The 144,179-nt window shown below is 42.6% G+C and overlaps 2 long non-coding RNA genes across 3 annotated transcripts; one reads left to right on the top strand and one right to left on the bottom strand.

The window, feature by feature from the left end:
• The first annotated feature begins 69,744 nt into the window (after positions 1–69,744).
• Positions 69,745–105,669, top strand: LOC130297586 (uncharacterized). 2 transcript variants are annotated; one of them, XR_008849599.1, is made up of 3 exons: positions 69,745–69,947; positions 76,460–76,595; positions 105,588–105,669. It is a non-coding gene; the product is annotated as an uncharacterized LOC130297586 (long non-coding RNA). The 2 variants fall into 2 exon arrangements; XR_008849598.1 differs by lacking the exon at positions 105,588–105,669 and adding an exon at positions 102,554–103,019.
• LOC130297587 (uncharacterized) lies at positions 105,144–119,930 on the bottom strand. Its single transcript, XR_008849600.1, has 3 exons — positions 119,853–119,930; positions 105,383–105,469; positions 105,144–105,195 (listed from the first exon to the last, which is right to left on the bottom strand). It is a non-coding gene; the product is annotated as an uncharacterized LOC130297587 (long non-coding RNA).
• Positions 119,931–144,179: the final 24,249 nt, after the last annotated feature.

The raw sequence follows: 144,179 nt of genomic DNA, 5'->3' as shown, positions 1-144,179 counted from the left end.
ACTTTGGGGGTCATTTTTTAAATGACAATACACTTGTTCATTGAGCGTTATATATACAGGCGTCAAGAAGACCTTTTCTTTGGAGAGCCCTGCTGTGGCTAACTGCTGGTTCCTCTCTCCCACAGTGGCACAATCTCCATGCCACTTCAGACTGCCTCTTAACTGCAGGGTATGTTTACATGTACAGTATCCTGCCCATATTTGATGCTGCATATTTAAAGGGGTACTCCGGTGGAAAACTTTTTTTATTTTTTTTTTAAATCAACTGGTGCCAGAAAGATGAACAGATTTGTAAATTACTTCTATTAAAAAAATCGTAATCCTTCCAGTACTTATTAGCTGCTGAATACTACAGATAAAATTATTTTCTTTTTTGGAACACAGAGCTCTCTGCTGAATGATGAGCACAGTGCTCTCTGCTGTCATCTCTGTCCATTTTAAGAACTGTCCAGAGTAGGAGAAAATCCCCAGAGCAAACATATGCTGCTCTGGACAGTTCCTAAAATTGACAGAGATGTCAGCAGAGAGCACTGTGCGCGTGATGTCAGCAAAGAGCTCTGTGTTCCAAAAAGAAAAGAATTTCCTCTGTAGTATTCATCAGCTAATAAGTACTGGAAGGATTAAGATTTTTTAATAGAAGTAATTTACAAATCTGTTTAACTTTCTGGCACCAGTTGATTAAAAAAAAATTTCAAATAGGTTTTCCACCAGAGTATCCCTTTAAAGATGTTCATTCATTTAGTTTACATTGAAATCTGCAGCTTCAAATGTGTAGCATTAAATATGGTGCAGGATATTGTATGTGTGAATATACCTTTAGACTAGGTTCACATAGAATTTGCAATAGGAATTCCACTTCGCTATGGCATTTCGCTGTACAGTGCACACTACAGAATTCTGTAAAATTGTTCTACATTTTATTTAGCCTTTTCCTGTATATCAGTTTCTGGAAATATTGGACAACATTCAAAATGACTTAAATAGGACAAGTTTATTCTTTGGCGGCAGAATTCTGTAGTGTGCACTGTACAGCGGAATGCCATAGCGAAGTGGAATTCCTATTGGAAATTCTATGTGAACCTAGCCTAAAGGTGTATTCACACATACAATATCCTGCGCCATATTTAATGCTACACATTTGAAGCTGCAGACTTTATGCTGCAGATTTCAATGTAAGCTAAATGACTGAACACAGCTTTAAAGGGGTGCTCCGGTGGAAAACTTTTTTTTTTTAAATCAACTGGTGCCAGAAGTTAAACAGATTTGTAAATTACTTCTATTAAAAAAAATCTTAATCCTTCCAGTACTTATTAGCTGCTGAATACTACAGTGGAAATTCTTTTCTTTTTGGAACACAGTGCTCTTTGCTGAAATCACGAGCACAGGTTGGACAATGACCTAGCTATCTAGATTCATTGTCAAGCTCTGATTAAAAGGTTCACAGCAGACATGCGTTTTGCTACCATGCTGTTCATTTAATGATAGTACCGCTCTCTATGGATGAACTCATCCTAAAAATGTCAGCTCCGAAGGACATCTCATAATAAACACAACACATATTACAGCAGAAATTCAGAAGTTTACAGTGACTTATATCTTGGAGATTGGTGAGGTGCTAAATAAGTTCTACCGATCATCACATCTTCTAAGTGGACTTGTCCTATTGCTTGCCAAACCATCTGACAAGACCACCATCATTAGGACAGGGTCCAAGGGAATTCCATGAGGTCTAATGAACCATCAAACCTTTTGAACTGCATGTACTGGAACAATATAATTTTTTAACCTACAGTAAGCGGTTTTGGGAAAGGTTAGAGAACTGGAAGCCGTGGAAAAGCTAGGTCTTTATACGGCAGCCAGATAGGACATGGGAAGCTTCTTTGGTCTGCTGCATGTTCCCGCCAGTGTCTTCACATCACACTTGCAGGGGCAGACCTGGGTAGGTGAGAAGTGATTAAATTTCTATGTCTGTTCTGTTCTGAGCTTTTCAAGAGCAGAAACTACGGCCCTGTCCGTGCCAAGGTTTGAGCAGTGGTTACTGGAAGTTACAAGCTGGGTTTTCATGAATGCTAATTTCTAGCCCTTTCACTCTGCAAACTCATTTCTATCAATGTGCCAGGATAAATTTATATATTACATTTTGTTTGAAGGAACTGTAATGTTCGCATCATTTGGAAAGGGGGTAGGGAGGAATGGCGAAAGCCGCTAATGCTTGTATCACACATGATTCAGTCTACATGCAAGGTTTATTGGTTATTGACTTATTGGTACATAAAAATCTGCAATATTATCATCTAATTTTATGTCATTTGTATACCATTCCTGTACCGCAAATATGATAATCACCCTATAATAGTATCCCAACACAGTCACCAAACGTTAAATTCAGTCTAGTGGACATTGTATGGGCTGTATACTTGATTTTCATGCACTTTTTATCAATGCATGTGGCTGAGATGACCAAACCCACATAATAAGTATCTAACCTAATAAGATACACACGTGGCTTTCAATTCCGGACAAAGATTCTCACCAAAAGCCCAATGGTGATCCCTCTCTTTTGAGCATTGTAGTTCGCCCGCAGAGCACTTTACATCCACATATGAGGTATGTTCTTACTCAGAAGAAATGGGGTTACAAATTGTGAAAAATTTTGAGTAAGACCAGCATTTAAGTTAAAAAAAATGTTTTTTTCGTTTTTCCATCCAAATTCATCAAACACCTGTGGGGTGTTAAGTCTCACTATACCCCTTGTTACGTTCCAAAATGGGGTCACATGTGGGTATGTATTTTTTTGCATTTATGTCAGAACCGCTGTAAAATCAGCCACCCCTGTGCAAATCACCAATTTAGGCCTCAAATGTAAATGGCACTCTCTGACTCCTGAGCCTTGTTGTGCGTCTGCAGAGCATTTTATGCCCACATATGGGGTAGTTCCGTATTCAGGAGAAATTGCATTACAAATTTTGGGAGTCTTTTTTCCTTTTACCTCTTGTGAAAATAAAAAGTATGGGGCAACACCAGCATGTTAGTGAACAGAACTGGTTTTAAAGTTAGGCAGGCTTTAGGCTGAAGTAGGGTATCACTTGGTGATAGTGTCTCTTGGGTCCCTGGAGCTGGGCTTCTTTACTCTCGCCCTTCTTGTAGCTAGTCCTATTAAATTAACCTAATCATGCTAGAGCTCAGAGGTGAGAAAATGTATCCACTTGTAACTCCAGTACTGCAATTCCCATCAATAGGGTGTGAAACTAAATGCTTCTTACTAAGCGCTGCGGAATCTGTAAGCGCTATATAAATAAAATTATCATTATCCAATACACTCACAGATCAAGACTGATTCTTAACAGGCTCTGATGTTGTCCCCAATCTGTCCTCAGCTATCCTTCTCTGACAATCTCTTCATAGAGAGCCTAACTTTCCACTCCTCTCTCTGAAGGGAAATGTATCATTGTATATGTAAAACCAGTTATTTTTTCAACTGTCTGCCTATGGGTCCCTCATGAATATTTCCCAAAGTGTATCAAAAAGGTACACACTCTTCAGAAATGACTTAGATCTAAGTACCGTATTTATCGGGGTATACCACGCACCGGCCTACAACACGCACCCTAATTTTACCAAGGATATTTGGATAAAAAAAGTTTTTTACCCAAATATCCTTGGTAAAATTAGGGTGCGTGTGTGTGCATGCGTATACCCCGATACACTGTTTCTGACCCCGCAGAAGCCCCCAGGAAAGGCAGGGGGAGAGAGGCCGTCGCTGCCCGCTTCTCTTCCCCTGCCTTTCCTGGGGTCTAGAGCCCTGCTGCCGCCGCTTCTCTCCCGCTGGCTATCTGCGCCGCTGCCCGTTCTCTCCCCCTGCCGGCAGCAGCGCCGATAGCCAGCGGGAGAGAAGGGGCAGCGCCACCCATTGCCGGCGCCGCTGCCCCCCCCATCCGCGGTTGTATAATTACCTGTTGCCGGGGTCGGATCCGCGCTGCTTCAGGCCTCCGGTGTGCGTCCCCTGCATAGTTGCTATGCACTGCACAGCGGGCCGCAATGACGAGTGACATTGCGTCTCGCAGCACATAGCAACGACGCAGGGGACGCACACACCGGAGGCCTGAAGCAGCGCGGACCCGACCCCGGCAACAGGTAATTATACAACCGGGGATGGGGGAGGCAATGGGGCAACGGCGCCGGCAATGGGTGCCGCTGCCCCTTCTCTCCCGCTGTCTGTAGGCGCCACTGCCCCATTGCCGGCGCCGCTTCTCTCCCCCTGGCTATCGGTGCCAGCAATGGGGCAGCGGCACCGATATCCAGGGGGAGAGAACGGGCAGCGGCACCGATAGCCAGGGGGAGAGAAGGGCCGGCAGCAGGGCTCTAGACCCCAGGACAGGCAGGGGCAGAGAAGTCGCAGCAGCGGCAGGTCTCTGCACCTGCAAAGCCGCTGCAGTTCATTGATTTAAAGTGCCCGCTTTAAATAATTGAACTGCAGCGGCTTATCGGCGTATAACACGCAGGTAGACTTTAGGCTAAAAATTTTGCCAAAAAATGTTTGTTATACGCCGATAAATACGGTATGTTTCAAAGTTTGTTCCAGGCTGGAACAAAAAAACAGCAAAAATTTGTGGGTTTGCACAAATATTTGTGACTATTTTTAATTGTTGAATCAAAGCACATTTGACTTTATCCAAAGATTGGACCAGAACAAGCTTTTCCCTTCTTCTCAGGAAGGTGTTTTAACCATTCCTGCACACAGCCATGTCCTGTACATTACAGTTATCAGAGTATAAAGCCTTATAAACCGTTTGCAAACCAATGTAAACACCACAGATATCACTCCAGTTATTTTTTTCCTTACCTCACAGTTCCTCCTTTACTAATGTACAGGGCTTTGTACGTCAATATAAGGGCAATTTTACAGCATCAGGAAAGGTACAATTTGCTTTTATACCCTAGTAGATTCTCTTTATTCTTCTCTTTATTGTTCAGCAGCTTATTAACTGACAAAGCTTCAAACATAATAAAGACATAACATGTCAGGAGTTTATTAAAGGGGTACTCTGGTGGTCAACGTGTTTTTCCGTTTTTTACTTATCCTATTTGTTTTGTTTCATTTCTATTCTTGTTGTTTAGGCTACTCTATTTCCGATCTTTGTTGTCTTTTTATCCCCCACTTTGCTGTCCTATCTTTGCTTCTATTTCCTGTTTCTTGCTGTGCTGAAAACTACAAAACTACAAATCCCAGCTAGTTTGGGGGTGGCTCCTTTTTTTTTTTATTTTGTTCCGCCCTTTACTCACCCTACTATTTTCCCGGGTCGGCCTCCTTATACATAGCACACTAATATAATCAGCCCTGGTTGGGATACACTGGCATACACACACAAAAGGGACTACAACTCCCAGCATGTGCCATTCAGGAGTCTTCAGTCTGTGGTATAACACCAGCATGCTGCCTCTGTAGTCTCCTTGGGGTTGTAGTTCACCACACCTCTATAGGGCATACACCAGTGTTTACCAACCAGGAAAGCTGTCCGAGTTGTAGTTTTAGTTGTAGTTGTAGCTGGGAGTTGTAGTTTTACAACAGCTGGAGGCACACTGGTTTGTAAACACTAGCATACACACATATAACAGGAACTACAACTCCCAGCATGTGTCATTCAGTAGTCCCCCCCCCCCTTTCACACATAGAAATCATCCCCTGCAGTCTATACATCCCCAGCCCATGCACTTTGTTATCCTACCTTCACATAACACTCTTATCTTCTCTGTCTTCTTTCAGTGCAGACCTGCGTCCTCAGAAGTATGTCCTCTCTCTCCCCCTGCTTTGGCTTCTTTCTCTCATGCCCAGTACTTCAGGAGGGGGAGATGAGGGGGCGTGGCTTCTTTCTCATGCAGTTCTCAAAGAACAAAGAAAAAAAAAGCCCTGACATGTTGTCCACAGCCTAATCCTAACATGGCCGACGTTGTGGACAACAGTAGGAGATCCAACACAGAACTTCCTGACCCACAAATAGGTAAGAAAAAAAGACACATGCTGCACAAACATATAATACATGTCAATTGCAAAAAACATGAATATTAAAAGAAGATGCAATAACCAACCACTGGTGTACCCCTTTAAAGAGGTTTTACCCCAAGCAGCCATATTTTATTGCTGAGAGAAGCAGTGTCTAGACATTTTCTCGACAGTAGCCATAGAAGTGTAGCATTACATGGCAGCCAATAAAATGAATGGTGTCCATGTAATACAGGAATGCAATATTTTCACCACAGTGGGAACCACTCTCAAAGTGCAGGAATTATTCTGTGGCATTGCTGGAGGCCCACAACTTGATGCCCTGAAAGGGTATATAGACAGGTAGGGGTTGTCTTCATACCACATGCAGTTGCATATAAGACTGACAAAAATGTAAACTGAGAATAATCTGGGCTCTCGGAAAATACCCACAAGAGCTATAACACACTTTGCATTTGAGCATTTATTTTTCTCTGAAATTTTTTTTTCTTCAGCTTGAAGGCCCAGAAGACACAATTTAACTTGATTTACCATAGTAAATTTCCAAATGGTCAATTTAACCGGGAGATAGAAATATGGCAAGATTTAGCTCACTAATGACTTTTGGTAAGACCTGATATCGGGTCTGGATTTTTATGGGATGAAAGATGGGTTGGTAGTAAGGCCTTTCATCCTGTTTCCTGGGCCACTCCAGGTTTTCAGACAAGCCTAGAGCAGCATAGGTGCTGAAGACAACCCATCACTGAGCTTTAATGCTGAGAGTAAATGTCTGAAGACCTGAGGGCTACTAGTTAGTTTTGTATGTACTTTAGCTAAAGTTTCATATTTCGAGTGTGGGAGAAGCCTTGCACTTAAACTGTATCACTGTCTCTGACTAATGTTTAATGCCATTTGACCATCTCTACTGAGCTAAACTACTACAACATATACATTTGTTAGCTAGCTAGCTAGATAGATAGATAGATAGACACATACATATGTATAACTACGAATGTTCCTACCTCCACATAGGAACAGCAACAATACTAATAAAGACATAACTAGTGAATCTACAGAACCAGATATCAGAGCCCTGTTCAGATAATAGAATAGAAAAACACACAACATTTGTACACTCTTTATAGTATATGAAGACTATATTTAAATCCTATAGGGGGACACTCCTTCAGTATGCAAGGTAATGAAGAGAGTACGTCCATTATTGCATCAAAGCAATGGTGTACTAACACCTTGTAATAAGGATGTCTTACAATGAAGAAAGACTCCAAAGGATATTTTATAGGTGTTGGAGGGGCTGTTGGGACAGAGAATGGGTTACAGTATCCTGACTATAAAACAGGCAAATGATCAAATAGAAGGTTTTATAGCAGGTAGGAAAGGGCCGACTGGGTGGCAAATTCCAATTTTTGCAGCATCAAGGATTTTTATTTGGTTCATTTTGATTTACAACTAAAAAACGTTCTTGTTTTAAGCCGCGGGTTGGCAGTAATTCAAAATCATAAAAGCTGTGATATTTTTAATGTGCTTATTCGCTCCATGTTAAAAGCATCTCAGTTTATGTCAATAATAAAAAAAAGTTGGTGACAGAAAACGCTGAGGCAGAGAGCTGACAACTGAAGAATGTATTTATCCCGGCACCTGAAGCTTTCACAACAAAGGGTTAAGTGATTTGACATTTTATTGATTTGTGATGCGTCTCAGAGATCATCTGAAATCATTTTCTCTAAATCATTAGCCTTCGAGACTTTCTGAGGAAGTTCTCCAGACGACTGGTAAGATCCAGAAATTAATGGCATAGTTTATTAGCAGAAAGTCTTTAGTGGTTGCAGAAAACTGGAAGGGGCAGAAGAGATTTCTGTAAAGCAGTGATTTTTAACCTGCAGCTCTTCAGCTGTTGCAAAACTACAACTCCTAACATTCCACAGGTTGGGGAACACTACTGAAAGGATTATGGAGAGGCCCGAGTCTTTAAGGGGTCATCCACCATAAGTAGTGTTGCTCGCGAATATTCGCAATTAGAATATTATTCGCGAATATCGCATATTCGCGAATTCGCGAATTTCGCGAATATAGCGCTATATATTCGTAATTACGAATATTCGTTTTTTTTTTTTTTTTTTTTTTTTTTTTCTTCACAGTACACATCACAGTGATCTCCCCTCTCTGCTTCCAGCTTGTGTGGTGTAAAGAAGGCTCTAATACTACTGTGTGAGACTGGCGTGCGAAAATTCGCATATGCGAAAATTCGCATATGCGAAAATTCGCACATGCTAATTTTGTATATGCAAATTTTCACATATGTTAATTTTCGCATACGCGAATTTTCGCATATGCGAAAATAAAACTAGGAGATAACGAATATGCGAATATTCGCGAATATATGGCGAATATTCGTCCATATATTCGCGAATATTCGCGAATTCGAATATGGCCTATGCCGCTCAACACTAACCATAAGGTGATTTTAGTACGTACCTGCCAGACAGTAATGAACATGCTTAGAACAGTAATGGACAGTAATGGATATGTGCAGAGTCCATACAGAATGCATAGCTGTCTATGAGACAACACATTCTTGTGCGGTCTTAGCTCCGGCAGTTTGCGGAATGACTGCACAGAGATTCTCCATGCGGGAATTCCATTGTGTGAACATAGCCTCAGACTTTCAAGATGCAGATACGTTAGTAAAATATTTGCATCTTAAAAGAACGTTAATCTGAAATGTATAGCATAGGGGATTTGATGTCTGATCGCAGGGAGCCTCCGGGTTTCCAGGACTGGGGACGTGATGTCACGCAACGCCCCCTCCATTCATGTCTATGGGAGGGGGCGTGACATCCGTCACGCCCCCTCCCATAGACATGAATGGAGGGGGCGTTGCGTGACGTCACGTCCCCAGTCCCGGAAACCCGGAGGTTTCCGAAACTGGAGACTCAGCACCTGTATAGAATGCGGGTGCTGCAGGGAGATCGCGGGGGGTCTCAGCAGCGGGCTCCCCGCGATCAGACATCTTATCCCCTATCCTTTGGATAGGTGATAAAATGTTTTTGCCCGGAATACCCCTTTAAGCTTTACTATCAAAATTGCATACCAGTAACTGTGAATTTTTTGGAAATGAGTTCAGTAAAGTTCAGAGTTGTATCATGGAACCTTGAGTTCAGATGTGTCGTTCCCAGGCTTTGTGCGCAGGGACAGTGCATGCCTGAAATTACGAAGGGGATTAGGGCTAGTACCATTCCGTAATGTGACATACACTTCTGAGAGAACTACTACCCTCATCATAGCTCTCACTGGCACCCTCATGTGAACACAAAAACTCTTGTGACCATTAGGACCGGAGTCATTGACTGAGCCCTGATTTCAATGAGAAATAAAAACAGGGTATTTATCAAGCAGACATTTCCTGATGTGATTCCTAAGTGGCCACATTACGAATTCCCCGGCCTTCTTAACGTAATGTTTTAATTGCCTGATTTGAATAAAATCCAGACACTTATGTGGCTCATTTTTATTTTGTCTCTTTCGGCTTCACATCCCACACAAAGGCAAGACAAAGGGACAAATCCTTTCTGTCTCTATTCTCCTCTGCTGCCTCCCTGGTCTTGTTTCATTTTTAATGTATTGAAATGAATGCTTTGAAAATTAAAAGGAAATGGTAACAGTGGGCGAGGAGGGATTGTTCCATCAGTAAAGTTATGATAGGGGAGGGGGATGGACGGTCTTTTGAAGGTTGCTTGAATCCCTTAGTTAACAAACTTTTTGATTAAGTTAAACTTCAAGCATGAAGATCAGGTAATTCAATTCGTACAGAAATAAATATGTTTAGTTGATAAGGATAGAAAAAAAAGACAAGATTCCATCAAATTCATCAGTACTGTGTTGATCCCGAGGAAGGCCCGACTCCTAATATGGTAATCAGAATAAATCCCTGGATCAATGTCCTATCCCTATAAATCAATATCCATGTTATATTATATAATTTCAAGAAAAGGATCCAGACCCCTTTGAGTTTGTGTAATAAATGATCCATTACAACATCATGTGGAAGATAGTCTCACTGCTCTTACAGTAAATAATCTCTGTCTGTGATGATGGTGAAACCTTCTTTCCTCTAGACGAGGAGCATGCCCCCTTATCATGATTACGTATGAAAAGATCACTAGAAACATCTCTGTACTGTCCATTCATATATTTGTACATTGTTATCAAATTCCCCCTAAGATGTCTTTACTCCAAACTAACTAACCCCAAGTTGGTAACCGGTTTTGGTTTCTGTAATCCGCCCATACTATTACTTATTTTTGTCGCCCTCCTCTGCGCCCCCTTCAGTTCCGCCATATCCTTCTTATATACAGGGGCCCAACATTGGACACAATACTACATGTCTGACTAATGATTTATACAGAGGCAAAACTATGTTCCTGATACATCCCTTGACTTTGTTAGCCTTGGCAGCAGCTGCCTGGCACTGATCCCTAAAGTTGAGTTTACTTTTCACCAGTACTTCTAAGTCAATTCCAGTAAAAAAAAATGTCCTAATGTATTATTATTTAGCACATAATTGTACATTTTGTGCACAAAATAACTCAACATTGATTAACAATAAACTTAATTTGCCATCTCTATACCCAGGCATCCAGCTTCCCCAGATCCCTCTGTAATATTATGTTATCCTCCTCTGTAAGGATCACCTTACCAAGTTTAGTATCATCTGCAAATATTGAAGAAATATGATTCATACTTATAGTATTGCTGTTGTTTATTTCTTCTAGGAGGGGACAGCTCCAGACATATGTTATCTGTTCAGAGCTTGTAATGAGGGTTGTCCTTCGGTAAGACAGTGTCCTGTGCAGAAATACATTTTTAAGATTCCCCTACTACCTGTACAACTAGCACAAAAGATAAATTATCTTTCTAGATCAAAAGATAAGTCAACTCTCTCCACTGCTCAGGTATCACTTCCCTTTATCTCCCAGCTATCAACTCCCTTCCCCATGTCTCTGCTTTCTTGTTTTTACTCTCCTAAGCCAGACATTCATTTCCTCCTCGTGTTTTTTCTCCCTCCAACATCATCTCTTCTCCCAGAATCACCCCAGAAGCCTAGAATCACCGGACTCACCAAAATCATCTCTTGCCCCCCGTATCCTCATTCTGCCTCCCCCAAACTATCCCCCATTGTATAATCTCTTCCCCCAACACACATACCCCCAAACCAATATCATCTACAGCCTAATGAGATGACCAGGTGCACTGATGAAACTTCCCACCCAAAGAGGATTCATGGGAAATGTAGGCTGCATTAAAGAACATTATCTGCATTATGCAGCAATGAAAGAAGGTAAATGGCACTCACCAGTGTCGTAGTATAACAAACTTGTTTATTCCATAAAGTGCAGCATAATAACAGACAAGGCAAGGGAGGACTTAGACGCCGTCCACGTAGCGGTGATAGCTATTTCGTGTGCGAGGCACACTTCCTCTGAGTGGTCTGAGGAAGTGTGCCTCGCACACGAAATAGCTATCACCGCTACGTGGACGGCGTCTAAGTCCTCCCTTGCCTTGTCTGTTATTATGCTGCACTTTATGGAATAAACAAGTTTGTTATACTACGACACTGGTGAGTGCCATTTACCTTCTTTCATTGCTGCATTCATATGGACTGTTTTCAAATAAATTGAGCACGCCAGGTTGGATTCACTGCAGTTGCTACCTTCAACACAGGTGCATATGAACTTGCCAAAAGCCACAATAAGCAGTGCTGTGCCGAACGCTATTCCTGCATTTACCGTATTATCTGCATTATGCCATGCCTGCCACATTAGTAAAAAAGAGGTAAGACAAATGCATATACAATAAACTCTACATTAGTCTCTAATAATAACCTATACAGGCAAAAAAACAGCAAGCAACATTTCTGTAATGCTTCTTTAACCTCTGCTGCTATCATTTTATTCTTAAACTAGCTATTTATCCCCCACACTATTCTCCGCACATACTTGCCTGACATTCGGCAGGTTGATTTAAAGTCCTGGGCAATCTCTGCAGCCTAAGAGAAAATTGATCAGGAGAAGTCCCATAGACTTGAATTGGACTTGCAGGGAACAATCCCCACCCACGCATAAGGGAGTGGGTTAGTTTCATTAAAATATTTCCAGCTATTTGGAACTTATGCTAGAACATACATGCATACAATAGATACATACACACATATCATAAAGTAAAAACAATAAAAGAGAGACGGAGGGGCGGAGCGCCATATAGGGTAATAACGTCAGGTAAGGCAAATCATAGCCAGTATATAATGGAAGAACCGCTCACCTGGAGGGGTTGTGGAGCAGCCACAACCCTGAAGTATGCCGCTCAATCCCTCTCCAGGGAGAAGCAGATATACAGATGGGTAATCACACCAATAAGACCTTATCAACAGAGGGGGGGTCCAGACATATAAGCAAATTTAAAAAAGGAAAAAAGTTTGGTAGTGTCTCAAGAAGCACAAGGAGTATTAAAGAAGGCAAAAAAGAAGTACTTTATTGTGTCTATCATAAACGCGTTTTTGGAGGAGTAATCCTCCTTATTCAGATGATCAGACAAAAAATGAGCTCACAACTGAAGACAGCCAGCACATATATATATATACACAAATTCACATTGTTAGAAGCTAGAATAAACACTCTTAGAATTTATCTGTGCTTTTATAGGATACCAATAGTGCACCTTATGTGACTCTTATGCTGATAACTAATACTGCACGACTGATTTCCGTCCTGCTAGCTTTGGACAGAGCTCAGCTGACCGCACCTCTCCCTGCTAGCATGTGAGTACACGTACTCTGGTGCGGACCGCACATGCGTTCCACTTCTACATCTTCCACTTTCCCTACATTTTGCTTTTTACACATGCTCTGATCTGTCAGGTTTCCTAAGTTGAAATCCATCACATTTTCTGTGGAAACCTTAGTAAATATGTTGGGTTTTTGTGAAAATGTCAAGAACACGCCCCTTTTCTGTGACCGCCCCACCTTTTCCCGACAGCCATGCCCCTTTTTCGTGTTTTCTTAGCAAAATGGAGAGTTTGTCTGGGTTTTTTCAATTCTGGGGCAAATCTGGCGCAAAATCTGGCGCATACAGAATTTCTGGTGCAATGTGGCAGAATCTGGTGCACAACCCGACAAAACTCTACACGGTTTTTATATACAGTATATAGATAAGACAAGTGTCATAGTTGGCCCTCTCTATTTAGTCAAGTCAGAAGGTGTCATTGCAAAATTCTGAATGGGCCCCACTTTTTACTGAGATCTTCACCAAATTTCTAGACAGGAAAGAAATGTTAGCTCTGGTACTCTTACCACCACCAAAATGGAAGCTGTAATGGAGTCCACTACTGCATATAGCTGGTATATGTTGGAAGCCCAGTACATGATTTTTGTTACTTTATACTCTTTCCTGCAGATGTATGCTGGGCTTGTTACAAGCGGTTACATAACTCAGGCCTTGCAAACTAGGATCAGTGCCAAGGACAACACATTGTGATCACGTGTACGCACCCTCTCTGCTCCACAAAGTACTCAGCATCCTTCAAAGTAATGCACAGCTGTCCCATAGGACAAGACAGTAGGAGACTGGGGAGGGGATATTAAAGCGGAGGCTCAGAGCCTGGAGCTAGTGATTTTGCTAAATCTAGATTAAGAGATGAATGCCACACACACAGTTAGCAATTCCTAACTCCAAGATTAAGATAAGATTCCAATGTGTTAAATCTCTGTATTAAGTTTTCATGGCTCACTATTAGAAACAACATTATAATACTAGAATACAGTTTAAAGTGGTATAAGTTGGGGGCGGGAGACTTTTTCATGTCCGGCAGACTGGCATAGCTGCTAGAATGATGACAAATTGTAAACTTTTTTGCTGTCTGCATGTAGATTCCCATCTAATGTTGTAACATAGCAGAGCTAAATTTGTTTGGGGGGATGGTGGGGACATTTTATGCCTCTTACAGTCTATTTAAATTTCTTTAAAAAACCCATATTATTGTATGCCGTAATAATACAGTAAAATAATATTGTACTGATTTGTTTCTTGATGACCTTGGTAGCCATCTGGCACTTCAACCATAAGCCACAGATGAGATTGTAGAAGTAGCCTTGTTAACCCCTTAATGACGCAGGGTATTTTCCATTTTTGCATTTTCATTTTTTCCTCATCACCTTCAAAAAATCATAACGCTTTCAATTTTGCACCTAAAAATTCATATTATGGCTTATTTTTTGCGCCACCAATTCCAATTTGCTGTGAAATTAGTCATTTTACCCAAAAATCTACGGCGAAACAGAAAAAAAAATGGAATTTTTTAAATTTTGGGGGCTTCCGTTTCTACGCAGTGCATTTTCCAGTAAAAATTACACCTTCTCTTTATTCTATAGGTCCTTACGGTTAAAATGATACCCTACTTATATAGGTTTGATTTTGTCGTACTTCTGGAAAAAAATCATAACTACATGCAGGAAAATGTATGACATAGGCAGTTTGCCGAAATGTTGCACCGCTATCACATTTATGGTGTGAATAAACTTGGAAGCCTTTCTACTTTATCCTGGACCTCTGATTTTTTGTGCTGTGGTGGAGATTGCATATGCAGGAAAATGTATACGTTAAAAATGTCCTCTTCTGACCCCTATAACTTTTTTATTTCTCCGCATATGGAGATGTATGAGGGCTTATTTTTTGCGCCGTGATCTGACGTTTTTATCGGTATCATTTTTGTTTTGATTGGACTTTTTGTTCGCTTTTTATTCAAATACGCTATTTTGGACTTTGGAATTTTTTTTTTCGTGTACGCCATAGACCATGCGGTTTACTTAACATTATATTTTTATAGTTCAGACATTTACGCATGCGGCGATACCACATATGTCTATTTTTATTTACACTGGTTTTTTTTATTGGGAAAAGGGGGGTGATTCCGACTTTTATTATGGATGGGTTAAATGATCTTTATTAACACTTAAGGGAGGGAGGCTGCACTAGGGTGGTCCAGTTAGTGGCCCAGTTAGTTGTATGCTGGGACTAGTAGTGCTCCAAATATGTCAATGGTGCTGCGAGTGGTGTGGCAGCCCCAAGCAGCCAGGCCCTAGGTGCGCACAGCTTTGTCACTGGAGAGGTTGCTGCTAGAGGATGTGGTCTTGGTGGACTCAATAAGAGTTCAAATGCGTGAATGCATTTCTGGACAGTAATAACATTACAGGTTATGGATACTAGAACAGAACATTAATTCAGAAGTTTATTCTGATGCCACAAGAGGCAATCGGCATTTGCCTCATAAGGGTTTTTGTGCCTTCTCCTTGATCAACTCAGTAGGGACACATTAGTGATATAGGTTGAAGTTAATGGATGCTAAATGTGAGGTAGAAATTCACTGTTAAAGGGGTACTCCGGTGAAAAACTATTTTTTTAAATCAACTTGTGCCAGAATGTTAAACAGATTTGTAAATTACTTCTATTTAAAAATCTTAATCTTTCCAGTACTTATCGACTGCTGTTTGCGCCACAGGAAGTTCTCTTCTTTTTAAATTTCTTTCCAGTCTGACCACAGTGCTCTCTGCTGTCTGTCTCAGGAACTGTGAAGAGCAGGATAGGTTTGCTATGGGGATTTGCTCCTGCTCTTGACAGTTCCTGAGACAGACAGAGGTTTCAGCAAAGCGCACTGTGGTCAGACAGAAAAGGAAATTCAAAAAGAAAAGAACTTCTTAGATAAGTTAGAAGTATTAAGATTTTTTAATAAAAGTAATTTACAAATCTAGTATACAAAAAAGAGGATTGCAGCAGCACACATTGGTCAAAAAATTGAGGCTCTTAGCGCACTTTTTGATCAAAACGTGTCCCCCATCCACCACGGGGAGGTGGCCTCATTTAGGATGGGACCCTAGCACAAATTCTGAGCCTAACGCTCAGATACCAACTCACCTCTGCTGGGCATATAGCCTCTGACTGGGTGACATGCTGGATCCATATACAATTTAAAAAAACACCTGTGAGAAAGGGGGAGGGGTGCACAGCTAAAGAGGGTGCCATTCCCCCTGTGTAGTAAACACAAGCAAAAAGATAATTAGCCAGCACAACAACCTAATACACGGGTGCACACTGATGTGGCAGATACAGAGTATACAAAAAAGAGGATTGTAGCAGCACACATTGGTCAAAAAAATTGAGGCTCTTAGCGCACTTTTTGATCAAAAATGTACAAATCTGTTTAACGTACCAGTTGATTTAAAAAAAAAATAATAATTCCCCGGAGTACCCCTTTAACCGAACCATGTAACAGATTATGAAGAAAGCTGATATTTCCTACGTTGTCATATGGATCGCCTTGTATAGGGACTTGGTTTGTAAATGTCCACCTGAAGAAAAAGCTGCATGGAAAGGAAATCAGGACTATTTTTCCCTATTGCACCATTATTTTCTTGGCTGAATGAGTAGGCACCGTAAATATTGTTCTAAAATAAAGCACGTGCCATAAATAATGCCGCCATCAGCTGCAGAGCAGGATGTGCTGTAGATTGTGCCGCCCAATTACAATGGGTTGAGACAATGATTAATATGCCGTCGTTTCCCCTAACGAGCACTTCCCAGGTAATCATTTACTAATTAGGACACCAATCAGGGGGACTGGACTGGACTGCTAACATTGTTATTGCAATCTAATTGCCTGGCCCTTGCCATAATGTATAAAAGATTATATGAAATGAGCAGCGTAATTAATGAGCCATTATTTTCATGAGGGAGGTCCAGACTAAAATGCTCGGCTTCATTTAATGTCACCCATGTAGCTTGTCAAGAGCTTCAGATTTCGTCTTCCGAACATAAGTCAGAAAACAAGTGCAGAGGTCTCTTATTTCATTGACGTTCTGTGGTCCACAGCTACAGGAGCAGTTTTATTCTCATCTGATTATAAAGTAAATTGATTAAAATGAGATTCAAGTAAAATTCCTGTAAAGATACATTTTTGGGGCAGATTCTTTGCCGATTTTTCTGCTGCAGACTTTGGTGCAGATTATGTAAATTTCACAGACAAAGCCATATATATTTTAGTCCATATTGGCCACTACAGTTGTTCATACTGACGATACATGATCAATAGTACCAGGGAGGGCCAGCTCAAGACATTGTGCTGCCTGGGTCAAAGAGTAAAATGTTCACCATGCACGCTAAGGAACACCATAATTTAATACTTTATGTTTTATTTTTGTTTTCTTTTTTACAGTGTTTTATTTGAAAAATGGGAAAAGTAGGGTGATTTAAACTTGTATTAAGGGGGGTTATATTTTAAAAAAAAAAACACATCATACTGCTACTGACCAAATCATGTATATTGACCAATATAACCAATAATACCAGTATACAAGCAGGAATATTAACACCATACGTATTACCATACTACTGTTTTTGATGAAATCCTGTATACTGAGGCCAATATTATCAATAATACCAGTGTACAAGCAGGAATATTGCCACCATACATATTATTTTCATAGTGTTACTGACCAAATCCTCTATACTGAGACCGATATTACCAATAAAACCAGTCTACAAAGAACAAATAATACCGCCACACCATGAACACTACCGCCACAAAATGACTAATACCCCCACACTGCTACTAAATAAAATCCACTATCCAAAGACCAAGGTTTACCCCATACAGCGATCATATCCAGGGAGACACCATTACTTCACAGGCACTGCGGACTATATAAGTGCTTACAGTTACATCCAGTGAATCACAGGTGACGTCTTCTTTATTCAGAGTCGTTCACTTCTACTTTTCTTCTCCATCTGTCCTGGACATCATGAAGACTTCTCCCGGTCAGGACTAGTCGCCGCAGAATCTGCCAGACACACATTTTAGACTCCTCGCTTCAGTATCATCCTCATTTCTATACAAACTTCCATCAATATTGCCTTCCCATAAAAATAGTGCCCCCACATAGCAGTAAGACCCCTTCTGTGCCCCCATATAACAGTTAAGCCTGGGTAGGTAAATAGGCAGGCAGACCCACCTTCCTACCCCACATTGGTAGGCTGATAGGCTGGTGGCAAGCCAGGCAGACCCCATTATCCCCCCCCCCCAATTGGCTAGATAGATCCCCTACCCCCTTAGATTAGATAGGTAAAGGCAGGTAGACATGCCCTACACACTCTTCCTCCCACACACACAAACACACAGAGGTATAGGTATATTCCCCTTACTGTCCCTTAGATTATATAGGTAGGCAGACAGGCAGGACCCCCTACCCCCACACAAACTAGGTAGATCCCCCTTATAATAGAAATATTTGGAGAAAAAAAAAAGACAACTTGCCTCAGCACTGTGCCCACGCAAAGCCGTTCTGCCCAGTGACCTCTGCGTCAGTAGGCGGCGGGATGACGTCATATCATTGCTCCGCCCATGTGAGGATGCAGATGTTATGCACAGCCACTCTGCAGGTACTGGACTGAGTGATGGGGCCAAGAGCTTATAGCTCTCAGCTCCACCACTCTGCGGCCACTGCACACAAGGTCCTGATACAAGTGTCAAGACCGTGTGTGCTAGTGTTAGTGGATGGCCCGGTCCACGCTTCGGGTGGCTGCAGCATGACTGGTCCACTTTTCTCGGGGAGGCAATTTGCCACCATTGTGAAGGGGCCGCCTGGGTCCCATGGCTCTGATACCAGGTATATAACAAACAATCTTTCTATGAATATTCTAGAAAAAAACTAGGCACTGTCATTATAAAAAAAAAGATTACTTTTTTAAATATACATTTATTTTAAAAAAAAGTTAATTTTACTAAAAAATGAAAATAGCTGCCACTAGGGGTCACCTATCTTTATGCACACAGACTACCCTGTATTTTGCTGCATACTAAATCAGCATACAGCTGCTAAAAAATACTGGAAGGGTAAAGATTTTTTAATAGAAGTAATTTACAATTTTTTTTAACTTTCTGGCCCCCTTGACTTAAAAAAAAAAAATTCCCACCGGAGTACCCCTTTAACATCAGATTTTCTATGGATGATAATGGCACACATTATTATAAAAAAAAAAATCTGTCAGTTTTCTGCTGTAAAAACACTGTTTTACAGGCTTTTTAAAACTGAAAAAAGTTACATTTACTGTGGCACAATTTGGGTGCACAGTGTTGAATCTTAAGCCATGCCCCTTTTTTGTTTTTTTCTCTGTGCGGACATTTTGCTGAATATGCCAGCACTAGGACCACACAGGCCGTCTGTTAGATGGCTATGTATTTTGTGCAGTGTCTGCAGAAAGAATAAACAGGTTCATTCTTTCTGCGGACATGGAAAATGGAAACATCTGGCACAAAATTCCGCCGTGTGCACAGCGCATCAGAATCCCATTGAATTCAGTGGGACTTTGCGGCAGCGGAACTTCCGTGCAGACATTCCAAGCGGAATGCCGCACAGAAATTCTGACATGTGTACATAGCCTTAAGGCTGTGTGTACACGTCGGAATGTCCACACAGAGAATCTCCAGGCGGATATTCCGCAAGCTGCGGGCGCTGGCATAAACATGCCGACGCTAGCACCACATGGGAATGCGCGTCTCATAAATGGCTATGCATTCTGCGTGGAGTCTGCAGGAAGAATGAACACCCTAATTATTTCTAAGAAATTTGCTTCTGGAAACATCTGGTACGGAATTTCCACCATATGCACAGCACAGGAGAATCCCGTTGAATTCAATGGGACTCTGCTGCAGCGAAATCTCCATTGCAATTTCCAATGTGAAATCCGGATTCTGATGCACGACCATGGCCGTAGGCTGCAGATTTTTGGCTCACAAATTGTGCTGTGAAAACTTTTGAACATTTCCTTATGGTATGCTCACATGGGACAGATAATTATCCGATTTTCCATAGCTTATTACTTTAGCAGCAAAGCGGGTTGAATGTGTAAGAATTTTGTCCACACAAAATCAGCAAAAGCCTCATGTGAAAATAGACCTGCTATGTGGATTTCCACTCTGTGGCATGTTCATTTGTATTCAGATTTTCCCCATTGACTTCATTTTGTTTCCGGAATGCAGCTGATCTATGGCAAAATTTGCAATTGTAAATTTCAAATACATTGATATTTTTTTTTTTTACATATTCTACTACCAAATCTGCAGTCTGCATCACAATTTTGCAACACATCCACACCAAAAGCGCTCCTGCGTATTCTCAAAGATGCAGTCGTTTTTTTCATTTTATTTTGCTGTGCTTTGAATTGGTAGCATACTGTATTTGGATTTCCATGTGTTCAAAAACTTTTCTCCTCATTGTCTCTATCTAGAGTAATTAACTATCATAAGTACTAATAATAGGTTGAATATGTAGAAAGTTTACCTGCAGTCCCATGTAAATCCTCATGCCTGTATATTCAGAAATCCTATACATTGGTCAATCATATCCTTCCACAGAGGACGGATCTCAGACTTTGAATCCCATAAATAAGACTTCTTTTGAGCTGTCGCTGTTTATACTGAACCTAAGTCTCACTGGTACAACAAAACTAAATGCAGTGTTGTGTTTTATTTTAGCTGTATCTACTTTTTCCTTAAAGAAAACTTCCTTTCAAAACTTGAAGACTATCCAAGATAACTTAAACGCGGGGCAGAAGCGATGCAAAAACTCCAGCTCCATTTCATTTTGGCTTCATTAGTTTGCAGTCATTTTTGTAATGCGTCTTAATTCAATTACCCTCCGCATTACCTTGGGTATCGAGTTATTGGCTCATTTTCAGTGCGTCGTTTGTGTTGTCCAAATTTCTGGCGCTTTTCTCATTTTAATGTTTAAAAATAATATGGCCGGCTCCAGGAGGCTAGACCCCGGATCTCCAATTTTCACTGATACTGGTGCACCCATACTTTATCATCAGATAGGTTGCTTTATTAAATAACACTTCGTTCCAGACTGTATATGTATCATAGGTAATTCACAAAAAAAATGGGATAATAGAAGGCTTACAATGAGAAAAACGATGCGGAGAGGGTGATTGCAGAGCATCAGATATCTTTATTTTTGGACAGGCACCTGTGAAAATGATCTTGTGGTCCTAGTTTTCTCCTATTATATACAATAGCTAGACTCAATGTTAAATAACAGTTCCGCCTAAATTATATTTATAGAGATGTAATCAATATAGGAGGTAGCTAAAAAAAATATATGAATGCCAACATGGTGCTTTGCAGATAAAACCAAGTATACTTGTAATGGGGGTTAAATGAGGTACCTAAGAACTGTGCAAGAACCCCTAGAGACTGTTAGATGACATCCTTAAAGTGGTACTCCGGCAATAAACATCTTATCTTCTATCCAAAGGAAAGGGGATAAGATGTCTGATCGCAGGGGTCCCGCTGCTGGGGACATCGCGATCTCCGGGCCAGCAGTGGCAGCATCTGGAACACGGAAGCTTGGAGCTTCCGTGTTCATTATGTTAAGCCACACCCCCTCCATTCATGTCTATGGAAGGGGACGTGATGGCTAGTATGCAGCCGTCACGCGTCTTCCCATAGACATGAATGGAGGGGGGCGTGTCGGCTGTAGTCACCAGTCATCCGGCATGGAGTGGAGTTCGTTCTGTGCACAGAAGACCGGGGTGCCGTGTCGGAGATCGCGGGGGTCCCGATCCTTATCACCGGAGTACCCCTTTAAACTGGCCATAAATATTAGCCTATTTTTGGCACAACCAGCAAACCATTTAAAGGGGATTCTCCGGTGCTTAAACATCCCCCTCCCGTAGGCTTGCATTGAGGGGCGGAGCATGACATCACACGCCGGCGCAGGCGTGACGTCACACGCCGCCCGCCCTGTAGTTGCCGGTAATCAGTCCCGGAGCGAACACGCTCTGGGGTCTGATTACAAACGGGGTTCCGCGTGCATGATCCCGGGGGTCCCCAGCGGCGGGACTCCCGCGATCAGGCATCTTATCCCCTATCCTTTGGATAGAGGATAAGATGTTTAAGCACCGGAGAACCCCTTTAATGTCTATGGAGCATCCTGTACTTCCCCAGTTTATGTCGGTTTGAACCTGCCCGATCCTTTTGTTCTCGAGGAGATAAGTCATCACCAGAGGATTCTGACAGTAGGTTACATCCCCTCTCTATCAAGGACAAATTGGGATCAGGAGAGATATCTGTAGGCTGAAGAAGCGTTCTGCTGACAACTTTTGTACATGTATGGCTACCTTTAAACATCTAAAGTTGCCCATGCACTTCTTATAGCTGTTGGCCAACAGCTGTGTCTTCCATTCACCACATACATGTAAACATTTGGGTCGGCTAAGAGTTCACGTGTTCTAAATGAGGAGGAGGAAGGAAAGCCAATATCAAATTCCTCTGGCATGGGTTTACAATATTGGGTTGAACAGATACAGAAATGTATCTGTGTGACTGTTTCCCAACCATTGTTGCAAAACTACAACTTCCAGCATGCCCAGACAGCCATTGGCTGTCTGGGCATGCTAGGAGTTGTAGTTCTGCAAAAGCTGAGCTGGGGCTAGCATAGGGAGGCCCGATTTGTAACTATGAATTGTGTGAATGAGCAAATAACAGACTATGTTACATTATTGAAACAAAAACATACTGGCGTCCGGTAGGTCACAGGGCCCTTGTAATCCAGTCAAAACTCCAGATAACAATAAAATTAGCTAAAAATAGAGAATACATAGAGAAACTCCAGTTTTGTCATCTAATTTTATTGTTATCTGGAGTTTCAAGTCAATCACAAGGGCCCCATGACCTACCAGACTCTATTATATTTAATAAATCTAAAACTAGTTACTATATCTGTCCATATCCATTTTTACCTGAGCGTCAGTATATTTTTGTTTCTATTGTGCTTTTGAGACACCTTGGGTATAGGTGACAGACTGGCTAGCCCAGTATATAGGTGGTTCACCAGAAAGAGAGCCTCTCCATATCTTTCAATATTTCCTATGTTACATTATTGCCATGCCGCCTCCTCAGCAAAATGGTCATCAGCATGTCTCTTGCATTAGCACCATCAGCCTATATGGAGTTACTGCCCAGCACACCACTCACATTTGGCCCTGTTTCCATGTTCAATCAAGTATCTGTCCTGATCTCCATTCCACTTTACATTGCTAGCAGACTAGAAGATTTTTTATATTCTTTGATACATTTTAACAGGAATTCAGTTGTGTTGGACACTTGTGAACATATCCTGCAACCATGTCAATTACAATCAGGACCTTATGATGTATCAAAGCTCTGGCTTCTTCGGCAATACTGAACCAATCCACTAAACATCCATGAAAGGGGTGGACTGACAACACTCAGGGCACCCGGACCAAAAAAAGTAAGGGCCCCCTGCTAAGCTCCGCTGCTGGTCACACTTCTGCCCCTATTCCACCCAAGTCCCTCCACCACCCCTACACACAAAATAAACTACATTTTATATATATATATATATATATATATATATATATATATATATATATATATATATATAAGAAACAATTTAACGTAGGTAAAATAATTTTCCATGACCAAGAATACCAGTATACAATGATTAAATATATACCACCACCCAATAACTGAATAATACCGCCATACTGTACTAAATAAAACCACTATACACAGACCAGTATACTATATATGTGATTATATACAGGACCATATGGCGGTAGATATCAGCTGTACACTGAATATGTATACCATATAAGTTAATATATACAGGACCATATGGCGGTAGATATCAGCTGTACACAGGATCTGTACACCATAGAAGTGATTACAGGGACTCACAATTACATCTTTTCTGATCAGCAGCGTCCTATTTCCTTTTCTTCTCCATCTGGATCAGACCGCCATCTCATCTGCAGGACAAACATGTCAGACTCTGCATTTTTTCAGTGACCCCCCCCCCCCCCCCCTCTACACATTTTTTTCTACATTTTCCCATCTATAGGCCCACAAACTGTAATAATGCCTTCCTTGGTGTACTGCACAGTAAAAGGGCGGGAAGGTAGGGAGCCAGGTAAATAGGTAACTAGGTAGGTAGATCAGAAACCCAGATATGTAGATAGGTGACTAGCAAGGTACTTAGGCAGCCATGTATGAAGGTCAGGTATGTACATAGTTAGGTAGCCAGGTATGTGGATAGGTAGCAAGATATGTAGGTAGGTATTTAGGCAGCCAGTATGTAGGTAGTTAGAAAGCCAGGTATGTAGGTAAGTTAGGCATCCAGGTATAAAGTTAGATAGCCAGGTAGTTGGTCAAGTATGTAGCCAGCATCCACCCCCCTCCCCCACCCAGTGGTGGATCCAGAGTCTAGTCTCAGGAGGGGCACTTTCAGAGTATTTTGTTAGCGGACAGAAAATAAGGTGTTGCTTACGAAAGTTACAGGTAGGTAATGTCCCCAGGAGGTGGTGGCCCCTAGTAGATCATGCCCCCAGGTAGTTATTGTCCCCATTATGCCCCCTGTGGGTATATCCCCCAGATAGCTGTATGAAAACCCCTATGTAGGTAGTAGGCAGCCCTCCTATTAGTTTGGTAGTTTGTCCCCATATTAGCTAGGCAGTACATAGTCCCTCACATTAGGTGTAGCAGCAGAGTTCCCTCACATTAGGTGTAGGCAGCAGAGTACCCCCACAGTAGACGTAGGCCAAGGGGTCCCCCCCGCACAGTAGGTGTAGGCAGCGGGTCCCCCCCCCCAGTAGGTGTAGGCAGCGGGGTCCCCACCACAGTAGGTGTAGGCAGCGGGGTCCCTACCACAGTAGGTGTAGGCAGCGGGGTCCCTACCACAGTAGGTGTAGGCAGCGGGGTCCCCCCACAGTAGGTGTAGGCAGAAGGGTCCCCCCACAGTAGGTGTAGGCAGTGTGGTCCCCCCACAGTAGGTGTAGGCAGCGGGGTCCCCACCACAGTAGGTGTAGGCAGCGGAGTTCCCCACAGTAGGTGCAGGCAGCGGGTTCCCCCACAGTAGGTGTAGGCCGCATGGTCCCCTCAGAGTAGGTGTAGGCAGCGGGGTCTCCCCCCCCAATCCCAGGTTCAAAAAAAACGATGTTCACCTGATGTCCCACACAGCGATCTCCTCCACAGCAGGGGCCCGCGTCTTCATTCCTCCACAGTGCAGGTGCCGATGAGTGACGTCACCGGCACCTGCATTGCGCAGCAGGGGCTCAGGTCACGTCTCCTCTGTGTAGCATAAATGCCACTCACACAGAGGGAATGCATTCTCCTGTATGTGCGTGTATCGCACATACAGGAGAAGGCAGCTCTGTCTGCTGGGGATCTGGGACAAGTGTCCTGGATCCTCAGTAGTGGCAACAGCGGCGGGCCCTTTACCTGGCTGGGCCCTCGGACAACGTCCAATCAGACCGGCCGGTTATTCCGCCCCTGTCCATGACAGACATATGATAAACCAAATAAATTTCCATTGTGGCTGCTGCAACAAGTAAGCTGTAGGCTTGGAATGTGTGGCCTACAGAGCAATAATGTGATTAATGGATAAAATAATTTGGGAGCGACAACCTCCTGGGGTGGTGGGAGATGGCGAGAGCCTCAACAATCCATCATTTTCCCCCAGTCATGTGTAGAAAGCACTGAAGTTTCAGGCAGGAGGTCACAAGTTAGTCTTTTGTAAAAACATCTGACAAATTCTATTTTTATCAGATAGTGGAAGGAACATTATCAATGTTCTGAATCTATGTGCAGAAATGTAATACATGCGTTCAGCAATTCAATGTGATGGGGCCTGAGCCACATGCAGGTTACTAGTAAGGTAGAGAGTTCACTATAGGCATCCGTGGCTATGTTTAATATGCCTTCAGTGATGTCAAAAGTTTATACTTAAGACTTAGAATAGGACCCCACTCCATCATGGGCAACCTCCGGAGAAAATTCATGACAATATTGTCATTTTTTTGGTTTCTACACAGTTCCTGTGATTTTTATTTATTTTCCATGTCTACTAGTCTGTCTTTCATTTTCCATGCTACCTCCTTATTATCATCCAATGAGAACTGCACTTCACCTTATGGAGGTGGGCCTCTGTATTCTGCCCAATTGCAGCTGCTAACCTAGTAGTTGTAATAGACCACGTAACCAGCTTGATTTTGGGCCACACCTGAGATCATTGTCTTAATAACCCCCTGGTCTTTAACCTTTAAAGGGTTATTTCAGTGTAAAGAAAAAAATATATTCAAATCAACTGATGCCAGGAAGTTAAAAAGATTTGTAAATTACATCTATTTAGAAATCTTATTCCTTCCAGTCTTTTTCAATTTCTTTTCAGTCTGACCACAGTGCTCTGTGCTGACACCTCTTTCCATGTCAGGAACTGTCCAGAGCAGGAGGAGTTTGCTATGGGGATTTGTTCCTGCTCTGGACAGTTCCTAAAATGGATAGAGGTGTCAGCAGAGAGCACTGTGGTCAGACTGAAAGGAAAGTCAAAAAGAAAAGAACTTCCTCTGGAGCATACAGCAGCTGATAAGTACTGGAAGGATTAAGATTTTTATATAGAAGCAATTCACAAATCTGTTTAACTTTCTGACATCAGTTGGTTTTAAAACATTTTTTTCCACCGGAGTACCCCTTTAACACTCTCTAGATGAGGATCTGGTTTTCGTGCAGTGTGCAACCAGGAATATATGATGACCATGGGGCCAGTGGATGTTCTCAGTATGCTGGGAGTTTGGAGCTCTAACCCTAGTACACTATACTGATTAACAAAGTGGCAGGAGTGGTTCAACGTTTTATCACAATATATCTTCCCATGAACTTCAAATAAGCTGTTTTCTGTACACAAGGCCCCAGAAAATAACACCTCTAAAGCCAGGGTTTATTTAAAAAAAAACAAAAAAAAACAACAGCTTAAATCTTACTTCAGGTAGTCAATGGTGAACTGTGCAAGGATCCCTTCCCTCACTTAGGTTTACTTGGGTTATCTAAGACATGACTTTTTTTCTTACAATAGTTACGCCCATCAATGCATTAATAAATATATATGGCACTAGTTATGATGTAGGATAATGCCTAAGAGAAAATTGGCAAAAAAAAGTGGCAAACATGGCTTCTTTCTTCTCTCACCCGCTCCTGGAAAAAGTAAGTGGATCAAATTACTTAAAGGGGTACTCTGCTGAAAACCATTGCAGGGGTCCCGCCGCTGGGGACCCCCACGATCTCCAGAGCAGCACCCCAGTCATCCATGCACAGAGCGAACTCCGCTCTGTGCTGGATGACTGGCGACTACAGCTGCCACGCCCCCTCCATTCATGTCTATGGGAGGAGGTGTGACGGCTATGTACTAGCCCTCACGCCCCCTCCCATAGACATGAATGGAGGGGGAGTGGCGTGACCTCATGAACGCGGAAGCTCCAACAATGCTGCCAACCTGGAGATCACAGGGGTCCCCAGTGGCGGGACCCAGACGATCAGACATCTTATTCCCTATCCTTTGGATAAGGGATAAGATGTTTTTTGGCGCAGTACCCATTTAAGGTTGACACTAAACCACTTGATCAGCAGAGCATCTTTAATGGCACCAGGTATGGTGATATCACAAGTGTGCATCTATATGTGCATGTCCTAGATGGTAAATTGAATTTATGGACCTAGGATGCTTCTGTTATACCTATGAATATTTTGTATCATGACTGTCTCAAGTATATTTGTCACATTCCTTTAAATTTTCCATGTCCTGTTTTTTTTTTTTTTAAAGTTGCCCTAGAGCAAAAACATTTATAAGGTAACAACATTGCTGACTTAGGGCTATAGGTTCAGTTCCCTAGGAGAACAACATCTGATTGGATTTGTGTGGGCATCTACTGGTAATCTTCTCTAAAGGAAGATTGCCCCTAGTCTGTGTATATGTATTTGGAGACATTAAACTGTATGTACAAGTAGGTAGACTGTGTACCCCTTCCAATCCCAAGAATGAGTAGGTCCCAGCCCTGGTACTTAGTTGAAACCTCAAATTCACGGTCAATCCGGGTTGAAATAAGTCATAAGGTCATGTCAAGAATTAATTGTTTTTTATATTTTACATTCAATGTATAGAGAATAAAACTTTTATTTGCAGACTTTTTTGCAAAAACAAATTGTGTGTTTGTGTGTTTTTTTTATTTACTTGGCAAAAAATGCTTTGGCCAATGCTGCACCATTCCTTGGGTCAGTGATGAAGAACAGAAACCATGGCCACTTTTTTCAGCATTTTTTGTAAGCAAAAGTCTTAATGTAAATTTGTTGCAAGTGCTTGCTATATGTGAGCCTATATCTTTACAAAACATAAGAGCTCTGCTAGTGCTCAGCTGATGAGGAGGCTTTGCCATCTCCATGCTGGGTGGGCCCAATTTCTACAATATCTGTAAAAATCTGACATTCACGGGAAACAGAAGGATAATCCCCATTCTGGAACTCAGCAAACCAATAGCAGCTGAGTGTTAATCATGGCCTGATCCCTGCAATCCTCATAATCACGGACAGCTGCTACTTAATACTTAGTGATGAAACCATGCCGGGCTGTCCCGGACCAGGCGTACATGTATTTCATGCTCACCTCTATCTAGATGCCTGTACATCTATGTTTGCACTTTTCTACCGATAACTACTTGCTTTCATCTGTTGGGCATGCCCCATGTTCCAGCATATATTGAAAGATAACTTGACCCCTATGGAATAGTTAACATCCAAGACATTTTAAAGACTTTTCCCTCCTCACTTCTTCACGCTTAAAACCTTAAAGTGACCTCAGTGTGAAATGTGTTACAATATTTCACTGGTGTAAACCTACAGCGGTGAGAAAAGCTGTCATGGATTTACAGCCTTAAATTAAAAAATCCTATCTCTTTCACTTGCTTCCTTTGTTAATCCAGAGCCTTTGGCAAGTCATCTATGCTGATATCTGTTGAACAATAAGCTTGATGTATAAAAACAAGTGCAGACAAAAAAAATAGGGTATTTGCCCATGGTGGTCAGCGGAATTCCAGGATTCATTGTTGTTAGATTTTTTTTTTGTGGGTAAGAGAATGATATCATCAAGTCGAAATAGCCTTTCTTGAGTCAGGTCAGCCCAAGCAGTTCACGGTTTTGAGAAATGTAAACGTTTCGCATTCATCCTCAGAGATGTTGGCATTGCACATAAAAAAAAACTAGGCAAAATTCCTCCTTAAGACGTACCAATTTCTTTGTATCTATGACAAATAATGAGTATCATTAATAATACCTGTTGTGCCTGTGGTAGGCAGGAGTGTGAGATAGTTAGTATGGATACTTAGTTGGCAGATTTGTGATGCCAGAAGTAGGGTTGTGATCACAGTGTGTGATGGATGATGAGGGTTGTAGTGTAAGGTGGCTAGAGCATAGCAACTCTGTAGTTAGATAACAGTTTCCACAAAGCACTCCTTCAATAAAGCTGGTATCCGTATGAAGGCCCCGGGAAATTAACACCTTAAAAGACAGGAATTATAGATAACAACTCGTTCTTTACTGGTGATGCAGATCCGATACAGAAGAAACACACTTGTAATACAGTGTATACTTGGGATACAGTGCTTAATATATACTTTAGGAGCTGAGAAGTAACAGGAAATTGTCAGTGTTACAGTCCTGGAGAAATCTGACGGACTTGGCACTACTGTATGTGACTTATAGTCCTCCTGGTATAAACTGGTTCTTTATCCCTGGTGGTAAGTGTAAGACTCAGAGGTGTACAGCCTTTCTAGCCTGGCTTGTTCTACATTGCACTTACAGGATGAGACATGAGACTTTACTATGACTGGAGACTTGACTTGTGACTAAAGAATTTTAGATTTGGCGGTAAAATGTACTGCTGTTCTAGTTATAGCCCAATATTCGAGTGCATGCTTCAGGGGTCTTCAGGGGAAGGAAGGGAGGTGCCGAGGTATAACATGCAAAGATCTCCTCCTTCATCTATGTTTCATTGGTTTGCTGTGAGGCATCACTGTCTTTGAGGGCATTCAAAAGGAGATCCCCAGATGTTGGTCCATAACGCGGCTAGGCTGGCCCACAGGATATCTATACCATAGTCCTTGCTTTGCAAAAGAGTCCGTTAGTTTTGCTGTTTCCTCTTATGCTACCACTTGCGAAGGTATTTCCCCTAATATTACCCTGGGCATGCTAGACAGGTTACAGCTTTATTGCCTTGTGACGAGTTGTTGTAAATGGAAGCAAACTCCCACTGAAGGAGACAAGACAGTCCTCAGCACTAATTGGCTGGAGGGTTACATATATTATCAGTTCTTGTAAAGAAAGTATTGACTCTTGGGTAAAGAAAGTTAGCCCTTTACACTACATCTAGGCTCAGTGCATGCAGAAAAGTCTTAAAGACATAGAAAATAAATTTTCATTGTAATTGTCACGATGCCGGCTGGCAGGTAGTGGACCCTCTGTGCCAGAGAGGGATTGGTGTGGACCGTGCTAGTGGACCGGTTCTAAGCCACTACTGGTTTTCACCAGAGCCCGCCGCAAAGCGGGATGGTCTTGCTGCGGCGGTAGTGACCAGGTCGTATCCACTAGCAACGGCTCACCTCTCTGGCTGCTGAAGATAGGCGCGGTACAAGGGAGTAGGCAGAAGCAAGGTCGGACGTAGCAGAAGGTCGGGGCAGGCAGCAAGGATCGTAGTCAGGGGCAACGGCAGAAGGTCTGGAAACACAGGCAAGGAACACACAAGGAACGCTTTCACTGGCACTAAGGCAACAAGATCCGGCAAGGGAGTGCAAGGGAAGTGAGGTAATATAGGGAAGTGCACAGGTGAAAACCCTAATTGGAACCACTGCGCCAATCAGCGGCGCAGTGGCCCTTTAAATCGCAGAGACCCGGCGCGCGCGCGCCCTAGGGAGCGGGGCCGCGCGCGCCGGGACAGAACAGACGGGGAGCGAGTCAGGTAGGGGAGCCGGGGTGCGCATCGCGAGCGGGCGCTACCCGCATCGCGAATCGCATCCCGGCTGGCAGCGGGATCGCAGCGCCCCGGGTCAGAGGACGTGACCGGAGCGCTGCAGCGGAGGGAGTGAAGCGAGCGCTCCGGGGAGGAGCGGGGACCCGGAGCGCTCGGCGTAACAGTACCCCCCCCCTTGGGTCTCCCCCTCTTCTTGGAGCCTGAGAACCTGAGGAGCAGACTTTTGTCAAGGATGTTGTCCTCAGGTTCCCAGGATCTCTCTTCAGGACCACAACCCTCCCAGTCTACTAAAAAAAAATTTTTCCCTCTGACCTTTTTGGCAGCCAAAATTTCCTTGACCGAGAAGACGTCCGAGGAGCCGGAAACAGGAGTGGGAGGAACAGATTTGGGAGAAAAACGGTTGAGGATGAGTGGTTTGAGAAGAGAGACGTGAAAGGCATTAGGGATACGAAGAGAAGGAGGAAGAAGAAGTTTATAAGAGACAGGATTAATTTGACACAAAATTTTGAAAGGACCAAGATAGCGTGGTCCCAACTTGTAGCTAGGGACACGGAAGCGGACATATTTAGCGGAGAGCCATACCTTGTCTCCAGGGGAAAAAACGGGGGGAGCTCTTCTTTTCTTATCCGCGAACCTCTTCATGCGTGAAGAAGCCTGTAAGAGAGAATTTTGGGTCTCTCTCCATATAATGGAAAGGTCACGAGAAATTTCATCCACAGCGGGCAGACCAGAGGGCAAGGGGGTAGGGAGGGGGGGAAGAGGGTGACGGCCGTACACCACGAAAAATGGGGATTTGGAGGAAGATTCAGAGACCCTGAAGTTATACGAGAATTCGGCCCATGGAAGGAGATCTGCCCAGTCATCCTGGCGGGAGGAAACAAAATGTCGCAAATAATCACCCAGGATCTGGTTAATTCTTTCTACTTGTCCATTGGACTGGGGATGATATGCAGAGGAAAAATTTAATTTAATCTTGAGTTGTTTACAGAGAGCCCTCCAGAATTTAGACACGAATTGGACCCCTCTATCCGAGACAATCTGCGTAGGCAACCCGTGAAGACGAAAAATGTGTACAAAAAATTGTTTAGCCAACTGAGGCGCAGAAGGAAGACCAGGAAGAGGGATGAAATGTGCCATTTTGGAGAATCGATCAACGACCACCCAAATAACGGTGTTGCCACGGGAAGGGGGTAAATCAGTAATAAAATCCATACCAATCAGAGACCAAGGCTGTTCGGGGACAGGCAGAGGATGAAGAAAACCAGCGGGCTTCTGGCGAGGAGTCTTATCCCGGGCACAGATAGTGCAGGCTCGCACAAAGTCCCCAACATCCGTCTCCAGAGTCGGCCACCAATAGAAGCGGGAGATGAGTTGCACAGATTTCTTGATGCCCGCATGACCTGCGAGATGGGAGGAGTGACCCCATTTGAGGATTCCGAGGCGTTGGCGTGGAGAAACAAAGGTCTTTCCTGGAGGAGTCTGCCTGATGGAGGCAGGAGAAGTGGAGATCAGGCAGTCAGGTGGAATGATGTGTTGCGGAGGGAGATCAACTTCTGAGGCATCCGAGGAACGAGAGAGAGCATCGGCCCTAATGTTCTTATCGGCAGGACGAAAGTGAATCTCAAAATTAAATCGGGCAAAGAACAGAGACCACCGGGCCTGGCGAGGATTCAGCCGTTGGGCAGACTGGAGGTAGGAGAGGTTCTTGTGGTCGGTGTAGATAATAACAGGAAATCTTGATCCCTCCAGCAGATGCCTCCATTCCTCAAGTGCTAATTTAATGGCTAGAAGCTCTCGATCCCCGATGGAGTAGTTCCTCTCCGCTGGAGAGAAGGTCCTAGAGAAAAAACCACAAGTGACAGCATGCCCGGAAGAATTTTTTTGTAGAAGAACAGCTCCAGCTCCCACTGAGGAGGCATCAACCTCCAATAGGAAGGGTTTGGAAGGGTCAGGTCTGGAGAGCACGGGAGCCGAAGAAAAGGCAGACTTGAGTCGTTTAAAGGAGTCTTCTGCTTGAGGAGGCCAGGACTTGGGATCAGCATTTTTTTTGGTTAAAGCCACGATAGGAGCCACAATGGTAGAAAAATGTGGAATAAATTGCCTGTAATAATTGGCGAACCCCAAAAAGCGTTGGATAGCACGGAGTCCGGAGGGGCGTGGCCAATCTAAGACGGCAGAGAGTTTGTCTGGATCCATCTGTAGTCCCTGGCCAGAGACCAAATATCCTAGAAAAGGAAGAGATTGGCATTCAAACAGACATTTCTCAATTTTGGCATAGAGTTGGTTGTCACGAAGTCTCTGAAGAACCATACGGACATGCTGGCGGTGTTCTTCTAGATTGGCAGAAAAAATTAGGATATCGTCCAGATATACAACAACACAGGAGTATAACAGATCACGAAAAATTTCATTGACAAAGTCTTGGAAGACGGCAGGGGCATTGCACAGTCCAAAGGGCATGACCAGATACTCAAAGTGTCCATCTCTGGTGTTAAATGCCGTTTTCCACTCGTCCCCCTCTCTGATGCGGATGAGGTTATAGGCGCCTCTTAAGTCCAATTTAGTGAAGATGTGGGCACCTTGGAGGCGATCAAAGAGTTCAGAGATGAGGGGTAAGGGGTAGCGGTTCTTAACCGTGATTTTATTAAGACCGCGGTAGTCAATGCAAGGACGTAGGGAGCCATCTTTTTTGGACACAAAGAAAAATCCGGCTCCGGCAGGAGAGGAGGATTTACGGATAAAGCCCTTTTTTAGATTCTCCTGGACGTATTCGGACATGGCAAGAGTCTCTGGGGCAGAGAGAGGATAAATTCTGCCCCGGGGTGGAGTAGTACCCGGGAGGAGGTCGATAGGGCAATCATAAGGCCTGTGAGGAGGTAGAGTCTCAGCTTGTTTTTTGCAGAAAACATCCGCGAAGTCCATATAGGCCTTAGGGAGACCGGTTACTGGAGGAACCACAGAGTTACGGCAAGGGTTACTGGGAACCGGTTTTAGACAGTTCTTGGAACAAGAGGACCCCCAACTCTTGATCTCCCCAGTGGACCAATCCAGGGTTGGGGAATGAAGTTGAAGCCAGGGAAGTCCAAGGAGAATCTCCGAGGTGCAATTGGGGAGGACCAAAAGTTCAATCCTCTCATGATGAGATCCGATGCTCATAAGAAGGGGCTCCGTGCGGAAACGTATGGTACAGTCCAATCTTTCATTATTTACACAATTGATGTAGAGGGGTCTGGCGAGACTGGTCACCGGGATGTTGAACCTGTTGACGAGAGAGGCCAAAATAAAATTTCCTGCAGATCCAGAGTCCAAGAAGGCCACTGTAGAGAAGGAGAAGGCAGAGGCAGACATCCGCACAGGCACAGTAAGACGTGGAGAAGCAGAGTAGACATCAAGGACTGTCTCACCTTTGTGCGGAGTCAGCGTACGTCTTTCCAGGCGGGGAGGACGGATAGGACAATCCCTCAGGAAGTGTTCGGTACTAGCACAGTACAGGCAGAGGTTCTCCATACGGCGTTGTGTCCTCTCTTGAGGTGTCAGGCGAGACCGGTCGACCTGCATAGCCTCCACGGCGGGAGGCACAGGAACAGATTGCAGGGGACCAGAGGAGAGAGGAGCCGAGGAGACGAAACGCCTCGTGCGAACAGAGTCCATATCTTGGCGGAGTTCCTGACGCCTTTCAGAAAAACGCATGTCAATGCGAGTGGCTAGGTGAATAAGTTCATGTAGATTAGCAGGAATTTCTCGTGCGGCCAGAACATCTTTAATGTTGCTGGATAGGCCTTTTTTGAAGGTCGCGCAGAGGGCCTCATTATTCCAGGACAATTCTGAAGCAAGTGTACGGAATTGTACGGCATACTCGCCAACGGAAGAATTACCCTGGACCAGGTTCAACAGGGCAGTCTCAGCAGAAGAGGCTCGGGCAGGTTCCTCAAAGACACTTCGGATTTCCGAGAAGAAGGAGTGTACAGAGGCAGTGACGGGGTCATTGCGGTCCCAGAGCGGTGTGGCCCATGACAGGGCTTTTCCGGACAGAAGACTGACTACGAAAGCCACCTTAGACCTTTCAGTGGGAAACAGGTCCGACATCATCTCCAGATGCAGGGAACATTGGGAAAGAAAGCCACGGCAAAACTTAGAGTCCCCATCAAATTTATCCGGCAAGGATAAGCGTATCCCAGGAGCGGCCACTCGCTGCGGAGGAGGTGCAGGAGCTGGCGGAGGAGATGACTGCTGAAGCTGTGGTAGCAACTGTTGTAGCAAAACGGTCAGTTGAGACAGCTGTTGGCCTTGTTGCGCTATCTGTTGTGACTGCTGGGCGACCACCGTGGTGAGGTCAGCGACAACTGGCAGAGGAACTTCAGCGGGATCCATGGCCGGATCTACTGTCACGATGCCGGCTGGCAGGTAGTGGACCCTCTGTGCCAGAGAGGGATTGGCGTGGACCGTGCTAGTGGACCGGTTCTAAGCCACTACTGGTTTTCACCAGAGCCCGCCGCAAAGCGGGATGGTCTTGCTGCGGCGGTAGTGACCAGGTCGTATCCACTAGCAACGGCTCACCTCTCTGGCTGCTGAAGATAGGCGCGGTACAAGGGAGTAGGCAGAAGCAAGGTCGGACGTAGCAGAAGGTCGGGGCAGGCAGCAAGGATCGTAGTCAGGGGCAACGGCAGAAGGTCTGGAAACACAGGCAAGGAACACACAAGGAACGCTTTCACTGGCACTAAGGCAACAAGATCCGGCAAGGGAGTGCAAGGGAAGTGAGGTAATATAGGGAAGTGCACAGGTGAAAACCCTAATTGGAACCACTGCGCCAATCAGCGGCGCAGTGGCCCTTTAAATCGCAGAGACCCGGCGCGCGCGCGCCCTAGGGAGCGGGGCCGCGCGCGCCGGGACAGAACAGACGGGGAGCGAGTCAGGTAGGGGAGCCGGGGTGCGCATCGCGAGCGGGCGCTACCCGCATCGCGAATCGCATCCCGGCTGGCAGCGGGATCGCAGCGCCCCGGGTCAGAGGACGTGACCGGAGCGCTGCAGCGGAGGGAGTGAAGCGAGCGCTCCGGGGAGGAGCGGGGACCCGGAGCGCTCGGCGTAACAGTAATAAATTTAAAGAAATAGACTTAAGACAGAGCTGAAGACTTTTGAGGCTACAGCCACCCTGAGGGCACATTTAATCCAAGTTTAGCTAATACAATCACTGGATCTGGCGGCAAAATGTCAAAACCATCCGCTACCATATCCCCGCCGGACCCGGCCCGCATCTCATTCATTTGAATGAGCCAACCGGGGTCAGATAGTGATTCCGGTCTGCTTATTTTTGCGTCGTATCCAGTTTTGTTGTCCGGCTACAAAAATGCTGCAAAATGAGCTGAGTCATATAGTGAATGAGCCGTCCAGAGTCAAATGAATGAGATGTGGGCCGGGTCCAACGAGAATACGGTAGCGGACAGTTTTGACACTCCCCCACTGGATCCATTGACCGTATTAGCTAAACCCTCTTTTCCAATATATTCCATATCATCTTTTCCAATACATTCCCAGCTTCCCAGCTCCAAATAGTGCAGCACCTTCATCATACCAACCCACTTATATAACTGTCTGTATTCACCACACGTAGATATAAAAACAAAAACAGCTGCTCAACAGGACAGACCACCATTGAGACAGAAGCGATGAGGGATCAGGCAAGTGAGTATCACCGATCATGAGAATGAATATGTAGAGATCCAGGCAACCAGACCCATTGACTTACATTATGAGTCAATTTTTTATCAGGTGACACAGAGCCAAGAGAGGATCCGTTAATAGTACACTCGTTTTCGTGATCAGTCAGGGTCAAAACACTTATATGGACATTTATCAACGCGTTTAGTCAGGTTTTCTTTACTATAATTGTCGCAAAATTGTCGCGATTTTTCGTGCAACATTTTGACTGGAAAGCGAGAAAAGCAAGTTTTCCAAAAATTAACTAAGTAGTAATAATTTTAAAATGGACTACGGGTAGTCAGGTATTTATTAACTGCGACAGTCGCAAATGCGCAAAAAAAAAGTCGCAACAGAGTTAAAAATTGACTAAATTGACTCCAGCTCAAACATGGAGCAGAAAAAGCTACTACCAAAGTAAAAAAGGAAAAATTGCTTCCGTGAAAGAAAATTATCAACAGGCTGAAAGCAGTTGATAAATAAGTCACACATAAGCAAAAAAAAAGTACGGAAAAAATTACTAAAAAAAAGAATACATAAGCAAACATTGATAAATGTCCCTCTTAGACTCTTTTGATATGTCTCTACAACATAGAAAAAGTAATTATTTTCTTATGACATATGGGTAACACCAATAAGCTACATGACAATACACTTCCTGGACTACAACCCTCATCATCACCCACAACACCATCTCAGTGACCACCACATATATTTGTCCTAGGCTCTAAAAACTGTATTTTAGCTATAACACGTTGAGTACCTGACCTGTGTGATCATTACATGATTAAGACATATTTTCCACCTCTATAGTAAACAATACGGCCTCCCTTTCAGTGACTGCAAACAGAGCTCTTAAAAAGTGTGAAAAATTATATCAGTATAACAGAAAACTTTATCAATGATTAAAGGGGTACTCCGGTGTAAAACTTTTTTTTTTTTTTAATCAACTGGTGCTAGAAAGTTAAATAGATTTGTAAATTACTTCTATTAAAAAATCTTGATCCTTTCAGTACTTTTTAGCAGAATCCATCAAAGAAGAAAAGATTTAGCTATAATACGCCTTGTGTTTTATTATATATCTGCAGCCGTAGAGTCATAGGTGCCTACAAATAAGACATACAACATAAGCATTACAAATCACCAATTTTGGCCTTGTTATTGCATTGGGGTGGGGGTGACTGTATTCTTCCATGTGAACAAAAGACACAGTTTTTATTTACTGCTCATCCCTTTATCCTTTTTGTTTGGTTCCCATAAAGCGTACCAGTGCGGACATAAGGAATTCAGTATGTTAAATGAAGCTTGACCATTGGGTACAAGCACTGCAAGTTGGACCTGACAAGCTGTGGTTTATGCTTTGTCTTGGGGCGGAGAGAGAAGCTGGATGCTTTTGGGGCTTTCAGGCACTTGTGGCAGAGCCATAAAGGGTGTAATGCATGGCACACACTGAATGCTATTCAAGATGGGGCAGTGACACATTTGATGTCATTAGGTTTTAGCATAAAGCTGCCAAAAAGGAAAAGAATACAAAATCAATTTAATATTTTTATTCTAGGGTCTTGGGTGGCAGCTGATGTCTATACAGTGATCCCTCAACTTACAATGGCCTCAACATACAATAGTTTCAACATACAATGGCCTTTTCTGGACCATTGTAAGTTGAAACCAGACTCAACATACAATGCTACAGACAGTCCAGATCTGTGAAACGTGTCAATGGCCAGAAGAACTGACCAATCAGAATGGGCATTTTACTGGTACCCTTGTATTCCTGAAGCGTATGCACTGACTGATGTCTGGTAGCGCCCCCTACAGTACAGGGAGGTATTACATGTTCTCTACACTTTACCTGAACCAGGGTTACCCGCTCCTTTGGACACCAGGTGGGGGCGGCTCCATGTTACTTTTTTAGGACATTGCCTGTACTGTACAGGACCCCGAAGAAGATCCTGTCCTCTACATAGACCAATGTTTCCCAAGCAGGGTGCCCCCAGCTGTTGCAAAACTACAACTCCCATCATGCCCGGACAGCTTGGAAAACACTGACATAGACAGTGATTACAGCTCCCAGCAGATCTTACGTACTTTTATATGTAAGGATTTGCTTTATCTATATTAGTTATCTACTTATTTTTCTTTAATTTTCACTTTTTCCAATTTTTGGATGACATTTTGGTGCCTTTAGAACCAATTACCAGGTTTCCATAGAGTTCTGGTCTCAACATACAATGGTTTCAACATACAATGGTCGTCCTGGAAACAATTAATATTGTAACTTGAGGGACCACTGTATATTTTACATGAAATGTGTATTTGCCAGAAACCTAGATTTCTTGCCAGTGTTCAGTAGTTTGATGTCCCAGAACTTGGTTACTAGAGCTTGCTGCCATACTTGTGGGCATAGGAATAACTCAGATCTCTGGCGTTTCAAAGCGCAAAACCATTAAAGGCTATGTTAACACGGCAGAAATTCCGCATGGATGTGTGAATTCCGCATAAATACATAAATAAAAAAAAGTGCCTGTTTCCGTTGCAAATGTTAAGTTTGCACCAAATCCGCATTTAAAGGAGAAAAAAAAATCCCCATTGACTTTAATGGGCTTCTGCAGCCAAATTCCGCAAAAATGTAAGACATGACTTATATTTTTGCGGAACACGGAATGTTAGCTGTGGAACGTCCGCAGAGAAAATTCTGCTGTGTGAATGGAATCCAATCGAAGGGAATAGGCTTGAAACACAATGTGGAAATCCACCCGGAAATTCTGCTGTGTGAACATAGCCTTAGGGTCTATTCACACTGGATCGGGCCCTTCTTCAGGATAGGGTGCTTAATAAAATCAAGTGCGATCACATCTCTTATATACACTGGTAAAAATCGGTTACACGGTAGCAGAAAGGTTAAGTCAATATTGGCATTCACCAACTGCACTTAAGGCTATGATGTCATCGGCTTGAATGTAAAATGGGCTTGCATAATTATATGAGCAGTTCACACATAATTGTTGTAAGGCACAATGAGTAAGAAGTTATATAAAAAAAATGATTTTGTATGTTAATGCGGATTAACAGTTTGTTCGAGAGTAGCGTAGCTACACGTGGGGATAGGAAAACAACGATAGCTCTCAGAGACAGTCGGTCTCTGGAAAGATATAGCAGATAGTATTATAGGCCCCCAGCCCCTATTCAACTACACAGCAAACCGTATAAATGAAGAAGGTTTAAATACCAAAACTGGAATCCTGACATCTAAGAGTTGCTATAAATTAATTAGTTACAAAAAGCTACAGAATCCATCAAAGAAGAAAAGATTTTGCTATTATACGCCATGTGTTATATATATATATATATATATATATATATATATATATATATACACACACACGTTTGTGTAGCGGGTATTGCAGTGCACAAAAATCTACACTAAGGCTGGGTTCACACCACGTTTTGTAACTACGGTTTCCGTATACGGCTGGGAGGAGGGGGGCGGGGCTTAATCGCGGCGCCCACACTCAGCCGTATAGGGGAACCGCATTTAATGCATGTCTATGAGCCGACCGGAGTGAACTGCAGCCTCCGGTCAACTAAGTTTTCGGCCGTATGCATTTTCCCGAAAACGCAGCCAACCGGAGGCTGCGGTTCACTCCGGTCGGCTCATAGACATGCATTAAATACGGTTTCCTTATATGGCTGAGTGCGGGCGCCGCGATTAAGCCCCGCCCCCTCCTCCCAGCCGTATACGGGAACCGTAATTACAAAACGTGGTGTGAACCCAGCCTAATTCTAAATCCACCCCTTTATGTTGACTCAAGTGCGAATCTAAACCCACAAACATTGTACTAGATTGTGGACTTCTGGATTATCAGACTTCCCTTTAATGAAGTTTTAAATGTATATGTGAATATAATCTGTCTAACCTAAGATATTTATTTAATTAACTTAATTATTAGATTTACTTAATGACAAATATGTTACAAAGTTGTACAACTATGCATATATTGTATCTATAGGGTTGAATATAAAAGTCATCAACCTGCAACCTTGTCTTAAATCCCAATTTGGGACTATAGCTATAAACACACAACGCCTGGATTATATAAATGACAGTATAATATACAGTATTGCACATGAACGCGGTGTTTGCACACATTAGGCATATTTCAGCCAGGCACGAATCTCTATGAACTTCAGCTATTTTTTTCTTCCTCCATAAATTGTTGTGGAGCTCTGGTGCTAGATGCCAAGTCTGTTTACAAAGGGCAGCATCAGGACCGTGGGAACGACACTGCACCCAGGGGACAGTTTTATGTTCTGCCGGCCTTGTTAATGGACAACCAATGGATAGTGAACAAAAAGCAAGCTCCCAATAAACTGGGTGATATCTAAGGATTCAAAGGATGACAGCAAGGGGAAAGAATACAAAGCGAATGGCATTAATCTATCCTCTACAGAGAGAGAAGGATACATGGTTTAAGAAATTCATAATACATAGTGTCAGTGATGTTAATATGTGTACAGCGCTGCTGAGGATGTCGGTGCCATAAAAGCAATGCATAAGAAACCAATGTATGAAATCCTGAGGAATCATACAGACTTCCTCGTGAGTGGTTGTCCACTTTTTACAATCCTTTTCTGGCAGAGAGACCAGCAGTGCCTCCACAGGAGAAATGAAGCCTTGCAGCATTCTTATCACTAGGCTGTCTATGTCATCCATGTTTGGTTGAGTCCTCCAAAGAAAAGATTTTTGTAGCCGCTCTCTATGTCAGTGTTTCCCAACCAGGGTACCTCCAGCTGTTGCAAAACTACAACTCTTGGTATGCCCGGACAGCCAATGGCTGCTCTATGTTTCTACTAAGAAAAGAGGGTCATAAAATCTAATTAGCGATCTATCCATCCAGTCCTAGAGCTTGTGCTATACTAGGGGATCCCCCTACAACCATTTAAATGGGTGTCAGTCTGACCTTTGTTAGCACTGAATTAGACTCTATATAAACCATACTATTCTTAACCTCCCAAATAGGAACTGGGGCTTTTTATGTGGGCGCTGTTGCATGTAATAAAATCTACACATGCATATAGATGATTTATGATAATGGTTACCTATGCATTTATGGGAATTTACTATAAGTTTCTCTACACATCATCATAGCCATGAGCCATGACAATGTGCAGATAGTATGAAACAACCGTCGCCCCTGTCCCCTTATGCCTCCACAATGTCTCCTTTTGTTATATAATAAATTCCTTGATGAGTGCTGCTGAATCCTTCTTCATTTGAAATTATCAACTATCCGACTGTATTCATGTATAGCACTTAAAGCGTACCCGTCAGATCCAACAAAATAACATTTTTTAATATATCACTCAGTACCTAATCCTGACAATGTACATGTAATTTCTATATGTCTAACACCTTTATTTTTTTATTACACTTTTAATTTATCTCACTAGTCTGAATTCCTCTCAAAGGGAGGGGCGTGGCCTCACTGTGCAGGTCTCCGCCCCCTCCCTCAGTATGCTCACATCTCCCCTAGCATTAGCAAAACTACAACTCCCAGCTTGTCCTCACTGACAGTAGCGGGACACAAGCTGACAGTGGGAGGATTTTTCCTCCAGGTATGAGCCCTGCACTCACAACTGTCAATCAAGGAAACATGTCCATGACATAGGGGAGATTTATCAAAACCTGTCGAGAGGAAAAGCTTCTGAGTTGCCCATAGCAACCAATCAGATCGCTTCTTTCATTTTTCAGAGGCCCTTTCAAAAATGAAGAAAGCAATCTGATTGGTTGCTATGGGCAACTGCACAACTCTTCCTCTACACTGGTTTTCCGCATATGCGTATATTCACGAATATTGAGTCCTCCCTTCTTTAATGGTATAGGGAACTATGACTGGTGCATTGGTTTTTTGCCCATTGAATCCAAAAGGCCCATTGTGGTCTATGGGGATCTCACTGCATGTGAAACAATAAGCTAAGCAGGACCGTCTCAGCAGCACAGTGGGTGGGAGACCACCAAGGGTTCAAGTCCTGGGGTGTTACAGTGCTGTGGTTTAACATTACTTTCCTGGAAAAGCTGCTGAGTTGCCCATAGCAACAAATCAGATCGCTTCTTTCATTTTTCCCAATACATGCACACTTGCCTGATGAAGTGCCCGCTACGGGCAGGAAACGCGTTGCTTTTATGTGCTTAAAATAAACATCTATATGTATTAAAGACTCCATGAACTTTTATCCACTGCAGTTGTCCATAGCAACCAATCAGATCGCTTCCTTCATTTTGTAGAGGCCTTGGGAAAAATGAACATCAATGAAAAATAGCAAACATGGATCTTTGCAGGCGCATGCAAAGATCCATGTTTGCTATTTTTCATTGATGTTCATTTTTCCCAAGGCCTCTACAAAATGAAGGAAGCGATCTGATTGGTTGCTATGGACAACTCAGAAACTTTGCTCTGGACAGGTTTTGATAAATCTCCCTCTATGGGGGAGATTCATCAAAACCAGTGTAGAGGAAGAGTTGTGCAGTTGCCCATAGCAACCAATCAGATTGCTGCTTTAATTTTTGAAAAGGCCTCTGAAAAATGAAGGATGCAATCTGGTTGCTATGGGCAACTCAGAAACCTTTCCAGGAAAAGTTTCTTAGTTGCCCATAGCAACCTATCAGATCGCTTCTTTCATTTTGCAGAGGCCTTGCGAAAAATGAAAGAAGCGATCTGATTGGTTGCTATGGGCAACTCAGCTGCTTTTCCAGGAAAGTAAAGTTAAACCACAGCACTGTAACACCCTGTCCCAAACCAGGACTCGAACCCATGGTGGTCTCCCATCTACTGTGCTGCTAAGAAGGTTCTGATTATCTTACTGTTTTTCATGATGTGAGATCCCCCATAGACCACAATGGGCCTATTGGCTCTAATGGGCAAAAAATCTCAGAGTTAATGCACTAGACACAGTTCCCTATACCATGAAATAAGGGAGGACTCAATATTCGTGAATATGCGCATACATTTTCGCATATGCGCATAAAATTTTGCATATGCGAAAAACACGAAAAATCGTAATTACGAATATATAGTGCTTTATTAAAGATTAAAATTCGAATTGCGAATATTCACGAGCAACACTAATATGGGTCCCCTCCTAGTCTCCCCCATGTAAGCCCCGGATGGAACTAGCTTGCAATCTTGGAGCTCTTCTCTTTTCTGCTTAGCTGAGTTGCAGTGAGGTGGAGTCCTAGGTGTGTGTCTGGAGCCAAGAGGAGGCCTAAAGTCAGTCAAGCAGCCACGGATTCTCAAGTCCATTGCCCCACAGGTCAAGTCAAAGCCTGGTAAGCTACAGAAGGGGTGAAGTCAGTCACAGTCTGTTATAGTCAAGTCAGTCCAAGTCATCCTGTCTCAAGTCAGCGTGGCCTGCATCCAAATTGTCAAAGTCCACTATAAGTCCCAGCAAGCCCTAAGGTCTCTGAAGTCACTGGTCACCTCTGTGGGCCTAGCCAAGCTGTATGGACTGTTACACCTGTCTGACTCAGTAAAGCTGCCGTTGTTCTGTAACTTGGTGCATTATTAAACATTATTTTCCCCCGTGCCTAGCCCAGGATCCAGCGGTATTCCTTCAGGTGGATAAAACACTCCCTGGCGTCACAAACACAAGGGGTTAATGCCATCTGCCCCTAGGGTAATTCCATCTGCCCTCATCACACCCTCACCACACTACATAGGGCTGCAGATAAGCCTACAGTATTTCTTCCCATAATGTTCATGATGAGAAAAGTTGAAGGGCTTCTTAGTCCTCACCAAACTGAAGAGGACCTAAAGATTAGCAGATTGCTGTAAATCAGACTGGCTTTGCAGAGCCAAAGATTTTTCCTACAGCGCTCACTGCAGGGGAAATGTAGTATTACCTGCTAGATGGGTCCGAGAAGATACACAATTCCGCTCGTGGATTTGCTGCAGACCCATTAAAGTAAATAGGTAGCAAAATAATCCGCTTCTGGAGTTTCGGCTGCGGTGATAGGACTCAGGAGGACACCCGGAGAGGCAGGGGGAGAGAAGTGGGTGGCGGCGGCGGTCTATGGCACCGCAAAAGCCACTGCAGTTCATTTATTATTTATTTATTTATATAGCACCTACAGATTCCGCAGCGCTTACAATTATGGGGTACAAACAAAGGCAAGTATCAGACATAAAATTACATAATAACTATTCAAACAAGAGGTGTGGGGATTTGTTGGGGATATGTTGGAGATATGTTGGGGATATGTTGGGGATATGTTGGGGATATGTTGAGGATATGTTGGGGATATGTTGGGGCCAATTAGAGACTGTTATAGGCCCGCTTTAAATCAATGATCTGCAACGGTGTCGCGGGGGGATAAATAGCCGATAACTTATACCGGAATATCGGTATAAGTTATCGGCTATCGGCCCTAACCTCCACAGATTATCGTTATCGGCCCTAAAAAAACGATATCGGTCGATCCCTGGTCTATATATCCTAAATATGGCAGATAGGAAGGGTAGGCTTTGATGATACAGCCTGATAGCCCTTCACCATCTAACCCAACCTGTTCGAGACCAAAATCCATGGCTTCTTGCCTTACAGCAAATGACATCACACAATTTTTTCCGTATTTAGCTCATTAGCATAATTGTATCACCATAGCAGAAAATCTTTATTCTTGCCGCATCCTTAATGTCACGTGACTTTGTTGCTTCTTTCGGTTGTGTAACAGGTTATTTATTGTTTGCAGGGCCTCAGAGAAAATAATGAATTGTCTTACTTGTACGTATCGCTGTGCTCATTAATTCACAGCTTGGAGGCCACCGGGTCTGTGATTCAGCAAAGACAGAGAAAGAGCTTCCTTCTGTACAGGAATCTCTGAAAACACAACTTCAGTGCTTTTCTCCCAACACATAACCAGTAGATCCTAGAGGTTTTCTCTTCTGACATTCAAGAATTAGTAAAAGTTGGGTAGCTAGTTACAGCTATATGGGTTGTCACTCAGCTTTCCTGAAAACAGATACAAGGGAAAAAAACATATGTATATATATATATATATATATATATATATATATATATATATTCTTGCATATACATTAAACCTCTTTACACCTCATTACACTAATTTGGCTCTATCCCCAAAAAAAAAAATGACAAAAAATTAAACAGCCCTGTGCATGAGCCCTTAGACGACTTTACTGCTTTGAATGGACTATTAAAGGTCCTATAGTTAAAATACATGGTTGTATAGTAAAACTCCACTAACCTAGTACAATATTGTATGGAAAATCTCATTAAGGGCTATAAGCACTTAGCGATCTAAGTTTGGTGCTAGAATGGGGGTAAGATAGCCCTTTTTCCATCTATAATATCACTTTATGCCCTCCATAAATCATCCATATTACCACATTGTAAAGTTGGCCTTCAGCAGGTGACAAAATTGTTCCCATATTTGGTCTATGTCTGAATGTGTCTAGATTTCTGGTTTCAGCAAATGAACGTTAATTCTTTTTACCATGAAAAGGTCATATGACCAGGGCAAGGCTTTATCCCCTTGGACTAAACACTGAATGCTCTTATTCAAAGACTGCAGGCAGTGATCTTGAAAATAATGAGTACATACAAACAATACCTTTTAATTGTACAAAGAATAACATTTGATGAAACTAGAATACTCCTTTAAAGAAGTATCATGGAAAAAAACGTATCCCCTATCCACAGCATAGGGGATGAGTTTTAAGTTTTAGATCGCGGGGGGGGGGTGAACTTTCTGAGTGCTGGGGCCCCCTTGATCTCTAGTATGGAGCCCCGGCTCTCCTCCACAGCAGCACATCACGATCCTCGCCCAAAGCGGGGGCCGTCACCCCCCTCTATATAGCTCTATAAGAGGGCTGGAGATTGCCGAATGACTCTCTTATAGAGCTATATGGAGGGGGCGTGACAGCCCCCACTTTGGACTGGGGTCGGGGCACACTGCTGTGGAAGAGAGCCAGGGCTCCATACAGGAGATTGCGGGGGGCCCAGCGCTTGGAACCCCACAATCTAAAACTTATCCCTATCCTGTGAATAGGGAATGAGTTTTTGTCCACGATACTTCTCCTTTAATGTTTATTTCCATATGACATTGATGACAGATCACTGTGTCAAATTTAATGGAGACATCACTTGAGCAAAGTGGCATCGGTGTCAGGAGAGTGCTTTTGGCACCCAAAACCCAGAGAATATGAAGAGGTACAATACTTTCCTATGGACGCTCCCAGTCCCCTGTCTGAGCAATTGGCAAGGGTAACATTTGTACGAGAAAGGAATTTGTAGCTCATGGTCTAAAAAAATAGCAGAGAGCGATATAAGATAAAATGTAGGGTCACCCTACTGCAAATATCTATTTAACGGAAGAAGGAACCTATGGTGGTTCCGAAACGCATCTAATATAGATTTAGCGCCACCACTACTGTAGTACTACTATACTACATTTTATCTTATATCGCTCTCTGCTAATTTCATTTTTTTTTATTTTTTTTATAGAGTCCTTGTCCATACCTTTTGGGAAACCTCAGACTCGGTGCGCAGACTTCATCTGCTGTACTTGCACACTGCCATATGTGCCGGCCAGTGCAACAAGAACCACATACCGCATTGCAAGAACTACACACCGCAGCCAGCACTGCGGACCCTGCGAGATACCCCCGCATTGCCACATCCAGGTCTGTATACTAAGAGGGCTCGTGGAACTCCGCTAGCAGCCGCTCTCACTGCAAGAACCAAGGAGGACTCACTTAAACAGCTAAGGGTGAGCGGTACCGTGTACCAGTATATATTACAGGATCATCTCTTATTTCATTTGCGCATTATTGATAAACATTGTCAACAATTGTTACAATCTTCGCATACATACCGTATGTTTATTCCATGATCTACATCATTCCGCATTACGCACAGGACTAATCTTTTCCCTCCCTTCATATTGCAACATTATTATCAGCTTTGTTTTTACTGCAGTTGAGTTGTGCCCCCCCCCCCCTTTTAAGCTTTTTAAGGTTTTACATATATTTTATACTGCTATCCTTATTTAATATTATTATATTATATCCTACCATAACCACCTGTGGGTGGACTGTGTATATGCATTTGACCACTTCTTTTATTGAATACAATAAATTAATTGATATTTAAATCATCTTTATCTATATAATTTTTAGACCTTGAGCTCCAAATTCCTTTCTCGTATTTCTGTTTATCCTATTGTACCTAGGGTATTGGTGCAACATTTGGCCAGCTCGGTCTATCTCTAATCTTGGTCTTGATCTGTGAGCTATCCCATTTATCCTTCTTTAAGGGTAACATTGGGTCACATTTTAGTAATAGAAAGTATAGCTATCGGCTATCTCCAGCAGCTCTCATAGATTATGAATGAAGCAGTGGTGCTCATGCATGACCACCACTTTATTCCTATAGGGGAACTCAGGTCTTAAACCATCATGATCACGGGAGGGGGAGGTCCATGTTTGATCACAGGAGGTCCGACTGCTGGGATCCCCTACAATCATACAGCTATAAATCTTTGTAGGGGGGACATCTTAAGGCAAGATAACCCCTTCATGATAGAATCCCCACCAAGATGGTGGCTATACACAACAAGCTTGCCATGGCTAGTTAGTTGTGCCAGTGAAATAATCCCTACAAGATGCATGGCCCATTGATTAACTCCTTAAAAAATTACTTTAACAAGTTATATTTTCACTATCGTCAGGAATCACAAATGAATGGACCCAACCAATGTGCTTCATATAGTACAACATTATGGAAAACAAACGTACTTTACTAAACGGTGATTGACAAGCAATATGGTAGTCATAGGGTGGTCAACCATATTTTCTAGAACACTGAATGATTTAACTTCACATTGATATGGGAATGCCCATATAGTAGAACCATAGTATTAACAGAAAACATATGCAGCCAGTGGCCAGCATAGTTATGCGTAGTTTCATTTACATGTAGTAGCCACAGTGTAGGAGTATATCCAATCTAGGATTTGCCATTCAGGAGAGCTGGGTGACAACCACCAGTTTAGATAAGGCTTTACCTACATTGTTTATCATTGTCCTGAAAAAGACAGCATTTTAGGGGGTAGAGATATATTAGTATTATAGCAATGAATGGCAGAAATCTATACAGGAATGTGTTTGTGTGTGAACTTGCACTGCAAGTGTTAACTCTTTTACTAGAATCCAAAAGAACGAACAGACAGAACAATACATAGTATTCAATGCCGGCCCAATGTGTTCAAACCTTCGACTAACATTGAGAAGGATGAATGCCAGCAGATGCAATCACTTTGTTTCAAATTTGTATAGTGTGTTTCTTGAATTGGATCTGAATGAATAATAAGACTTTCTAAAAAAGGTCACTCAAAAAAAATTATATATATATACAGATATATTCTCATCTGTCGTCTCCGGGACACTTCCTGCATATGAAAGCTGCAGGTGGTGAGATCCTATGGCGATCATTGTTTGCCGGATAAAGACATGCAAGCTTATACCATTTGTGCACTCAGCAACATGGAGCAAAAAACTGCCCTTTATAGGACAATAAATTATCCTAGCCGTCCTTCTCTGGAGCTCCGTGAATTGATACATCCGGTTACCCAGACAGCAGCTATTATTTGCCGTTCCTTATTGAACTTGGGGTGAAATGAATTAACCTGTCCTTTATGAGCAGGAGAGCGGGTCCAGTTAAATAGAGGAGAATGGGTGCAGGTGTGAATCAGAGAACAATTGCGTAGTGTCAGTCCCTGGCTTGTCTGAACGACTGGGAGTGAGTGGCTCTCCATGGGAGGCAATGAGCACTTTGTATGTCTGTCTGTTATATCATTGTCGGTGCAACTTTGTAAGAGGCACAGAAATTAAATATACACAGAAAAAAAAAATGTCTATAATGGAACAAAAAGCATACACATAAAACTGCCATCAAAAAAAGACTAACAATATAGATGTATGTGTGGTGAACCACGGGGTGTGTTGTGAGGTGTAAGGGGCAGATGGTGTTACCCAGGAGTAGATGGTATTAACCCTTTCGTGTTTGTGACGCCAGGGCGTGGTTTGCCTATGTAACCACCCGAAGGTAGAACCGCTAGTCCTAGGTTAGGCAGGGACAAATAATAGTCCAACGCCAGGTTAAGGTTAACGGTAGCTTTTACTGAGGTTAGACAGGTGTTACAGTCTATACAGTTTGGCCAGGATCCCAGAAAGGTGACCAGTAACACAGGGGACCTCGCAGCTTGCTGGGACTTGCAGTGACTTGAGAGACTATAGGTTCAGGCCACGCTGAGTACAGTTGACTTGATTTGACTGAAGATGATGACAGCAGATAAAGATGACTTGACTTACTGACTTGTGGGTGCAATTCAGGTTTATGCCTCCAGATGTGCTGGACACTGACCCTGAGATGTCTGGACTGGACTTGACCTCAGGAACAAAAGGGAGATTGTATTACCTCCCCCTCTTATAAAGGGGGGCTGAGCAAGGAGCCCATAGGACAACTGCGGGTCACCTGGTGCTCTCTGGGTAACAAACATATGACTTAAACATGTGACAAACATTATCATGTGACTAACAATCATGTGACCCACGTCAAAGGTCCATTGCACTTAAAGGGGTATTCCAGGCAAACCCTTTATATATATATATATATATATATATATATATATATATCTCAACTGGCTCAGGAAAGTTAAACAGATTTGTAAATTACTTCTATTAAAAAATCTTAATCCTTCCAATAGTTATTAGCTTCTGAAGTTTTCTGTCTAACTGCTCAATGATGATGTCACGTCCCAGGAGCTGTGCATGATGGGAGAATATCCCCATATGAACTGCACAGCTCTCGGGACGTGAGTCATCAGAGATCAGTTAGACAGAAAACAACAACTCAACTTCAGAAGCTAATAACTATTGGAAGGATTAAGATTTTTTAATAGAAGTAATTTACAAATCTGTTTAACTTTCCGGAGCCAGTTGATATATAAAAAAAAGTTTTGGCCTGGAATACCCCTTTAATATACAACCTACACACATTATGGGGGAACACTGCAGGAGAGCCGTGAGGACGTACAGGGACTCAACCAGACAGGCCTGTAGGAATATATCCCATACTGGGACATCACATATGCTTTATTAATAAGTGGCAAATTGGTCAACGCCTGTCCAGGCTAAATATATTTATGACCTATTTTTGGGGATAAGTTAATATCAGATCAATGGGGTGCGGACAGCTGGCATTCTGGAAATAATCTATTTGCCAGAACCAGTGAACTATAGATTGGTCATGCGAGGTTACTGCAGCTCAGCTGCCATTGAAAGACAGATCATCAATACATTTTGCCAAGAAAACTCCTTTTAATGGAGCATCTTTGCAGAGATCCTTAAAGGGGTACTCCGCACCCCTAGACATCTTATCCCCTATCCAAAGGATAGGGGATAAGATGTCAGATCGCCGGGGTCTCGGGATCTTGGCTGCAGCACCCACCTGTATGGCTGTCACCTCCCACCGGTAATGCTGGAGGCTTCTGATCCCTACCACAATGGCGGACGAGCGTGACATCACGCCCCGCCCCTCAATGCAAGTCTATGGGAGGTCTGTCACGCCCCCTCCCATAGACTTGCATTGACGGGGCGGGCGTGACTTCACACGGGGCGGAGTCGTGACGTCACGCTCGTCCGCCGATGTGAGGTGAAAGCCGTACAGGTGTGTGCTGCTGCCGAGATCCTGGGCATCCCCAGCAGCGGGACCCCGGCGATCTGACATCTTATCCCCTATCCTTTGGATAGGGGATAAGATGTCTAGGGGTGCAGAGTACCCCTTTAAATACTTGTATTGCCCATGAAATACTAATTCTGGACCATCATTTTTTGAACTCTGCATGTACCAACTTGAAGGCACTCTTGGATCTAGCTAATAGTGGGGACAGGGGGTTGTCCCATTGACAAAGCACCTTATATAACCTCAGCACAGATAGGGGGTCACCTAAGACCACACATAGGGTGAAAACCTTTCTTATGTTTACAGGTCATTTGAGGGTAGGGTCACATGTACCATATACGCAGTGTATATGCGGAAAATATGCTGCATATTCTCCTATGAGGAGACACATGGGGCTACCTGCAACCGCCCTGTGTGTGCAGTAAAGTTTGGAGGCGAGGCCAGTGCACAGACATAAACCTCACTTTGCACACAGGGCTGCTGCCAGGTAACCCTGTGTTTCTGCTTATAGGAGAATATACAGCATATTTCCCGCTGTGCAGCGGATTTTAAGCAGCATAAAATACACCGCTTATATGCTACATGTGTCCCTACTCTAAAAGTTAACCACTTATAGGTGACACTACAGAGTGATTTTTTTTCTTACTGGTGGATAATTACTTTTGTGTTTTTAAGGGGAAATGTTCTTCAAAGAATGCGTTAGAAAATAATCTGTATGTCCCCAAGACCCCTCGGAGTTGATTTTCTACTCTGTCCATCCATATTATAGCCTGCACATGTGGCTCTGTTATGACTTCAGCTGAAGTTATCTAACATCTGGCTGCTCCTGGACCTTGTTTGATTTAGCTTTTGCCCTGACCACCCTGGCTGAGAGATCATCTCTTCATGCATGGCCGTCAAGATGGGCTGTGTTTATATGTGCTGTCAATAGTTCTGGACTAGGAATTTTAAGCATCAAATACCAATCATTTTACTATAGTACATAGGTAGCAACACATGCCATTTACAATATCCTTGTCCTGTATTGTTGTGTAGACTTACAATAACTGATTAAAAAAAAAATTTAAAAAAAAAAAAAGGTGTTTCACTCAAAACTTGCAAGCAAACTTAAAAGAATACTTCAGAAAAAAACAGAAATACCTAAGAGATACTAAAACGGGGAGCCTTTGCGGGGGTCAGGTAACTAGGAGGATGTGATGGTTTTGCACTTCCTCTCGGAGGTGGCACCCCTGGTTATAAGAATACAGAACGAGCAAGAGTAGGTAAGTCTACATGACTGTCGAAACTGGTGTGTACAGTAATGGGCAGGGCTGCAGCCAGGTCTATGAAGGTTTGACAGATGGGTCATAGAAGGCTGGAGAAACCAAGAAGTGTAAGTGCCACAATGGCCCTTATTTACTAAGAGTGTTGTGTGGGTTTCTTTGTGGATTTTAATTCCCTACAATTTATTTTCCACTGTATTTACTAAGGTTTCCCTACATTTTCCACTTTCCCTACATTTTCCTTTTTTTACACATGCTCTGATCTGTAGGGTTTTCCTCAGCTGAAATCCACCACATTTTCTGTGAAAACCTTAGTAAATATGTTGTTTTTTTGTGAAAATGTCGGGCACATGCCCCTTTTCGGTGATCACACCCCCTTTTCCAGACAACCGCAACCCTTTTTCAGGTTTTCTAAGCAAAATGGAGAGTTAGTCGGGGTTTTTTCAATTCTGGCGCAAATTCTGGCGCAGACAGAATTTCTGGTGCAACATGTCGGGTTTGCAATAGTAAATGAGGGCCAATGTGTGTGAAAGCCAATAAGAGAAAGGCAACATTAACGGTGTGTCCTACGAAGGTATTAGGCCTACTTGCTGTTCCTGTGTGTGACCCTTTCAGTCAACTAAACACCCAGTTAACTGGGGCCACTTTGTCTGTCTATTGCTATTGCAGCATACCCTGAAACCCTGAAACCATAAATAGCTTAAATTGATCCACAAGGTTGGTCTTCCATCCAGGTTAGGAGATTTTTTTATTTTTTTTTGCCAATGATTTCGGTCTGAGAGGTGACAACCACTTTGAAAAACATAAAAATGGGATTATTAAATTTAATATTAGGATGCAACCCATACATCTTTGTACAGCTGCCCCCCCCCCCATACTCAGTGCCAGACAGAGTCTGTCAACATACACAATGCCAGCTCAAAAGTAGCCCCTGAACCTTAACAGCTAGAAGTGTGCTCATTACCAGTGCAAGCTGGTGTTATGATCCACAGGAAGTTCTTTTCTTTTTTAATTTCCTTTCTGCCTGACCACAGTGTTCTCTGCTGACACCTCTGTCCATTTTAGCAACTGCCCAGAACAGGAGAGGTTTTCTATGGGGATTTGCTCCTACTCTGGACAGTTCCTATAATGGACAGGTGTCAGCAGAGAGCACTGTGATCAGACAGAACTTTCTGTGGATCATAACAGCAGCTGATAAATACTGGAAGGATTAAGATTTTTTATTTATAGAAGTAATTTACAAATCTGTTTAACTTTCTGGCACCAGTTGATTAAAAAAAAATAATAATAAATGTTTTCCAGTGGAGTACCCCTTTAATGCTGGTTCTAAAGGTAATGCCCCACCAGCACTTCTGCACTGCAAGGACACCTGAGTGCAGATTTGGCATTGTCACCTACATATTTCATCCTGATATATACCATATCACAGTATGTTTGTAGTCTCTGAGCTTCTGGTCATGTTTTGATAGGATAGTTGCAGAGCTCCATATTTGTCATCGGCACAGACCATAGCAGACGAGACGGCATTAAAATGCAATTTTGCCGGTTGTCAGCCGCTCATTTCAGGCTCATTAGAGTAATGGAGTAATGTTATTTCTCCCTTTTAAGTAGCCCTACAAGCTCAGGGGTTAATGGTGTAAAGCCGAAAAATTCAGCTCTCACTGCCGTTAACCCTGTAACCAAGTGTCACACTCACAGGGGTCCAGGAAGCTGAGATATGGGAGCTGTGTGGAGAGGTCATCACACTTTGGAGCTGTTTTAGCAGCTGATTTTGTGTCAAAACAACAGATTTGTTGGGTCAGATATATTATTTTGACATATATGTTATGTATTTGCACTGATGTACAGATAGCTAATGGATTAACCTGCAAAGCTGCTGTCAAGCAGGATTCAGATTAAATGATAAATTACATAAAAAGTTTTCATGCCTGTAGTAAACATTTGCATCCATAAATAAACTATGCTCTATGGTTGTATTTTATTACTATTTAACTTTATACTATACTGTAATACAAAGATGTCTTCATAAGCAAATACCGGCTATAGCTGAATGCCTAGTAACAGATTCCAGCCAGAATTTGCAGACAAAAAGATTGAATATATTTTGTTCATCTGTGTTACAAGAGCGTCCTCTAGTGGTTGTTTTAAAAAGTGTCACGCTTCTTTACTTTTCTGCCTGAGGCAGGATATTCAGTTGGGAGTAAAAGTAAAAGTCAGTAGACAGTCGGTAGGTAGTCAGTAATAGTGTGGAGCAGCAGAGTTAGTCCAGCAGCTTCAGTTCTAATCCAAATGGTTATACAGGTGAGAATCAAAAAATTTAAATATCGTGCGATAGTTCATTGTATTTCATTAATGCAACTTAAAAGGAAAGGAAGCATGAAGTGCTCCAAAATCTCCTGGTAGACAGATGCGTAGACCCTGGACTTAAAGGGAACCATATTTACCCTATATAATGCTTGGCAAAGCGTTATATAGGGTAAAATTGTTGTCCTCACCATCCCAGGGGGACGCTCCTGCCCCAGGGATGGTGAAGATATGAAGTTATAAACTAGTCACTGCCGCCGCCATAAGTAGTCACCTGGGCGGGGAGCTCTTCTCACCTACTCCCGTTCTGCGGTCGGGAGAGACGCCCCCTCCGCTTGATTGATGGGCCGCGTCATTGTTCCGCTCACTGAACAGACGAAGCAAGTTTATAACTTCATATCTTCACCATCCCTGGGGGCAGGAGCCTCCCCCGGGAATGGTGAAAATAAAGATTTTACCCTATATAACGCTTTGCCAAGCGTTATACAGAGTAAAATCTGATGATTGGTTCCCTTTAATGAAGCACAGTGACCAACACCAGCAGATGACATGGCTCCCCAAATCATAGCAATTGGTGGGGAGCTTTTGGGGTTTTCATGAGCTGTAAGCCATAATCATCACAATTATGACAAATCGCGGCTTGAACTATCTTGCTTTGCATTTAATGAGTCTCTCTCATATATTAGTTTCACCTTTTAAGTTGCATTACTGAAATAAATGAACTTTGCAAGATATTCTAATTTTTCGAGTTTCACCAGCACATTCTTTATTTAGAGAGCCAGACATTAAAGGGGTACTCCGGCGCTAAGACATCTTATCCCCTATCCAAAGGATAGGGGATAAGATGCCTGATTGCGGGGGTCCCGCCGCTGGGGACCCCCGTGATCTTCCACGCTGCACCCCGTTAGAATCAGAGGCGGGACCCCCCCCGATCAGGCATCTTATCCCCTATCCTTTGGATAGGGGATAAGATGTCTTAGTGCCAGAGTACTCCTTTAAGAGGGTCACATCTTCTACTTTTTCCCCATCAAGACTGCCAGTGACTGAGAGGGCCACACTGTCTACAAACTAGTAAATGGAAGCTTTACAAGCACTTTACTTCATTCTAGGAGCTGTTGGGCTTCAGGGTGGTCAGGGTTTCCACAGGGCTACTCCACAGTTGGCGGATCCCAATTGAAGAGCATCAAGTGAACCACATGTCACCACCCCAAATTTCAACTTCATCAACAATGGGAAAGAGTTCCAATGACAAATAAGGTTGAATTCTTTTAAAAGACAGTATGCTGGCAAAGCTTAGGCTGACACACCATTATGACGCAAAAATACACCTGAAGCAAATCTCACCCATGGCATCTGTTAGAAGAGCAAGCTTTTTGTAACTTACTCCTATCTACTTATAAGCTGCTGTATACTACAGAGGAAGCTCTTTTCATTTTGAATTTCTTTTCTGTCTGACCACAGTGCTCTCTGCTGACACCTCTGTCCATGTCAGGAACTGTCTAGAGCAGGATAGGTTTGCTATGGAGACAGTTCCTGACATGGACAGAGGTGTCAGCAGAGAGCACTGTGGTCAGACAGAAAAGAAATTCAAAAAGAAAAGAATTTCCTCTGGAACATACAGCAGCTTAAAATACAGGGAGGAAGCGATTTACAAATCTGTTTATCTTTTTGGCACCAGTTGATTTAAAAAAATTTTTTTGCCACCGGAGTACCCCTTCAAACTCTTTCCAAACTAGTAAATCCACACACAGGGTTTGCATTATAATTCAGGCAATCTGTATAGGAGAAAGAGGCATAAAAAAAAAAACTACCCATGGATATGACCCTGCAGGCGAAAGTCAAAAGGAAGAGCAGTGACTATAATCTGGTAAAGCATGACCTGCAGACTCTTCTCTTTTCCTTCCTAAAGTCTGTGGTCACTGTGTCCGTCTTAAAACCTATAAAGGGCATGGTGGTCACGGGACCCTTGTATTTTTTAGGGACAGCGGATCCCCAAATGTGCCAAATTCACTAGGGCTACAAAATATGGATAGTGTTTGATTGATCATCAAGAACTGGTCTTATAATGCACCATCCACTATAAAAATGAACTAAACAGCTCAAAATAGTGAAACATTATAGAAAGTCCATGGGAAGGCAGTTGTTATAATAAAGTTCCCTTTCAAAGAGCAACCCAAGAGGTCGTAGCAGTTGGGATGGACCAATAGGAGTATAAAGACTGATTCAATTTGGGACTTAGTGAGAAGGGCTCAATGACCAAGTTTAATGTCTGTTAAATGGCTCATATAGTCATGGCCGTAAATGTTGGCACCCCTGACATTTTTCAACAAAATGAAATATTTCTCACAGAAAAGGATTGCAGTAAAACATGTTTTGCTACACACATGTTTATTCCCTTTGGGAACTAAACAAAATAAGGGAGGAAAAAAAGCAAATTGGACATAATGTCACACCAAACTCCAAAAATGGTCTGGACAAAATTATTGTCACCCTTTCAAAATTGTGGAAAAATAAGATTGTTTCAAGCATGTGATGCTCCTTTAAACTCACCTGGGGCAATTAACAGGTGTGGGAAATATAAAAATCCCACCTGAAAGCAGATAAAAAGGAGAGAAGTTCACTTAGTCTTTGCATTGTGTGTCTGTGCCACACTAAGCATGGACAACAGAAAGAGGAGATTAGAACTGTCTGAGGACTTGAGAACCAGAATTGTGGAAAAATATCAACAATCTCAAGGTTACAAGTCCATCTCCAGAGATCTAGATTTGCCTTTGTCCACAGTGCGCAATATTATCAAGTGTGCAACCCATGGCACTGTAACTAATCTCTCTGGGCATGGACGGAAGAGTAAAATTTATGAAAGGTGTCAACACAGGATAGTCCGGATGGTGGATAAGCAGCCCCAAACAAGTTTCAAAGATATTCAAGCTGTCCTTGAGCTGATGCTCAGCTGTCCTGAGCTGATGCTCAGGGAGCATCAGTGTCAGCGCGAACTATCCGTCGACATTTAAATGAAATGAAATGCTATGGCAGGAGACCCAGGAGGACCTCACTGCTCACACAGAGACATACAAAAGCAAGACTACATTTTGCCAAAATGAACTTGATTAAGCCTAAATCCTTCTGGCAAAACATCTTATGGACAGATGAGACCAAGATAGAGCTTTTTGGTAAAGCACATCATTCTACTGTTTACCAAAAATGGAATGAGGCCTACAAAGAAAAGAGCACAGTACCTACAGTGAAATATGGTGGAGGTTCGATGATATTTTGGGGTTGTTTTGCTGCCTCTGGCACTGGGTGCCTTGAATGTGTGCAAGGCATCATGAAATCTGAGGATTACCAATGGATTTTGGGTACTGTACAGCCCAGTGTCAGAAAGCTGGGTGTGCCTCAGAGATCTTGGGTCTTCCAGCAAGACAATGACCCCAAACATATGTCAAAAAGCACCCAGAAATGCATGGCAACAAAGCGCTGGAGAGTTCTGCAATGAGTCCAGATCTATATCCCATTGAACACAATTGCTGTTGGGAAAAGGTGCTCTTCCGATAAGAGAGACCTGCAGCAGTTTGCAAAGGAAGAGTGATACAACATTCCGGCTGAGAGGTGTAAGAAGCTTATTGATGGTTATAGGTTTACTTATTTAGTTATTTTTTCTAAAGGGTGTGCAACCAAATATTAAGTTAAGGGTGCCAATAATTTTGTCCAGCCCATTTTTGGAGTTTGGTGTGACATTATGTCCAATTAGCTTTTTTTCCTTCCTTTTTTGGTATAGTTCCAATACACACAAAGGGAATAAACACATGTTTAGCAAAACATGTGCTACTGGAATCCATTTCTGTCAGAAATACTTTGTTTTCTAGAAAATTTTCAGGGGTGCCAACATTTACGGCCATGACTGTAGCTCACACAGGAATTCACCCTATAGTTGACACGTGTACTGTAGGTTCTGGAATGGTGGTGAAGGAAAAGGGCCTACTACTACAATAAAGTAATTTACAATCCTCTTCCACTGGCCAGCGTTTGGAAGTAAATGTTCCGAACTGTGTTTTCGTGCTGCGGGGGTCAGCCATGCCCCTCATGACATCACGGCCATGCCCCCTAAATGTAAGACTGTGGGAGGGGGCGTGGCCACTGCCACACTCCCTCCCATAGACTTGAATTGAGTGGGCATGGCTGTGATGTCTCAAGGGGTGTGGCCAACCCCGCTATGCGAAAACAGCATTCGGAACATTTACTTCCAAACGCTGGGCAGTGGAGTACCCCTTTAAGTATTGCTGAATATTGTACACAAACATGTGTGACTTACTAAAACCAAATAGTATAAAAATAAAAAAATATACTAAACTAAACCTAATTTGCAACTGAACCGCTAAAAGCTTAGTGGGGGTATTGGTCATGCCAAGGCCAAATCCTTTATTATGAGGTAGTAGGGTGCTATGATTGTGAGGCAGTAAGGTTCTATAATTATGAGGCAGTAAGGTTCCATGATTATGAGATGGTGAGGTCCTACGATTATAAGGCAGTGAGATTCTATGATTATGAGGCAGTGAGGTTTTCTGATTATGAGGCAGTACAGTTCTCTAATTATGAGGCAGTGAGGTTCTATGATTATGAAGCAGTGAGGTTCTATGATTATGAGGGAATGAGGTTCTATGATTATGAGGCAGAAGGGTTATATGATTATGAGGCAAAAGGGTTATATGATTATGAGGCAAAAGGGTTATATGATTATGAGGCAGTGAGGTTCTATGATTATGAGGCAGTGAGGTTCTATCATTATGAAGCAATGAGGTTCTATGATTATGAGGCAGTGAGGTTCAATGATTATGAGGCAGAAGGGTTATATGATTATGAGGCAGAAGGGTCATATGATTATGAGGAATTAATGTTCTATGATAATGAGGCAAAAGGGTTATATGATTGAGGCAAAAGGGTTATATGATTTTGAGGCAGTGAGGTTCTATGATTATGAAGCAGTAAGGTTCTATGATTATGAGGCAGTAAGGTTCTATGTTTATGAGGTAGTGGGGTTCTATGATTGTGAGGTAGTAAGGTTCTATGATTATGAGGCAGTAAGGTTCTATGTTTATGAGGTAGTAGGGTTCTATGATTGTGAGGTAGTAAGGTTTTATAATTATGAGGCAGTAAGGTTCTATAATTACGAGGCAGTAGGGTTCCATGATTGTGAGACGGTGAGGTCCTATGATTATAAGGCAGTTAGATTCTATGATTATGAGGCAGTGAGGTTTTCTGATTATGAGGCAGTAAGGTTCTCTGATTATGAGGCAGTAAGGTTCTATGATTATGAGGCAGTGAGGTTCTATGATTATGAGGGAATGAGGTTCTATGATTATGAGGCAAAAGGGTTATATGATTATGAGGCATTCAGGTTCTATGATTATGAGGCAGAAGGGTTATATGATTATGAGGCAAAAGGGTTACATGATTATGAGGCAGTGAGGTTCTATGATTATGAGGCAGTGAGGTTCTATGATTATTAGGCAGTGAGGTTCCATGATTATGAAGCAGTGAGGTTTTATGATTATAAAGCAGTAAGGTTCTATGGTAATGTGGCAGCGAGGTTCTATGATTATGAGGCAGTGAGGTTCTATGATTATGAGGCAGTGAGGTTCTATGATTATGAGGCAGTGAGGTTCTAGGATTATGAAGCAGTAAGGTTCTATAAAATAAAGCAGTAAGATTCTATGATTATGTGGCAGCGAGGTTCTGATTATGAGGCAAAAGGGTTATATGATTATGAGGCAGTAAGGTTCTATGATTATGAGGCAGTAAGGTTCTATGTTTATGAGGTAGCAGAGTTCTATGATTGTGAGGTAGTAAGGTTTTATAATTATGAGGCAGTAAGGTTCTATGATTACAAGGTAGTAGGGTTCCATGATTATGAGACGGTGAGGTCCTATGATTATAAGGCAGTTAGATTCTATGATTATGAGGCAGTGAGGTTTTCTGATTATGAGGCAGTAAGGTTCTCTGATTATGAGGCAGTAAGGTTCTATGATTATGAGGCAGTGAGGTTCTATGATTATGAGGGAATGAGGTTCTATGATTATGAGGCAAAAGGGTTATATGATTATGAGGCATTCAGGTTCTATGATTATGAGGCAGAAGGGTTATATGATTATGAGGCAAAAGGGTTACATGATTATGAGGCAGTGAGGTTCTATGATTATGAGGCAGTGAGGTTCTATGATTATTAGGCAGTGAGGTTCCATGATTATGAAGCAGTGAGGTTTTATGATTATAAAGCAGTAAGGTTCTATGGTAATGTGGCAGCGAGGTTCTATGATTATGAGGCAGTGAGGTTCTATGATTATGAGGCAGTGAGGTTCTATGATTATGAGGCAGTGAGGTTCTAGGATTATGAAGCTGTAAGGTTCTATAAAATAAAGCAGTAAGATTCTATGATTATGTGGCAGCGAGGTTCTGATTATGAGGCAAAAGGGTTATATGATTATGAGGCAGTAAGGTTCTATGATTATGAGGCAGTAAGGTTCTATGTTTATGAGGTAGCAGAGTTCTATGATTGTGAGGTAGTAAGGTTTTATAATTATGAGGCAGTAAGGTTCTATGATTACAAGGTAGTAGGGTTCCATGATTATGAGACGGTGAGGTCCTATGATTATAAGGCAGTTAGATTCTATGATTATGAGGCAGTGAGGTTTTCTAATTATGAGGCAGTAAGGTTCTCTGATTATGAGGCAGTAAGGTTCTATGATTATGAGGCAGTGAGGTTCTATGATTATGAGGGAATGAGGGTCTATGATTATGAGGCAGAAGGGTTATATGATTATGAGGCAGAAGGGTTATATGATTATGAGGCATTCAGGTCCTATGTTTATGAGGCAGAAGGGTTATATGATTATGAGGCAAAAGGGTTACATGATTATGAGGCAGTGAGGTTCTATGATTGTGAGGTTCTATGATTATTAGGCAGTGAGGTTCTATGATTATGAAGCAGTAAGGTTTTATGATTATAAAGCAGTAAGGTTCTATGGTAATGTGGCAGCGAGGTTCTATGATTATGAGGCAGTGAGGTTCTATGATTATGAAGCAGTATGGTTCTATTATTATAAAGCAGTAAGGTTCTATGATTATGAGGCAGTGAGGTTCTATGATCATGAGGCAGTAAGGTTCTATGATTATGAGGAAGTGAGGTTCTATGATTATGAGGCAGTGAGGTTCTATGATTATGAGGCAGAAGGGTTATATGATTATGAGGTAGAAGGGTTATATGATTATGAGGCATTAAAGTTCTATGATCATGAGGCAGAAGGGTTATATGATTATGAGGCAGTGAGGTTCTATGATTGTGAGGTTCTATGATTATTAGGCAGTGAGGTTCTATGATTATGAAGCAGTAAGGTTTTATGATTATAAAGCAGTAAGGTTCTATGGTAATGTGGCAGCGAGGTTCTATGATTATGAGGCAGTGACGTTCTATGATTATGAAGCAGTATGGTTCTATTATTATAAAGCAGTAAGGTTCTATGATTATGAGGCAGTGAGGTTCTATGATCATGAGGCAGTAAGGTTCTATGATTATGAGGCAGTGAGGTTCTATGATTATGAGGAAGTGAGGTTCTATGATTATGAGGCAGTGAGGTTCTATGATTGAGACAGAAGGGTTATATGATTATGAGGTAGAAGGGTTATATGATTATGAGGCATTAAGGTTCTATGATCATGAGGCAGAAGGGTTATTTGATTATGAGGCAGAAGGGTTATATGATTATGAGGCATTATCTATGATAATGAGGTTTCTATGGTTAACCAAACGAACTGTGGTCTACTGTCTACTGCAGGGGTAGTTTTGGTATTACTGTGTGCAATAATTTTTTGATGCCGCATTAGTGTCGACAATTTGGGTGTGGCTTATTGTGGGTGCGGCTTGCTGTGGGTGGTGTTGTGGGGGTGTGGCTTGTCACAGTGTGTTTTTTTCCCCCCAGAATATTCCCTTATAAGGACCTTACAGTGAGGACAATACAGAGGGAGGTGATTGCCCACAACATCTATTAAAGTTTTTGTTTAGCACGGATAGCCATTTTAATCCAGGCCAGCATAATATTATTAGTTCTATTATTATAAGACAGAAAAGTTCTATGGTTATGAGCCAGTGAATTTCTATGATGAAGCATAGGGTTTTATGATTGTGAGGCTGGAGGGTACTATGATAATGAGGTGGCAGGCTTCTATGATTATAACACAGCAGGGTGCCATTATTATAAGGTGGCAGACATATATATGATTATAAGGCAGCAGTGTTCCAATATGATAAGGTGGTAGAGATATATGATTATGAGGCAAAAGGATTCTATGATTATGAAGCAATAAGGTTATATGCTTATGAGGCAGTAGGGTTGCAAATTAAGAGGCAGTAAGGTTCTATAATTATGAGGCAGTGAGGTTCTATGATTATGAGGCAGCAATGTTCTATGATTATGAGGCAGTAGGGTTCCATAATTATGAGGCAGTAGGGTTCTATGATTATGAGGCAATGAGGTTCTAAGATTATGAGGCAGTGAGGTTCTCGGATTATGAGGCAGTATACTTCTATGATAATGAGGTTCTATGATTATGAGGCAGTAGGGTTCCATGATTATGAGACAGTAAGGTTCTATGATTATGAGGCAGTAAGGTTATAAGATTATGAGGCAGTGAGGTTATATGATTATGAGGCAGCAATGTTCTATGATTATGAGGCAGTAGGGTTCCATGATTATGAGACAGTAGGGTTCTATGATTATGAGGCAGGAAGGTTCTATGATTATGAGGCAGTGAGGTTCTAAGATTATGAGGCAGTGAGGTTCTATGATTATGAGGCAGTGAAGTTCTCTGATTATGAGGCAGTATACTTCTATTATTATGAGGTTCTATGATTATGAAGCAGTAAGGTTCTATGATTATGCGGCAGCAAGGTTTGATTAAGGTTCAATGATTATGAGGCAGTGAGGTTCTATGATTATGAGGCAGTAAGGTTCTATGATTATGAGGCAGTGAGGTTCTACGATTATGAGGCAGTGAGGTTCTATGATTATGAGGCACTGAGGTTCTCTGATTATGAGGCAGTATACTTCTATGATTATGAGGCAATGAGATTATATGATTATGAGGCAGTGAGATTCTATGATTATGAGGCAGTAAGGTTCTATGATTATGAGGCAGTAGGGTTCCATGATTAGGAGACGGTGAGGTTCTATGATTATGAGGCAGTAAGATTCTATTATTATGAGGCAGTGAGGTTCTATGATAATGAGGCAGAAGGGTTATATGATTATGAGGCTACGAGGTTCTATGATTATGAGACAGTAAGGTTCTATAATTATGAGGCAGTAAGGTTCTATAATTATTAGGCAGTAAGGTTCTATGATTATGAGGCAATGAGGTTCTATGATTAAGTGGCGGTATGGGTCTATGATAATGAGGTGTTAGGTTTCTATGGTTAACCAAACGAACTGTGGTCTACTGTCTACTGCAGGAGTAGGCAACATTTTGGTATCACTGTGGGCAATAAGATTTTGAAGCCACTTTAGTGTTGACAATTTGGGTGTGGCTTATTGTGGGTGTGGCTTGTTGTGGGTGTGTGACTTGTCACGGTGTGGTTTTTTTCAAGAATTTTCCCTTATAATGACCTTACAGTGAGGACAATACAGAGGAGGTGATTGCCCACAAAATCTATTAAAGTTTTTGTTCAGCATGGATAGCCATTTTAATTGAGACCAGCATAACACAGACCCCAAAATCAGACATGACCAGTAGTATGAATGTGCCCAAAGTAAATAATTGATAAATAGATGATCCTCACTTACCCATAATGGATACCTGTTGCCACCGTCCCAACGTACGTTTCGTCACCCGACTTTCTCAAGCGTCCCTTGAGAAAGTCGGGTGACGAAACGTACGTTGGGACGGTGGCAACAGGTATCCATTATGGGTAAGTGAGGATCATCTATTTATCAAGTATTTACTTTGGGCACATTCATACTACTGGTTATGTGACAGAGCAGGCAGCCCTCACATACATACATTGGGTCCTTTTTGACCCCTGTTTACTCCTTCTTGAATAAGAGCCATATTATATCATTCCTTGACCTCACTATATACAGATCTATTGTGACTACAACTATTGCTGTACCTGATCCACCTACGTTTTTTGGTTGCATCTGATACATCTCATTTTGTATTGCTTTATACATACACATCTGGTATTCTATCTTAATTGCATTTTGTCACAAGTGTGTGACGCTTTTTAACACTTTGGATATTTAAATAAAAATTTGCAGATTTTTCAGTAGCAATTGCTCTCTGTTTGAGTTTTTTCTCTTTTTTGTTAAAGTATAGTATCTAGGTAGGTAGCCAGGCAGGTAAGGTTGCCAGGTAAGTAGGTGGTCAGCACCCAGAATCACCCCACATCCACCCACCATCTGTCCCCAAAGAATGGCATGCTTAGGTTTTACAATTGCTTCCAGAACCTGGCGCATACATACCTTGGAATTCCACAAGGAAAAGCAGAGAGGTTTCAAATGTATGACCTAGTTCACATGGCTAAAGGGGTTTCATTCCAAGATCTCTTATACAGCCCAAGTGATCAAAACAGTTGTCCTGGACTGGTTTATTCAAGCCCTGCCAGTTCAGATACAGCATTATGTGGGACAAGCTAAGCCCAGGGATACAGATCAGCTAGTCCCGCTTGTGGAACGCTATCTGAACACTGAGGAATATATCCAAGATTCACCTACTCAGTTCGTTTCAAGGAACCAAAAGCCCTCTGAACTGGTTAAGACTGTTGCTAATTTTAAGAAAAAGAAGGAGGCTCGTAGCCAAGCCCATAAGGCCAGAGAGCCCTAAACGGCCTCTGCATGTAAAGTCTAAAAACAAGAGAAAGAGTGTGCCATAGTGTAGTTTAAAAAATATTAATTAATAGTAAGGGAAAAGCATGAAAGGTGCTCACCCTGACTTGTTGTGTAGCCACATACACAACAATGGTAATCATATATAGAAATAATGGAGATGTCCACTGCCCACAGACTCAGATGCAAGTGTGAATAGGATAGGCTTCAATAGGAATGACGGCTCAATGTGGCACAGGACAGACTCTATGCTGCCTGAAGAAGCTGCGCAAGTGCAGTGAAACGCGTTGTATCTTGGGATTAAAAGTTTGTATGTTTTACTTTGGTTGTGCATTGAGTCTGTTCTGCATGTAAAGAACATTGTTTGCTGGCACTTTCAAGGATTGGGTCATGTAGCTACTGATTATCTCCTTGTGGAGGAGCCTATGCAGTGTAATGGTGGGCGGAGAAAAACATTGTTTGCCAGACCTGCCTACTCTGCCCCCGCTCTCACAAAGTAGAGATCAAAAAACTTGCAGCTTGATGGTTGAGGGATACTCTGTTGAGGTGCTCTTGGACTCAGGAAGCCTGGTGACCCTTGTCAATGTCAGAAAATTGGTGTGATTGGTGTGCACAAGGACACAAAAGACTATCCTAATGCTGTTGTTTGCTTTGAAACTTCATGTGGTAAAGTCGCCCATGAAGTTGGAGTTGTTAAGGCTTTAATGCATGATGTCATTATGGGATGTGATTTTTCTTTGCTTTGGCAAATTTGAGAAATGTTTGAAAAATGTTCAAGAGTTTTGCTTTAGAAGTTTCTGCAGGAGATGTCATGGAAGTCTCCCTGATTTTCCAGTGTCCAGTGATAAATTTGGGACCATTCAACTCAGGGATCCTACATTAACTCATGCATATAAAAGTGCAAAAGTAATTAATGGGGTCCCCAAGAACCTGGGGCTGAGAAAAGGTTCCTACATTTTGCAGTGGAAAATGAATTTCTCCATAGAGTTGATGAGGTATCTGGACAAGTTGTGGAGCATTGCCAGAAGGTGATGCATTTAGCTCACTCACATGTGCTAGGAGTTGTTGAATGAACAACTTGGCTGATGAAAAAAACGAAATACTGTGTGTTGCAAAGGTTGTAATGGCTGGGGCACATACAGAAGTAAAAGAATATTGTGAGTAGTGCCCATAATGTCAGTTGCTCAACACGGTTTCCTCATTTAGGAGTCCCTTGGTTGGACTGCCAATTATTAAAACTCAATCTGAGAGAATAGCAATGGATGTGGTGGAACATCATGTTAGAGTACTGCAGTGTTAGACACTTACCGGTATCTGATGAACCATATAGTGGCATATATCAGCTTTACATCGGCTCTGCAAACAATATAAGAAATAGAAATCTGTGTATCAGCGCTTATAAATAATGGAATAAAACGAAGAACTTTAGTTTATCTAATATAACGTATAGATAACACATACTTTAACTGATGGCATAAATTGCAGGGAGTAAAGGATGTTGCACTCAGTGTTCACTGCAAAAAGGAGAGACACACAATGATTGGTCCATAAAAAATCCTCCAATGCTGTTATAAACACAGTCTTACTTAATTAACAAAGAGGCAAGCTGGTAATAAACAATAGTATTGCAAGACCGGTACTACCTGTACTGTAGATATCGGTACCGCAGACTTGCTGTGAGGTCCTGTCCAGTCTCCTGGTATACTCTGGTTTGCTTCCGTAACACCTTCTGCTGTCCGGAGCGGTTACCGGTGATCAGGTGCAGGGCTTAAATGAGAGCTGGAGTTCCACAATGCTAGGGAGCCAATTGCCGGGAGATCTGCTCCGGCAGGAAGCGTCTCACCGGCTGGCTTCTTCGATGTTACTGCACTAAAACCGTGACCCGAGATATGCTAGTGACGTCACTACTGCATAGGCCTAGGGCCAAAAAAGGATCTAACATGTTTCTGAAAATACGCTTTCCTTCCTCAGAGATCTCTGAGGAAGGAAAGCGTACTTTCAGAAACGCGCCCGATCCTTTTTTGCCCTAGGCCTATGCAGTAGTGACGTCACTAGCATATCTCGGGTCATGGTTTTGGGAAAGAGTAGGTAGGTCACCTATTAGGTAGTTAGTTCGCTCTAGTAGGTAGATAGATCCCTTAACATATTTTTCCCCTTTACATAGGTTCCCCAAATAGGTATATGCCTGTAGGTATAGGTAGCAGACAAGGCTATACGCGTTTCAAGACATAGGTCTCATTCTTCAGTAGCCAGAATTATAGCTATATTTCTGGCTAGTGAAGAATGAGACCTATGTCTTGAAACGTGTATAGCCTTGTCTGCTACCTATATCCATCTCCTATCAGCACCTTTGTGACGTTTTGAAACCTATGGTATAGCCCTTTGCAGCATCTTTAATTTTGGACCACCACTGAGATCTCGCACGCGATCCAGCACGAGGACACCAGTTTACTTACCTGTTCACACCATCCAGAACTGCCTCGGCCGGACGCATATCCATGCCCGCCTGCACCCCGCCGGGACCGCTGGAGAAACCATCCCTGGGCCGAACGCTACTCCGTGCCAGCTCCGACTGCTAAATTTGCCGCAGGACATTGTACTAAGATCGGCAATTTCACTGTGAGCTACACTCCATGGCGGACTGCAGGTACCACTCTGTATGAACTATTACAGCATCTTGATAATATTGCCTATATTAACGACCTGGCATATTAATCCTATGCACCATCATTGAATATAAGACAAACTTGCTGCACTGATATCACTTTACCTATACCATAGACTCCAGTTTTATAAGTTGACTTTTACCAAAAGGTGGCTTATTATAATATTATAATAATCTACATTTTTGTATTAGGGACAGGGTTAAATCACATTTGTTAACTTTTTTCTTGACACTTTTTTTTTCCAGTGTTATAGCTCCCATAGAGGGCTATAACACTGCACACACTGATCTTTTACACTAATCACTGCAAAGCCATAAGCTTTGCATTGATAAGTGTTATCGGCGGTTGATTGCTCAAGCCTGCATCTGAGGCTTGGAGCAATCAATCGCCAATCGGACGCGCTGGATGAAGGTAAGAGGACCTCCGCTAGCGTCCTAGCTGAACGGGGCACCGCATTTTCACTGCGGTGGTCCCAATCAGCCCCACTGAGCAGCCGGGAAGCTTTTACTTTCGTTTTAGCTGCAGCGTTCAACTTTGAACAGCGCATCTAAAGGGTTAATAGCTCGCGGCACCGTGGTCGCTGCTGCGCGCTATTGACCCTGGGTCCCGGCTTCAGATACATGCTGCGACCGACCCAATATGCATATGCGTGACCCCGCGTTATATCGCAGGAGCCTGCCAAGGACGTAAATACACGTCCTTGGTCGTTAAGGGGTTAATAACACCTTGCCCCTGGGCTACAACATCTGCCCTATCCACCTCACCTTCGCACCCCGACACCCCATGGCTTCGCCACATTTTAATCATGGCATCAGTGGCATCACAAAGGGCCCCCTACATCATGCTGTGCTCCCCCCCCCCAAAGCAGGCGGCAGCCATCATAGGGACCAGAGATAAAAGAGATCTCCCCTGCTCCAATGCTCATACAGCAGCAGCTGCCTGAGTCTCCACTTACCTAGAGCAGCAGTCACTGTGTCAGCCTGTCAGAACTCCGGACCTGCGCATGGCAGTTGCAGCCCCACATTAGCTCAGATTTATCAAACTGTGTGAGAGAAAAAGTGGAGAGATTTTTCCCACCACAGCCAATCACAGCTCAGCTTTCACTTTACCTCAGCTTCTTAGCTGAGCTGTGATTGGTTGTTCTGGGAAAGTCATTCCACTTTTTCTCTCACAGTTTGATAAATCTGGGCCATTGTGTCAGGGAAGTTTATCAAAACCTATCCAAAGAAAAAGTTGCTGAGTTGCCCATAGCAACCAATCAGATTGTTTCTTTAACTTTTCAGAGCCCTTTTCAAAAATGAAAGAAGCGCTGATTGGTTGCTATGGGCAACTCAGCAACTTTTCCTCAGGAAACATTTTGATAAATCTCCCCAACAGGTCCTGAGACTGACAGCTGCCTCACTGACTCCTCCTTCCTGTGCTGGCCCCTACTTCTGACCACACCCATCTTCTCTTCATTCACAGGAGATCTCGGTGAGAGCAGGGGTCTCTATGTGAGGGTAGGAGACCTGTGATGGTGTATGTCCTGCTGCGACTACAGTGCATATAATGACTGTATGTGAGGGGATAGGGACCTGGCATAATGATTGTATGAGGGGATGGAGACCTGTTATAATGGCTGTATATGAGGGGATGGGGACCTGTTATAATGGCTGTATATGAGGGGATGGGGATCTGTTATAATGGCTGTATATGAGGGGATAGGGACCTGGCATAATGATTGTATGAGGGGATGGAGACCTGTTATAATGGCTGTATATGAGGGGATGGGGACCTGTTACAATGGCTGTATATGAAGGGATGGGGACCTGTTATAATAGCTGTATATGAGGGGATGGAGATCTGTTCTAATGGCTGTATATGAGGGGATGGAGATCTGTTATAATGGCTGTATATGAGTGGATGGAGATCTGTTATAATGGCTGTATATGAGGGGATGGAGATCTGTTATAATGGCTGTATATGAGGGGATGGAGATCTGTTATAATGGCTGTATATGAGGGGATGGGGACCTGGCATAATGATTGTATGAGGGGATGGAGATCTGTTATAATGGCTGTATATGAGGGGATGGAGATCTATTATAATGGCTGTATATGAGGGGATGGGGACCTGTTACAATGGCTGTATATGAAGGGATGGAGATCTGTTATAATGGCTGTATATGAGGGGATGGAGATCTGTTATAATGGCTGTATATGAGGGGATGGGGACCTGTTACAATGGCTGTATATGAAGGGATGGGGACCTGTTATAATGACTGTATATGAAGGGATGGAGATCTGTTATAATGGCTGTATATGAGGGGATGGAGATCTGTTATAATGACTGTATATGAGGGGATGGGGACCTGTTATAATGGCTGTATATGAGGGGATGTAGATCTGTTATAATGACTGTATATGAGGGGATGGAGATCTGTTATAATGGCTGTATATGAGGGGATGGAGATCTGTTATAATGGCTGTATATGAGGGGATGGAGATCTGTTATAATGGCTGTATATGAGGGGATGGAGATCTGTTATAATGGTTGTATATGAGGGAATGGGGACCTGTTAAAATGACTGTATATGAGGGGATGGAGATCTGTTATAATGGCTGTATATGAGGGGATGGGGACCTGTTATAATGACTGTATATGAGGGGATGGAGATCTGTTATAATGGCTGTATATGAGGGGATGGAGATCTGTTATAATGGCTGTATATGAGGGGATGGGGACCTGTTATAATGACTGTATATGAGGTGATGGAGACCTGTTATAATGACTGTATATGAGGGGATGGAGATCTGTTATAATGGCTGTATATGAGGGGATGGAGATCTGTTATAATGGTTGTATATGAGGGGATGGAGATCTGTTATAATGGCTGTATATGAGGGGATGAAGATCTGTTATAATGTTTATAAATAAGGGGATGTAGATCTGTTATAATAGCTGTATATGAGGAGATGGAGATCTGTTATAATGGCTGTATATGAGGGGATGGAGGTCTGTTATAATGGCTGTATATGAGGGGATGGGGACCTGTTATAATGACTGTATATGAGGGGATGGAGATCTGTTATAATGACTGTATATGAGGGGATGGAGATCTGTTATAATGGCTGTATATGAGGGGATGGAGATCTGTTATAATGGCTGTATATGAGGGGATGGAGATCTGTTATAATGGCTGTATATGAGGGGATGGAGATCTGTTATAATGACTGTATATGAGGGGATGGGGACCTGTTATAATGGCTGTATATGAGGGGATGGAGATCTGTTATAATGACTGTATATGAGGGGATGGAGATCTGTTATAATGGCTGTATATGAGGGGATGGGGACCTGTTATAATGACTGTATATGAGGGGATGGAGATCTGTTATAATGGCTGTATATGAGGGGATGGAGATCTGTTATAATGGCTGTATATGAGGGGATGGGGACCTGTTATAATGACTGTATATGAGGTGATGGAGACCTGTTATAATGACTGTATATGAGGGGATGGAGATCTGTTATAATGGCTCTATATGAGGGGATGGAGATCTGTTATAATGGTTGTATATGAGGGGATGGAGATCTGTTATAATGGCTGTATATGAGGGGATGAAGATCTGTTATAATGTCTATAAATAAGGGGATGTAGATCTGTTATAATAGCTGTATATGAGGAGATGGAGATCTGTTATAATGGCTGTATATGAGGGGATGGAGGTCTGTTATAATGGCTGTATATGAGGGGATGGGGACCTGTTATAATCACTGTATATGAGGGGATGGAGATCTGTTATAATGACTGTATATGAGGGGATGGAGATCTGTTATAATGACTGTATATGAGGGGATGGAGATCTGTTATAATGGCAGTATATGAGGGGATGGAGATCTGTTATAATGGTTGTATATGAGGGGATGGAGATCTGTTATAATGGCTGTATATGAGGGGATGGAGATCTGTTATAATGGCTGTATATGAGGGGATGGAGATCTGTTATAATGGCTGTATATGAGGGGATGGAGATCTGTTATAATGGCTGTATGTGAGGGGATGGAGATCTGTTATAATGGCTGTATGTGAGGGGATGGAGATCTGTTATAATGGCTGTATATGAGGGGATGGAGATCTGTCATAATGGCTGTATATGAGGGGATGGGGACCTGTAATAATGACTGTATATGAGGGGATGGAGACCTGTTATAATGACTGTATATGAGGGGAACGAGATCTGTTATAATGGCTGTATATGAGGGGATGGAGGTCTGTTATAATGGTTGTATATGAGGGGATGGAGATCTGTTATAAAGGCTGTATATGAGGGGATGGAGACCTGTTATAATGGCTGTATATAAGGGGATGTAGATCTGTTATAATGGCTGTATATGAGGGGATGGAGACCTGTTATAATGGCTGTATATAAGGGGATGTAGATCTGTTATAATAGCTGTATATGAGGGGATGGAAATGTTATAATGGCTGTATATGAGGGGATGGAGATCTGTTATAATGGCTGTATATGAGGGGATGGAGACCTGTTATAATGGCTGTATATGAGGGGATGGAGACCTGTTATAATGGCTGTATATGAGGGGATGGAGATCTGTTATAATGGCTGTATATGAGGGGATGGGGACCTGTTATGACTGTATATGAGGGGATGGAGACCTGTTATAATGACTGTATATGAAGGGATGGGGACCTGTTATAATGGCTGTATATGAGGGGATGGAGATCTGTTATAGTGGTTGTATATGAGGGGATGGAGATCTGTTATAATGGCTGTATATGAGGGGATGGAGATCTGTTATAATGGCTGTATATGAGGGGGTGGAGATCTGTTATAATGGCTGTATATGAAGGGATGGGGACCTGTTATAATGGCTGTATATGAGGGGATGGAGATCTGTTATAGTGGTTGTATATGAGGGGATGGAGATCTGTTATAATGGCTGTATATGAGGGGATGGAGATCTGTTATAATGGCTGTATATGAGGGGATGGAGATCTGTTATAATGGCTGTATATGAGGGGATGGGGACCTGTTATAATGACTGTATATGAGGGGGTGGAGATCTGTTATAATGGCTGTATATGAGGGGATGGGGACCTGTTATAATGGCTGTATATAAGGGGATGGAGATCTGTTATAATGGCTGTATATGAGGGGATGGAGATCTGTTATAATGGCTGTATATGAGGGGATGGAGATCTGTTATAATGGCTGTATATGAGGGGATGGAGATCTGTTATAATGGCTGTATATGAGGGGATGGAGATATGTTATAATGGCTGTATATGAGGGGATGGAGATCTGTTATAATGGCTGTATATGAGGGGATGGGGACCTGTTATAATGGCAGTATATGAGGGGATGGAGATCTGTTATAATGACTGTATATGAGGGGATGGAGATCTGTTATAATGGCAGTATATGAGGGGATGGAGATCTGTTATAATGGTTGTATATGAGGGGATGGAGATCTGTTAAAATGGCTGTATATGAGGGGATGGAGATCTGTTATAATGGCTGTGTATGAGGGGATGGAGATCTGTTATAATGGCTGTGTATGAGGGGATGGAGATCTGTTATAATGGCTGTATATGAGGGGATGGGGATCTGTTATAATGGCTGTATATGAGGGGATGGAGGTCTGTTATAATGGCTGTATATGAGGGGATGGGGACCTGTAATAATGACTGTATATGAGGGGATGGAGACCTGTTATAATGACTGTATATGAGGGGAACGAGATCTGTTATAATGGCGGTATATGAGGGGATGGAGATCTGTTATAATGGTTGTATATGAGGGGATGGAGATCTGTTATAATGGCTGTATATGAGGGGATGAAGATCTGCTATAATGACTGTATATAAGGGGATGGAGATCTGTTATAATGGCTATAAATAAGGGGATGTAGATCTGTTATAATGGCTGTATATGAGGGGATGGAGACCTGTTATAATGGCTGTATATAAGGGGATGTAGATCTGTTATAATGGCTGTATATGAGGGGATGGAGATCTGTTATAATAGCTGTATATGAGGGGATGGAAATGTTATAATGGTTGTATATGAGGGGATGGAGATCTGTTATAATGGCTGTATATGAGGGGATGGAGACCTGTTATAATGGCTGTATATGAGGGGATGGAGACCTGTTATAATGGCTGTATATGAAGGGATGGGGACGTGTTATAATGGCTGTATATGAGGGGATGGAGATCTGTTATAATGGCTGTATTTGAGGGGAGGGGGACCTGTTATGACTGTATATGAGGGAATGGAGACCTGTTATAATAACTGTATATGAAGGGATGGGGACCTGTTATAATGGCTGTATATGAGGGGATGGAGATCTGTTATAGTGGTTGTATATGAGGGGATTGTGATCTGTTATAATGGCTGTATATGAGGGGATGGAGATCTGTTATAATGGCTGTATATGAGGGGATGGAGATCTGTTATAATGGCTGTATATGAGGGGATGGGGACCTGTTATAATGACTGTATATGAGGGGGTGGAGATCTGTTATAATGGCTGTATATGAGGGGATGGGGACCTGTTATAATGGCTGTATATGAGGGGATGGAGATCTGTTATAATGGCTGTATATGAGGTGATGGAGATCTGTTATAATGGCTTTATATGAGGGGATGGAGATCTGTTATAATGGCTGTATATGAGGGGATGGAGATCTGTTATAATGGCTGTATATGAGGGGATGGAGATCTGTTATAATGGCTGTATATGAGGGGATGGGGACCTGTTATAATGACTGTATATGAGGGGATGGAGATCTGTTATAATGGCTGTATATGAGGGGATGGCGATCTGTTATAATGGCTGTATATGAGGGGATGGGGACCTGTTATAATGGCTGTATATGAGGGGATGGAGATCTGTTATAATGGCTGTATATGAGGGGATGGGGACCTGTTATAATGGCTGTATATGAGGGGATGGAGATCTGTTATAATGGCTGTATATGAGGGGATGGGGACCTGTTATAATGGCTGTATATTAGGGGATGGAGATCTGTTATAATGGCTGTATATGAGGGGATGGAGATCTGTTATAATGGCTGTAAATGAGGGGATGGAGATCTGTTATGATGGCTGTATATGAGGGGATGGGGATCTGTTATAATTGCTGTATATGAGGGGATGGAGATCTGTTATAATGACTGTATATGAGGGGATGGAGATCTGTTATAATGGCTGTATATGAGGGGATGGGGACCTGTTATAATGGCTGTATATGAGGGGATGGAGATCTGTTTTAATGGCTGTATATGAGTGGATGGAGATCTGTTTTAATGGCTGTATATGAGTGGATGGAGATCTGTTATAATGGCTGTATATGAGGGGATGGGGACCTGTTATAATGGCTGTATATGAGGGGATGGAGATCTGTTATAATGGCTGTATATGAGAGGATGGAGATCTGTTATAATGGCTGTATATGAGAGGATGGAGATCTGTTTTAATGGCTGTATATGAGGGGATGGAGATCAATTATAATGGCTGTATATGAGGGGATGGGGACCTGTTATAATGGCTGTATATGAGGGGATGTGGACCTGTTATAATGGCTGTATATGAGGGGATGGAGATCTGTTATAATGGCTGTGTATGAGGGGATGGAGATCTATTATAATGGCTGTATATGAGGGGATGGAGATCTGTTATAATGGCTGTATATGAGGGGATGGAGATCTGTTATAATGGCTGTATATGAGGGGATGGAGATCTGTTATAATGGCTGTGTATGAGGGGATGGAGATCTATTATAATGGCTGTATATGAGGGGATGGAGATCTGTTATAATGGCTGTATATGAGGGGATGGAGATCTGTTATAATGGCTGTATATGAGGGGATGGAGATCTGTTATAATGGCTGTATATGAGGGGATGGAGATCTGTTATAATGGCTGTATATGAGGGGATGGAGATCTGTTATAATGGCAGCCATTTTTTGCTCCACACAGTTGGGAACATCACTTGAATATTTTGAAGACCGGACCACAGTAACAGTAACCCAGGAGGGTGATGGCGGCAGATCCCATGTACTATACACAAAGAGGCTCTCATGGTTATTGTGCTCCTTTAGCACAACTAAGAAAGGTGAGCTCAGTAACAAACACAGTGTGTGGCACTATTATAACCTTTTAGCACAGTGTGTGGCACTATTGCAGCACAGTGTGTGGCACTATTATGTCATGGCAGCACAATGTGTGGCACTATTATGCAGCACTATTATGTCATTGTAGGGCAGTGTGTGGCATAGTATGCAGTAGGGCTGGGCGGTATACCGGTTCATACCGAATACCGAAATTTTTGTCCTGCACGATATGAATTTTTCCCCATACCTCAATACCGGTTTGGCCCCTCCACCTCGGGAATGAATGAGTTATCAGCCCGCTGCGCTGTCCCCACATCAGGGAACTAATCATATGATGATATGTGACCCGCAAGCACTGTTCTGCTTCTCCCCCCCAAATTAATTTTCAGCCCAGCACTGTCCCCATCGAGGTAAATACTCTCATATCACCCGCAAGCGCTGCCCTCCTTGTCATCCTGTTTGTTGTGGGCCGCCGGCGCTGACACTCTATACCAGTGGTCTTCAACCTGCGGACCTCCAGATGTTGCAAACCTATAACACCCAGCATGCCCGGCATGCTGAGAGTTGTAGTTCAGGCAACATCTGGAGGTCCGCAGGTTGAAGACCACTTCTCTATACTGTATGATATGCCCGGGCTGCAAAAGGTAAAAAAAAATACTTAAATTCACCTTCCCCGTCGGTCCGGACCAGCTTCCAAGGGAACGGGAACGTCGGACAGCCGTCAGCCTATCACCGGCCGCAGCGATGTTCCGCCTCGGTCAGTGATAGGTTGAGCCCACTGTCATGTAAGGAGCCGGCTTCTTACATGACAGTGGGCCCAGCCTATCACCAGCTGAGGCGGAACATCGCTGCGGCCGGTGATAGGCTGACGGCTGTCCGATGTTCCCGTTCCCAGCGTAAGGCCGACGTCAGAACATGTGTTAAAGTTTATTATGTTTACATTTTGCAGCCCGGGCATAGCGTAAAGTAGAGTGTTGGCGCCGGCGGCCGCAACAAACAGGAGGACAAGGAGGGCAGCGCTTGCGGGTGACTTGTGAGTATTTACCCCGAATGGGAAAGCGCAGCACTTTTGCAGCCCTGGCATAGCGTACAGTATAGAGCAGTGGTCTTCAACCTGCGGACCTCCAGATGTTGCCCCTGAACTACAACTCTCAGCATGCCAGTGTATGCTGGGAGTTGTAGGTTTGCAACATCTGAAGGTCCGCCTGTTGAAAACCACTGGTATAGAGTGTCAGCGCCGGTGGCTGCAACAATGTGTGGCAGCACAGTGTGTGACATAGTATGCAGCACTATTTTGTCATGGCAGCACAGTGTGGCATAGTATGCAGCACTATTTTGTCATGGCAGCACAGTGTGTGGCATAGTATGCAGCACTATTTTGTCATGGCAGCACAATGTGTGGCATAGTATGCAGCACTATTATGTCGTGGCAGCACAGTGTGTGGCATAGTATGCAGCACTATTATGTCATGGCAGCACAATGTGTGACATAGTATGCAGCACTATTATATCATGGCAGCACAGTGTGTAGCATAGTATGCAGCACTATTATGTCGTGGCAGCACAGTGTGTGGCATAGTATGCAGCACTATTATATCATGGCAGCACAGTGTGTAGCATAGTATGCAGCACTATTATGTCGTGGCAGCACAGTGTGTGGCATAGTATGCAGCACTATTATGTTGTGACAGCACAGTGTGTGACATAGTATGCAGCACTATTATGTTGTGACAGCACAGTGTGTGGCATAGTATGCAGCACTATTATGTTGTGACAGCACAGTGTGTGACATAGTATGCAGCACTATTATGTCGTGGCAGCACAGTGTGTGGCATAGTATGCAGCACTATTATGTCATGGCAGCACAGTGTGTGACATAGTATGCAGCACTATTATGTTGTGGCAGTACAGTGTGTGGCATAGTATGCAGCACTATTATGTCGTGGCAGCACAGTGTGTGGCATAGTATGCAGCACTATTATGTCATGGCAGCACAGTGTGTGGCATAGTATGCAGCACTATTATGTCATGGCAGCACAGTGTGTGGCATAGTATGCAGCACTATTATGTCATGGCAGCACAGTGTGTGACAGTATGCAGCACTATTTGGTCATGGTAGCACAGTGTGTAGCATAGTATGCAGCACTATGATGTCATGGCAGCACAGTGTGTGGCATAGTATGCAGCACTATTATGTCGTGGCAGCACAGTGTGTAGCATAGTATGCAGCACTATTATGTCGTGGCAGCACAGTCTGTGGCATAGTATGCAGCACTATTATGTTGTGGCAGCACAGTGTGTGGCATAGTATGCAGCACTATTATGTCGTGGCAGCACAGTGTGTAGCATAGTATGCAGCACTATTATGTCGTGGCAGCACAGTGTGTAGCATAGTATGCAGCACTATTATGTCGTGGCAGCACAGTCTGTGGCATAGTATGCAGCACTATTATGTTGTGGCAGCACAGTGTGTGGCATAGTATGCAGCACTATTATGTCGTGGCAGCACAGTGTGTGGCATAGTATGCAGCACTATTATGTCGTGGCAGCACAGTGTGTAGCATAGTATGCAGCGCAGCACTATTATGTTGTGGCAGCACAGTGTTTGACTTTATTATACCCTAGCGTGTGACATTATTGTATACCAGCAGCACAATGTGTGGCATAGTGTGCAGCACTATGATATCCTGGCGGCACACACAGTAGGTAGTGCTCTGTCCGGGCCCCCAGTGTGCCCCCCCAAATATTTAAGCTGGGGACGCCACTGCATGGCATGATTAAGAAAGGTGTGATTTGAAATGCGTTGGCATTTAGCTCATCATTTTTTGTCTGAATTATTTTCAATGATGCCACAATAAAGTTTTAGAATTGTTAATCCTTTTCTATTGGGAGCTAGAAGATCCTAAATGTTTCTAATCATTGCTGTGTGAACCTAGCTTTATCCCTTATCACTATTGTATATTATATACTCCTAGATGACCAGTCCATGCCTATACACAAAAAGATCTGGCATTGCTGCCTCCTTTTATTGCTTTGTTTCGCCCCTGATACCTTTTCCTCCGCTTTTTATTCTTTTTATTTTATTTTTTGCTCTTTTTCCCTACGTTTTTATTTTTTATTTTTACAGATGCTCTGATCTGTAGGGTTTTCCTCAGCTCAAATCTACCACATTTTCCGTGGAAACATTAGTAAATATTTTTGGATTTTTCGAACATTTCGGGAACACAAGCCTTTTTGGCGGACATGCCCTCCACACAGACACAATTTGTGGCGCACTGCGCTACATTTTGGTGCACAACCAGAGAAAACAGGTCGGGTTTACAATAGTAAATCAGGGCCAGTGTGTGCAGAGTTTCTTGGAAGAATTTTCAGCAACTTTAATGTTGTGTGCGCTGGCTTTGTCCTTGTTGTGAGCTTCCAGGGGGGGTGTTAACCAGATGCACTGGTTGGTGCGCTGAATTTATCACTTGTGCAAAAATACATCTATCTCTCTATCTATATATATATATATTTTTTATTTTTTTGCAAATGTACCCTAGCTACTAGCTGGCATAGTAATGTGTTTAAGCTTTTCACCCTTTTTTGCACTTTTGGGGATTTCTGTAATTTGCACAAATTCTTAAAGTGACATGCACAACATAATAACGTTTGCACCACAACTGAGAAAAAATGCACTTGCCCAACAGGTTTTGCCCCATAAAATAATCTTCACTGATGATAAATTCTTCCCCTAGTGTTAAAGGGGTATTCTGGGATTATTTTTTTTTACTTGACTATTCTACAGTGGCTGAAGTTCATAATAGTTAGTGTAGTTCATAATAAAGTGTCTGTACCTGTGTTTCATGGTGGTCTTGCAAATCTTCCAGGATTTGTGACCCAATGTTTATTTTTAACAGCATACAAAATGAGTGTTGTCTGAGGTTTTCAAGGTTGCAATGCAGCCCGAGACATTACATCACTAGTCAGGTGTGCAGAGGGAGCCTGTCTTTGCTTTAATGGGCGCAGCGATTTCTGGGTGGGAGATCATTCTACAAGAATTTGCAACAGCTGGAGGCACCCTGGTCAGAAAACACTGAAGGGAGCACAGGTGTGTTTATGGGGTGGCTTATGTTTTAGAAAAAGAAAAATGACCTCACACTTACAAACAATGAATTATGGGACTTGTAGTTTGAGAGAAGGAACTACAAAAGGAAATAGCCAGTTCACAAATAGATAGCCTGAGCATTATGGCAATTTCACAACCTAGCCATTTAACTCCAAGACAAGCAGGGGTCCTTCCTAAGCATGTCCATTACTGCCTGGCAGTTACATACTAAAATCCCCTTATGGGGGATAACCCCTTTAAGGTATGAAATTGACATTTATGTGTTTTTTTGTTTTTTTTATTCTTGCTTTCATATCTCAATCTTCTGGCTTTACACTTCCTAGAGAAAATGTAATAATGAAATGTTACCACTAGATGTCACCATCACCCTGTTCTTCAAGCCATCACTGGAACAGATGCTATTTGCAGAACTAGTCTAAGCATGTCCTTGAGATTGTGGAGATGTTTTAGCCATGTGGAATCGAGATGCTAACACAGCAGCCCTGATTTACTTAAACCTCAGTGTTTAATGTGGAGTGTTTTTCTTTTTACTCCTAACCACCCAATTTACTAATCTGTCCCCCGTCTCTGGTGTTTTTGTGTCGCATGGGTTTAAATGTGTCACACAAAATGTATTCTGCCCTGACAGGCAGTATTGCCGCGATGATTACAGAAACATCCAATTAAAGATAGGAAAGTGAGAAGCAAACATACAAAACAGATTAAGATATATGGTCAAAAAAAGTTGTACAATGTAACATGTTGAAAGCCTGCATTCACACAGCCGTCTGTCTCTGTAAATTCAGACTACATTAGTGCTTGTACTACTACTCCCATCATGGAACAGGGTCTGTTCCATGTTGGGGGCAGTAGTACAGGGGCTAAGGGATTGATCGCACCGGGTCTCACTCCTGAGACCCGATCAGAAGTTATTAAAGGAGAACTCCAGAATACAAAAATTGTCCTCCATACTGCCGGCAGTAAAAAAATAAACAGGTACATACCTTCCTTCACTCCCCCTGGGCCTCCGGTAACCCACTCCGGTCTCCGCCACAATCCTCTTCCTGGTTGCCGGTGGTCGGTGAGTCATACTGCACTCAGCCAATCACCGGCCGCAGCGAAGTCCTGACTCGGCCGGTGATAGGCTGGGTGGCAGTGTGAACATGCTTTAAGACACACAATTCTTCACCACACCGGCACCTGCTGCCGGGGCCGAAAACGTCACACTGCCGCTCAGCCTATCGCCGGCCGAGTCGGGACTTCACTGCGGCCGGTGGTTGGCTGAGTGCAGTATGACTCGCCGACCACCGCCATCCAGGAAGAAGATCGCGGCGGAGACTGCCCCGGGGGAGTGAAGGAAGGTATGTATCTATCTATTTTTTACTGCTGGCAGTATGGGGGACAATTTTTGTATTCTGGAGTTCTCCTTTAAGCAGGGGAGCGGGCAACATGCTCCTTCCCAGCGATGTACAGTGTACTTTTACTTTCATTTTTAAATTTCCCGCCGGGAGCCCTGAATGGCCGGTACTGAGGAGCCATTCAGGGCTCCTGGCGGGGTTTTCAAATAGAAGTGCTGCGGTGGGGAAAGATATATATCGAATCGCTGGGGGGGGGGAGCGGTATATGTCTGACCCCCGCAGCGCTTCCATATATCTTGCCCCCTGCTGCGCTATATGTCTTGCTCCTTGCAGCACATTTATATAGGTATTGTCCCCCGCAGCGCAATCATATGCCCCCTGCAACACATATGTATATATATTTTCCCCCCACAGCGCTATCATAAGCCCCCGGCAGTGCTATGAATGAAAAGTATTCTAACAGCAGCGTATCTGGCCAGGAATCTGGCCCGATGCGCTGCTGAAAGAATACTTGTCATTCATAGCAGTGCGGGGGCCGGATAACGCTATATGTCTGGCCCCCACAGCGCTTCTATAGTCATAAGCCCCTGGCAGCGCTATGAATGAAAAGTATTCGATCAGCAGCGCATCGGGCCGGCCTCCCGGCAAGATGCGCTGCTGTTACAATACTTTTCATTCATAGCACTGCCGGGGGCTTATGATTATAGAAGCGCTGTGGGCGCCAGATATATAGCGTTATCTGGCCCCCACAGTGCTTCTATGTACATATGCCGCCGCAGACAAGTATTCTTTCGGCAGCGCATTGGGCCAGCCGGCTTCCCGGCCCGATGCGCTGCTGTTAAAATACTTTTCATTCATAGCGCTGCCGGGGGGGGGGGGTTAGGGGCGTTGTATATGTCTGGCCCCTGCAACGCTTCTATATACCTTGCCACCTGCTGCGCTATATATGCCTGCCCCCCCCCCACAGTGCATTTATATAGGTATTGTCCCCCTGCAGCGCAATCATATGCCCCCCTCAGCACGTTTTGTATAGGTATTGTCCCCCGCAGCGCATGTGTGTGTGTGTGTGTATGTATAATATATATATTGTGAGAAGGTGAAAGGTATCATGGTGGATGGGCGATATGTGTCACCAAGGCTCCTGGCTTTGGTGAAGTAAGAGACGGTATTCATTCAGTGCCTTTTGTTGGCCTTAAAGGCAACCTGTTTCACCAGCTAAGGGGGATTTGCTAGTTGCAGCTCACACTGCCAAAGAGCTGAGAGTGGAATTCTTCCCTACGTTTGCTCCAAGGTTGGAAGCTTGCGAGCAGTCTGCCTGGAGGCCTGGAAAAGACTTGCTTGATGCCGCATGGCATGGCCTGAGGTGTGAATAAACACCTACCGAATACAGGTGGACTTTTATGTTTTCCTTTGTTCTGCATTTAAAGACTGTTTGCTGTGTGAATAAAACACTGAACTCTGAAAATACTGCTTCCTTTCCTCTATTGTCAGCACCAGCAGGGTTAACAGGTGCTGACAAGGTGTTGTTGCAAGGTTGCCGGGTCACGCCCTGCTGTCTGAGTGGCTAGCTACTGATTGACCACATGTGCATCTCCCTATATTACCAGGCATCAGACACTGGGAAGATGCCTGTGAAACTGGTCATTACCTGAGTAGCTAGCATTCCCTTATTCCCTTGTATACCCGGCAACTTGACTTCTGGCTTCCTATCTGACTTCTCTTTTGTTATAGCGATTTGGCACCTCTTCCCACTCCTGGCTAGACTCGGTTTGACTGACATTGACTTTATGTGTGTATGTTTAGTTTGTCTTTGTTAGTTGCTTGTTTCCCTGTTGCTCCTGACAACTGACAGGATTGTATTTTATTGTGTTGACATTTGTCTCCCCTCACTTATTTAGGAAGGGATCGTCGACCAGTTTCCGGCCTATCATTTAGGATTGGCGGACAAGTAGGCAGGGACAGGGGCGCGGGTGAGCTTAGCGAGCACTCCTTCCCTGCCCATACAGGACATCTATACTGCAACCGCACCTATTTGCAAGTGCGAATCATCACAAAATATATATATATATATATTCTTATTATTTGTAGCGCTATCATAAGCCCCTGGCAGTGCTATGAATGAAAAGTAACAGCTGAGCATCTGGGCGGAAGCCGGCCGGCCTGATGCGCTGCTGAAAGAATACTTGTCTTTCATATAACATATAACATTTTCTGCCCCCCACAGTGCCTCTATGTACATATGCCGTTGCAGCGCTATGAATGACAAGTATTCTTTCAGCAGAGAATCGGACTGGCACTGCTGTTAGAATGCAGATGCGCTGCTGTTAGAATACTTTTCATTCATAGCACTTCTGGTGGCTTATGTTAGCGCTGTGGGGGGAAAATATATATACACATGCGCTGCAGGGGGGCATATGATTGCGCTGCGGGGGAGAATGCCTATATAAATGCACTGCGGGGAGCAAGACTTATATAGCACAGCAGGGGATAAGATATATATAGAAGTGCTGCGGGGGGCCATATATATACACCTCCTCCCCACCGCCAGCTATTCTATATATCTTTACCCACTGCAGCGCTTCTATTTGAAAACCCCGCCTGAAGCCCTGAATGGCTCCTCAGTACCGGCCATTCAGGGCTCCCGGCGGGGAATTTTAAGAATGAAAGTAAAAGTACACTGTACATCGCTCCCCTGCTTAATAACTTCTGATCGGATCGGGTATCAGAAGTGAGACACGGTGCGATCAATCCCTCAGCCCCTGTACTACTGCCCCAACATGGAACAGACCCTGTTCCATGATGGGGGCAGGATTCATTCAGTTTTGAGTAATTTCCCGACAGCTCAGAGCTGTCGGGTTTTGGTGGAGCAAAATTCAAATTTTTTTGTCGGGAACACACTCCTTTGTCGGTATTTTGTGTCAGGAAATTGTGTTGCACAAAGTGTCGAATGGGCTATGTGACACAAATTTGGTCGCACAACCCGAGAAAAAGAGTCGGGTTGACATTAGTAAATCAGGACCAGTGTTTTTCAAACAGTGTGTCTCCAGCTGTTGCGAAACTACAACTTCCAGCATGCCCTGACTGCCTTTGGCTGTCCAGGCATGATGGCAGTTGTAGTTTTGCAACAGCTAGAGTCTAGAGACACACTGCTTGGAAAACACTGTACTAACAATATGTATCTGAAAACAACCAATGTGAAGTATTCTAGAACGCACTTAGATGTCATCATTGCTCTCATGGTTAAGATCATAAAGACAGAAAGCTGTATTGATATGCATTTTTATGTTATGCATTTGTGTTATTTAGGAAAATCTCTCTAGATTTAATGGTCTATGTCAGTATTTTACAAACAGTGTGCTTCCACCGCGCTTTCATTACTACACAGAGCGAGTTTGCTCTGTGCGTAATGACGGGTGATATAGGGGACGGGCGATACAGCATGACGTCATGGCTCCGCCCCTCGTAACATCACGGCCCGCCCCCTTAATGCAAGTCTATGGCATTAATAGGGGATAAGATGTCTAGGGGTGGAGTACCCCTTTAAGCTAACAATCGGAGTTTACAAGTTTGTATAGCCTTAGCTGAATGGCAGCAGTTTTTCCAATGGTTTACAGCTTCAGTCTTGAACTATTGACCCTCCATTCCCTTCACTTATACAAGTGCAAAAACATATTTACTTAATCCCTTATCAGTGAGATGCTAGGTTACCCATGGGTTCCCTGTAACAGCAGAACACAACACTATGGAAAATATAAGTATTGCCGCTCCTATTGTGCGTTGCGTGCCATATAGTGAAGCACATGAAAAGCATGCTTCTTCACGGTCACTTAACGTGTTCGTTTTGCGGTTACATGAGGCACTGCATGCATTGGTCTTTATTCTTAAAGTAGAGAAGTCATTAATTATAACTTTTTGTGAATTGGGACATTTAAACTTGCTTTTTATTTTATTTATTCCAATCTAAATTTAGTAGGAGTCGGTGCATTGTTTGCCGACTCCAACTCCAGGTACCCAAAATTTCATCCGACTCCGACTCCACAGCCCTGGTCACACGTGCCATATTTTGCTGCATAGTTTTCTGTAGCTGATTTTGCTACCCATGGACTTCAATGGGTAGGAAAATACACAGCAGCAAAACATGGCACATGTGACCCTACCCTTATGTAGCACCTTCTTTCACTTATGTTGGTGTAAATAAGCTAATTGCAGTTGACTGGTGAGGCCCAGGATGCCTAGTTTTGCTATAAGGTCAGTGTGGCTAGCTGGCATTATTATTGCTGATACTGTTATCAGGGCCACTGTGTGATGGGGGGGAGGGGGTACTGGTTGGCATTTTTTCCATGGGACACTGTGGCATGTCTGGCAACATTTTATTTTAGGCCTACGTGGTTATCTGACAATGTTATTGGGGGCACTATGAAAGGTGGCATTGTTATGGGGGTAGCTGTTATTATTAAAGGCTCTGTATGTGTCTGACCCTTTTGTGGTATGGGGTGTGAGATGTAGGGCAGGTGGAATTACCTTAGGAGAAGATATCATTAACCCCTTGTATTCGTGATGCCAGGGCATGGTTTATCCTCAATACCACCCGAAGTTATACTGCTGGATCCTGGGCTAGGCACAGGGGGCAATAATGACTCCAACACCAAGTTACGGACAATGGTAGCTTTACTGAGTGACAGATGGAACAGTCTATACAGTTCAGCCAGGCTCACGGAGGTGAACAGTCACTTCAGAGACCTTAAAGGGGTACTCCCCTGGAAAACATTTTTTTTTTTATCAACTGGTTCCAGAAAGTTAAACAGTTTTGTAAATAATTTCTATTTAAAAATCTTAATCCTTCTAGTACTTATCTGCTTCTATTTGCTCCACAGGAAGTTCTTTTCTGTTTGAATTTCCTTTCTGTCTGACCACAGTGCTCTCTGCTGACACTTTTGTCCATTTTAGGAACTGTCCAGAGTAGGAGCAAATCTTCATAGCAAACCTATCCTGCTACAGACAGTTCCTAAAATGGACAGAGGTGTCAGCAGAGAGCACTTTGGTCAGACTGAAAAGGAAATGTAGAAAGAAAATAACTTCCTGTGGAGAAAATAGAAGCTGATAATTACTAGAAGGATCACGATTTGTAAATAGAAGTCATTTACAAATCAACTGGCACCAGTTGATTTAAAAATCAAAGGTTTTCCAGGGGAGTACCCCTTTAAGGGCTTGCTGGGACTTGCAGTGGATTTGGACAATTTTAGTGCAGGCCACTCTGACTTGACAAAAGATGACTGTGACTGACTTGACTTGACTTGAGACTGACTAAGCTGTGACTGTAGTGTACTTGTAGACTTGTAGCTTGTGGCTGCAGGATGGACTTGAGGCCTCCTATGACTCCAGACACACTCCTAGGCTTGACTTGACCTCAGCAAAGACTTATCTCCAAAGAGACGGAAGAGACTCCTCCCAGGGCTTATAAAGGATTATGGAGAGAAAAAGGAGGCCCTTAGGTCCGGCGCTGCTTGGTCCACAAAGGTTCAGTCGAAATAGTGATGGAGGTTAAAAGTGGTTTATTTAAAATTAATAAATAAAACAATTGTCCAAATGCATGCGAGCAATAACGCGTTTCGGGATTAGCATATCCCTTCTTCAGATTGCGGATGTGTAGAAGATGACAAGCATGAACCTTTAAATAGACGGTGAAAAAGCGCCAAATCTATGTTCAAGGTCAGGGGGCGTGTGTTCATACCGGAACGGGATCGGGGAACATTACTACTTAAAATCATGTAACGTCTTACGATACTAAAGAATTATGAATATGTGGATTATACAGATTAATACTGATATGATCACAACAGAATTTACATGCGCATATGTATTAATTTATACTTATTGGGCTATGAATGACGTCAGTCATGTTGGAGAAAGACCCAAAAGGAGGCTTGGGACGCAAGACAGCGTAACCCATAGGGAGGCTTAGAGTTTACCAAACCAATAGGGTATCAGGTGATGTCAAGACAGGGTTAATATGAATGAATAAAACCTATGTTTGGTTGAAACACAGCATAGAATCGCGTGACATGTTTAAAAGGCTAATCTAGATTTAAAAAAGGAGCTATGATGCGTATGTAGCCAATCAGGCAAAAAAAAAAGGGGAGGTGTGGCTAGAACTCAATAGCCAATCAGTTGGCAGCACGGCGTATGCTCTTGACGAGGATGTAAACAAAAGGTCACCTGGGGAATAGCGACCAATTAGGAGTGGATTGGGTGATGCGGAAAATTCAAGGTAAGTGTTGTACTGGGAATATCCAATCTGATTGTAAGTCAGGATGATAAAAACTATTTAGACCGGAGAATGTGTAGTTGAATATATGATTATGAAAAAAGTAGCTCAGAGAGACAATGTAGTGCTATTCCAACTTAAGTTACATGTTCGATATACTCATTGAGACCTGATGGTTGTAAACTTTGTAAACGGAATATCCAGTAGTTTTCCCGGTGGCGTAAACTCGTGTATCTTTGGTTGGTATCTTCTGTGATGTGTTCTATTGGGGTAATTCGAAAGTCTGAAAAACGGCAATCATGCACCACCGCAGCGTGCCTTGACACACTGTGGAGACTGTATCCATTTGTTACATTAGATCTATGTTTATTTAAGCGGCAGCGCAGGGTTTGGATGGTGCGTCCTATGTATTGGAGGGAACAGGAACATTCCAACAGGTAGATGGTGAATGATGTATTACAATTCATGAAGGTTTTTATGTTGAATATCTCCTGGGTTATATTAGATTTGAATGTTTTTTTAGCATGGCTAATAGAATGGCAGCATTTTCATCTTGCGGTGTTACAACGATAGCTACCTGTTATCGGGGGCATAGAAGGGAGTATAGAAGTTGCAATTTTAAGATTCTTTAGGCGACTGGGGGCTAAAATATTTTTAAGGGATTTGTTTTTCTGGTAAATGACATGTGGGTTGGGTGTAATGATATCCTTTAGGTACGGGTCTAGTTTGAGGGTATTCCAATGTTTTTTTAGAATCTTGTTGATGTTTTTATGGTCACTTGTGAAGGTGGTTATGAAGTTGCAGGAAAAACCAGTATTTTTTCGGGAAGCATTTTTTGTTTCTGAAGATAGTAGACAGGTCTGTTGGTCTAGAGCTCTTGCTTTCTGGCAACTGTTTGAAATTAAGGATATTGGGTAGCCTTTAGATTTAAATCTCTTGGTTAGGATTTTACTTTGCAGGGTGTAATCTGACAATTGTGTACAATTTCTTCTTATCCGCTTGTATTGACCATACGGGATATTATTTAACCATTTGTGAAAGTGGGAACTACTGTAATCCAAATAGCTGTTGCTATCAACTGATTTGAAGTAGGTTTTGGTATTGATGGAATTATCAGGGTTGTGAAAGACGATAACATCCAAGAATTCTGCATTATTAGGGTAGATGTTGTGAGTGAAGTGGAGATTCCGAGTGTTATTGTTCAGATCAAGAATGAATGTGTATAAATTAATACATATGCGCATGTAAATTCTGTTGTGATCATATCAGTATTAATCTGTATAATCCACATATTCATAATTCTTTAGTATCGTAAGACATTACATGATTTTAAGTAGTAATGTTCCCCGATCCCGTTCCGGTATGAACACACGCCCCCTGACCTTGAACATCGATTTGGCGCTTTTTCACCGTCTATTTAAAGGTTCATGCTTGTCATCTTCTACACATCCGCAATCTGAAGAAGGGATATGCTAATCCCAAAACGCGTTATTGCTCGCATGCATTTGGACAATTGTTTTATTTATTAATTTTAAATAAACCACTTTTAACCTCCATCACTATTTCGACTGAACCTTTGTGGACCAAGCAGCGCCGGACCTAAGGGCCTCCTTTTTCTCTCCATAATCCATTATCCAACGGGTTCCTGCATAGGATACCAGTCAAGGCACCTCGGCTGCAGCACGGACACTTCCAACACCCCTGGAAACGGGGAGATACGCATAACCCTCAAGAGGGTCACCAGGTGAGAGTATACCCTGCCAGGGTTTCCAACTGGGGTCCGTTGTTTTTACGGTATCACACGAGGCGCTGTCCTCTCTCCATTTTCTTCTCTCTCTCTACTCTAGGGCTTATATAGGGGAGACTCTGGTGGGATCCCATAGGTCACCCTTGGGTCACATGGTCACTGATACCTCCTGGGCTACATTCACATGACAACTGGTGATCACATGTTAACATTTCTTAAAGCGTACCCTTCAGATCCAACAAAAAAACTTTTTTTTTAATATTTCACTCAGTACCTAATCGTGACCATGCACATCTAATTTGTATGGGTCTAGCACCTTTATTTATTTTTTATTACACTTTTAATTTAGCTCACCAGTCTGAATTCCTCTCAAAGGGAGGGGGCGTGGTCTCATTGTACAAGTCTCTGCCCCCTCCCTCAGTGTGCTGTCTGCTCACATGTCCCCTAGCATTAGCAAAACTACAACTCCCAGCTTCTCCTCACTGACAGTAGCTGGACACAAGATGACAGTGGTAGGGTTTTTCCTCCAGCTCAGAGCCTTGCGCTCACAGCTGTCAATCAAGGAAGTGTGTCCATGACATAGGTGATGATGCATGGACACAGCAGGACTAGTACGTATCCAAGCAGGCAGGGGGGCAGTTGTTTGACTGGCTTTTTCAGTATGAAATACTGAAAATTTTCTAACGAAAGCTATTGGTTTTGCATGCTTTACAACATATCGAAAGTTCTTGTATCTGGCAGTGCCCATTTGAAGCGATAACACTCCTATACACACTTTACAGTAGAACATATGGCAGAAAATATATACATGAGGAGACAGGTGTAGAGGGGACCCAGGGAACACTGAAGGGAGGCTGCCTGACAGGGCAGCAAGGGTATGGAGTAACAACTCCCGTACTGGGCAACCGCACTTTTATATGGCCTTTATATATCGCCAATTTGTATGAGATTCTGGTACTTTGGCACCAATAAAAGCATGAATTGTCAAAAAAAAATTAAAATAAAATAAAAACTGTGACTCTTCTCCATTTGCCAAGAGGGAGGTGTTGTGTATATGACACGCTTACAGGTGAAACTAGAAAAATTTAGAATATCTTGCAAAAGTTCATTTATTTGTAATGCAACTCGTCAGCGGAACGAAGCATGAAGTGCTCCAAAATCATCTAGTAGACAGATGCATGGACCCTGGACTTAATGAAGCACAGTGGACCAATACCAGTAGATGACTTGGCTCCCCAAATCATATAATATATTGGGGATTTGGGATTTTCATGAGCTGTAAGCCATAATCATTACAATTATGAAAAATTAAGGCTTGAACTATCTTGCTTTGCATGTAATGAGTCTCTCTCATATATTAGTTTCACCTTTTAAGTTGCTTTACTGAAAGAAATAAACTTTTGCACGATATTCTAATTTTTTCGAGTTTCACCTGTATACCTGCTGTCTTTCCAGCCCTCAGTAGGATGTAATTTTCTTGGGACAACCTCTTACTCAACTGTCTACAGACTGGGTGGAATTGCAGTATTCAACTGAATGTAACTGAGCTGCAATACCAGACACAGCCTATGGAGGGGAGTGGCGCTGTTTTTGGAAAATAAGCAAAACCTTATATATTTATTTCTAATCTTAACCTTACAACCTTCATCTACTAGGGATGGAAGTTATTTAAAGTGTGCCTGTCAGATCCCGCAAAATTAAAGTTCGCTCTGTGCGTAATGACGGGCGATACAGGGGACGGAGCAGCGGGACGTCATGGCTCCTTTGGATAGGGGATAAGATGTCTAGGGGCAGAGTACCCCTTTAAATATTCATTTTTTTTTTTTTAAACAACCTTACTATAAAAGTTCTTTAATTTTCTTCAGTAGCAACTAGAGTTGAAAGAACTTACAGTGAATTGGCTCGTAGCGAACCTCGCAGCTCGGCTGTTGATTACTTTAGTCTACATAAATTAGTTGAGCTTTCCAAGGGCTCCAGTTGCCTGGAAAAGGTGGATACAGACCTAGGAGACCTAAGGCTGTCATCCTGGACTTTTCCAGGCAACCAGAGCCCTTGGAAAGCTGAACTAATTTACGCAGACTAAAGTAATCAACAGCCGAGCTGCAAGGTTCGCTACGAGCCAATTTACTGTAAGTTCGCTCAACTCTAGTAACAACATATAAAAAGTTTTTGGATCTGACAGTGCCCATTTAACTTGTCTCTTCATTGCTTGTTCCAGTATCAGGAAGCCATTTAAAAGGTAATCTGGTTGATGGCCAACCTACAGGAATGCTGCTGTATCTGTTCCATCCATCATTACTGTACAATGACATGACACCTTGTTATGGGAAGACTAGGAAACAGAACAGCGATGACCGGCGGAATTGCTAACATTTACATCTCAAGCCATTACTTTATTCCTTTAATCCCCTGTGTGATTACTTGGTGCATATTAGTCCAATGAGATGTCACAGACAGTCAGCTCTCTTTTATCCTTAGGTTCCTAGAAAGGAACATGCTAAAGATTTTTTCCGTTTTATGCAGGTTTGAGCTTCAGATTTTTCACAACAGGTTCCCCTACTGATGGATGCTCATGGGGGGATTTACCATGGAAAATTCTTTATACTGTAATAATCAAGTATACCGATTGCCAAAACAGATTACCATATTGTTTTACCCATGACTCATAGGTGATGTCTTCTCTATAGTCTTTCCCTTTCTTCTCCATTTGGTCCAGCTCACCATGGTTATGCGGGGTAAATTTGTCGCACAGTTTGTCTCAGATGCTGTTTAGAGACTTTTCATTGCGACTTTTGCTTTAAAAGTTTTTTCAGAAAAGAACATACCAAGTTGTGATTTCAGTTGATATCATGCAGTGGTAAGAAATTTATGATGTGCAACTTTTCAGTTTGTTGCATCTTTTGTCACAACTGTGCTAACTGAGGGGCAAATCTACACCTGCCCTGACTTGGCTTACAAAACTAACTGTGGACCGCATTATTAAAAAGTCACACATTTTTGTTGCACAAGTCAAAAAAGGTTGCACAAAAATCGCAGACGGGGCAACATACAAAGTTGAGTACTCAAGTAAGGAATGTGCTCAGCACCATATTTATCACAAGTCCTGCACCACGTAATAAATATGGTGCAGGTACACAGTTTCCATCACACAAATGAATGGAGTAAAAAGACATGCACCCGCTCCACTTTTGATGAATACCCCCCCCCCCCACTGTCCCTATGTAAAAGAATATAACTCTAGAATGCTGCCCCCTATGTATAAGAACATAACTACTATAATACTGCCTCCTATGTACAAGAACATAACTTCTAGTATACTGTCCTTTATGTATAAGAATATAACTACTATAATTGTAATGAAGAAGAAAGCACCAGGCACTGTCTACTTGACTGTAGGTTAAGTTCTCCTGTCTGGACTATCGGATGTATGTGTAGCCTGCTGAGCTGGGTGCTGTGGGGAGCGTCTGCGTCTGTTATAGAGCAAAGTCTTTCATACAACAACAGTAAGAAATGAAGATAGACGGACGACTCACCCTTACAGCAAGAACTCTTCTTTATTCAATGCTTGCAGCATAAGATAACAGCAGGTACAGGGGGGATCGTTCAGCAGGAACGCAGGGCTGTGGAGTGCAACGACCGTATCGCTTCGGACTGAAGCTTCTTTCGGCCTCGGACTGAAGCTCACTTACCATGCTCTCCCAGTCAGACTGGGAGGCTGATAGGAAAGAAATGGCCCTTGTGTAGCTAACTACTACTTATATAGGGTTGGGCTAAGGGGGTGGGGAAGAGAGCAGCACATGTTCAAACAAAAAAAAGGAGGGGATAGAAAACACAATGTGAATTCGGGTAGAAAACAGACATGGTGCACATCTACAATCTTGTATAATGATCTGATTGCTTCTCAGCATAATATCAAAAACTAACAGGTTTTTAGTATACATTTTTCATCAAAACATATATTGCATATCCTCTACAGTGCCTTATAACTACTATAATACTGTCCTCTATATTCAAGAATATAACTAGTTATAACACTGCCTCCTATGTGCAAGAATTTAACTACTATAAAAGAACAGGAAAAAGAAAAAGGTGGCACCGTCTTGGAATTAACGGGGTACTCCGGTGGAAAACTTTTTTTTTTTTTTATCAACTTGTGCCAGAAAGTTAAACAAACTTGTAAATTATGTCTATAAAAAATGTTTAATCCTTCTAGTATTTATTAGCGGCTGTATACTACAGCTATACTAGGACATTTTTTTCTTTTGGGATTTCTTTTCTGTCATGACCACAGTGCTTTCTGCTGACACCTCTGTCCATTTTAGGAACTGTCCAGAGCAGCATATGTTTACTATGGGGATTTTCTCCTGCTCTGGACAGTTCCTGACATGGACAGAGGTGTCAGAAGAGAGCACTGTGGTCCTGACTGAAAAGAAATCCAAAGAGAAAAGAATTTCCTCTGTAGTATACAGCCGCTAATAAGTACTGGAAGGATTAAGATTTTTTAATAGAAGTAATTTACAAATCTATTTGTAAAAAACCTGTGTATCGGCACACAAGTATGAGGATAGATGGAAAAATGCAGTGGTACTTACTGAGGATATTATGTTATAATCACAAGGATGGATATTGGTATATGATGGTGATTCCTGGTCAGATGTAAGGATCCCTCCCAAGGGGGAAAAGTGGAATTATTCAGATATTGTACCTGTTACAACAATTTAGGTGTATAATGTAACAGTTAGATTGATAATAGCATAATGTCAATACCATAGGAGTTAAAGATAATTAAGCAGACCTCACTAGTGACCTAGGTGATACGAGCACATTGGGTGAGTGGAATAATATGGTGCATAGTTTTTCTAAACAAGCTGCATTGTTCATAATAGAGAAAAGGAAAATGAACCTCCTAACAGCTAAATTAGAAATTAAACAGATCTTTGAGTCACTACAACCGTACAAATATCACCAAGAAATCATCCATCTCTCCAACAGTATTAAACAGAGAATTAAATCTAAGGAACTAGAAATCATAAAGAAAAAACAGAATAAATTCAGTCGGGATGAGATACCGGATGATTCTCAAATTTTTTCATTAGACACTACCTCACCAACCAGTGAGCTAGAGTTACATACTATCGATGAGGCAAATATACAGAATTCAATGGTCGGGGTAGAAATAGACCTGAGAGCAATTTCCATTTGCCATACTCCCTCGACACAGTATAGCACAGAAGCCCACACGGATCCCCTTAAGGAGGGGAACGGTGGGGATCAGGAACAATTATGCATGGGTGTACTATCCCACTCCCCGACTAGTAAAGAGTATCCCCCTACAGCAAATAGATGTGCAGTAGTAGAACAAAGAGAAAACACAAACTTAGAAATGGAAGGAAATGAAATAGAACAGGTAGTCAGACCTAAGGACAATAAGAATTATAGGAATGATGATTGTGAAAAAATAATAACAAAAAAGTCAGTAAAGAATAAAAGTGCTAATAAATTTCACAACACTCCCTCAGGATCTATTAAATCCTATGCAGAAATCACACGCACTAGGAATAATCCGGAGACACAATTTTTTTCACAAACGGGGAAAAAAGGACACAAAAGAGGTTTGAGAGGGGGGAAATTCTCCAAAAAGAAAAAACACATAATGAGGGAAATACAAAACCGAATATAACCAGGAACCCCCGACCTCTCAGAAAATTTACAATCTCAGTAAACACAAGTGAAGACGAATCTATTTACTAAGGAAAGGACTCAAATTTGCACCAACCAATAAATTTGAAGCTTTCGTAGGCATAAAGAATTTCATGAGGAATCTGTCACTTAAAAAAAATATTTTCTAAAAAATCCCATTGCCAAAAATGATGAGGAGTGCTCCTCCATATATCAGCACACTATGCTAAAGAACAAATCCACGTTTCACCCGTATGGGGAATGCTCTGATTCATTTAAGGTGTTTGAAAACATGGTAGTCGGAGACATTAGGCGATATAAAGAAAAACCAAATAGGTATAGAGCATCTAATCTTACAAAAAAAGAACAGCTGGTGATCCAAACTCTACAAGATAACAACGGAATTGTGATCAGACCTGCAGACAAGGGGGGCAGCATGGTAGTACAAAATGTTGAGGACTACCATCTGGAATCACTTTGTCTATTAGAGGATACAAAAACGTATCAAAAACTGTCAAATGATCCCACAACACTATATAGCAAACAACTGACTGAGCTAGTCCAAAGGGGAAAAGCTTGCGGCATTTTAAACAAAAAAGAAGCAGAATTTGTTATGCAGAAACACCCCAAAATAGCTGCATTCTACCACATACCTAAAATACACAAATCCGCAATAAAAACCCCTGGACGACCGATTATATCGGGTATTGACTGCCTCACAGTGAATCTGTCAAAATATGTGGACACTCATCTCCAAAAACATGTGGTGCAACTCCCAGCATACCTTAAGGACACAACACACATCTTGCAAATTCTTAAGGAAATAACGTGGCAACCAGGGTACATTCTAGGTACACTAGACGTCACGTCATTGTACACAATCATTGAACATCAAAAAGGGCGAGAAGCGGCAGAATACTTTATGAAAAAAGATGTTACACTGCCAGAAGAACAAATACATTTTATAGGGGAGTGCTTTTATATTACAACATAATTATTTTTTATATCAGGACACGTTTTATCTCCAGACATGGGGTACCGCCATGGGGACCAGATTTGCGCCAGGGTATTCTAACCTCTACATGGGCTTCTGGGAGGAGCTCTTTATCCTCCCATGGGAAGGCCTGGCAGCAAATCTGGTCCTCTGGCGGCGTTTTATCGACGACATTGTTTTTATTTGGAATGGATTGGAACAACTTTTAACAGAATTTTTAACTAATTTAAATAAAAATTAGTTTTATCTGAATTTTACTCCTACCATTAGCCACACAGAGGTAAACTTTTTGGACTTAACCATTTCAGTAGAGGACAACAAAATAACCACTAAAACGTATCGCAAGGCAACGGATAGTAACAGTTTCATTGATTTGAACAGCTGTCACCTTCCAATATGGCTCCAGAACATCCCGAGGAGCCAGTTCATTAGATTGCGCAGAAACTGCTCGGACATAAAATAATTTAGGGAGGAGGCAAAAGACTTGCAAAAGGATTTTCTACAAAAGGGATACCAAGAAGATATGCTTTTAAAAGTAGCAGAACAAGTGGAAAATATGGACCGGAACACCCTACTTGTGAATAAACAAAGAATACCTTCTGAAGAAAACCCAGAGGATATCAAAATCCCAATAATCACCACTTACAATAACCAGAGCAATTTCTTTAAAAAAAATAGTGAGCAAGCACTGGGAGATCTTGAAGGAAGATCGTACTGTGGGACACTTTCTACAGGCCAAACCGTTCTTTATTTTCAAAAAAACATCAAATATAGGAAACAGGGTGGCACCAACTATAAAGAACAACTGTAAGGACCAGCGACCCTTTTTTTAGGAGCCAGGCTTTTTTCCGTGCCGCTCTTGTAAATGCTGTAAGAAAACAGGGGCAAAAAGATCCCCACAATTTAAAGTGGAGAGCTGGGATGGATCATATATAGATTCCATAAAATCCAACATTAATTGTAAGTCTAATGATGTCATCTATGGGATCCTGTGCCCATGTGGGAAAACGTACGTGGGGAGAACCAAGCGCCTTTTAACTACCAGGATCGGAGAACACATTTACAACATTGAGTGAAAGTATTTGGGGCACCCCCTCTCGAAACATTTTGCCAAAAAACACAATGCCTCATTTTCACAATCACATTTTTTTTGCTATAGAGAAGGTGAAAAAACACTGGAGAGGGGGGAATCATATAGCGGCCATGTCAAGGGCAGAGAGCCGCTGGATTTTTAATTTGAACACCATATCCCCAAATGGCTTGCATATGGACCTGGAGTTATTTGCATTCCTTTAATTATGGCCTTGCAGTTCTGAATGACTTTGCTCCAAATAAATATATAAAAACATAAAAAATAAAAATGTGAAGCTTGTGGAAGATGAAAAAGTATGCATAAAAAGCAATAATAATAATTTTTTCCATGGTTTTACACAATTCAAATGTACACTGCATTCACATAGTGCGGTAGTACAGGTGCGTTTCTGATGTGTTTTTTGGACTAACACATTTAGGATACTGAATATAATACAGTACAAATCCAAGAAGAGGAATGTAAGGGCTGTGTACCCTATTGATTAATGTTTTTGGAACAATGCATATATGATAGTACTCAATTGATGTAGCGTAATGGGAGGAAATATGGAGACAATTTGGCGTCATCATAGAGAAACCGGTATAAATAGCTGGGACCTGGTACATCCACTCATCTCTGACGAAGGTCGGCGTACCGACCGAACCGTGTTAGATGGTTTTTTGGCCCCTGCGCCCTGCTGTAACTGTGACGTCACGAGCAACCTACAGGTTCCAGTTAACCCTTGGACAATTAGTAGCGCTGTAGCACCGGTGAGGCGCTACCGGCCGGAGCAGGTCTCCCGGTGCATATACCCGCTACCACCCGGACTTCCGTAGTCTCCTTCGTACTGACCCGCAACATCATTGGACCCTGAGTTCTCCTGGCGGCAAGACGCTGACATCGCAGGAAGTTCTGGGACTCAAACAGCATTGGATGACAGAGTTACCCAGTATATCAAGCCCTCAGTGTGGAGTATGCATTGACAAGCTGCTTGAGCAGCGTGCATCTCAGCAGTGGCCCGACTATATAGAGCGGTACACAGTTCATTTGAATATCATAGAGTGCATAATAAGAAATAGACTACAAAGCACATTGCCCTGAAAGTGACAGTATTATTTATACATTGTAGTATGATCGCCAGTAAGGGGATCGCAACATAAGTATCGCATTGGAACATAGTGTATCTAAAGTGAAACTAACATCGATACACAGCATCTTACCTTAGAGTGACAGATCACTGCCGCAAGGAGTACATATTGAGAAAAACAAGTGAAATACATGTGCACCTGGAGGTATGACAAACATTATAATAAGTGAGTTGCCTGTCTGCTTAATTATCTTTAACTCCTATGGTATTGACATTATACTATTATCAATCTAACTGTTACATTATACGCCTAAATTGTTGTAACAGGTACAATATCTGAATAATTCCACTATTCCCCCTTGGAAGGGATCCTTACAACTGACCAGGAATCACCATCATATACCAATATCCATCCTTGTGATTATAACATAATATCCTCAGTAAGTACCACTGCATTTTTCCATCTATTCTCGTACTTGTGCTCCGATACACAGTTTTTTTTTTTACAAATTGCTATATATAATACGTGAGCATTAGCCAATACTCACCTTTGTGTATCAGGGCTGCCGTATTAAGGTACCATTGTTTGCGCCAGTATTATTTACATATATTAATTTACAAATCTGTTTACCTTTCTGGCATCAGTTGATAAAAAAAAAAAAAGTTTTCCACCAGAGTACCCCTTTAACCTCTTAAGGAACCATGACGTACGCGTACGTCATGAGTCCGCTCCCGATCTATAACGCGGGGCCACGGCGTCGGGCCCGGCCTCTAACAACAGCCAGGACCCGTGGCTAATAGTGCGGGGCATTGATCTCGGTGCCGCGCGCTATTAACCCTTTAGATGCGGCGTTCAAAGTTGAAGTGAAAGCATGCCGGTTAGCTCAGGGAGTTGTTTGGGATAGCCACGGCGAAATCGCGCCATCCCGAACAGCTTACAAGACAGCTGGAGGATCCCTACCTGCCTCCTCGCTGTCCGATCGCCGAATGACTGCTCAGTGCCTGAGATCCAGACATGAGCAGTCAAGCGGCAGAATCATCGATCGGGGGTTTCTTATGAGAAACCACTGATCAATGTAAAAGATCAGTGTGTGCAGTGTTATAGGTCCCTATGGGAGCTATAACACTGCAAAAAAAAAAAAAAAGTTTAAAAAAAAGAGAATAAAGATCATATAACACCTTCCCTAACAAAAGTTTGAATCACCCCCTTTTCCCATAAAAAAAAACAAAACTGTGTGAATAAAAATAAACATATGTGGTATCGCCGCGTGCGGAAATGTCTGAATTATAAAAATATATCGTTAATTAAACCGCACGATCAATGGCGTACGCACAAACAAATTCCAAAGTCCAAAATAGTGCATTTTTGGTCACTTTTCATATCATGAAAAAATTATCAATAAGTCCTATCAATGCAAAAAGGGTACCGCTAAAAACTTCAGATCACTGCGCAAAAAATTAGCCCTCATACCGCCCCATACGCGGAAAAATAAAAAAGTTATAGGGGTCAGAAGATGACAATTTTAAACTTATTAATTTTCCTGCATGTAGTTATGATTTTTTCCAGAAGTACGACAAAATCCAACCTATATAAGTAGGGTATAATTTTAATCGTATGGACCTACAGAATAAAGATAAGGTGTCATTTTTACAAAAAAATGTACTGCGTAGAAACGGAAGCCCCCAAAAGTTACAAAACTGCGTTTTTTTTTTTCCAATTTTGTCTCACAATGATTGTTTTTTTCCGTTTTGCCTTCGATTTTTTGGTAAAATGACTGATGTCATTACAAAGTAGAATTGGTGGCTCAAAAAATAAGCCATCATATGGATTTTTAGGTGCAAAATTGAAAGAGCTATGATTTTTTAAAGGTAAGGAGGAAAAAACGAAAATGCAAAAACGGAAAAACCCCGGGTCCTTAAGGGGTTAAAGCTTCAGTAGCACCTGACAATTATATCCTGATATGGCAGGAGATGCTGTATGATTTCACATTAGTGTGCTGCCTGTGCAAGATACACAATGTACATAACTCCAGAAGTAAAGCACTCACCCAATTCAGTGAACATAAAAATAGATGTGTCACGCTCTGTGCTCCGGTGGCAAGCTCCGGCTGTGAGCGCAGTGTCCCGAGGTCCCCGTCTGCCGGTGGGGCTGGGATTCGCATCGCGGGTCGGGCCCGCATGCGAATCCCAGCCCGTCCCTTACCTCGCTCCCCTGCCTCTGTGTCTGAGCGCCGGCACGCGCGTCCCCGTCTCCTAGGGCGTGAGCGTGCTGGAGCTCTGAAATTTAAAGGGCCAGTGCGCCCATAATTAGTGTTTGCACCTGACACCACATTATAAGTCCCTGCTCCTCCCACATTTCCCTGCCGGATCTTCAGTGCCCCTAGCCTGAGATTAAGCGTTCCATTTTGCCTGTTGCCTTACCCGTGTATCCAGACCTTCCTGCTACATTATTTGACTCCGCACCTTGACCGCCTGCCTTGACCTTCTGCTATATCCTATGGTACCTCGCCTTGCCCAGCTACCTGTGTGGTTGAGCCGTGTAGGGGGTAGCGACCTGGGTGTTGCCTGCCGCAGCAAGCCCATCCTGCCTTGCGGTGGGCTCTGGTGAGGACCAGCGGCAACTTAGACTCCGCTCCCCGATACGGTCCGTGTCATCAGCCACAGGTTAGAGGATCCACATCCAGCTCTGTGACAAGATGCTTTCTTTCATGCCATTTTTATAAGCATGGCACATGCTGGACGGAGATTAAACCGAGAACATGTTTTGCGCCATAAAGAGCTTCCTGTGGTACGACATGAATTGGATGAGTCTGGCTTTTCTTCACTTCTTGAATTATGTAAATAACTACTATAATACTGTCCCTATGCACAAAGATGTAACTGTACATTAATATAACTACAATAACACTGCCCTATGTACAGGAATACAACTACAACTGTCCTGTAGTATGGATGGATATGAACCTATTGCTAATTTTCATTTCTGACAGTAAAGAATATTTCAGCAGCTGTCACATTGTCACTCTTCATACTCGTTTCTTTATCACCTTCGTGTTAGTAGCTGTGAAACACAAAGCACAAACTATATTTTTGACCCATGGAATCCAAGCCTATTGATGACAGCAGATGATACAACTGTGTGGGTGGCCTGCTAACTCTGTCCGCAGAGTGCACATATTCATGATGCATACAGTGCTCTGGAAACTAAAGACACCTTCATCTTGTCGATTCTTCTTCTAGTCATCCTGTAAAGTAGCTCTCCACATAAAAATCTCCAGCTGATCTTCATCCACTCCAGTTAATAGCAGCCGGCTGCATTATAAATTAATAGTCGGCCAAGCACACAACTAAAGCTATTTGATAGGCGTAGATATCTCAATTGGCAGCACTTTATCTAATGGTCGTCAGCCCTTAGTGCAAATTCCAAATTAACCACCATCAAGTTACTGACTGATACTGCATATTACTATTTCACAAGGCTGTAACTATAGTATGTGCCAAAGTAGCGGTCACACTGTATCCCTGGACCCTAATGGGACTCAAAATGTCTCTTGCCCATATGGTTGATGTAAATAGTGTACAGTATAATCCTACTGAAAACCTTGTAAGGTGATTACAATAATTACTCTTGTGACTCATAGATTACTTCCCTCTCTCTTCTCTATCCGGCCCAGACCCCCATGATTACTTCTCCCAGCCGCCATGTTTTATTGGTAAAGAACCCATGAGATGCTCAGGGGCTTGAATACTTTCAGTCTGTTCCTGTTGGGAAGGTCCTGGCATGCGCAATGTCAGAAGATAACTGAAAATGGACAATAATTTGGAGGGAAAAAAATGCAAAAATTGTAAAGTATTTTTTTTTTTTTTTAAAGATTTAAACAATATATGTTTGTTCAAGGGGCTTAAAAATGCTTGATGCACAAAATCCATGTATATATTCGATGTGACCCAAAGATAATAAACATTGACGGAAAATAATTTTCCAGGAAGTCTTCACACAGCTCCATCTTCTTTTTCTAGAAAAACCCTTGCGTACTCGGCCCACGTGACACAAGCAGCACACACAGACACAGAACTTCTAATATGTAACCTACATATTGTGATTTGCTTCTTGGAGGAAACAATGGAAAATTGAGCTAAAAAAATCCAATTGGTTCAAGTGGTTGTCCAGGACTCGGGTCATAGGAACATAATGGTGGGGACCTATTGAAAAAACAAAACTTAATAATAGGGCTGGGCGGTGTACCGGTTCATACCGAATACTGACATTTTTGTGCTGCATGATATGAATTTTAACCCATACCGCAATACCGGTTTGGCCCCTCCCCCTCGGGAATAAATTAATCAGCGCTGCGCTGTCCCCACATCGGGGAACTAATCATATGTGACCCGCGAGCGCTGTTCTGCCCCCCAATTAATTGTCAGCCCAGCGCTGACAATTAGTGAGTATTTACCCCGATGAGGGCAGTGCTGGGCTGATAATTAATTTGGGGGGAGGGGAGGAGGAGGAAATACCGTTATATACTGTGGAACTGCCAAAACTTACAAAAATACTGTGATACACACATTTGGTCATACTGCCCAACCCTACTCATTAATTTCCTTTATCGTATTCCCAGAGATGTAACTTAAAGATCCTGGCCACTAATCCAGCTCATATGGTTGTGAATCCTTATATATATATATATATATATATATATATATATATATATATATATATATAAACCACATATTTGGGGTTTATTTACTAACGTGATCCCGACTGTTTTTTGTCGGGTTTTTGCGCCCAAATTGTGTCGCACGCCCCTTGCAACACAATTTGCGACCAAAAAAACCCAAAACCCTCCATTTTACAAGAAAAACTCGAAAGGGGGCGTGGTCACGAGATAAAGGGGGCGTGGTCCCGACAGTTTTGAAAAATCCCAACATATTTACTAAGGTTTCCACAGAAAAAGTGTTGTATTTGAGCTGAGAAAAACCCGACAGATCAGAACAGTTGTAAAAAAAAAGCAAAATGTAGGGAAAAGTACAAAATGTAGGGAAACCTTAGTAAATACCTTGAGAAAATACCAGTGGGAAATCAAAACCCACAAAGAAACCTACACTCCACTCTTAGTAAATAAACCCCATTGTCTTTTGTTATATTTATCTGTATATAGCTAATATTTAGCTTTAATATGTAGCTATAGCTGGTGCATGGGATACACCTAGGCCCTACTTTATAAGAAAGCCATAGGCCTAGCTGTCCCATAGGAAGACATCAATATTATGGTAGGTTGAGGCCCTGATACAGATTTAGCATTGGGGTTCAGCCATTGTTTATCTGGCAACCTCAGCTGCAGTGCATTGTACAGAGTCAGCCCACCTACATCTCACATGTTCAGATTCATTACACCTATCAACCAGGGTTCCGCCACACACTGAGCTCTGCTATATCAAACTCTTAACTACTGTATATCTTACAAACAACTGGCATCTGATACACACTGCTGCATTTGTGTATGTGGCAGACCCCGTGTGTTCAAATTGTACACCCTGTCTCGACCATGATAAATCACATCTTCAGACTTTAAGTAAAAGGTCACTTCATAAACACATTCCCTAATCCATCTCTAGACCCTTTTTTAGGACACCAGGCTTGGCACTTAATCAATCTTGAAAAGGTCTAGTTACCCCTTGTAGGATTTCAGTCTTCTCCGAAAGTGGGTCTGCCAAATTCCAGGGAGATCAAGGACCCCTGGAGAACGATTACCACAGCAAGAGGCGTTTATTAATAACTAATCTACTTGAGGCATTCTACTTACAGCCAGGCAGAAGAACCCCAGCTTGGTCCAGCCCCATTCATGCAATTTATATCTAAGTTAAATGTTCTTTATGTATCTCCCAGGCTCATGTGCACCACATAGGAATTTGCCACATGAGCTATAGGCCCATTGAGGAGCTGTCATAGGGAACTCCCAGCTAAATTCATGAGCTGCATAACTTCAAGGAAATAGGGCACTTATCATATTAACATATCTGTGAACCACTGATGTTTGTCTTGGGAGGTCTGCTCTGCTGGCATTAGACCAACTTACTAGAGAAAGAAAAACAGGAATGAGAAGTTGTATCCTAGAGGCTAATTTACTGGTTGGGTTTAAGATGAGACGGCTAATGTCAAATATTTAAGGAGATTAAAAAATACCAGCCAGTGATTACAGATCAGTATACAAAGTATAGATTGTGGTCCTCTTGGGTAGGACTAGCCTGAGCTAAAACATCCTTACCTGAATTGTAGCCTATACCCCTTTTGGACAATGTACCAAAGCATCTTGCACTGTAACCACAAGGAAAACCATGTGCTGTGACCAAAACCTTCAGAAAACATAACATTTACCAAGCAAAGAAAAAAGGAGATGGAAATAATAAAATACTTGTGTCCCTCTGCTACCAAGTATTTTAGCTCTGCTCCTGGAGCCTTACCCCAAGCAACCTAAGAGTGAAAAAAAACAATATTCACCAACCTTCAGGTTAATATCAATCTATTAGTCTCTGGCCTAGGGAGGTCATTGCAAGATCGGTAAATCATTGTATCAGGTATCGGTGAAGATCTAAATGGAAAAAAATGATTCCTCAATGTTGTGATGGCCTCCGCAACCACCATATCTGAAACCCTGCAAAATCTTTCTGTGCAGCTATATCAAATACGCAGTTTATTTATCTCTCCAGCCACAGGATCTGAAGGACCTGAGACCACGCATTACTGAAAAAGTGGAGTTAATATACGAGGAGATGCTGGAGGCATCTGGACAGATCTGGCTGCGGGGTCACAAGTGGAAGTTCCTTTGAACATTTTCAGTGTATGGATAACACAAAATTTTTAACCTGAAAAGATGTGCTGTGTTCTCTCGGTTATGAATACTGAAGATATCATTTTTTACTATCCTTTTTGGATCGCTCTGTATTACTGGTGTCTTGTTATGTGGCAATTGGGCCTTCGGTGACTTAGCCAAAAGGCAGCTGTCACATTAGAGATTCTGTAACATCATTTTGCCCTGGCCCATTGCATGAGCTATGCAGTCCGTTTAATGGTTTTCATTTATCTAAGGATTTCTCATCAAATATTGAAGAGGGAATATAATAGCTTGAAGACTGAAACAGATCTGAATATAAAATAATGACATATATGTGACACTGACAAAGACATGGAGCCTAATTTTCAAGTTGGCGAGACTTTGCAAGAGTTGCTATTTGTGTTAAACCCAACCAAGGAATATCATAAAATACACCAAGTATCTGCTCATGTAGCTCTTCATATATCTTTACAATGGTTAAACCTCAATTTGTTTGTTTTTTAAACACAGAGCTTCCAGTAGACATACCGTGTTTCTCCGAAAATAAGCCCGGGTCTTACATTAATTTTAGTCCCAAAAAACACACTAGGGCTTATTTTCCGGGTAGGGCTTTATTTATGGGGGGCTGCAGGAGTGTGGAGGATGGGGGGCTGTGGGAGGATGGGGGGCTGTAGCAGTGTGGAGGATGGGGGGCTGTAGCAGTGTGGAGGATGCCGCACCCCCCCCCCATTTTCCACACTGCTACAGCCCCCCATCCTCCCACAGCACCCCATCCGCCACACTGCTACAGCCCCCCCATCCTCCACACTGCTACAGCCCCCCCATCCTCCACACTGCTACAGTCCCCCATCCTCCACACTGCTACAGCCCCCCTTCCTCCACACTGCTACAGCCCCCCATCCTCCACACTGCTACAGCCCCCCCATCCTCCATACTGCTACAGCCCCCCCATCCTCCACACTCCTACAGCCTCCATCCACCCCTTCCCCCGTCGTCCTCCACACTCCTACAGTGCCCCCCACCCCTTACACCATACCTTACACCTTCATACCGTACGGAAGCTGCAGCTCTCTGCAGCGGCGGGACCTCTTTCTGTTGCTTAGCAGCCGGGGGCAGGGACACGTCCGTGACGTTGGCCGTGCATACGCGCCGACGTTTTAAAGTGACAGCGTCCCTGCCACCGGCTGCTAAGCAGCAGAAGGAGGTCCCGCTACAGCTTCCGTACGGTGTTGTAGGATAGATAGTTAGATATGGCAGTGTTTCCCAACCAGGGTGCCTCCAGCTGTGGCCAAACTACAACTCCCAGCATTCCCGGACAGCCAAAGGCTGCGGGCATTACTGGCGGCCACGGTCCGGATCTGGACCATGGTCCGCCAGTTGATTACCCCTGGTCTAGGTCTTATTTTCAGGGTAGGGCTTATATTGCAGCCAACCCTGAAAATACTGCTAGGGCTTACTTTCGGGGTAGGGTTTATTTTCAGGGAAACACGGTAGAAGCATTCTACCTGGAGCTAACTCTAGAGGCAGCCTAGGAACATAATGTGTCTGCTGATGGCTACAAGCAACATTTTATCATTTAATGCTATGTCTAGGCAGGGGATTTGTAAGTCTGGGTCAGACAAATGGCACGCTGACTGACCACTACAGAAAGAAACTTTAATGTAGTATTTCTATTACAGCATTCATTATGTGCGTTATAATATCAGAACATAGTCACAACATTGTCTAGTTGCTGTGACCTTTACCATTATCCTGGATAGGGATGTCCCGATATCGATACTAGTATCGGTATCGGGGCCGATACTATCCATTTGCATGGTATCAGGGACTCGTTTAATGTCCCCGAGACCATGTCCGATACCTGCTGCCGCTCCGCTGTCCCGTTCTCCCATCCTCCCGTCCGCATCATAGTGTTCCATGGAGGAGCATGGGACACACACGTCACTCCACCTCCTCCCCTGCGCCCAGCGTAACGCTACAGAGGAAGCAGAGTGACGTATATGTCACATGCTCCTACATAGGACGCCATGATGCGGACGGGAGGACGGGGCAGTGGATTGGCAGCACCCGATAGAGGACAGCTGTAGGTGAGCTGTCTGCAAGGAGGGGGCTGCTACTAATATCTAGAGGGGGGCCTGCTGGTGTCTAAAGAGGGGAGTCTGCTGTCTACGGGGGGGGGGCTGCTGCTGTATAAATGGGGGGGGGCCTGCTGCTGTCTAAACGGGGGGGGGCCTGCTACTGTCTAAATGGGGGGCCTGCTGCTGTCTAAACGGGGAGCCCTGCTGCTGTTTAAATGGGGCCCACTCTCTAAAGGGGGGTTGGGTCTACAGGGGGGCTTCTAGTAATGTCTACAAGGGGGGGCCTGCTGTCTACAGGGGGCTGCTGTCTACAAAAGGGGCTGCTGTCTACAGGGGGGCTGCTACAAATGACTGCTGGAGGGCTGCTAATAATGCCTACAGGGGGCTGCTGCTAATGCCTGCAAGGGGATACTACCTAACATTAAAGGCAATCTTATAGCAGAGTCACCTGCACTAACTTGAATTTATAGGTACAGTGGGGATCAAAAGTTTGGGCACCACAGGTAAAAAATTGTGCATAAAGAAGCCAAGGAAAGATGGGAAAATCTCCAAAAGGCATCAAATTACAGATTAGACATTATTATAATATGTCAACAAAAGTTAGATTTTATTTCCATCATTTACACTTTCAAAATAACAGAAAACAAATGGCGTCTGCAAAAGTTTGTATCTAGTATTGTCCCCTTTGGCAAGTATCACAGCTTGTAAACGCTTTTTGTAGCCAGCCAAGAGTCTTTCAATTCTTGTTTGAGGTATCTTTGCCCATTCTTCCTTACAAAAGTCTTCCAGTTCTTTGAGATTTCTGGGCTGTCTGTCACGCACTGCTCTTTTAAGGTCTATCCATAGATTTTCAATTATGTTGAGGTCAGGAGATTGTGAAGGCCAGGGCAAAACCTTCAGTTTACGCCTCTTGGTGTAATCCCCCTTGGATTTCGAGGTGTGTTTAGGACCATTATCCATTTGTAGAAGCCATCCTCTCTTTAACTTCAGCTTTTTCACAGATGGCATAAATTTTATTGAATAAATTTTTCCTTCAAATCGTGAGATGTTCCCTGTGCCACTGGCTGCTATGCTTAACAGTTGGACAGAGGTTCTTTTCATTGAATTCTGTTCCCCTTCTTCTCCAAACATACCTTTGCTCATTCCGGCCAAAAAGTTCAATTTTAACTTCACCGGTCCACAGAACTTGTTTCCAAAATGCATCAGGCTTGTCTATATGTTCATTTGCAAAGTTCAAACGCAGATTTTTGTGGTGAGGACGTAGAAGAGGTTTTCTTCTGATGACTCTTCCATGAATACCATATTTGTACAAGTATCTCTTTATTGTGGAATAGTGTACCACAACTCCAGTGTCTGCCAGATCTTTATGGAGGGATTGTGCAGTCCAACGTGGGTTTTGAATTGTTTTTCTCACAATCCTGCTAGCTGTTCTTTCTCATATTTTTCTTGGTCTTTCAGATCTTGCTTTAACTTCCACTGTTCCCGATGACTGCCATTTCTTAATTACATCCGAACAACGGATATTGACACCTGAAAACGTTTTGCTATCTTCTTATAGCCTTCTCCAGCTTTGTGAGCGTCAACTATTTTCAGTTTCAGAATTCTAGACAACTGCATAGAAGAACCCATGGTGCTGATTGTTGGGGCAAGGTCAGATGAGTCTGGGCATTTAAAACCTTTGAGATTGACATCACCTGGTCTTCCCAGATGATGATTGAGAACAATCCATCACACTGGCAGGTCTCAGCTTTGCAAAGGGGGCAGTGCATGCTATAAATTCTGCAGGGTGCCCAAACTTTTGCAGACCGCAATTTTTTGTTTTCTGTTATTTTGAAAGTGTAAATGATGGAAATAAAATCTAACTTTTGTTGACATAATATAAGAATGTCTAATCTGTATTTTGATGCCTTTTGGAGATTTTTCCATCTTTCCTTGGCTTCTTTATGCACATTAATCAATTTTTTTACCTGGGGTGCCCAAACTTTTGATCCCCACTGTAGATAGTGCAGGTGACCCGGTTTCTACCGCTGCTCTCCATGTGTACATCGGTTTGACCAACCAATGCAAATTCCCTGTTCTGTCCAATGGAGAAGAGAGAAATCTTTGCTCATAGTACAGCAGCCGCCTCCAAAGTACACAACAAGGAACCCACATATCATACGTAAGCAGCGCCAGAAACCGGGTCACCCTGGTGTCAGATTCCCTTTAAAATATAAATATTCGTACTTTGTATCGGCGAGTACGAGAATTAAAGTATCGGTACTCATATCGGTACTCATACCATTGATGCCAGGAGCTGTAAATATAAATGCTGTATGTATAAAAATGTGTTTTTGTTTGTTGAATAATAAAATGTATGCCAGACTTCCATGCACGGGTTTGAAAATGTTTAATTATTCTAAAGCCAAAAAATTGTAAACCCCCCCCAAAGTGATAAGGAAATGGGATTGCTGCTATAGTTGTTTTGCTGGGTACGTTTCTCCAAAATTAATCAGGAGCACATGTCACGAAAAAGACCCTCATATTACGTGACACAGACCATCACTTATAGCCTGGAATGCAAATCAATAAGGGTGGATGTCAGAGACAAGAACTGTCAACGCCAGAGTCTTTGAGGCCATGTGAAGAACGTGCTAATGTTATATTTCTGTTCTACCAAATACATATATACTTATATTATGCTGTCACTAAGTAGACTAACTACAGAGAATAGATGTGAGAGATATTAAAGAGTAAGGTGTTATGAGAGAGCTAGATATGAGAGAGGGAGAGAATATGCATTTATAATAAATAATAATATAATAATAATATAATATGCATTTTCCTTAGAATAAGGAGAAATGTTATACAAAATATAACTTATTTTAATATAAAATATATATAAAATAATGTCAAACTGATGCTGTAAAGCAGTGTTTGCCCTCAGGAAGTTATGATCCAAGCACAAATGTGTTTGCTCTCTGATTTCCTAGTAGCTGCTTTGAAAATGGATATCTACAATCAAAGAAATTGGTTTTACTTATATGAACATTACATATTTTCCCTTAGGAACCTTTTGTAGACTGACACAAAGCCAGACTGACACAAAACCTGACTGGCATTTAGCTTCAGGCTAAATTGAGGCCTAGAGTCTACGAGATTTCCAAATTTTTACCCTTTAACCTCTATACAGGGATCTTAACTTGTCTAAAGGGAATCCCCAGGTCACAACCCTTAGAGAAGTCTTTGCAAAGAACAGCATGGTACCAAAATGGAAGACAAGAAGCGTCATCAGACAGGCCGAAGTCTGGACAGAAAAGTTCAGGTAAACAGAAGGTCAGGGCTTAGGGATTTCCCTCATAATTTTAAACAGTCAAAAGGTCAAGACAGGCGGCAGACAAAATCAGGAAACAAGCCAGGTTTGAAAGAACTGCACTTCACAGAAATCTAGAAATCTTTGAGATCCTTTAAGAAAAGCACATCTGAGTACAGCAGCAGCAGAGACAACCAGAGAGGACATAACCTCAAGTTGCTAGCAATAGTATTATTATTGTATTTATTATGATTACTATTACTAATAACTCAATAGACATCAAGAATATCATAGTTAATTGCTGGACCACTACTGGTATCATCAGTACCACTGGCTGGCCCATCAAGGATTCTACTGTTGAACCATAGGACTGCCAGGGATTGCCAAAAATGTAATCCACTAGCTAGAATGGACAAAATCCCATGTAGACTCTAAATCATTGGTGCAATGTTAATTTTGTTAACACATTTTGATTTAGTAGTAGTCATAGTCTTTTGACTGAAATAACATTTTAGCTTTAGTCATATTTTAGTAATTTGAATTGTTTTAGTTTTAGCCTAGTTTTAGTCAACTAACTGTCACAAGGTTTTAGTCGACTAAAATCTAACAGGTTTAGTTCAAGTGTACTGCAAATGCTAGAGAAATTGCTTAAATAAATAAAACTGATTCTATACTCCTTAAGTAAATCGCCATTAATCTGTTATCAATAGGGATGTACCGATACCGATACTGGACATTTGCACGAGTACTTGTACTCATGCAAATGTCCCCAATACCTAATCCGATACCTGCCATCGCGACTCCCTCCGGCAGGTATCACGGAGGTGCGGTAGGCCGCCTGCACTCTCTGCAAGGATCAACTCCTAGAGGAAGCAGGGCATAAAATTACACCCTGTGTCCATTCCCGAGCTATGCAGCTCACTCAACAGCTGAGCACGCATCTTAGCCGGAACTCCGCATTAACCCTTTAGACACTGCGATCAAAGTTGATTGAGGCATCTAAAAGTCCTGAGATTAACTGCCGGCCACCACGCACCCTCCCATAGATTTGCATTGATGGGGCATGGCGTGACATCACAACGGGCGTGGTCGACCCCCGCAGCGCACACACAGCGTTCGGAACTAAATGTTCCAAATGCTGGCCACTGGACTACCCCTTTAACCCCTTAAGGACTGAGCCCTTTTTCACCGTAAGGACTGAGCCCTTTTTTCAATTCTGACCACTGTCACTTTATGCATTAATAACTCTGGGATGCTTTTACCGATTATTCTGATTCCGAGATTGTTTTTTTGTGACATATTCTACTTTAACACAGTGGTAAATTTTCTTGGCTAAAAATCCCACAAATTCATTAATATTTAGAAAATTTAGCATTTTTCTAACTTTGAAACTCTCTGCTTGTAAGGAAAATAGACATTCCAAATACATTTTATATATTGAGTCACGTATAAAATATGTCTACTTTATATTTGCATCAGAAAGTTTACATGTTTTTACTTTTGGAAGACATCAGAGGGCTCCAAAGTTCAGCAGCAATTTTCCAATTTTTCAAAAAAATTTCTAAATCGAAATTTTTCAGGGACCAGTTCAGTTTTGAAGTGGATTTGAGGGGTCTTGATATTAGAAATACACCAAAAATGACCCCATTATAAAAACTGCACCCCCCAAAGTATTCAAAATGACATTCAGAAAGTGTCTCTCGAAGTTAAGAAAGTTAAGATCCCTGTATAGAGGTTAAAGGGTAAAAATTTGGAAATCTCGTAGACTCTAGGCCTCAATTTAGCCCGAAGCTAAATGCCAGTCAGGTTTTGTGTCAGTCTGGCTTTGTGTCAGTCTACAAAAGGTTCCTATGGGAAAATATGTAATGTTCATATAAGTAAAACCAATTTCTTTGATTGTAGATATCGATTTTCAAAGCAGTTACTAGGAAATGGTGCCAAAACAGCAAAAAAATAATTAAAACACATGGCATACTATTTTGTAAACTATACCCCTCAAGGAACATAACAAGGGGTACAGTGAGCCATAACACCCCACAGGTGCTTGACAAATTTCCGTAAAAGTTTTTTTTCACTAAAATGCTGGAGTTATTGGAGTTAAGGGGTAATTGGAGAAAAAGCCTCCCAATTTGTAACCCCATCTCTTCTGAGTATGGAAATACCCCATATGTGCATGTAAAGTTCTGTGCAGCGAACTACAATGCTCAGAAGAGAAGGAGCGCCATTGAGCTTTTGGTGAGAGAATTTGGTTGGAATAGAAGTGGGAGGCCATGTGCGTTTACAAAGCCCCTGTGGTGCCAGAACAGTGGACCCACGCCCCACACACACACACATGTGACCCCATTTTGGAAACTACACGCCTCACAGAATTTAATAAGGGTGTTTGACAGATCTTTGGAACAGTGGGTTGTGCCAAAAATCTGACCACTGTTTCAAAAATCTGTCAGACATTATTACATTACGTGAGGGGTTTAGTTTCCAAAATGGGGTCACATGTGGGGGGGGGGGGTTCCACTGTTCTGGCACTATGGGGGCTTTGTAAACACACATGGCCTTCAATTTCAGACACATTCTTTCTCCAAAAGCCCAATGGCGCTCCTTCTCTTCTGAGCATTGTAGTTCGCCCGCAGAGCACTTTACATCCACATATGGGGTATGTTCTTACTCAGAAGAAATGGGGCTACAAATTTTGGGGGGATTTTCTCCCTTGTGAAAATTAAAAATGTAGGGTAACACCAGCATTTTTGTGAAATTTTTTTTTTCATTTTCACATCCAACTTTAACGAAAATTCGTCAAACACCTGTGGGGTGGTAAGGCTCACTATACCCCTTGTTACATTCCGTAAGGGGTTTAGTTTCCAAAATGCGGTCACATCTGGGTATTTATTGTTTTGCGTTTATGTCAGAACTGCTGTAAAATCTGCCACCCCTGTACAATTTAGACCTCAAATGTACATGGCACGCTCTCACTCCTGAGCCATGATGTGCACCCAGAGAGCACTTTACGCCCACATATGGGGTAGTTCTGTACTCAGGAGAAATTGCATAAAAAAATGTTGGGGGTCTTTTTTTCCTTTTACTGCTTGTGAAAATTAAAAGTATGGGGCAACACCAGCATGTTAGTGTAAAAATGTTTTTTTTTTTACACTAACATGCTGGTGTAGACCCCAACTTTACCTTTTCATAAGGGGTAAAAGGAGAAAAAGGAGATCCCCAAAATTTGTAACGCAATTTCTCCCAAGTACAAAGATACCAATATGTGGCCCTATACGGTTTCCTTGAAATACGACAGGGCTCCAAAGCAAGAGAGCGCCCTGCGCATTTGAGGCCTAAATTGGGGATTTGAATCCGCCACAAAAATACCCTATGGCAATGTTTCCCAAATGGGGTGTTTCCTGCTGTTGCACAACTCCCAGCATGCCTGGACAGTCAATGGCTTTCCGGCAATACTGGCAGTTGTTGTTTTTCAACAGCTGGAGGCTCCGTTTTGGTAACAGTGCCGTACAAGAATTTTTTTTGTTTTTTTCATTGGGGGGACTGTGTAGGGGTATGTGTATATATAGTCTTTTTATTTTGTGTAGGTGCAGTGTAGTGTAGTGTAGTGTTTTTAGGGTACATTCACACGGGTGGGTTTACAGTGAGTTTCTCGCTGGGAGTTTGAGCTGTGGCAGTGTCAGGATCCGGACTGGTACGCGGAGAGGACACTGGTGGTGGATCCTCTGTGTCAGTGAGGTGATGGCGTGGGCCGTACCAAGGGAACAGAGTCTAAGGGGTTACTGGTTTTCACCAGAGCCCGCCGCAAAGCGGAATGGACTTGCAGCGGCAGGTAACCCCCAGGTCGTTCCACCCGATAGCGACTCAACCCCAACTGACAGCTGAGACAGGGACAAGGCAAGAGCAAGGTCGGACGTAGCAGAAGGTCAGGGCAGGCAGCAAGAGTCGTAGTCAGGGGCAACAGCAGAAGGTCTGAGTACACAGACTTGGGAACACACAAAACGCTTTCACAGGGCACTAAGGCTACAAGATCCGGCAAGGACAGGAAGGAGAAGTGGGTTTTTATTCACATAGAGCAGGTGGGAGCTAATTAGGAAGATTGGACCAGGCACCAATTAGCAGTGCGCTGGCCCTTTAAATCTGAGAGCCCAGGCGCGCGCGCGCCCTAGAGAGCGGTGCCGCACGCATCTGGACCCGGCAGGAGAACGGGACAGGTGAGAGGGACGGGGTGCGATCTGCGAGCGGGCATGTCCCGCTAGGCGGATCGCATCCCCGCCGGGCACAGCTGAGCAGCATCTCCGGTCAGCACTGCCGACCAGAGCGCTGCAGGGCAGGAGACGCCGCGAGCGCTCCGGAGGAGGAGGGGCAGCCGGAGCGCTCGGCGTAACAGGCAGAAAATTTGCCGCATCTCAAACTTGCAGCAGAAAACTCACTGTAAACCTGCCCGTTTGAATGCACCATGTACATTCACATGGGGGGGGACCTTCAGCTGTTGCAGAACTACAACTCCCAGCATGCACTGACAGACCATACATGCTAGGAGTTGTAGTTATGCCACAGCTGGAGGCACATTGGTTGCGAAAGAACTCCCAGCGTGTACAGTCTCTCAGTGCATGCTGGGAGTTGTATTTTTGCAACAGCTGGAGGCACACTGGTTGCAAACTCTGTTTCACAACCAATGTGTCTCCAGCTGTTGCAAAACTGCAACAATCAGCATGCATTGACAGTTGAAGGGCATGCTGAGAGTTGTAGTTTTTCAACAGCTGGAGGCACACTGCTACAATTGCCAGCATGCCCTTTGGTAGTCTGTGCATGTTGGGAGTTGTAGTTATGCAATAGCTGGATGCACACTTTTTCATAGAAAAATGTGCCTCCAGCTGTTGCATAGCTACAACCCCCATCATTCACAGACTACCAAAAGGCATGCTGGGAGTTGTAGTTGGAACTCCAGCTGTTGTAAAACTACAACTCCCAGCATGCCCTTTGGCTTTGCATGCTGAGAGTTGTTGCTAAGCAACAACAGGAGGTGAACAGGCCTCACCTCCTGCTGTATCCTGCCGCTGGGACCGCTGCCGCTGTTGCCACCGATCCTGCTGCTCCTGTTGCCGCCACCGCACCAGAGGGAATCCCTGTCGGACCAGGGAGAGGTAGGAGACCCCCGCCGGCCCCGATCGCAGCCATGATCGCTGTCCCGATCACCGCCAACAGGGTTGTGAGTGGTCGGTCGTTCCGACCAATCAATCACGTGATCATGAGGCGGCATCTGTGCCACCTCACTCCTGCTGGGTAATAGTGAATGGGGCTGTCTCGGACCTTATTTTTTTCCCGATTGACCCAGAATCGTCTCTGGACTCCCCCCAGGGGTTTGCATGGGGTGCCTGCTGATAGATATCAGCAGTCACCCCAGTCCCATACACCCTCAGTCCTTAAAGACTTTAAAACGGGGGCGTATGGATACGCCCAGAGTCCTTAAGGGGTTAAAGGACAAAAAAAAAAACTGTCACATTGAAAAGTATCGGTAATTGGTATCGACGAGTACTTTAAAAAAGTATCGGTACTCGTATTCGGTCGTAAAAAAAAAAAAATGGTATGGGGACATCCCTTGTTATCACTTATGATAGTAAAGGAGTAGTCTGTTGTGCCCAGGCTGGAAAAAAAAAAAAAATTTAACTCACCTTCCTGATTAGCCAACAAAATTAACACTGCACTGGTGCTATAGTCAGGCAGTAAATAAATGGGAAAAAAATTAAAATGAGAGGAGATTGAAGATGGTTTATGTAGGAGCTGCAACAAGGAAAACATAGTCACTCCAGACTAGTTTTAGGCCTGTGTCATAGAGGTAGAGCTATGGACAAAAATTCCTTGTGTATCCAATGGCAAATTGCACCCCATGCAGTAAACAATTCACATACTGTGTAGAGCATGAGCATCACATGACAGTTTCTCCAATAGTGACTGTGTCACGTAAGCTGCCTTATAATACCCAACACCGGATCTTCCGAGAGGTAACCTTACACCTTGGAGTGAGCAGCAGCTGGCACCGTGTCCTCTAGCTGTGCCACTCATTTCAGAAAAACATATGCTACACACAACAACAAAGTTACAAACAACTAGGGCCCAATACTAAAGGTGATCAGGTGACAAAGTCCTTCCGCTAAAGCCTTAGACCCTGAGTGACCCTCGACCATTTCTTAAATTGGCGCTTGCCGGAGGACTGCCTGTCTGTAATTCTCATGACAATTTATTTGACTTCCTCCATCGGATCATTTGGGTGGCTGCTCTGTCTCCAGATTGTCTGAAAATTAACTAGATGACAGCAGACAGAAGCGTTCATTTATCTGATATTCACAATTAATTTCATGCATATTTCTAGGACATGAAAGTAGGAGGCTGCTCTGATCTTCTATGGGTTTTACACCAGGGAGTGCAGTCCTTTGTGCTGTGAAGCATACAATACATGAATGGATGAGGGCTGTGAAGACTGGAAACACTTGACTCTCTGGAGGCAGGTGACTTTGCAAAGTTGATTAAAAGACCAATGATGTAAAATTAATTTAAGAGTTAAGGACATTGTTAAGCCAAAGCCAGTCATATAATAGAGGTGACCAGAATCATCATTTGCAAAATTACATTTCTGTGGCCTGTACTTAACATCTGCCCTTCTTTCTGGAAAGGGAATTAGCATTAAATAGCTTTGTCTGAGTCTTGAATGAAATTTACTTATTCAGGATACTGGAATACGTACCAGAGAGGGGTCCCCCGAAAAAAGGTGGAAATGAGACACTTTGATTTTGCCTACCAGAACATGAGACACACTCACATACACATGTTTTTTATGATCCTTGGGACAATTCCCCAACACTTGTTAGCTTACATTACAGTTCCTTAGGAAAGCATAGTTTAGATTCTTATTACTGTTCTCTAAAAGGGCCCCTACAGTCTGTCTTTATGCCCTTGAATAGGTTACCGTCTCACAAAACATAGCTTGTCAGTTTGGGCTTTCAAGGCTCTAGGAAATCTAGGTGCAAGGGCTTATGGAAAATACCACAAATGATGTCTACAGAATGGTGGCCTTTTTTAGGTTAGTCTTGTTTGCATACAATTGGTGATGAGAAATTGCACAGAATTACCAAACAAGGTAGATGAAAATATTCTCAAGTCATAATAATATGTGATTGATCACTGGACCTTCCACCAATCATCATCACTCGACCTTTATCAATCACATCATTGCTCTCCCTCTCCAGTGGGGCAGTCTATTTTTACCAAGGAAAGAAACCAATTAATTAGAAATACTTGGAAATATATAAATTCTATACATAGATTGTCCCAATCACATGGCAAGTTTGAATCTTATTGCGGCAGGTCATTACCCATACACAATATTACATAGATACATTTTCATTAGCAGAAGGACATCATTTTTGATTGTTACACACTGTTCATATGTCAGCCATTTCAAAGAAGTTCTCTGAACTTGGTCTACAGATTACAGTACACTGTCAGACTCCTTAGCCAAGGAACGCAATATACTATTGTCTATTAACGCAACCTTTATGACACCTAGTACATTTGCTACCTGTCCAAGATGCCCTTTCACCTTGGCTTTCCTCAAAACTCTACACATTTGTCTGAAGGGAGAAGAGACTGGAGAATCCAAAAGTGGCCCCTTGATTATCCATCCTACTTGTCTACACCATGTTGGGACAGTGTTATAGAGCCAGAACTGGCATTTAGGCTGTCATATAATGTCAGAGAAGAGAAGGAATGAACAATTAGATTTTTACATGCCTGTTTCTTTTGTTCTTTGGGGAGATAAAACGCTGCCAGAGGAGTCAGAAAATGGTGTACCCTCTCCTAAAAACAAATGCATGCTCCGCTAAACATAGGTAGGGCATTGGAGACCAAACAAGCCATCTAATCTGCATGGACAGCTTTAGTTTAGATACTATTTGTTGCAGTGTGCTCTCTATAGAGGCCCTTCTCTTACAATTTCTCATACAGTGCACAAATAATACAGTCATATAGTATGCAAAAAAACACGGCACAACCATTAAATCAAGGAAGAAAGCTGCAAGCTCTAGGGAGCAAAACCAAATGGGACAGAGGTGCCTCTTCTCTAATGCCATGCCTGGACAGAGCCACCACAGGGAAGTAGATTACTGGACAAAGTAAAATGAGGCATCCACCATTTAACATACCTCCTCCAAGTGTCAGCATAGGAATATGGGATCAACATTTGGAAGAGAAGTCTACTATTGGGTTCCCTCCCCTAGGATGAGGAGTAGTCTACTATTAGTTTCCCTCACTTTCGATGGGGAGTAGCCTACTATTAGGTACCCTTACCCAGTTATTCATGGTTGTAACTATAGATAACAAGCTTGCAGTCATATCCAGTGGCCATATGAAAATGGCAGTGCTATAAAATCTATGTGATACCTAAAGGACTGGGTCCTGCATTGGGGTCCAGAAGTTTTCTATTATGCCTATGCAGGTCCTCATATGATGGCAGTCGATTATTGTCTTTCTTTTCTTTCATCTTGTCGCCCTGTGTGAACCTTCCCTACAGTATACCGGAATCATCCTTGGGGATTAGTGAGTTGTCAATTACATTCTACTATCTTTAATCACTGGAGCCTGAGCCATATCTTACACAATAATAACACACTATTTTTAAAGCCGGCATTATATTATTATAGTTGGCAGTGTATATCCATGGTAGGAGATGCCAGGAAAGTTGCCCGTTGCACTTTCACATTACAGGGGTGTTGCTTACCACTTGTTTTGCTCACTTGTCTCCACCCTTTAGGCGTTAATAAGTCCTGTTTACACTCCCTGCCTGTCTACATTTACACAATGCACCTGCTTCTTCCAACCACTCATTTTACTTGTGCTGTCATAATCTAGATGACAGATGCTATTGCAGGTATTACAGATATTTGCCCTCCAAAGCTGGCAAAGGAGAAAGACTGGTAGACATGTTACTTTCAACTGTAACAAGTCCTCCCATGTTATTTTGTTCAAGGGTCAACGGTACATTCTATCTTCAATGTAGCATAAATAAAATAAAAGCACTGCAGAATATAATGGGATTAAATGTTAGATTGGCATAGGAAGTCAGCCCCAGCATTAGGAAGTCAGGGCCCTGGTAGGAAAAGACCAGTGCAACCCCAAGTCATGAAAAACAGATCCATGGTGGTCCAGCATGGAAGATCCTTCAAAAAAAAAGTCTTGCAAGGGCTCTTGGAAGTTCTGTCACTTTCATTTATTTCAAAGAGCAGTCACCACCCAACATTAAGGTGTATGATTGGGACAAGTTCATGAAAATGACTCATTGACAATTCATACAAAATCTTGTAAAAGACAAAACCTTGCAAAGACAGTGTCATCTGTATTGATATCATTGGCTTTAGGGATGGCACTGTGTTCTCTCTGAGGTTGTATCCATACATTTATTATATGCAAAGTGATGACCAAGACTCTGTTTAATATGGGGCAATTGTTCAAAATATAGCTCTAAAATTGTTGCATAAATATGGTAATTGTCATCCTATATCACCAAAAACCCTAATGGGGCTATTTTGTCAATGAATGAGCCCACTTTAACCAATAAATGTGGCCCTTAAAAGTTTAGCACATAATAGCATTAAGTATTACCAGGGCATTGTATGAGATCTTGCAGCAAGGAAGGTGTTAACAATATTAGCATTCTTGTAGGGGCTGCTGTAGCAGGGAAAGCAGAAATAAACAAGGAATCCAAAAGGTCAGTCTCCAGATCAGGTTTCTGGGGGCCATTTGTGGAGATGAAATTTGTATGCAGTCTGTCAACACAATAAACGGTCATTGCAATTCCTGTCCTAAATAAGCAGCTTCACTTCTAGGATGGCTGGAATAAGGGATGGTCTAAATGAGGACATCATATGCCAGACCTAGCAAGGGACACATATTGTTTACAATGTATTAATAGCTTCTAAGAAAAAGGAAACAATATGGTGGGATGCTAAACACTACATAACTTAACACAGAAGTGCATATGTATGTATAGTGTCTCATTAAAAAGTTAATATGTGGTCGCTTGAGGGAATGTTGAAGACACGCTGGTCACTTTGCAACATAGGCTTTCGCAAGATTGTCCTATGCTCCATGGACTGGTACAGTGGAGGGGGACTGCATAGCAGGTATAGATGGTTTTGGTTCCCCTAGGGCACATCTTGTGTGGTGTCTGGCCTTATGGTATGTGATGCAGGAATAAGGCCACACACTGGATGTTATTAAACAAGGCAATGGCCTTTACATGTGGAAACACTTTTCCATTAAATGGATACAGTCTCATGGCTAGAGAAGGGGTCCCCAGTAACACCTACACTTTGCTTTAGCCCTAACTATAGTGCCAGCCTAAAATTCTTTCTTGAGGAGGGTATATACTACAATTGGTTGGCTTCCATGGAATTTCCAAAACGTGTTTACTCACTTTGGTGCTACAATGCCAACTTCTGGGAAAATGTCTCTGTAGAAGTACCCGAAGCCTTGAATGGTCCTAGGCTAGCTATGGTGCCTTTATTCCCTGCTGTCCCAATCTCTGGATAAAGTAATATTTCTCTTTTCTTCTTCTTCTGTTTCTCTCTCTTGGGATAGGACTATGTTAAAGGGGTTATCCAGGAAAAAACTTTTTTTTATATATCAACTGACTCCAGAAAGTTAAACAGATTTGTACATTACTTCTATTAAAAAATCTTAATCATTTCAGTACTTATGAGCTTCTGAAGTTAAGGTTATTCTTTTCTGTCTAAGTTCTCTCTGATGACACCTGTCTCGGGAAACGCCCAGTTTAGAAGCAAATTCCCATAGCAAACCTCTTCCAAACTGGACGTTTCCCGAGACACGTGTCATCAGAGAGGTCTTAGACAGAAAAGAACAACCTTAACTTCAGAAGCTCATAAGTACTGAAAGGATTAAGATTTTTTAATAGAAGTAATTTACAAATCTGCTTAAGTTTCTGGAGCCAGTTGATATATAAAAAAAAAAGTTTTTTCCTGGAATACCCCTTTAAGTTACCAGGCTATAACATGGATTCTGTACAGGAGAGCTTAGCCTCAAACAATCCCCCCCCCCCCCCCCCCCCTCTTTCCCCAAACTCTCCAAGGGTATTCAGAACCTGAAATCTCCACATTCCTCCTCGGGGATAAAAAGGCGCTGCCAGCAATGTTCCCTTTGCTTTTGGAGTTGGTGGTGGTCCAAGATCCAGCTAGTCTTATATGGCAATCTTTTATGTGTCAATATAAGTGTAATTCTACTTTACAGGTGTTTCTTCCTAAATCAGACAGATCCAGAATGTGGGAGTTTTCTGGAGTCCAGTCTGGTATCAGAAATAATTTTGACATCTGGTCTTTAGTCTGAATTAATTCTGGGGTTTTGGGTCTAAATTCATTGTAGGGTCTGGTCTGTATTTATATGAGATCTTGTTTGCATGTTATATTAGGCACATCTGGCAACTTAGGGGGCACATATGGTGGCACAATATACCTCTAGCACACAGTAGCCTGATAATGACCAATTCTCAGATCATTCTTGCAGTTGTCCTCTATTACTGTGGCTCTGCCTGCCATTGTGCCATCCTGGTAAATGCTCTGAGTGGTTTGGAGGGGGGTTATAATACCCAGTTCTTTCTGGTTACAGCACTGGTTGAGTAGTGAATAAAGACTCCCTGGCTATCCTGCTATATACATTAGGGCATACTATAGAAAATATTTCCTCTGACTAAGACAAGGCATTTTATGTAATAAAAATATTGCTTGTTGTCCTTGAGTCAGGACGCAGTTAATTCTTTTAACGGTGGGAACCTTTTTGTTTCCCGGTAACTTACCTTCCATCCTTTTGAGGATAATTTCCCCTGTGGTTTATTTATAAAAGCACTGGAACATATAACAATGGCCACATCAGACCTTTCATTAAGGTAGCGCTAGCTTTTGTGTTGCAATCCAACCTCCAGCAGCTAGTTAGAATTGGCAAGTAGCCATGGACAGACCACAATGGATTTCAGCCCAAGCAAACATCATGCCTAGCCCCACTTATGTGGCTAACCTTTCAATATAATAAGCATTTGCATGCACCCGGGCTACGTACATGTGGCTGCTGCTAGCCACAGAATCATAAACTAATCCTCTAAGAATGAGAGCTGCACCCAGATGACAACAGATCACAAATGACTCATGTGCACTTATGATCAGCACAGTGCTATTAAGTTACTAGTGACATTTCAATGCAGTATGTATTATACTGTACCGTGCGTGGACTTTCAATTAGCCTTTACTTGGTACAGAATAACAATTCTTCTTATTACGCAAAACCAATAGTAATGGGTTCCCAACAGCGTACAGCTTTGATGATTTTACATTTATTGAAATATTGTAAATTGCTCAAAATTGCTTTGATGTAGGATCAAGTGACTTTCCCAAATCTGATAATGTTCAGCATTCATCACCCAGCTCTATGTACACTCATTTCTACATTCTCTACAATGGGGTCAGAGTATGAGGTCAGAAATAGACCTCCTGGCAGGTCAAATTTTTCACATTCAGGTGATCTGAAAGAGCTATTCCGGAAACTGTATGAGGCTTCGAAGGAGTAGATAATACCTGGCTCCATTGTTTCTCACTCAGGTTCTGAACTTCCAAACTTTCTGTTGCATTTTGTCACGTATGCCTAAAATGATTAAACTTGACAGCTGTTCTATACTGAAAGATGTTCCATCTTGATCGCTGTTCTCTTCTGACAGCTGTTCCCTCTTGCTAGCTGTTCTCTTCAGACAGCCATTCCCTCTTGATAGCTGTTCTCTTCTGATAGCCGTTCCCTCTTGATAGCTGTTTTCTTCTGACAGCCGTTCGCTCTTGATAGCTGTTCTCTTCAGACAACCGTTCCCTCTTGATAGCTGTTCTCTTCAGACAGCTGTTCTATTCTAATAGCTGTTCTCTTCAGACAGCTGTTCCATTTTGATAGCTGTTCTCTTCTGACAGCCGTTCCCTTTTGATAGCTGCTCTCTTCTGACTGCCGTCCTCTTTTTGATAGCTGCTCTCTTCAGACAGCCTTTTCCTTTTGATAGCTGCTCTCTTCTGACTGCCGTTCCCTTTTTGATAGCTGCTCTCTTCAGACAGCTGTTTCCTTTTGTTAGCCTCTCTCTTCTGACTGCCGTTCCCTTTTTGATAGCTGCTCTCTTCAGACAGCCATTTCCTTTTGATAGCTGTTCTTGTCAGACAGTTGTCCTGGAACCTGGCCAGACACATTTACTACTGAGCTCTTTGACCTGTGGGTACATGCTGAGAAATCTGTTTTTGTATTTTTCACAGTGAAATTTTTCTTTCTAGATTAGACTCAAGGAAGTAGTAATAGCCAAAATTGTGGTTCATATAAAGATTATGCACAACAATGCCAATATACGTATTAATTGATCTGAACCTATTGAACGTCAAGGCTTTCTGTATACATATGGCTATGATTCTTGGTAGTCTTCTGGGTGGGGGTGTAGATATATGGTGTACACAGCTAGTAGTTGCACCCAGGTTCTTTTGCAGTTGGTGCTCGAAAAATTCATGCCTATGGGCAATGTATCTCAGAATGTCACTGAACATCCATTTGTGCATGTCTTCTACATCATCTCCCCCAAAAGGTTGTCCACTCATTAACAAACCATTAGAAAGGTGACTCAAAAATGCATATTTTACCCCTTGGTCCCATCTTTCTTGGACTTGCTGGACATTGCTAGCACTTTAAGTGAGCTTCACAATCACGCTGGGATCCAAAGTTGTCAACCTTAAGTCATGAGACTTGTTCCAGGGCACTATCAGAGAAAAGACTCTGTATAGCGTGGCCAAAAATTAATCACTTGATTTTTCTAAACAGAAAATCTGTTGTTTTAAATTGGAGTTCCCCTTTAATTTAGGAGAAGATATAATATCTGCTTATTAAACATATTCTGATTGTCTTCACGTGTTTGTAAATATAGAGTAGGAAAAAAAATACATGAAGCCCTACAGCTCCAGCATTGTCCTTCTTACTGCATCATCAGATCTAGGAAGTCTTCCCTAGGATTCAGTGGGAAAGGAATAGACTGTTATGAAAACATCACAACGCAACAGGAACTCCCAGGTACATGTGAGCAGATGGAAAACATCTATAAGCATGTGAAAGAATCAGATAAGAAATATCACTTCCTCATCAAGGGAAAATATCTGGTATTGCATCCTTTGATCCAGCTATAGATTTCTCCAAGGATGTGTCTAAGTGGGGAAGATGTATAGTAAGAATGTGCATTAGAGCAGAGGGGATGAACCTGTGGTTCTCCAACTACAATGAATCTACAGGTCCCAGCATACCCAGACAGCCATATAATAGTTTCAATATCAGCTGTAGAGCCATAGGTTGAAGACTTAGGCATTGGAAAAAGAATTTACATTATATTGTGTATGAGAAAGAAGGTTAAATGGCAGAAGCTCAGTGGGATGCAGATGTATGGAGTATGTGGGTAGTAGTCCATCAATAGTTATTGTCTGGGGTGTTTCTACCAGACTTTTGACACTTCTTGACCTGGTGCAGTGAAGAGGGGGTTGCACCCCAGAATGATGACAGTTGTAGTCCCCTGGGTATGTGAGTCTGTGTATGTTTCCTGTGCGGCGGTGGTTTGGGAGCCTTGCAGAGGGGCTGTCAGTAAATCCAACTTTGTTTCTTTCTGTTTAGTGCTTTTTTTTTAGCCTTTCAGTAGTCTTGGATGCAGGAATCTACTTGGCTCATACTTTCTTGTCTTGCTTGACTTAGTCCCTTTAGAAGTGCAATTCCCACCTGTAGGGTGCACAAACTTTTGTACGGCAATTCTTAGCTGCAGGCAGATGATCCTTTTATGCTAGGCCAGAGGCCACTGGCCTAGTCTAGAGCTGTGAGGCCTTTGCACAACTTTTCTCTGAAGGCTTCATTTGTCTCCTCTCTCTCACTTTTAGACTCAACTTCTCACTCCTCTACACTCTCACTTCCTTCTGATAAGAGGCTGGGCTAGGATGAAACTCTTGTCTTCCTTCTAGAAGGTTCCTACAGTCTTAGAGTTAGGTAAACCTTTAACAGTCACAGCACTGCCTGGATATACAGGGTGGGCCATTTGTATGCATACACCTTAATAAATGGGAATGGTTGGTGATATTAACTTCCTGTTTGTGGCACATTAGTATATGTGAGGGGGGAAACTTTTCAAAAGGGGTGGTGACCATGATGGCCATTTTGAAGTCGGCCATTTTGAATCCAACTTTGTTTTTTTCAATAGGAAGAGGGTCATGTGACACATCAAACTTATTGGGAATTTCACAAGAAAAACACTGGTGTGCTTGGTTTTAATATAACTTTATTCTTTCATGAGTTATTAACAAGTTTCTCTTTGTTTACAGCCATTGACATGTCGTCGAGGTTAACACGTGAGGAGCGGATAGAAATTGTGTTGATGTCTGGTGAACACAGTAACCGGGTCATTGCAGCAGATTTCAATGCAAGACACCCTACGAGACCACCCATCTCCCATGCTACAGTTAGCAAACTGCTTGCTAAGTTTCGTGAAAATGGTTCAGTGTTGGATTTGCCAAAATGTGGATGCATGAAATCTGTCACTAATGAAGAAACATCAGTGGCTGTCCTAGCTTCATTCAGCAAGAGCCTACAGTGTAGCTCTCGCGGCATATCACTGGAGAGTGGCATTAGTCGAACATCCCTTCGGCGGATATTAGCTACTCACAAATGGCATCCTTACAAACTCCAGCTACGGCGGCATCTCAACGTGGATGACCCAGATCAGCGCACCGAATTCGCATAATGGCCAAAACAAAAATTGGAACAGGACCCTCAGTTTACGCAGAAGATTTTGTTCAGTGATGAGGCAAACTTTTATTGGTCTGACACTAACCCACATTGGATAGATCCCTCCAAGACTGTTGGAACACAAATGGTATATGGGGTACAAAGATAGTGGGGCCATTCTTCATCAATGGAAACCTCAAGGCCACTGGATATGCGAAATTGCTACATGATGATGTGTTTCCCTCTTTATGCACTGAAGCTGGCATGTTCCCTGAGTTTTTCCAACAAGATGGTGCACCACCACATTATGGGTGTCAGGTCCAAGCATTCCTAGATGAACAGTTTCCTGGAAAGTGGACTGGTCGTCGGGGCCAGTTGAATGGCCCCCAAGGTCTCCCGATCTGACCCCCTTAGACTTTTATCTTTGGGGTCATCTGAAGGCAGTTGTCTATGCTGTGAAGATACGAGATGTGCAGCACCTGAAACTATGGATACTAGAAGCCTGTGCTAGCATTTCTCCTGCTGTGTTACTATCAGTGTGTGAAGAGTTGGAGAAGAGGGTTGCATTGACAATCCAACACAATGGGCAGCACATTGAACACATTTTATAAATGGTCAGAAACTTGTAAATAACTCATGAAAGAATAAAGTTACATTAAAACCAAGCACATCATTGTTTTTCTTGTGAAATCCCCAACAAGTATGATGTATCACATGACCCTCTTCCTATTGAAAAAACAAAAGTTGGATTCAAAATGACCGACTTCAAAATGGCCGCCATGGTCACCACCCATCTTGAAAAGTTTCCCCCCTCACATATACTAATGTGCCACAAACAGGAAGTTAATATCACCAACCATTCCCATTTTATATAAATCCATATAAATGGCCCACCCTGTAGATCAAAAGGTGATGTGCAAAACATACTGTGGCATAAGACAATATAAACAACCCTATCCAAAACTTTTGTAGTGGACCTTTAGGGATACTACATTATGACAACTGAAATCAAAAACAATAGTATAGTACACAATCTTATAGTAAATGGTAAAGATATTTTTCTGACTTTGACTCCCATCATGTTTCAAAACAAAACACAGATTTCTTTCTCTATTACAGTGGAGCTTTTTCATGTACATTTTGTTTCCCTCTGCAGATTAATTCACATGACTGATGAGAATATACTTGTACTTTGTAGCTCTGAGAATTTTATCAAGGGAATTCTCTGCTCAGCAAAATCACAAATTATTAGAAGGGTCCTTTGATAATAGGCAGACCACACAGTGTTCTTTTGCTGGCACTCTCTGTGATTATCTGTAAATTTTTGAAAAACGTGACTGGTGATCAATGTCCCTATAATGCCACCACAGGGTAAATAAGAATATTGCAGTGCCTATTTAAATAAATTGACTGTCTGTGTACTGGACAGGACGGGTCATCTGGAGCATGATACATTCTTTACAACTCCTCCTCACTCTGGCAAAAGGCCCTTTTGCATGGGCCAATTATCTGGAAAATAAGTGTTCCTAGGCCCAGCCATTTCATATGTAACCTCTCTGGATGGGAAGGAGAAAGATGCTGTCGGCACTGTGCATTTCCAACTCCTGCAAGTATCATTGAATAAGAGGCAGAAGGAGGGAGGCTGTCACAGATGGGGGGACAGCTTACGTAATTTTTCAATGGAAATAGAAACCATGCTGGGGACTAAGAATTAGAAATTAAGACATTTTGAGGTCAGTAAAAAGAGGGAGACCGAGGACCAGGAATGAGTTGACAATGGGGAGCCTTGATGGGGACCCGGAATGAGAGGGGAGCCATATTGGGGAAAAGGAATTAGCTTAAAAGTCTTGCTGGGGACCAGTTGGGGCACCAAGTATGGTACTAAGAACAGGAGGGCAGCCATACTTGAAGCTAATCATGAGATGGGGAACCATGCTGGGGACTACAAATGAGATGGGAACCCATGCTTGAGACTAAAAATGAGATAAGGAGCCATGCAGTAAACTAGGAATGAGATGAAAAGCTATTCTGGGGACCAAGAATGATCTAGCGATTCACGCTGAAGACAATGAATGAGATGCTTTGCCAGGCTTGGGTCATGAATGAGATTAGTAGCTTTGCTGAGGACTATAAATCAAATGGGGACCAGGAATGAGATGGTGTATGCTGGGGGCCAAAAATTTGACACATTATGGAAGGCATGTTAATGTACTGTTACATTCTTGCTTGACTCCGTTAAAGACCACTTTTTTGCACAAATTTGGGTGGGTGGCTCAAAGAGGTTTCCCTGAACATAGCTGTTCTGTTTACCAAATATAATATTTTTAGAAAATTTTTCAGGTATAAGTACGGAAGGAAACAGACAGGCTGGCAGCCGCATGTGGCTGAAATGTGGCAGCTGATTTCTTGTACAGCGATTGGCTGCCACATTTTAGCCACATACGGCCAACAGCTTCACCCTAAGGAGAAACAACTACTAAACACCACAGGTGATATATATCTTGGGGAAACCAATAGAATCAGATTTTTTGGAATCCAATACTTCTGGTCTAGCTTTGAAAGTCTAGAATTAGTTTATTAATTTTTTACTAGTAACATGACCAAATTTACAAAGCTCTTTTGGGATTTATTTTTATTGAACTAGTAAAAAGTTCCACAAGTTCTGTCTACGGTAGTTTTGCTGAGCCTTAGTACTGGGCACTGTGTCTGGATAAGAATGTTGCTGTTTCTTGAAACAAAAATAAAAAAAATTTCAATTTCATAGAACTCCTTTAACGTTAATAACTGACCCTCAAACTCCAATAAAAGACACATTTTTTTCGGGGGAATTTACTCTTCAATCTCATATGCATTAAATCAATAATTACAGCTGTGGGAGCGAAAGGTTGTCAGTAGGGAAACTGGGAATTCCCTGTAAAGACAGTACAGTGAAAAATGTGTGGTTCCTTAGAATACGTGGGAGCTCGCATTTTAAGAGCAGCTTGTTAATCTTAAATGTTCTCCAACAACTGTACTGATTTCTCAGAATTCGCTCGCTGAACTATTAACTCAGCAGAGACAATTTGTAAGTGGAAACCTCTAAATGCAGGTGCCTGAGAAGTAGAAGATTTACTTGTGGGACAGTACCGCTTTATCAGTGGAGTAGTCTCAATGCATATTTCATATCTTAACTCTTTTGTATTATTCCCTTGAACACATAAATAAACATTATACTCTATCAACAGTATACTGTTAGCTAGGCTCCAATTTATATATTAGCAGGGAAAGACAAAGCTGCAGCGCATGGTGTTCTCTAAGAAAAACATTGCATGTCCAGCCTAACACTGATACAGTAGAATCTCCCAATAGCGGACACTCACAGGCAATAAAAAAGTGTTCGCTATTGAGAGATGTCCCCTATTGGGGAAAAATACTGAATAATCTTTCTAAATGACCAAATACTGTAATGTACTCACTCCAGAGTATCATTACCCATAAAACATGATAACAAGCAATATTACAGTAGAATCTCCCAGTTCTGTTTAATCACCCCTTATCACCCCCCTCTTACCATTTCATCCCCCCTGATGTCATTTTGTTCACCCTCTCGATCCCTCCAATGCCACTTAATCCCCCCCCAAACACCCTGTGCCATTTCATTCCCCCTTTATACCCTGTGCCATTTTATTCCCCCTCTGTCCTGTGCCAAATCATCCCCTCCTTACCCCCCTGTGCCACATAATTTCCCCTTGACCCCCCCCCCCTTGTACAATTTAATTCTCTGCCTTAATACCCTATGTGCAGATTTACCACCCCCTGTCCCAGGTGCAGGGGCTCTTAGCGGGTTTGAGGTTCTCTTGACGTCCTCTGCGCTGCACCTACTAAGAGTGATGTCAGGAGTGTCACTCGTTAGTGCCTGCAGCCACCGCTGCGCACAGCCTCTTAATGAATGCTCCGCAGAGGCTTCAGGAGAACGTCAAACTCGCTGAGAGCCATTGCACCTGAGACTGCTGACCAGGTAAGATGAACAACAGGGGGAGGAGGGAAGGGAAAAAGTGATGTGGCACAAGCGGTGACAAGGGGGATGATTTGGTACAGGGGAAAAAGGGGGATGCAATGGCACAGGTGAGAAAGGGGGGAAAGAAACGACATGGGGGTAAAGAGGGGGTAATGAATTTGCACAGAGGGAAATAGAGGGAATGAAATGGCACAGGGAGGGATCAAGGGAAAAGGATGTGGCACAGGGGGTAATAAAGGGGTAATAATTTGGCACAGTGCCAAGCAGGAGACCACTGTTTAAACAGTGTTCTTCTGCTTCTGTGCTGGGGCTACTGCAGGGGGGTGTAGTGGGGGTCAGGGCCCTCTGTGAGCCTGGGCCCCTTACTGGGGTATTGGCTGTACCCCCTGATAGCGGGCCTATGTACAAGGTAGGGACGGCACATACGCCTGATTGTTCCCTTTTGGGATTGTTTTGTCTCCTATTGGTTGTGTTTTATCCCTTATTGGGAGCGTTTTGTCCCCTATTGGGTGTGTCCACATCCGCTATTGGTAGTGTCCCCTATTCGGAGGGTGCAAATGCATTAAGTCTTATGGGACTCTGCCGGGGAATAAAAAACTGTCCACTATTGGAAGGTGTTCGCTAAGGGAGATTTTACTGTGTAGATCAATAAAATCAGGCAAACAGCACAATGATACTGTCATACAGTGCACAAACAATAACACTGTATATAATGTTAAAACCAATACCACACAGCACTGCATGTTGTACACTGAAATATGGCTAACCCCATCACCTCTAATTACTGAAGTACCCACCAGCACCAGAAGTGCTGGGAAGCAGTGGCATGGCTAGGGTTGGCGTCACCTGATGTGGAAGAAAATTATGCCAAACCATTTTTTTCCAACACACATTGCATACAAACTTGAACATTGTGGACTTAAATGCTGCCACAGCTCTGACTGTATTTGACTGTATTTGACTGTATGTGCACACCAATTCTGGGCATAATTGTTTTTTTTATACAGCTTAGCTTTTATTTTTATCAAGTTGTGATTATTATTGGAACTTGGTGTATAATGTACTGTCTATGGTACATACACGCTCATTGGTAGTGTTTGCCTGCTCTTTTTGAACATTTCAGAACACCTGTTTGATTATTACACATTGTTTATGCCTCTTCTAATCTTTGTTAATGATTTATATTATAATGTTTTTTCTACTTTTTTTCATTTTATTTCCCTAAAATAATTACAAAACACAGCTGTTTAACCCCTTAAAGGGGTACTCCATCCCTAGACATGTAATCCCCTATCCAAAGCATAGGAGACAACATTTCTGCTCACAGGGGGTCCAGCCGATGGGACCCTCCACAATGTCCGGTCCAGCGTTGCCGCGTTCATGAACATGAAAGTTTGTACAAGGCATCTTGCCCCCTCCCATAGACATGAATGGAGGGGACGTGGCCCGAGACTTCCGTGTTCATGAACAAAGCAGCATCGGCCTGGGTATCGTAGGGGGTCCCAGCGGCAAGACATGTTATCCTCTATCCTTTGGATAGGGGATAACATGTCTAGGGGCAGAGTACCCCTTTTAAGGATGTAGTGATTTTTTTTTCTCTCCACCTTCTAATAATCTTCTAACGCTTTCAAATTTCCAGCAACAGATCGATATGAGGGTTTGTTTTTTTGCTCCACCAATTGGACTTTGTCATGACATCACTCATTTTACCACAAAATTTATGTCAAAAAGCAATAAAAATTATGTGTGGGGCAAATTTCAAAAAACAAACTGCAGAATTTTCAAACTTTGAGCTGTTTGGTTTCTATGCAGTGCACTTTTTAGTAGAAGAATACATGTAAGCTTTATTTTGTAGGGTCATATGATTACAACAATACCCAATTTATACAGGTTTTGTCTTATTTTACTACTTTGAAAAATTATAACTTTTTGTACGAAAATTTGCATGCTTAAATTATCCTTTTCTGACCCCTATACCATTTTTATTTTTTTGTATACGGGGATATATGAGGTACATTTTTCAGCACTGTGATCTGAAGTTTTTATCAGTACCATTTTTGTTCAGATGGGGCTTTTTGATCGCTTTTTATTAATTTTATAATGAAGGTATATGAAGTGACCAAAACCAAGCAATTCTCATGGGCACTATATTGCGCTGGTTGCCTGGCTTAAGCGTGACACTCTGACTCGCTCCCGGGAACTCTGCGTGGAAATATCCCGCTTTGAAGCACTCTTGATCTCTAGCCCTTCTCTTCCATTACTACGGCATCTGGTGGCACAGTTGGGCGATCTGGCCCTGCGCAGAGTTGAGCGGCAACTGTTGCTTGCTAAACAACATTTTTATGAAAAGGGCAATAATGCCCATACTATGTTGGCCAGACGCCTGCATGACTGCGTGGTCGCTCAGTCCCCCACTGCTTTGAAAGACTCTTCTGGTATTCTTCATTACCACTCTGCTGATATCTCCCGCCTCTTTGTTGACTATTATACTAAGCTTTACTTGCTTCCTTCTCAGCTTCCGCCCAATCTGGTGGAACGAGCAGCAGTTCTTGACTCTTATCTCTCCAGATGCGGTCTGCTGACTCTGTTGGGGGCCGATCGGGAGGTTCTCAATGCACCTATCACAGAGGAAGAACTCTCGGAGGTCCTTAAATCTCTGCCTGCTGGTCGATCCCCTGGCCTGGACGGCTTCACGTATTTGTACTATAAGACTTTTTCCTCTGTCCTTGTGCCAAAGCTTGTTCCCCTTTTCAACTGTTTGGGGGGGAAAGCTCCCGCAGTCCTTTTTGCACTCCCTCATTACCTTAATACTTAAACCTGGCAAGGATCCACATGATTGCTCTAGTTACCGACCTATTGCCCTTCTTAATTCGGACTTAAAGGGGTACTCCGGTGCTTAGACATCTTATCCCCTATCCAAAGCCCCCTCCCATAGGCTTGCATTGAGGGGCGGAGCGAGACGTCACACGGGGGCGCAGGCGTGACGTCACACGCCGCCCGCCCTGTGGTCGCCCGTAATCAGACCCGAAGCAAACACGCTCCGGGGACTGATTACAAACAGGGTGCCGCGTGCAAGATCACGGGTGTCCCCAGCGACGGGACTCCAGCTGTCATTCATCTTATCCCCTATCCTTTGGATAGGGGATAAGATGTCTAAGCACGGATAGGGGATAAGATGTCTAAGCACCGGAGTACCCCTTTAAAGCTGTTTTCTAAGGTGTTGGTGGTCAGACTTTGTGCTTTTCTCCCCTCCCTTGTCCATAAGTATCAGGTTGGGTTTATTCCCTGCCGTCAGGGCGGCGACAACATCAGGAGGGTAATAGATCTAGTGGACTTGGTCAATCGGAGGTCCGAGCAGGCGCTCTTCCTTAGTCTTGATGCCAAAAAGGCCTTTGATAAACTTGGGTGACCATTCCTTTTTGCCACCCTCCAGAAATTTGGTATTACGGGTAATTTTTTTACTGCGCTGCGGGGTCTTTACTCCTCTCCCACTGCTTCCCTTAAGTTTCCTCATGCTCCTTCTCCAACTTCCCACATGTCCAATGGCACCTGGCAAGGCTGTCCACTGTCTCCTCTGGTTTTAGTCGGAGACCCTTCCTCTCAATCTTCCCGTTTCTACCTCCACTCTCTTGCACTCTGACTATTCTTTTAAATGGTCTCCCTCTGCTGTCAAATACTTAGGGGTTCATATTACCTCTTTCTACTCTTCTCTATACTCCACTAACTACCTTCCACTTTTTCGGGAACTTCGTGCCCTCCTAGAGAAGTGGTGTTCACAGTAAATTTCCTTTATTGGGCGTATTGCGGCAGTTAAGATGACGATTCTTGCGAAGCGCCTCTATTTTTTCGAAAAGTTGCCGATTCGGGTGCCGTTTTCTGCCCTCCGTTCCTTTCAATCGTCCATTTTTCATTTAATTTGGGATGGGAAGAGGCATCACCTACCTATGACTGTTATGATGGCTAGTAGGGCGTGGGGAGGCCTGTCGGTCCCGGATGTCATTAAATATTATTGGGCTGCTCACTTGCGCCACCTTGCAGCGTGGTGTTCTTATCACGCATACAGCCACTGGATGGATCTGGAAAAACTTTAGTTAGCCCCCATACACCCTAACACTCTCCTATGGTCTCCTCCTGCATCCACTGTCTCACTCTCCCCTCTGCTGGGCCCCATGACCTTCTCTAAATATGTGTGGGGTTACTGTTCTGTGAAATTTAAACTGTTTTTATCCTCCTCCCCCCTGCGCTCTTTCCTTTTATCCTCCTGATCCTCCTATTTTCCTTCTGGTCAGTCTTCTGCCATGGTGCGGGAATTGGGATCTAGGGGCCTTTTCTGTTGGGCAGATGTAGTAGACCCGCTCTCCTGCCCTTTGATCAATTAGTGACTCGTTGGTATCTCCCCTCATGTGAGTGCGTTCACTACCTACAGTTGCGGCATTATATGTCATCCTCGACTGGGTCCACGGTAGTTTCTCTGCCCACGGGATTTGAAAGACTGTGCCGAGTTGGGCCTCAGACGAGGGGACTTCTCTTTTGATATTTACTTCTTGCTTCTTCATCCTCCTGAGGGAACTCCCCCCTCTCACCGATACATGGGACGCTTGGAGGCTGCTCTCAAGACTACCATCACCCTTTCTCAGTGGCGGGCTATCTGGGAGAGGGCCTCTAAGGCTTCAATATGTATGGCTTATAAAGAATAAGTATAGTATAAATTAATTATGGGCTGGTATCACACTCCTGAACTGTTGAATAGGTTGAACCCAGATATCCCCCCTGTGTGAGGTGGGCTTGGGCACCTTGTTTCATGTATTTTGGTCATGCCCCCTTTTAACAGAGTACTGGACTATGGTTCAGAGATTGCTGGGTGAAGTGTTGGGTGTCCTGGTCCCCTTGGACCCCCTTATCTATCTCCTCCATCTCTCTCACCCTTCCTTATCTAAGAAACCCTTTAAATTCTTTCAACGTATTGTCTTGGCTGCCAAGACCCTTGCAGCTAAATATAACGGCCTCTCTCAATAATTCCATTCCCTTATTCCTTACGGTCTGGGAGCCCTGGGATCGCTTTACTGCCTTGTTTCTTTCTTTCTTCTTCCTTTCCTCTTCCCCCTTTCTCTACTTTTTTTTTCTCTCCTCCCCCTTTCCACCCTGTCTTATGTGGTTGTTGTGTGTCTGTTTTGGTGTGTCTACTGTTCGTTTCCCCTCCCTCTTCCTTGCATGTTGTTTTTGTCAACTTTATGTTTGAGAATGACGGTGCGTGGTAACACACTTGTTTAGGCTATTTAAGTGCTACTTTGGTAGTCCTAGGTATGCAATATTGTGGTACCGGAGGCCTTCCGCGAATCTCTGTGCCTTTATTGGCCTGTCTTGGCTTTACCTTTATACCTGCTTTCTAATCCATTTGTGCTAATTGTTTTTGGGTTCTGACCCCTGTGACTCCACTATACTTTGCAGATTGAATTGAGCTATGGCCCCAGTATTGTAACACTCCTGTTTTTCTTGTTTTTGAATTTAGGTTTCTGAAAAAACCTTTAATAAACATTACAGTTTAAAAAAAAAAAAAAAAAAGCAGTCTGAATATTTTTTTACATTTATGCCGCTCACCATACGTTTTCATATATAGTTCAGACATTTCTGCATGTGGTGATACAAAATACCAAATATGTTTATTTTTGTTTACATTTTTTAAAATTTAATTAGTATAATTAATTAGTATAAATTAGTCAGAAATAAAACACAAGTTTTAAAAAACTTTATTGAAATAAAAAAAAACATTTGTATTAAAAAAGTAAAAAAAAATCTTTCTGATGTAGTCCATTCTTTATCCTGTAAAAATAAATAAATAAATAATTAAATCGAAATGAGAAGAGAACAAAATAATAACGTACTGATGCTTCTTCCTGTGTACAGCAGTGTTGGCTTGCTGTAGTGCTAGGAATCTGTTGTACATAAACAATAACATAACAAAGGGGTTACTATCATTATTAAAACTTTTGACATGTTGCCCGGTAAGGTGAAAAGATTTGATTGCACTGGATCTCACTCCTGAGCCCACTGCGATTGCTAGTTATAAGCCAAGGAAGTTTGCGGCTCACTCCCCAGCTGTCAATCAAATCCAACCTTTTTGCTATATAAGTCTATGTATTGAAAAGGTTGGATCTGGCAGCCAGCCTGGGAATGAGACATAATGCCATTAATTGATAACTTTAAAGGATTGGGGATAAGATGTCCGATCGTGAGAGTCCCGCCGCTGGGAACCACCACGATCTCGATGCAGCTCCCTGCATTCTGTGCCAGGCGCTGCTCCCGAGATGGAGACGTGACGTCACGCCCCGCGAGGCGTGACATCTCCATCTCAGGAGCAGTGCCCGGCACAGAATTCCGGTAGCGGCACATAGATTGTGGGACCCCTGTGTTTAGACTTCTTATCCAAAGGATGGGCCGGAATACCACTTTAAATACAGACTTAATCCAGGGAAACAGAACAATACTACCACTATACAGTACACAAATAATAACACATACCATAAATAAAAACAATACCATTTAGTGCTATTAAATACAGTACATTTCCATATTTTGAAATAATCTTCAACATTTTTTCATCAATAATTTTGTAAAATTATGAATAATATAGAAAGTGGAAATCTCACTGCTGTGCATTGTTTGGCAGCACTATGTGCAAATATTTTTTTAAATAAGCATTCGCTTCCTGCTGCCACGTAGTGTTTTTCACTCTTTAGGTCGACAGAGGCCAATTGTGACCCAACAGGCACAACATTAAATAAATTCTCTCATAGCCTACAGTAACACAATGCATTGAGTTGTCTGCACATATGAAATATTTACAGGACCTCAACCAAACATCTCTGCATGTCTATCTGGCAGCAGATGCAACCAATCTCATTCACACCCTGCACTGGGAAGAGGCGTAGGTCAGCTTGGGAGTTAAAGGCTATAGTCCTTCCAATTAAAACACATTAATATAGTTTATAAAAGAAGGAAATATAACCCCAATGTCAACTTAGTAACCAAGAAGAATGAATTATTTCCATTTATCGACTTCCCAAAATTCCCTTTGACTCCATCGCAGCCAGCAGCTGTGATTTGTGACCTATCACGGACTGCAGTATGTTGTGTTAATGTGAAAAAGAGGCTTAAGATAGATATAGGTGGTTGATGTTTAATATAAATAAATTTCTGCGTGACTTTGTTCTATTTTTAATGGGTCTAAATGTCATGATCCATAAAGAGACTTTAGGCATAAAATGTGAAATAATAAGGTAAATAAGACACAGCCCATTTTGACCTTGATGACATGGGAAATTTCATTTTTGGGTTCCCATTCTTCCTCCTCACCTTTTTAAGAGAGATAACTCTTTTATATTTCTATCCACAGACACATATGAGGGTCCCATTCTGTCAATGAGATTCTGCTGCACAGTGCACACTACAGAATTTCACTGGCAGAGCTTTCCGCTGCTAAAATATTCCAGCTAAAAAAGAACATGTTAATTCTTTTGGCAGAATACTGTGCCATGATCACAGAGCAACATTTAATGCTGATACCGCTGCCTGCACTTTAAAGGGGAACTCCTGTACTAGAAATCTTATCCCCTATCCACAGGAAAGGGGATAAGTGTCTGATCCCGGAGGGTCATGCCTCTGAAACCCCCAGTGATCTCCTGCCCGCCACCCTGGTAATCTGCATGCATGGAGCGATCTCCTCTCCGTGCCAGATTACTGTTGACCACAGCCCCAAACTGTGGTCAACATGCCCCCTCCATATATCTCTAAGGGAGATCCAAAGATACATAAATACTGTATCTCCGTCTCTCCCATAGACATAAATTTAAGGGGAGTGTCGACCACGGACACTCCGAAGCCTATCACAGCCAGTTATTTATGTTCAGAACACCGGGTGCCAGGTCAGAGATTGCAGGGGTCCCCGCGGTTGGACTCCCCATGATCAGATCTGTGGATAAGGGGTAAGATGTCTAGTACCGGAGTCCCCCTTTAAATGCATTTTTATTCCTGAAAAGATTTATAAGAAGCGAAGAATAAAAGCGAAAACTAAAGAAGCATCAAACAAAGTGTTGTGAGTTATGCCTGTCATGGGCATCTTTATTTCTTGAATATTAAATTAACACACTAGCTCTATATGCATATTACCTAAAATTAATAGTTCACGGGCATCTGACTAATTTTTGTACATATTAGGTCAGAAAAAGGCCACTGTATGCAAAACACTAGTCAGGGGTGCAGCTACAGGGGGAGGGGGGCAGAAGTAGCCCTAAATACACTACATTGCGTCATCTATAAATAAAAATATTACAAAAGCATAAAAATAAATGCAACTGTCATGCTATACAATAACAATGATAGGTCTTACAGATAAGCGGATGTATTTCTGGTGTGATTATCTTCCACATCTCACTTGAGATTATTATTTATACCATTCAAGGCTTCCCAGAAGGTAACAAGTGCTAATGGTTTAGCACACAATGAGCACGGATGGAAACTGGAAGATCTATATATAGAAATAGGAACAGGAGAGAAGAGGGTAGAACAATGGTCTTGATTCACAACATACACAAAACCAATTAGGGAACTACTAATAATGAGATCTTTTTCGTCATTTCAAGATATCTGACAGTGACAAGTGAGCAGGATGTTAGATTATTAATATTAGGGTCCAGGTGCTGGAGGAGGTGCTTCCGTCATGTTGTATCTTGAGGCTTAAAGAGAAAAGTAGAATTTATCCAAGACTATGCATTAATGTCCCCTGCAATGTTTATCAAGCCTTCATAGAAAAATGTTACATGTTGCATAGGATTTGGTCTATAAATCCCCTCAGGCACCAGGGCCCAGGTGCAAATTTTGCACTTCCTATAGCTCCACCCCTTATAAGCCAGTATGGTGAGGGTGTAATGAGGGCAGATGTTATTACCCTAGGGGCAGATGGCATTAACCCCTTGTATTCTAGATGCCAGGGCGTGGTTTAACCTCTGCACCACCCGAAGGTATGCCGCTGGATCCTGGGCTAGGCGCGGGGGCATATAATGACTCCGATGCCGAGTTACGGAACAATGGCAGCTTTACTGAGGCAGACAGGTGTAATAGTCTTGACAGCTCAGTTAGTTCCAAGAAGGTGACCAGTGACTTCAGAGACTCTAGGGCTCGCTGGGACTTATAGTGGATTTGGACAATTTTCTGTAGGCCCACGCTGACTGTATACAGATCTTGACTGACTTGACTAGACTGACTTCACCCCGTATGTAGCTTACCAGGTTTTGCCGTTCACCTGTGGGGTACTGGATTAGTGGAAGCGTGGATGAGTGGTAGACCTTGTGCCTCTCCAGGACACCAGACACTCTCTCAGGACTTGACTGTTCTGAATCTCAGCAAAGACTCAACTCTGACTGAACTAGCTCCTCCCAGGGTTTATATGGGGGAGACTCTGGAGGGGTTTCATAGGTCACCCTATAAGTCACATGATCACTAGTACCTTCCTTGGTTACAACACATGGCAACTGTATTTAACCCCTTAACGACAATGGACGTAAATTAACGTCATGGTGCCGTGGTACTTAACGCACCATGACATACATTTACGCTCTGCCATAACCGCAAGCAACGGACCGGTTTTCGCGTCATGCACAGCAGGTCCTGGCTTCGTTAGCAGCCAGGGACCTGCCGGTAATGGCGGACATCCGCGATCGCGCAGATGTTCGCCATCAACCCCTCAGATGCCGTGATCAATACAGATCATGGCATCTTCGGCAGTGCAGTACTTTAAATGGATGATCAGATCACCCACAGCGCTGCCGCAGGGATCCGATCATCCATAATGGCAGACGGAGGTCCCCTCACCTGCCTCCGTCCGTCTCCAGGGGTCTTCTGCTCTGGTCTGAGATCGAGTAGACCAGATCAGAAGATCGCCGATAACACTGATCAGTGCTATGCCCTATGCATAGCACTGAACAGTATTAGCAACCAAATGATTGTAATAAATAGTCCCCTATAAGGACTATTAAAGTGTAAAAAAAAAAAATTTAAATGTTAAAAATACAAAATAAAAAATTTGAAAAATCCCCTCCCCCAATAAAACGTAAATCATCAATTTTTCCATTTTACCCCCAAAAAAGCGTAAAACATAATAATGAATAAACATATTTGGTATCGCCGCATGCGTAAAAGTCTGAACTATTAAAATATATTGTTAATTATCCCGTACGGTGAATGGCGTAAACGTAAATAAATAAAGTCCAAAATTGCTGCATTTTTGTCACATTTTATTCAAAAAAAATTAATACAAAAATTTATAAAAAGTAAGACCTAAGCAAAAGGGGTACCAATAAAAACTACAGATCATTGCGCAAAAAATTAGCCCTCATACCGCCCGTATACGGAAAAATTTGAAAGTTATAGGTGGTCAAAATAGGGCAATTTTAAACATACTAATTTTGATAAAATAGTTTGAGATTTTTTTTTAAGCGGTACAATTATAGAAAAAATATAATCATGGGTATAATTTTTATCGTATTAACCCACAGATAAAAGTAAACATGTCATTTTTACCATACAGTGTACACCGTGAAAACAAAACCTTTGAAAATTTGCTGAATTGCGGTTTTCTTAAAAATGTTCCCACATAAATAATAATTTTTGGGTTGCACCATACATTTTATGGTAAAATAAGTGATGCCATTACAAAGTAAAATTGGTGACGCAAAAAATAAGCCCTCATATGGGTCTGTGGATGGAAATTATGAGTTATGATTTTTAGAAGGCGAGGCGGAAAAAATGCAAAAATAAAATTGGTCCGGTCTTTAAGGCCAAAATGGGCCTGGTCCTTAAGGGGTTAAAGGTACATAACAATAAACTATATAAGATATAATTAACCATTTAAATTGCAAATATTAAAGTGGGTCTCAGTGGACATTGCAAGAGAGTCCACCTGACAGGACGGCAAGGGTACAGGAGTACAACTCCTGTACTGGGCCATCACACCAGTGACCAACTCCCATGGAAAAGTGAGATAGGGCCAACCTGAGATGAGGTTCCCTTCTCCATACACCCCATGGCAGCCATATTGCTTGTTGCTTACATATGTACATATGATATGCGTGTAGACAGAAGACAATAATCTAAAGGTACAGTCACATAGTCGGAAAGCATTATGAAGGGAATTGATTGTTTTGAAAAGCAGGGCTTCTATTAGTATTATCTGGGTGCCATACCGAGAAATAGTTTGAGCTCTTTGTTCTCTAAAGACCTAGTTGCTTTCCTTTGGTGAACAGCTAGTGGGTACTAGGGTAAGAGTTAGGGTTACCTCTAAACCCTTATTATAATCGTCTCTTGATGTGTGTATGTGATAAATGTGCCTAAATTGGGACATTTAAGCACACCAGGAAAGCCCCCGAAACAGCCACTGATGGCAAGTATGCAAATTATTGCTAGATCTTGTTGGAGGTTAGCTCCTAAGAGCCTGGGAAATTAGAGAAAAACTTTTCAATTTATCTGAAATGAAGCCTTTACCTTCAGGCACAAAATACAAAGAAAATAAACCAACAAAATCTATTCTTTCTACAAATGTGGCTTACTACAAGTCAATCAACAAAATAGTCATCAAATGTGTTGGTCACACACGTGAAAATGCCCCCTTTGAGGTTGCAGACCCCAGGACTTCAACTCTCAGAAATTCAAGTTTCTCACAACCTCAGCCTGCAAACTGAGTTACACCTTTTTAAAGCCCAGTAACCACCTGTCTTCAGCACCTGTGCTGATTTGAGCCACACTGAAAACCTGGACTGGCCAGGAAGATAATAGATAACCTCACTATTAAACTGGCTATTGTTCTATAAATATCCAGGCCTGAAAACAGTCTTTATCAAAGTCCCTTAGCAGCTTAGCAGCTATCGTCTGCTAGGGATTTCAACTACCCAGGATTTCCCATATCTCGCCCAGCTTTCCTTGGATGAGTTATGCGCATATGACAGGTACCTTGGGTTAATATAGCGAATAGTGATACCCGACCACCATACCTGTGACTGACACACAATCTACATGAATACTGATGACTAGGTAAGGATGGGCCCCTTTTTTAACCTCTTTTGAACCTCTTCAGATATCTTTTGCATGAAGAATGTATAAAGTGTTTCCTTGTGGACAAACAATATGACATTTTATTTGTATACAATATGTTTTTTGGTGCAAAACAAGCACAGTTGATAAAATTATATTCAGTATAGATTCAACCAAAGTGACGCTTAAATGGTTAAAAATAATGTATGCCATGTGCAATAACACCCAATATAGACTCTTCTAGCCATAGTTATGGCATAGGTCAAAGAGAGATTTTTATGTCTGTTTGCCTTTTACATACAGGGGATGATATAGGGCAATCAGCAGGGAATTATATTTGTCCTGTCTGCACTTAATTTATGACTTATCAACCTATAGATCCCTATTAATAGGAATCCAAAAATCCCTAATTTCCCATATATATTCTCTTTATGGTGAACCCACAAGCTTTAATAAAGTAATTGTGCATGAACATATAATGAAAACTCACATGGGTTAAAAATTGGCAGAGCAGCAGCTCAGTGATTGGACTGATATCTAGCTACTGTATATCAAGGCCAGTATACTCTAGCCTAATCTGATTGACTCTGCTAAAGTGGAAGTGCCCGGCGTGCCTGCAGTGCACGCTGAGCAGATTCTGAGCTACTGTTTTGCTTTATATTAAAATTGAGTCCCTACTCTGCCCCCCTCGACATGTTTCGCTGCCTCTGCAGCTTTATCAAGAGGCTACCTCTTGATAAAGCTGCAGAGGCAGCAAAACATGTCGAGGGGGGCAGAGTAGGGACTCAATTTTAATATAAAGCAAAGCAGTAGCTCAGAATCTGCTCAGCGTGCACTGCAGGCACGCCGGGCACTTCCACTTTAGCAGAGTCAATCAGATTAGGCTAGAGTATACTGTCCTTGATATACAGTAGCTAGATATCAGTCCAATCACTGAGCTGCTGCTCTGCCAATTTTTAACCCATGTGAGTTTTCATTATATGTTCATGCACAATTACTTTATTAAAGCTTGTGGGTTCACCATAAAGAGAATATACATGGGAAATTAGGGATTTTTGGATTCCTATTAATAGGGATCTATAGGTTGATAAATTAATTTAACCCTCCATATATTGGTCCGTTTAGTGAATAATTTATGACTTAGTTGCGTCTTAGTTTTGCCATTCACTGACATACACTTCATTCTCTCTTGCTTCA

The sequence above is a fragment of the Hyla sarda genome, chromosome 13 (genome assembly GCF_029499605.1).
Source record: "Hyla sarda isolate aHylSar1 chromosome 13, aHylSar1.hap1, whole genome shotgun sequence".
NCBI classification, from domain to species: Eukaryota; Metazoa; Chordata; class Amphibia; order Anura; family Hylidae; genus Hyla; species Hyla sarda.
This window is presented reverse-complemented; position numbering and strand designations above follow the sequence as displayed.